Below are 143,474 nucleotides of genomic sequence, written 5' to 3' on the forward strand. Positions count from 1 at the left end.
TCTACTGAGGGTCCTGAAGTAGATCAAAAAGCAATGCGACTCGGTGGGACGGAAATCTTGTGAGGATTTACCAGGGTGTGGGAGCTGAGCTGGCAAGGAAGAGGGCGGCCTTTACAAAGGTTAAGGCCGGTCTGTATAAGAAAGGAGTTTGGTTCGTGTTGGTGTACCTGGCAAGGTTGTGGGTCACATGTGAGTCCTACTTCATTATAAAGCATGGACCTGGGTCTAGTTGAATGTGTTGTATGAGATCTTTAATGTATGTGGGTTGGGAAGGATGTTGGGATATTCTGTATATAGTTATTCATATTTGTTGATAAAATTTGTGTTTCTGTTTGTGGGGTTGATGGGGGATTTTTATGATGGCATCTGTACTATGAGGGTTGTTTTATCCCCGAGGTGGACTATGTTGTTGTCTTTTTCTTTGTTCTGTAGGGGGGGAACTGCCTAACTAGCAATAAACAAGGCTAGCTAGCGAACAGGAGTAAGATGGGGGAAGAACTGCAGCCATTGAATTGGTTTGGTCAAGTTTGGCGGACATAGCTTCTGGGTTGGGACTCGGGACTTTGGATCTTGGGTTTGGTTTCAGTTTGTGTCTTTGGGTGGGGTTTTAGATGAGAGTGGGGCGGGGGGAAGGGGTTAGTTTGCTGATAATGAGGATAGGACTTTCTTTGTTTTATCTGGGAGTGGGTTTGGCGGCCATCTTGGGAGGGCCTGTACGCTTTGAGTTTTTACTTAGTAGTCCCTGACTGTGTCAATGGCTGATTCCGGGGGGGGGGGGGGGGGGGGGGGCCTAATTTGTTTGGTCACCTGGAATGTAATGGGGTTGGGTGGCCCATTGAAGAGGTTGACATTTTTTGCTCACCTAGGGAATCTAAATGCTGCAGTGGTGCTTCTACCGGCGACTCGCCTGTGGGTAACAGATCAGACCAGACTACAGAGGGGGGTGGGACCTGTGTTTCACGTGGGCTTTGATGGGTGGGCCTGAGGTGTGTCAATTTTGGGTAACAAGCCGGTTTCCTTGTTGGTCAGCAGAATCGTGGCAGATCCTAATGGTAGATACGTGGTGGCCAGTGGGTCTCTGGCAGGTACATTGGTGGTACTGGCCCCAACTTGGATGATTTGGCTTTTATTAATAATAATAATAATAATCTTTATTGTCACAAGTCAACTTACATTAACACTGCAACAAAGTTACTGTGAAAAGCCCCTAGTCGCCACATTCCGGCACCTGTTCGGGTACACGGAGGAAGAATTCAGAATGTCCAAATTACCTAATAGCACGTTTTTTGGGACTTGTGGGAGGAAACCGGAGCACCCAGAGGAAACCCACGCAGACACGGGGAGAACGTGCAGACTCCGCACAGACAGTGACCCAAGCCGGGAATTGAACCTGGGACCCTGAAGCTGTGAAGCCATAGTGCTAACCACTATGCTACCGTGCCGCCCCTGTTGGCTTCCATTCCTGATCTAGGTACGCACCAGCTGGTTCTGGGAGGGGACTTTAATTATGTACTGGATCCTAAAGTGGGCCAGTCCAGGCCTAAATCATTGGATCTGTCAGGAGTGGCGAAGGCGTTTCTGGCCTCGGAGGGAGCAGACTCATGGAGATTTCCACACCCAAGCCATAAGGAGTTTTCATACATTTCCCAAGTGCATAAGGTCTATTCCAGGATTGACTTCTTTCGACTAGGTAGGTCCCTTCTCCCGTGGGTTAAATGGGCGGAATATTCAATAGTAATCTCTGATCATGCTCTACGCTTTTGTGGTCCTGGTGTTGGAGATGGATCCCAGTCAGCGCTCGCCATGGAGGTTAGCTATGTCGTTACTAGAGGAGAAAGGTTTATGACTGTGCATCTGCGACCATCGAGGAATATATTAGGTTTAACAGGAACTATTTGGTCTCTCCTTCCACACTGTGGAAGGCCCTTAAGCCGGTTGTAAGGGGTGGGGGGGGGGGGGGGGGGGGGGGGGGGGAGAGGGGGAGAGAGAGAGAGAGATAATCTCCTACAAGGTGCATTTAGATAGGACTGCGAGGACAGAACAGCAACAACCGTGGGTCTGATTTTGGAGGCAGATCGTCGCTATTCAGAAGATCGTACTCCAGAGTCTCTGGCAACTGGGAAGCAGTTGCAAATGCAGTTTGACTTGGGATTCACAGGGAAGGCGGTGGGCCAACTGCTGCCCCCGAGAAGGGTGGTTTATCAGTATGGGGAGGCCATCTTTTGGCTCACCAGCTCAGGCGGCAGGCGGCATGGTAGCACAGTAGTTACCACAGTGGCTTCACAGCACCAGGGTCCCAAGTTCAATTCCCGCTGGGTTACTGTGGAATATGCACGTTCTTCCCGTGTCTGCGTGGGTTTCCTCCCACAAGTCCAAAAAGAGGGGCTGTTAAGTAATTTGGACATACTAAATTCTCCCTGTGTACCCGAACAGGCGCCAGAGTGGGGTGACTAGGGGATTTTCACAGTAACTTCATTGCCGTGTTAATGTAAGCCTACTTGTGACAATAAAGATTATTATGTAATATTTGTTTTCTGGGCTGTTTGATGTTGATGCCGTGCTGGTTATAAATGAAAATTTGCAATAAAAACAGTTTTTAAAAAGTTTATTGGTCAGGTCAACTGAATACTTCAAGGTTGAGGTTGTTAGGTTTTGGCTCAGCAAAGCGTATTGGGGGTATGATACAAGATGAAGTTTGTAGATCAATCTCAGGAATGGTGGGATAGGTTCAAAGGCCTGAATGGCCTCCTCTTGTAACTATGAACCAGGATTTTCTTGTTGCTGTGTATCAGATTGAATCACTTGAGTTCAGTACATGAGACAAATCATTTGAGGAAGGGAACACATCTAATTATCAAATCTATTTGTCAAGGCTTAAGGCCAGGATGATTTTCCCCAGTGTTCTAAGAAACAAAATATAACCTATTTTAAACAGACTGCATTATCATGGCAAAAATTATACAACAGTAACAGCAAGGGAGACCATTCAGCCCATCATTTCCACAATGTCCCTCTGCAACAGCAGCTCATCAAATCCCACTCCCCTGCCAGTGGCCCTGCATGTTCTTTTCTCCTCAAATAGTTACATTTTTTAAATATAAAGATGTAGATCAGTCCCTGTGCTCGTCAAAAGAATGGAGGGATGGAAGATCGCCACTTTGGACAGCCAAGCCCAAATTTTGCAAACATTCCAACGGGCCTTTCTAGAATGAGTGTGAATCACAAAATTAAACATGCACCTGAGCAGTGAAGAAAAATGTTGGGATATTCTAAGGCTGTTTTGTTGATCATCACAAGTCTCATCATACCCAATCATTTGATTAACAAAGTTCCCGGGGCGGGATTAGCATTGCCCTTAGCACCTTATCGTCAGTCGTGCTGTTTTCCTATTTATGAAACAGATGCAGCTGAGTGGATGGTTGGAGATAATTGAGGTTGCAAGAACCCAGTAGTCCAGAGTCAGAAGAGCGATTTTGGTGAAAGTGATGCCAAGATCAAGGAAGAGATCAAAATTATTTAACAATGGGTTTAGCCTGAAGACAGACAACGCGGTCCGTCACATCGATACAAACTGCTGAATGATTACAAAGAAAGCTTTGGTCTTATCTCTTGTCACCTCCTCCAACCGGACAGGATCTCTGCACTCCTCCAACCCTGGCCCCTTGTTCATCCACAATTTTAAATTGCTCCACCATGCCTTCGGCAGCCTGGCTCTGGAATTCCCTCCTGAAACCCTTCCATCTCTTGATCCTTCTTTACATTGCCCCTTGAGTCCTACCTTTTTGATCTAGCTCTCCTGTGCTGTGTTGTCACATTGATTTGATAATCACTTCTGTGAAGTGTTTTGGATTTGGATATGTTTATTGTCACATGTACCGAGGTACAGTGAAAAGTATTTTTTTGCAAGCAGCTCAAACAGATCATTAAGTACATGAAAATAAAATAAAAAGAAAATAAATAATAGGGCAACACAAGGTACACAATGTAACTACATAAACACCGGCATCGGGTGAAGCATACAAGGGTGTAGTATTAATAATCTCAGTCCACAAGAGGGTCATTTAGGGGTCTGGTAACAGCGGGGAAGAAGCTGATTTTGAATCTGTGCGTGTTCTCAGACTTTTGTATCTCCTGCCCGATGGAAGAAGTGGGAAGAGTGAGTAAGCCGGGTAGGAGGGGTCTTTGATTATACTGCCCGCTTTCCCCAGGCAGTGGGGATGTGTAGCTGGAGTCAATGGATGGGAGGCAGGTTTGTGTGATGGATTGGGCTGTGTTCATGACTTTCTGAAGTTTCTTGCCGTCTTGGGCTGAGCAGTTGTCATACCAGGACGTTTTACTGTTAAATGCACTACATAAATGAAAGTCAAATGGTGTTGAACTTCCACAAGCAACATTGATAGCCAATCCCTATTCCCGAAATGTGCAGAAACAGTTGACTTCACTTTGCTTTCAACCTCCAGGCTGAAGAAGAAATTGGGTTGAAACAGAATCTCCATCTGACCCAGCAAGTTATTTTCCAAATGTATTTCCTGTATTTTAAACAATAACTGTAACTATCATAAATGTTATTTTGATATCTGCAGTTGGCAACACAGTAACACCATTGACTTGCGACATGATTCAGAACAAGTCAGCACTGTGACAGGGGCGGATACCTGCCTGAATGACGGGGCTACAAACATGAGAATTGAGAGGAAGATGGGCACAGATTAAGGAAGTGGCAACATGTTTAAAAGAGGTTTAACCACTAATCTGCTGTCCCCTGTGTTCTTAACAAAATGGAAGTAGACATTGAGAAAACTGTTGCTACAAGAGAGCAATTTTGAGATGGTGCCGGCAGCTGTAATTGCAACACAATGTGAAACACCACATCTGATTTTAAAAACACAAATAATTCCAGAAGCACAGACTATAACCCAAGGGGGAAAACGTGCATGATCAATGTATTGATCTGTCCTTCGCGATGAAGAGCCTGATTTAGTTAACAATAAACCTACTTTCTCACAGCGAGAAGGCAAGCGAAGCCGGGGGGGGGGGGGAAGAGACCGTACACCGCGCCCCCCCCCCCCCCCCGAGCTTTAGCTGCCATTCGGCCCCATCTCCTGCCCCACTTTCCCGCCCACTCCCAGCTCTCAGGCCCGCAATCTGTTTATCTGAGACTTAAGCCATCAGTGAGTAGACAATTTCACACAACCCTCTCGGGTGAAGCAATGCGCCCTCGTCTCCCAGTGAGCAGCCCCTTTGTTTGGGGGGGGGGGGGGTGGAATCGATGAGATTTGATTCTTGAAACAAACCAGACTACACATGAAATCAACAAAGCAGCAACTGTCTCTCTCTTCCCCCCCCCCCCCCCCCCCCCCCCGCCCCGGGAGTGGCTTCATTTCAGTCTCTCGTCCTTGAGATTTTGTCATACCAGCACTCCCCGCCTAGAGGGAGTCTGCTCCCAAGTATTTGCTGACGGTTGCAACTTGCTGGGGTGCAAAATGAACGCGGCGGCTCTGCAAAACATGGCATCGAAACCCTGGCGCGGCGTGGAAGCGAGACGCCGCCCGATGATTCTCCCCCTCTTCCCTCCCCTCCCCACACCGCAGATTAACGTTATTCCCACAAACTAAAACACCGATCAAAAGAGCGGAGAACGCGTAAAAGAACAATGCAACAGCACGGCAAAGAAGCGGGGTTTCTGAAGCGGAATGCAATGGCCAGAGAGAGCGGAGACCAGCTTGTTGTTGCGAGAGGCTGCGGTTTTCACAAGCAATGATGGCCCGGAGTATCAAAATCGATTTTATATGATGCACAGTGCACTGGTATTCGTAAAGATTTATATTAAAATACCTCTCCCCTCCCTTTAATACCATTCTGCGTGCAGTCCTGTGCGGCTGTGGCAAGGGATTATTTATTTGCAAATTGCCTGTAATGGCGCGCATGGTCATGTGTTTGTGATTGACAGGCATTTAATCGCTGTCTCCTTCCTCTTAATTCTTCGTTTTGTTTGCAGGCAGCTTTAAAAATAAAACCGAATGCATATGTGAAGATTGCACATTTTCCAAGTGTTGAAATGATTTAAATCAGCTGAAATAACTAAACATTGTAGTGTTGGTTTAGGTAGATTTTTGATTTTTTTGTGTGTGGGGGGGGGGGGGGAGTTTAATGAACATGTTTTAGGTTTCAGCCACTGATTAAGTGACTCAAGTTGTAAATATTCTAAACGAATGTGTTAGTTTTGCATTTAGACATCACGGAGGGGGAGGGGGAGAGAAATGGCATCCCCCCCCCCTCCCCCTCCCACCCCACCAAACAGGCGACTTTGTTTACAACACTTTAATCCGATCTGATTAAGAAAGAAAAAACCCTCGAGCTAAATCAAGATGGTTGAAAATAACTCCCCTTCGATTCATACCTTGCGTTACTTATGGAGTACTTCACTGCGAGTTTTAAAAAAAGGACCTCCATATTTCACAACCTCTAGCCAGACAATCCTGTTTGGAAAATTGAATACGTCCTTCCCACGGAGAGAAAATAAAACATGCAGTTCCCGCCTACAGTTTTAACAGCCTTTACCACCCCCCCCCCCCCCCCCCAACCCCAACCCCAACCACAGGGGAACTTTGTATTGCATTGCATTCATTTCAGTAGAAGCTTTTTTTAAATGTAACAAATTACCAATTCTATTGTCTAATGAAATATTTTCTATTCCATGATTTTGCCTTGGATGATATCACATTGGGTGGTCATATTCAGCAGCGCCAGCGTTGTAAACCAACCAACAGTTCACACCAGCTGCAATATCAACGCTACAATCCTGTTAGGGTCAGTAAATAACAAGCCAAGCTGGAAAAATCTATCCGGGGAAGCAATTGTTTTTTTTTGGGTGTTGGGGTTTGTTCTGTTTATTTTGTAAGTGCTGAATGTTAATTCACTTCCACTACCCCACTGGCCAGCAGAAAAATGCCCCTTTACGTTTCAGTTCGAATTATACTTTTTTTAATGTGTGTGTGTCTGCCAGCACTGTCGGCTCCAGGAATGTCAAGGTTGCTGGGTCGGAGGCAGCCACATTTTGCATTTCGTGGATGCACCGGAAGGTGGCGGCTGCTGCTGCAGGTTTTCTGAAAGTAGGTCATTTTAGTCCTGTCCAGCTTATTCTCGCCCTAAAACGCAGCTAGTGATGGTCCACCTCCTTGTGGACAGCCTTAAAACGCAACTCAACTTAATGCATTCCGATTTCATAAAAATGGCTTCGAGCACCAGCTGCAACATCACATCCTTTCCCAATATCCAGTGCAGGCAGTCCATTTAGCCATCTCTTCAATCACATTATCTTAACCTAGTTAATGTTTCATTGATAGATCCAGGCTTGAACAGTGCTTGCTGCGAAAATTATAAAAGTTAGGAGCTACATCATCTTACAGATCGCCTGGAAGAAAGTTCTACAAAATGACCCAAAATAATCATCTTTATTCGTATCACAAGTAGGCTTACATTAACACCGCAATGAAGTTACTGTGAAAATCCCCTAGTCGCCACACTCTGGCGCCTGTTCGGGTACTAGTGTCACAAGTAGGCTTACATTAACACCACAATGAAGTTACTGTGAAAATCCCCTAGTCGCCACAGGTACACAGAGGGAGAATTCAGAATGTCCAATTCACCTAACAAGCACGTCTTTCGGGATTTGTGGGAGGAAACCTGAGCACCCGGAGGAAGCCCACGCAGACACGGGGAGAACATGTAGACTCCACACAGACAGTGACCCAAGCCGGGAATTGAACCCAGATCCCTGGCGCTGTGAAGCAACAGTGCTACCTTGCCGCCCAGGCAATAGCAATTGCAGGCACAACTGTTTTTATTCACAATCAAAAGGTGACTTGGTTTTGAAATCACCAAATGTGTTACGGTCCTGGGTACTTGAACGGATAGTTCCCTCCAGGCAGCTGGGTTTTATCCACCTTAAGATATTACAATGATTGGGTGAGTGTTATTTTTTTCTGAAAGATGGCAATTTTCCCTTTTATCCTGCACTCCTCCTGTCTGCCTGTTGTGTCAGCACCAGTCAGTGATCGTGGTAGCTCTTTCCCAGTTCTGTTAGTCCTACTAACTAAAACAGAGTAGATGGCCCGGAGTCTCTCCCTGCCAGCAGTGGGTGGAGCAGATGGTGAGTGGGCTGAAGTGAAAGAATAATTGGGATAATTATTTTTTTTTTAGAAAAAGGAGAAGTAATTCCTAAATACCCGTAAATTAACATTTGGATCTTTGAATGGGCTCTTTTCAGCTTTGAGATGGACAGGCACTCTACATTCCACTACCAATTTCCCTCTAGATTCAATAATTACCAATGGAAAGATATGGACTTGGACAGGTAACCCCCAGTTGTTACCGTCATACCTGTACATTTGAAAAGCTTAAAAAAGTAGACATTTTCTCTTAAAAATACATGTTTTGTAGTTATTCATCTCAGTAAAGGAAAATTGCATGTGTACTTAAAAACAAAAACAAGCTTTAAATGCTCTTTGGGCATTAATAATAATAATTTATTGTCACAAGTAGGTTTACATTAACACTGCAATGAAGTTACTGTGATTGCTGGCAGGGCCAACTTTTGTTGTCAATCCCCACTGCCCCCATTTTGTGGGTTTTTACAATTGATGATAGTTTGAGATTGCTTTCTACTCCAGGTTTCCTAATTCAATTTACGTTCCATCAACTGGCATGGGGAGGCGGGGAGTTTAAACCCATGTCCCCAGAGCCTGGATTACTAGTCCAGCGACATTATCAATACACCACCATATCCTCCTAAATTTGCGTTTAAGTTTCATTATATGTACTGAAAGTAATCAGTTTTGTTTGGAAGCAGTGTATACGTGGTCTACACTTTAATGTTAATAAAAACTAATGGTCCCACCACTAAAATAAAAACTGACGCACTGATTTTATTTTACAGATATGGAAATAAAGTTGATGATTGAATTTGTAGTGAATGTTTTATTTTCTTTCCAAAGCTGTTATGCGCACAAGCAGATTGTTAGTTGAGGAGTATAGCTCCCTAGCTTTATCAGTAGGGAAGTGGACTAATCTCAATGGAAACAATTGCCATCCGAGTCCAATTGCATTGGAATGGTCAACAAGAAAGTTCCCATTTACAGGAAAGACAGAATCTTCTCAATAACTTTTTTAACTGACTCCCACCCACCAAAATGTAATATTTCACTAAGTTGCCAGTAATTTTCATGTGGTAACTTACCAGTGTTGTATTTTTACTGTGGTAATTATTACTTGTGTAACAAAGCAGACAGAATTCCAACATTTTCAGCATGCCAGCATGTGCATATTTTGTTTATGCTTTAAAATGTGTGATAACCAAAGCCGTCCATTGTGATTTTAGAAGTTTGGGGAATCAAGGTGGGTTTAATTCGAAACAACATTTTCTAGATTTATTCTTTGCAGTTCGTGCCAAGGGCTCCTTTTCATTCACCTGGACAATCAAGACATTGATCTTAATTTATGCTTACTGAAACAAATATAATAATAATAATCTTAATCTTTATTGGTGTCACAAGTAGGCTCACATTAACACTGCATTGGGGGCAGCACGGTGGCACAGTGGTTAGCATTGCTGCCACACGGCGCCGAGGTCCCAGGTTCGATCCCGGCTCTGGGTCACTGTCCGTGTGGAGTTTGCACATTTTCCCCGTGTTTGTGTGGGTTTTGCCCCCACAACCCAAACGTGCAGAGTTAGTGGATTGGCCATGTTAAATTGCCCCTTAATTGGAAAAAAATGAATTGGGTACTCTAAATTTATTTAGAAAAGCACTGCAATGAAGTTACTGTGAAAATCTGCCAGTCGCCACATTCCAGCACCTGTTCGGGTACACGGAGAGAATGCAGAAAGTCCAATTCGCCTAGAAAGCACATCTTTTGGGACTTGTGGGAGGAAACCGGAGCGCCCGGTGGAAACCCACGCAGACACAGGGAGAACGTGCAGACTCCGCACAGACAGTGACCCAAGCCAGGAATCGAACCTGGGTCGCTGACACTGTGAAGCATCAGTGCTAGCCACTGTGTTACCTTGCCTCTAATAAGCCCCGTCTCCTTAGTTGAGGTGTCTTACATGAGATGTGTAGTTTGCCAGTTCTGAGGTGAGACCAATGCTTGCTGATGTCTCCTTAAAATGAACTGGTGTGGATCTGGAGGATGACCTGACCGCCCCCGAGACTGAAGCAAGGTGTCAGAATTCCTTGCTATTAGGCATTTAGCATTAGCTGGAGATTTAAATTTCGGATGATTACAGGTACATAAAGGTGCAAAATGCCAGCTCTATGATTTAGAGACAGGAGTCTGTAGGGATGCAACAGAAATAAGAAAAAAAACACAAAGACATGATTTGGTTTATGGAATTCATTCTCTCCTCCCCCCCCCCCCTTAAAAAAAAGGAATAGGTTAGAGGCAGAGGTTATTTTAAAAATAAAAGTTCAGAATTTGGTAGCGAAGAGCATTTGTTGTAGAAATGAACTGGTGGCTGGCTGACTTTGAGAAGGAAATGCGCCTTTAACATTCTGGGGTGTGGGTGGGTGTTCGCTACACTTGAAATCCAGCGGAGGCAGTAGCGAGTCTTCATTGCCACCTATGGTTCTCGCTCGCTCGCTCAGCTCTGCTGCTGGTTTGGCGCCGGAGAGAGAGAGAGAGAGAACTTGGCGTTTGGTCACATTACCGGCACATTGAGAGTAGATCATCACACTGTGACTCCCTTGCCTGGAGTACAAATTCAGCATTTTAACCAATTGAAAACTGTATTTAACAAAAAAAAGAAATGGATATGAAAAGGAGAATTCATCTGGAACTTCGGAACAGAACACCGTCTGATGTAAGCTTCCCACCCCCTTTTCCTCGCTGTAATTTTGTAACTAAGATTTAGATGTGGTGCGAGTTTTGTTGGCGTTACTTTCTTTAAAAAAAATTAAGGTAGCCGTGACCCTTTGGTGACCACATAGTTTCCATTTTGTTTATTTTGTAGCGGGACCGCCGTCATGTTATTTTTGAAATGCGACTTCTTGGGAAGAGGAAGGGGTGTAAAATTCAAAAAAAATGTGCACACAGCCAGGGAAATATAATTTTTTTTTTTGAGTGCGAGGAGAGAGCGGTTTGAGCGAGGCGGGAGTTGCTGTTATGTTACAATTTAACTCTTTGAAAACTGGATTTCCCCCTCCCCTCCCCCGGAGGAGCTGAATAAATGAGAACTTTCTGTCATGGGAGGAGTATCACACCTCAGGACGTGGAAAGGGATGTTGAAGAGATGGTCTCTCTCTCTGCCTGGAAATTTTGTGCTCTGCTTTGGAAGCCATATTTGTAACATACAGTCACGGCGCCCTTTTAAAAGGGCAGGGGAGAGAGGAGAGGGGCGTTTAATCTCCATGGAGAGTTGTATTTTCCATTTAGGAAAAAAAGAAGTTCTTGCATTTTCTTGTTGACAAAAGCGGTGCTCTGAAACCATTCCCCCAGTGGAGTTGGTTTGTTAATATCAGCGTGTGTGTGTATCAGCTGAAATCTACCACGCTGGTTCTTTCCAGCGCTCCGCCAATATTTTGTCACAAGGGTCAAATATGAAATCTTGCAGTTTCGACGTGGGTGACCAAGTTGTTACGTTTTTAAAATTAAAAACTTTTAACTGGCGCCCAAATGCGGAAGGGGGGGGCGAGTTTGTGGTTTAGTTTATTCAACATGGGGTCAAATATTTTTGCAAAACAAAGGTAGGGTTGCTTAGTAAACTTTTTCTTTAAAAAAAAGGGGGGGGGGGGGGGAAGAGAATTTCGGCATCGTTTCCTCCGGCGTAGGAAACGGCGGAACCCGTCGTCACAAGCGAGCATTCTGTTTCTAACCGTGTTTTTTTTTTTGGGGGGGGGGGGGGAGATACAGGGCGGGTGTTTTGCAAACCGAATGAATGCACGAGGCAGCCCCCCCCCATTTAGTGACTGGATTAAAAACAAAAGTGTGAACTCGTAGGGTGCGGGGAGCACAGAATCTGCAGCTCTGCACTTTGAGAGTTCGCCATGTTGGTGGTCGTCGCCCCCCCCCCCCCCCCCCCCCCCCCCCCCCCCCGAAAAGCCAGGCAGCACTTTACAGTCCTCCGATTTTAGAGGGAGGAGACAATTTGCAACGCGACATGATTTTAAAAGTTTACAGGAGTGTGATTAGAAGAGGGGGGATCTATATCTTTAAAAACACACATAACACGTACACAATGTATTGAAGTACATGCTGCTCAGTGTTGTGGCCGCCACACCGCCCCCGGGGTGTTCACGGGCTGGTCACTCGCCTTGTGGTGGTGGGGCAGCCCGGGCTCCGGAGTGGCCACATTGGAGCCACCGGGAGGGTCGCTCCCTCTCCCCATTGTTGCTGCAAGGCGCCGCTCGCCCTTTCGCTACATCGCGTTCCAAATGGAACCTTCAGCGGCGCCGCGAATGTATCCGCCGCCCAATGTATCCATTCTGCAAATGTCGCCACCGCCTTCCAATGGTTACTTTAAAGGGAAGTGTGTGTGTGTTTGTGCTGGGGGATGGGTGAGAAAGGACTGACGTCATCTGAGAAATAAAATTCATGTTTTTCTGAACTTGGACCTTTTTTTTTCCTCTTCGTTTTTCTTTCTCAAGTTTGTCTCTCTTGACCTCCACCCCCTCCCCCATCCCATCCCATTCCATTCCAACAAGACACCTTCAAAAGTTCGCAATGGAAAGGCAATTTGCGAAATGGTGCACGTTCAAACCCACCAGCTTGGGGAGGATTTGCACAGTCGTCAGGCAGCATCCCAAAGAGGCGAGGTTAAAAGAAACCTGGGTGGGTGGGGGGTCATTAAATAAAGGCAAAATTCTGCGGATGCTGGAGATCTGAAATTTAAAATCAAGACTGGAAGTGCTGGAAATGCTCAGCAGCAGCGTCTGTGGAGAGAGTTAACCTTTCCAATATGACTTCTTGTGGACTAGTGTAATGGGAATTGGGCACGAGCTCGCCATTGATTCACTAGTCACTTCTTGCATTTTTCTCAAATTGAGCAAATGTTTGAAAGGAAGAAATCGTCTGTTGAACCTATTTGCAGTTGGATCGTGAGATCTGGCAGCTGTGCACAGTAGCCATTTCTGTCGCCAGATTAGCGTTTCTTTGAACTATTAAATGTCTCCTTCGAGGAGAGCAGTTTCATTTCCTCTTTTAGAGAGCAGGCACGGTTGGATGTTAGGACAGGTTCCATGGGGAGTGTCAATGCTTCCTCTGCAATCCTCAGATCTCTGCGCCACTCCACTTCTGGAATCTTGCACACCTCCGCCCTATCCCTACAACCCAGTAACCCCATCTAACCTTTGTGGACACTAAGGGCAATTTATCATGGCCAATCTACCTAACCTGCACATTTTAGGACTGATGGAGGAAACCGGAGCACCCGGAGGAAACCCACGCAGACACAGGGAGAATGTGCAGACTCCGCACAGACGGTGACCCAAGCCGGGAATCGAACCTGGGACCCTGGAGCTGTGAAGCAACAGTGCTAGCCACTGTGCAACTGTGCCAGTTTTTGTTTTGTTAACTCCTGTGGAGTGGCTTGAGATGTTTTATCTATTTTTATTCAGTAATGGGATGTGAGATTCAGCAGCCATTCCAGCAATTGTTTTCCCATCCCTAATTGCCCTGGAGAAGGTGGTTGTGAGCTGTCTTCTTGAATCGCTGCAGTCCCTGGGTGTAGGCACACCCACAGTGCTGTTAGGGAGGGAGTTTCAGGATTTTGGCCCAGCCACAGTGAGTGAACAGCTATATATTTCCGAGTCGGGGGTGAGTGTCTTGGAGAGGAAGCTGCAGCTGGTGGTGTTCCCAGTGTCTGCTGCCCTTCAAGGTGGTATAGGTCGTCGGTTTGGAATGTGCGACCTAAGGAAACTTGCGAGTTGCTGTAGTGCATCTTGTAGATGGTACACACGGCTACCAGTGGAGAGAGTGAATATTTAATGTGATGGATGGGGTGCCAATCAAACAGGGCTGCTTTATCCTGGATGGTGTTGAGCCTCTTGAGTGTTGTTGGAGCTGCACTCATCCAGGCAAGTGGCAAGTATGTCATCACACTCCTGACCTGTGGCTAGTGGATGGTGGACAGGCTTTGGGGAGTCAGGAGGTGAGTTACTTGCTGCAGGATTCCTAGCCCCTGACTGGCTCTTGTAGACCACGGTATTTATATGGCTGGTTGATGCGCTAAAATTACTTTGTAAATACAAGTTGTTGTTTCAACCCTTTGTAGCCGGTTTTAACATTGTGGATTAAGATTTCTTAAATGAAAACTTTTATTCCAGATGCTCACAATCTGCAGCCCAGCCAGTTTTTGTGGTTTTGTACAGCGACTGTATGAACATAGTGATGTCACTAACAAATCACACACTGTAACTCATAGCCCATTTTCGAGCCAGTTTTGGTCAAACTGTCAAAAATCAAACTATCACGCGCCTTGCAATACTGAGAAAGTGCTGCACTCTCCGTGACGCTCTCTTTTAGAGGAGATGTTACATAGTAAATAGGAGCAGGAGTAGGCCATACGGCCCCTCGACCTGCTCCGCCACTCAATACGAAATGGACAGATCCTCTATCTCAATGCCATACTCCTGTCTTCTTCCCATATCTCTTGATTTCATTACCGTCTAGAATTCTGTCTATTTCCTTCTTAAATATTGGATTTGGATTTTGTTTATTGTCACTTGTACCTGGGTACTGTGAAAAGTATTTTTCTGCAAGCAGCTCAACAGATCATTTAAGTACATGAAAAAAAAAATACATAATAGGGCACACAACACAATGGAACTACACAACGCCGGCATTGGATGAAGCATACAGGGGTGTAGTGTTAATCAGGTCAGACCATAAGGGGGTCGTTTAGGAGTCTGGTAACAGTGGGGAAGAAGCTGTTTTTGAGCGTGTTCTCAGATTTTTGTATTTCCTGCCCGATGGAAGAAGTTGGAAGAGTGAGTAAGCTGGGTGGGAGAGGTCTTTGATTATGCTGCCTGCTTTCCCCAGGCAGCGGGAGGTGTAGATGGAGTCAATAGATGTGAGGCAGGTTCGTGTGATGGACTGGGCTGTGTTCACGACTCTGAAGTTTCTTGTGGTCCTGGGCTGAGCAGTTGCCATACCAGGCTGTGATGCAGCCAGATAGGATACTTTCTATGGTGCAACTGGAAAAGTTGGTGTTAATATGGACATGCCAAATTTCCTTAGTTTCCTGAGGAAGTATAGGCGCTGTTGTGGTAGGGTCGACGTGGGTGGATCAGGACAGATTTTTGGAGATGTGCACCCCTGGGAATTTGAAGCTGCTAATCATCTCCACCTCGGCCCCGTTGATGCTGACAGGGGTGTGTACAGTACTTTGCTTCCTGAAGTCGATGACCAGCTCTTTAGTTTTGCTGGCATTGAGGGAGAGATTGTTGTTGCTGCACCACTCCACTAGGTTCTCTATCTCCCTCCTGTATTCTGACTCGTCGTTATTCGAGATCCGGCCCATCACGGTCGTATCGTCAGCAAACTTGTATATTCAATGACTTGGTCACCACATGAATTCCACAAGTTTACTACCCTCTGAGTGAAGAGGTTTCTCCTTATCTCAGTCCTAAATGGCCCACCCCGTATCCTGCGCCCGTGTCCCTTTGTTCTAGATTCCTCCCCCATCCCAGCCAAAGGAAACAACATTCCTGCATCCTGTCTGGCCAGTCCTGTTAGAATTTTATTTGTTTCCATTAGATCCACTCTCGTTCTTCTAAATTCCAGGGAATACAGGCCCAGCTGACCCAATCACTCCTCGTATGACAATCCTGCCATCTCAGGAGTCGGCCTGGTGAACCTTTGCTGTACTCTCTCTGGCAAATATATCTTTTCTTAAGTAAGGAGACCAAAACTGCTCACAATATTCCAGGTGTGATCTCACCAAGGCTCTGTACAACTGCAGTAACATCCTTGCTTCTGTACTCAAATCCTCTTGCAATGACGGCTGACATATGACTTATTGTCCTAACCGCTTGCTGCACCCCCCATGCTTGCTTTCAGTGACTGGTGTACAAGGAAACCCTTTGTACATCAACATTTCCCAATCTATTTACTCTGCCATTCTTCTTCTCCCTCAGAAGTGGATAACTTCACATTTATCTACGTTATACTGCATCCGCCACATACTGCCCACTCACAACTTGTTTAGATCACCTTGAAGCCTCTTAACATCCTCCTCACCCTCACATCCCCACCACATTTTCTGTAGTCAGCAAACTTGGAAAAATTACATTTGAATCCATCCTCCAAATCACTGATGTATATTGGCAATAACTGGGCCCCAAATATTGACCCTGCAGGCACCCACTAGTTAACCCCTAACACTTTGAAAAAGACCCATTTATTCCTAATCTCTATTTACTGTCTGGCTAATATTTTCTATCCATGACAGTATATTGCCCCCTATTCCCATGTGGTTTAATTTTGCACACTAACCTCTTATGTGGGACTTTATAAAAAGCTTTCTGAAAATCCAAATACACCACATCCACTGGTTCTCCCTTATCTATTCTACCAGTTACATCCTCAAAAGACTCTAGTAGGTTTGTAAGACATTATTTCCCTTTTATAAATCCTTGTTGACTTTGTCCAATCCCGTTGATATTTTCCAGTTATCACATCCTTAATAACATACTTAATAACAGCATTTTCCCTACTACTGATCTTAGACCAACCGGTCTGTAATTCCCTGTTTTCTCCCTACCTCCTTTTTTAAATAGCGGGGTTACATTTGCCACTCTCCAATCTGCTGGGACTTTGCAGAATATACAGAACATTGGAAGACGACAACCAATGCATCCATTAAGCTGAGGCTCCATCCGCCCTCTCAGCTGGATGCAGAAGATCCAAGGTCTCACTTGGTGTATGTAGGATATGGGCAGCAGTGTTTTGGATGTCCTCGAGTTTAGAGCAGAGAATGTTGGAGAGGAGCCAGGAGTGTGTTGGATTAATTGAGTCCAGAGAAAACAAGGGATGGATGAGGGTTTGAGCAGCAGGTGACATGAGACCGGGACAAAGTCGGGTGATATTATGGAGGTGGAAACATATAGAACATAGAACAGTACAGCACAGAACAGGCCCTTCGGCCCTCTATGTTGTGCCGAGCAATGATCACCCTACTCAAACCCACGTATCCACCCTATACCCGTAACCCAACAACCCCCCCCACCCCACCCCACCTTACTTTTTAGGACACTACGGGCAATTTAGCATGGCCAATCCACCTAACCCGCATATCTTTGGACTGTGGGAGGAAACCGGAGCACCCGGAGGAAACCCATGCACACACGGGGAGGACGTGCAGACTCCGCACAGACAGTGATCCAGCCGGGAACCGAACCTGGGACCCTGGAGCTGTGAAGCATTTATGCTAACCACCATGCTACCGTGTTGCCCCTTTGGGGCTGGCTTCTCCGTTATTGGGACAATGTCCCCACGCCGTCGTAAAAACTGTGGACTTTCACATAAGAATAACTGGCATGAAAGGGCCACATATTCCCAGCCCTGCAGGGGGCTAGCAGGGACCCGGCGTAAATCTAGCAGCTTTTGCTGCAGATAAGGGCCCCTGTACTTCCGGGTTGGAGGCCGTGCATGCGCACGGCAGCAGCTTCCAGCGGCCGCGCCGTGCTCCATGGCAGACTCAGGCTGCGGAGCTGGACATTAAAAATAGACGTCCAGATCGGCCGCGAGCCCGAACATTGACCACCCGCCCAAACATTGTCCGGCCGTGTATAAGGCCCCAAAGCCCTCTGACTGAATCCGCATCTGCCAGGCTAGTTTCCCGACTGGCAGGACCACGTTAGATCCACGCCGTGGGGACTTCGGCCGGTCGGGGGTGGAGAATGGCGGAGTGGACCGCCAGCAATGGCCCCAGGTAGGTGCTGCGTGGCGTACTCTCCGGGTGCGCTGCTTTTCGGGGCCCGCAGAATCTGGAAACCGGCACTGGTCCCGATTCCGTGCGGGGAAATGGATTCTCTGCCCCGGCGCCAACCGCAATTTCACCGCTGGACTGCGGAGAATCCAACCCAGGGTCTTAGTGGTAGTACGGGGTCACATATCACACCACATTTGGGACAGCTTCAGCCAGAGAGAAAGATGGAGTCAATAGTTGGGGATTGGAGTTTGTGGCTATCGCTATGTAAAAACTATGCAAATTAATGTCTTGAACTCTCCTGGTCAGTCTGGTAGGTGTCAGCTGAAGCTCAGTGGTTATCACTCTCATCTCCAGTCCAAAGCTTCTCATTCCAGAGATTTGAGCACAAAGTTCTGCTGCAGTGCTGAGGGAGTGCTGCACTGTTGGAGGAGCTGACGTTCGGCTGCAGCACTGAGGGAGTGCTGCACTGCGGTGCTGAGGGAGTGCTGCACTGTTGGAGGAGCTGACTATGGGCTGCAGTGCTGAGGGAGTGCTGCACTGTTGGAGGAGCTGACTATCGGCTGCAGTGCTGAGGGAGTGCTGCACTGTTGGAGGAGCTGACTTTTGGCTCCAGTGCTGAGGGAGTGCTGCACTGTTGGAGGAGCTGACTATCGGCTGCAGTGCTGAGGGAGTGCTGCACTGCAGTGCTGAGGGAGTGCTGCACTGTTGGAGGAGCTGTCTTTCGGCTGCAGTGCTGAGGGAGTGCTGCACTGTTGGAGGAGCTGACTTTCGGCTGCAGTACTGAGGGAGTGCTGCACTGCAGTGCTGAGGGAGTGCTGCACTGTTGGAGGAGCTGTCTTTCGGCTGCAGTGCTGAGGGAGTGCTGCACTGTTGGAGAGCTGACTTTGGGCTGCAGTGCTGAGGGAGTGCTGCATATTGGAGGAGCTGACTCTCAGCTGCAGCATTGAGGGAGTGTTGCACTGTTGGAGGAGCTGACTTTCGGCTGCAGCACTGAGGGAGTGCTGCACTGTTGACGGTGCTGACTATCGGCTGCAGTGCTGAGGGAGTGCTGCACTGTTGGAGGAGCTGACTTTGGGCTGCAGTGCTGAGGGAGTGCTGCAGTGTTGGGGAGCTGACTTTCGGCTGCAGTGCTGAGGGAGTGCTGCACTGTTGGGGGGAGCTGACTTTCGGCTGCAGTACTGAGGGAGTGCTGCACTGTTGGGGGGAGCTGACTTTCGGCTGCAGTACTGAGGGAGTGCTACACTGCAGTGCTGAGGGAGTGCTGCACTGTTGGAGGAGCTGACTTTCAGCTGCAGCATTGAGGGAGTGCTGCACTGTTGGAGGAGCTGACTTTCGGCTGCAGTGCTGAGGGAGTGCTGCACTGTTGGAGGAGCTGACTATCGGTTGCAGTACTGAGGGAGTGCTGCACTGTTGGAGGAGCTGACTTTCAGCTGCAGCATTGAGGGAGTGTTGCACTGTTGGAGGAGCTGACTTTCGGCTGCAGTACTGAGGGAGTGCTGCACTGTTGGGGGGAGCTGACTTTCGGCTGCAGTGCTGAGGGAGTGCTGCACTGTTGGGGGGAGCTGACTTTCGGCTGCAGTACTGAGGGAGTGCTACACTGCAGTGCTGAGGGAGTGCTGCACTGTTGGAGGAGCTGACTATCGGCTGCAGTGCTGAGGGAGTGCTGCACTGTTGGTGGAGCTGACTTTCAGCTGCAGCATTGAGGGAGTGCTGCACTGTTGGAGGAGCTGACTATCGGCTGCAGTGCTGAGGGAGTGCTGCACTGTTGGAGGAGCTGACTATCGGCTGCAGTACTGAGGGAGTGCTGCACTGTTGGAGGAGCTGACTTTCGGCTGCAGTACTGAGGGAGTGCTGCACTGTTGGATCAGCTGACTATCGGCTGCAGTGCTGAGGGAGTGCTGCACTGTTGGAGGAGCTGACTTTCGGCTGCAGTGCTGAGGGAGTGCTGCACTGTTGGAGGAGCTGACTTTCGGCTGCAGTGCTGAGGTAGTGCTGCACTGTTGGAGGAGCTGACTATCGGTTGCAGTACTGAGGGAGTGCTGCACTGTTGGAGCAGCTGACTATCGGCTGCAGTGCTGAGGGAGTGCTGCACTGTTGGAGGAGCTGACTATCGGCTGCAGCATTGAGGGAGTGCTGCACTGTTGGAGGAGCTGACTTTCGGCTGCAGTACTGAGGGAGTGCTGCACTGTTGGAGGAGCTGACTTTCAGCTGCAGCATTGAGGGAGTGCTGCACTGTTGGAGGAGCTGACTTTCGGCTGCAGCACTGAGGGAGTGCTGCACTGTTGGAGGAACTGTCTTTCGGCTGCAGTACTGAGGGAGTGCTGCATTGTTGGAGGAGCTGACTTTTTGTTGAGGGAGTGCTGCACTGTTGGGGGAGCTGACTTTCGGCTGCAGTACTGAGGGAGTGCTGCACTGTTGGGGGGAGCTGACTTTCGGCTGCAGTACTGAGGGAGTGCTACACTGCAGCGCTGAGGGAGTGCTGCACTGTTAGTGGAGCTGACTTTCAGCTGCACTACTGAGGGAGTGCTGCACTGTTGGAGGAGCTGACTATCGGCTGCAGTACTGAGGGAGTGCTGCACTGTTGGAGCAGCTGACTATCGGCTGCAGTGCTGAGGGAGTGCTGCACTGTTGGAGGAGCTGACTTTCAGCTGCAGCATTGAGGGAGTGCTGCACCGTTGGAGGAGCTGACTATCGGCTGCAGTGCTGAGGGAGTGCTGCACTGTTGGAGGAGCTGTCTTTCGGCTGCAGTACTGAGGGAGTGCTGCACTGCAGTGCTGAGGGAGTGCTGCACTGCAGTACTGAGGGAGTGCTACACTGTTGAAGGTGCTGACTTTCAGCTGCAGCACTGAGGGAGTGCTGCACTGCAGTACTGAGGGAGTGCTACACTGTTGAAGGTGCTGACTTTCAGCTGCAGTACTGAGGGAGTGCTGCACTGTTGGAGGAGCTGTCTTTCAGCTGCAGTACTGAGGGAGTGCTGCACTGTTGGAGGAGCTGACTTTTTGCTGAGGGAGTGCTGCACTGTTGGAGGAGCTGACGTTCGGCTGCAGCACTGAGGGAGTGCTGCACTGTTGGAGGAGCTGACTTTCAGCTGCAGCACTGAGGGAGTGCTGCACTGTTGGAGGTGCTGACTATCGGCTGCAGCACTGAGAGAGTGCTGCACTGTTGGAGGAGCTGACTTTTTGCTGAGGGAGTGCTGCACTGTTGGAGGAGCTGACGTTCGGCTGCAGCACTGAGGGAGTGCTGCACTGCGGTGCTGAGGGAGTGCTGCACTGTTGGAGGAGCTGACTATGGGCTGCAGTGCTGAGGGAGTGCTGCACTGTTGGAGGAGCTGACTATCGGCTGCAGTGCTGAGGGAGTGCTGCACTGTTGGAGGAGCTGACTTTTGGCTCCAGTGCTGAGGGAGTGCTGCACTGTTGGAGGAGCTGACTATCGGCTGCAGTGCTGAGGGAGTGCTGCACTGCAGTGCTGAGGGAGTGCTGCACTGTTGGAGGAGCTGTCTTTCGGCTGCAGTGCTGAGGGAGTGCTGCACTGTTGGAGGAGCTGACTTTCGGCTGCAGTACTGAGGGAGTGCTGCACTGCAGTGCTGAGGGAGTGCTGCACTGTTGGAGGAGCTGTCTTTCGGCTGCAGTGCTGAGGGAGTGCTGCACTGTTGGAGGAGCTGACTTTGGGCTGCAGTGCTGAGGGAGTGCTGCATATTGGAGGAGCTGACTCTCAGCTGCAGCATTGAGGGAGTGTTGCACTGTTGGAGGAGCTGACTTTCGGCTGCAGCACTGAGGGAGTGCTGCACTGTTGACGGTGCTGACTATCGGCTGCAGTGCTGAGGGAGTGCTGCACTGTTGGAGGAGCTGACTTTGGGCTGCACTGCAGTGCTGAGGGAGTGCTGCAGTGTTGGGGAGCTGACTTTCGGCTGCAGTGCTGAGGGAGTGCTGCACTGTTGGGGGGAGCTGACTTTCGGCTGCAGTACTGAGGGAGTGCTGCACTGTTGGGGGGAGCTGACTTTCGGCTGCAGTACTGAGGGAGTGCTACACTGCAGTGCTGAGGGAGTGCTGCACTGTTGGAGGAGCTGACTTTCAGCTGCAGCATTGAGGGAGTGCTGCACTGTTGGAGGAGCTGACTTTCGGCTGCAGTGCTGAGGGAGTGTTGCACTGTTGGAGGAGCTGACTATCGGTTGCAGTACTGAGGGAGTGCTGCACTGTTGGAGGAGCTGACTTTCAGCTGCAGCATTGAGGGAGTGTTGCACTGTTGGAGGAGCTGACTTTCGGCTGCAGTACTGAGGGAGTGTTGCACTGTTGGAGGAGCTGACTTTCGGCTGCAGTACTGAGGGAGTGCTACACGGCAGTGCTGAGGGAGTGCTGCACTGTTGGAGGAGCTGACTTTCAGCTGCAGCATTGAGGGAGTGCTGCACTGTTGGAGGAGCTGACTTTCGGCTGCAGTGCTGAGGGAGTGCTGCACTGTTGGAGGAGCTGACTATCGGTTGCAGTACTGAGGGAGTGCTGCACTGTTGGAGGAGCTGACTTTCAGCTGCAGCATTGAGGGAGTGTTGCACTGTTGGAGGAGCTGACTTTCGGCTGCAGTACTGAGGGAGTGCTGCACTGTTGGGGGGAGCTGACTTTCGGCTGCAGTGCTGAGGGAGTGCTGCACTGTTGGGGGGAGCTGACTTTCGGCTGCAGTACTGAGGGAGTGCTACACTGCAGTGCTGAGGGAGTGCTGCACTGTTGGAGGAGCTGACTATCGGCTGCAGTGCTGAGGGAGTGCTGCACTGTTGGTGGAGCTGACTTTCAGCTGCAGCATTGAGGGAGTGCTGCACTGTTGGAGGAGCTGACTTTCGGCTGCAGTGCTGAGGGAGTGCTGCACTGTTGGAGGAGCTGACTATCGGCTGCAGTACTGAGGGAGTGCTGCACTGTTGGAGGAGCTGACTTTCGGCTGCAGTGCTGAGGGAGTGCTGCACTGTTGGATCAGCTGACTATCGGCTGCAGTACTGAGGGAGTGCTGCACTGTTGGAGGAGCTGACTTTCGGCTGCAGTGCTGAGGGAGTGCTGCACTGTTGGAGGAGCTGACTTTCGGCTGCAGTGCTGAGCTAGTGCTGCACTGTTGGAGGAGCTGACTATCGGTTGCAGTACTGAGGGAGTGCTGCACTGTTGGAGGAGCTGACTTTCGGCTGCAGTGCTGAGGGAGTGCTGCACTGTTGGAGGAGCTGACTTTCAGCTGCAGCATTGAGGGAGTGCTGCACCGTTGGAGGAGCTGACTATCGGCTGCAGTGCTGAGGGAGTGCTGCACTGTTGGAGGAGATGTCTTTCGGCTGCAGTACTGAGGGAGTGCTGCACTGCAGTGCTGAGGGAGTGCTGCACTGCAGTACTGAGGGAGTGCTACACTGTTGAAGGTGCTGACTTTCAGCTGCAGCACTGAGGGAGTGCTGCACTGCAGTACTGAGGGAGTGCTACACTGTTGAAGGTGCTGACTTTCAGCTGCAGTACTGAGGGAGTGCTGCACTGTTGGAGGAACTGTCTTTCAGCTGCAGTACTGAGGGAGTGCTGCACTGTTGGAGGAGCTGACTTTTTGCTGAGGGAGTGCTGCACTGTTGGAGGAGCTGACGTTCGGCTGCAGCACTGAGGGAGTGCTGCACTGTTGGAGGAGCTGACTTTCAGCTGCAGCACTGAGGGAGTGCTGCACTGTTGGAGGTGCTGACTATCGGCTGCAGCACTGAGAGAGTGCTGCACTGTTGGAGGAGCTGACTTTTTGCTGAGGGAGTGCTGCACTGTTGGAGGAGCTGACGTTCGGCTGCAGCACTGAGGGAGTGCTGCACTGCGGTGCTGAGGGAGTGCTGCACTGTTGGAGGAGCTGACTATGGGCTGCAGTGCTGAGGGAGTGCTGCACTGTTGGAGGAGCTGACTATCGGCTGCAGTGCTGAGGGAGTGCTGCACTGTTGGAGGAGCTGACTTTTGGCTGCAGTGCTGAGGGAGTGCTGCACTGTTGGAGGAGCTGACTTTCGGCTGCAGTGCTGAGGGAGTGCTGCACTGCAGTGCTGAGGGAGTGCTGCACTGTTGGAGGAGCTGTCTTTCGGCTGCAGTGCTGAGGGAGTGCTGCACTGTTGGAGGAGCTGACTTTCGGCTGCAGTACTGAGGGAGTGCTGCACTGCAGTGCTGAGGGAGTGCTGCACTGTTGGAGGAGCTGTCTTTCGGCTGCAGTGCTGAGGGAGTGCTGCACTGTTGGAGGAGCTGACTTTGGGCTGCAGTGCTGAGGGAGTGCTGCATATTGGAGGAGCTGACTCTCAGCTGCAGCATTGAGGGAGTGTTGCACTGTTGGAGGAGCTGACTTTCGGCTGCAGCACTGAGGGAGTGCTGCACTGTTGACGGTGCTGACTATCGGCTGCAGTGCTGAGGGAGTGCTGCACTGTTGGAGGAGCTGACTTTGGGCTGCACTGCAGTGCTGAGGGAGTGCTGCAGTGTTGGGGAGCTGACTTTCGGCTGCAGTGCTGAGGGAGTGCTGCACTGTTGGGGGGAGCTGACTTTCGGCTGCAGTACTGAGGGAGTGCTGCACTGTTGGGGGGAGCTGACTTTCGGCTGCAGTACTGAGGGAGTGCTACACTGCAGTGCTGAGGGAGTGCTGCACTGTTGGAGGAGCTGACTTTCAGCTGCAGCATTGAGGGAGTGCTGCACTGTTGGAGGAGCTGACTTTCGGCTGCAGTGCTGAGGGAGTGCTGCACTGTTGGAGGAGCTGACTATCGGTTGCAGTACTGAGGGAGTGCTGCACTGTTGGAGGAGCTGACTTTCAGCTGCAGCATTGAGGGAGTGTTGCACTGTTGGAGGAGCTGACTTTCGGCTGCAGTACTGAGGGAGTGTTGCACTGTTGGAGGAGCTGACTTTCGGCTGCAGTACTGAGGGAGTGCTACACGGCAGTGCTGAGGGAGTGCTGCACTGTTGGAGGAGCTGACTTTCAGCTGCAGCATTGAGGGAGTGCTGCACTGTTGGAGGAGCTGACTTTCGGCTGCAGTGCTGAGGGAGTGCTGCACTGTTGGAGGAGCTGACTATCGGTTGCAGTACTGAGGGAGTGCTGCACTGTTGGAGGAGCTGACTTTCAGCTGCAGCATTGAGGGAGTGTTGCACTGTTGGAGGAGCTGACTTTCGGCTGCAGTACTGAGGGAGTGCTGCACTGTTGGGGGGAGCTGACTTTCGGCTGCAGTGCTGAGGGAGTGCTGCACTGTTGGGGGGAGCTGACTTTCGGCTGCAGTACTGAGGGAGTGCTACACTGCAGTGCTGAGGGAGTGCTGCACTGTTGGAGGAGCTGACTATCGGCTGCAGTGCTGAGGGAGTGCTGCACTGTTGGTGGAGCTGACTTTCAGCTGCAGCATTGAGGGAGTGCTGCACTGTTGGAGGAGCTGACTTTCGGCTGCAGTGCTGAGGGAGTGCTGCACTGTTGGAGGAGCTGACTATCGGCTGCAGTGCTGAGGGAGTGCTGCACTGTTGGAGCAGCTGACTTTCGGCTGCAGTGCTGAGGGAGTGCTGCACTGTTGGATCAGCTGACTATCGGCTGCAGTGCTGAGGGAGTGCTGCACTGTTGGAGGAGCTGACTTTCGGCTGCAGTGCTGAGGGAGTGCTGCACTGTTGGAGGAGCTGACTTTCGGCTGCAGTGCTGAGCTAGTGCTGCACTGTTGGAGGAGCTGACTATCGGCTGCAGTGCTGAGGGAGTGCTGCACTGTTGGAGGAGCTGACTATCGGCTGCAGTGCTGAGGGAGTGCTGCACTGTTGGAGGAGCTGACTATCGGCTGCAGCATTGAGGGAGTGCTGCACTGTTGGAGGAGCTGACTTTCGGCTGCAGTACTGAGGGAGTGCTGCACTGTTGGAGGAGCTGACTTTCAGCTGCAGCATTGAGGGAGTGCTGCACTGTTGGAGGAGCTGACTTTCGGCTGCAGCACTGAGGGAGTGCTGCACTGTTGGAGGAACTGTCTTCGGCTGCAGTACTGAGGGAGTGCTGCATTGTTGGAGGAGCTGACTTTTTGTTGAGGGAGTGCTGCACTGTTGGGGGAGCTGACTTTCGGCTGCAGTACTGAGGGAGTGCTGCACTGTTGGGGGGAGCTGACTTTCGGCTGCAGTACTGAGGGAGTGCTACACTGCAGCGCTGAGGGAGTGCTGCACTGTTGGTGGAGCTGACTTTCAGCTGCACTACTGAGGGAGTGCTGCACTGTTGGAGGAGCTGACTATCGGCTGCAGTACTGAGGGAGTGCTGCACTGTTGGAGCAGCTGACTATCGGCTGCAGTGCTGAGGGAGTGCTGCACTGTTGGAGGAGCTGACTTTCAGCTGCAGCATTGAGGGAGTGCTGCACCGTTGGAGGAGCTGACTATCGGCTGCAGCATTGAGGGAGTGCTGCACTGTTGGAGGAGATGTCTTTCGGCTGCAGTACTGAGGGAGTGCTGCACTGCAGTGCTGAGGGAGTGCTGCACTGCAGTACTGAGGGAGTGCTACACTGTTGAAGGTGCTGCCTTTCAGCTGCAGCACTGAGGGAGTGCTGCACTGCAGTACTGAGGGAGTGCTACACTGTTGAAGGTGCTGACTTTCAGCTGCAGTACTGAGGGAGTGCTGCACTGTTGGAGGAACTGTCTTTCAGCTGCAGTACTGAGGGAGTGCTGCACTGTTGGAGGAGCTGACTTTTTGCTGAGGGAGTGCTGCACTGTTGGAGGAGCTGACGTTCGGCTGCAGCACTGAGGGAGTGCTGCACTGTTGGAGGAGCTGACTTTCAGCTGCAGCACTGAGGGAGTGCTGCACTGTTGGAGGAGCTGACGTTCGGCTGCAGCACTGAGGGAGTGCTGCACTGCGGTGCTGAGGGAGTGCTGCACTGTTGGAGGAGCTGACTATGGGCTGCAGTGCTGAGGGAGTGCTGCACTGTTGGAGGAGCTGACTATCGGCTGCAGTGCTGAGGGAGTGCTGCACTGTTGGAGGAGCTGACTTTTGGCTCCAGTGCTGAGGGAGTGCTGCACTGTTGGAGGAGCTGACTATCGGCTGCAGTGCTGAGGGAGTGCTGCACTGCAGTGCTGAGGGAGTGCTGCACTGTTGGAGGAGCTGTCTTTCGGCTGCAGTGCTGAGGGAGTGCTGCACTGTTGGAGGAGCTGACTTTCGGCTGCAGTACTGAGGGAGTGCTGCACTGCAGTGCTGAGGGAGTGCTGCACTGTTGGAGGAGCTGTCTTTCGGCTGCAGTGCTGAGGGAGTGCTGCACTGTTGGAGGAGCTGACTTTGGGCTGCAGTGCTGAGGGAGTGCTGCATATTGGAGGAGCTGACTCTCAGCTGCAGCATTGAGGGAGTGTTGCACTGTTGGAGGAGCTGACTTTCGGCTGCAGCACTGAGGGAGTGCTGCACTGTTGACGGTGCTGACTATCGGCTGCAGTGCTGAGGGAGTGCTGCACTGTTGGAGGAGCTGACTTTGGGCTGCACTGCAGTGCTGAGGGAGTGCTGCAGTGTTGGGGAGCTGACTTTCGGCTGCAGTGCTGAGGGAGTGCTGCACTGTTGGGGGGAGCTGACTTTCGGCTGCAGTACTGAGGGAGTGCTGCACTGTTGGGGGGAGCTGACTTTCGGCTGCAGTACTGAGGGAGTGCTACACTGCAGTGCTGAGGGAGTGCTGCACTGTTGGAGGAGCTGACTTTCAGCTGCAGCATTGAGGGAGTGCTGCACTGTTGGAGGAGCTGACTTTCGGCTGCAGTGCTGAGGGAGTGCTGCACTGTTGGAGGAGCTGACTTTCGGCTGCAGTGCTGAGGGAGTGCTGCACTGTTGGAGGAGCTGACTTTCGGCTGCAGTGCTGAGGGAGTGCTGCACTGTTGGAGGAGCTGACTATCGGTTGCAGTACTGAGGGAGTGCTGCACTGTTGGAGGAGCTGACTTTCAGCTGCAGCATTGAGGGAGTGTTGCACTGTTGGAGGAGCTGACTTTCGGCTGCAGTACTGAGGGAGTGCTGCACTGTTGGGGGGAGCTGACTTTCGGCTGCAGTGCTGAGGGAGTGCTGCACTGTTGGGGGGAGCTGACTTTCGGCTGCAGTACTGAGGGAGTGCTACACTGCAGTGCTGAGGGAGTGCTGCACTGTTGGAGGAGCTGACTATCGGCTGCAGTGCTGAGGGAGTGCTGCACTGTTGGTGGAGCTGACTTTCAGCTGCAGCATTGAGGGAGTGCTGCACTGTTGGAGGAGCTGACTTTCGGCTGCAGTGCTGAGGGAGTGCTGCACTGTTGGAGGAGCTGACTTTCGGCTGCAGTACTGAGGGAGTGCTGCACTGTTGGAGGAGCTGACTTTCGGCTGCAGTGCTGAGGGAGTGCTGCACTGTTGGATCAGCTGACTATCGGCTGCAGTGCTGAGGGAGTGCTGCACTGTTGGAGGAGCTGACTTTCGGCTGCAGTGCTGAGGGAGTGCTGCACTGTTGGAGGAGCTGACTTTCGGCTGCAGTGCTGAGCTAGTGCTGCACTGTTGGAGGAGCTGACTATCGGTTGCAGTACTGAGGGAGTGCTGCACTGTTGGAGCAGCTGACTATCGGCTGCAGTGCTGAGGGAGTGCTGCACTGTTGGAGGAGCTGACTTTCAGCTGCAGCATTGAGGGAGTGCTGCGCTGTTGGAGGAGCTGACTTTCGGCTGCAGTACTGAGGGAGTGCTGCACTGTTGGAGGAGCTGACTTTCAGCTGCAGCATTGAGGGAGTGCTGCACTGTTGGAGGAGCTGACTTTCGGCTGCAGCACTGAGGGAGTGCTGCACTGTTGGAGGAACTGTCTTTCGGCTGCAGTACTGAGGGAGTGCTGCATTGTTGGAGGAGCTGACTTTTGTTGAGGGAGTGCTGCACTGTTGGGGGAGCTGACTTTCGGCTGCAGTACTGAGGGAGTGCTGCACTGTTGGGGGGAGCTGACTTTCGGCTGCAGTACTGAGGGAGTGCTACACTGCAGCGCTGAGGGAGTGCTGCACTGTTGGTGGAGCTGACTTTCAGCTGCACTACTGAGGGAGTGCTGCACTGTTGGAGGAGCTGACTTTCGGCTGCAGTACTGAGGGAGTGCTGCACTGTTGGAGCAGCTGACTATCGGCTGCAGTGCTGAGGGAGTGCTGCACTGTTGGAGGAGCTGACTTTCAGCTGCAGCATTGAGGGAGTGCTGCACCGTTGGAGGAGCTGACTATCGGCTGCAGTGCTGAGGGAGTGCTGCACTGTTGGAGGAGATGTCTTTCGGCTGCAGTACTGAGGGAGTGCTACACTGTTGAAGGTGCTGACTTTCAGCTGCAGTACTGAGGGAGTGCTGCACTGTTGGAGGAACTGTCTTTCAGCTGCAGTACTGAGGGAGTGCTGCACTGTTGGAGGAGCTGACTTTTTGCTGAGGGAGTGCTGCACTGTTGGAGGAGCTGACGTTCGGCTGCAGCACTGAGGGAGTGCTGCACTGTTGGAGGAGCTGACTTTCAGCTGCAGCACTGAGGGAGTGCTGCACTGTTGGAGGTGCTGACTATCGGCTGCAGCACTGAGAGAGTGCTGCACTGTTGGAGGAGCTGACTTTTTGCTGAGGGAGTGCTGCACTGTTGGAGGAGCTGACTATCGGCTGCAGTACTGAGGGAGTGCTGCACCGTTGGAGGAGCTGACTTTCGGATGAGGTGTTAACCTGAGACACCGGCTCCCCTCTCGGGTGGACGTAAAAGAGTTCAAGAGTTCCTTGCATTTAAAGATGACCAGGCCAATATTCAGCCATATCCAACATCACTGCGGCCGATTATCGGCGTCAGGGTCGCATTTGCCATTTGTTTTTTTAAAATATAAATTTAGAGTGCCCAATAATGTTTTTTTCCAATGAAGGGGAAATTTAACGTGGTCAATGCGCCTACCCTGCACATCCTTTTTGCATTGTGGGGGCGAAACCCACGCATACAGGGCGAGAATGTGCAAACTCCACACGGACAGTGACCCAGGGCCGAGATCGAACCCGGGTCCTCGGCGCCGTGAGGCAGCAGTGCTAACCACCGTGCCCCTCCTCATTTGCCATTTGTGTCGCCTTGCTATGCAAACATTGACTGCCACGTTTCCTATGTTGTAACAGTGACGTCAACAGAACGTAACTGACTGTAGGTGCTTTAGGACACGCTGAGGTTGTGACAGGCGCCATAAAAATGCAAATCTTTCTCCACTCGATTTGGTGTCCCATTGGTCCTAGTAATGGGGTAGATACTGAATTGTTCTGGTGATATGACAGCTGCCAATTCCTGTGTTCTACCTGTCCCGAACGGTATATATTTTTTAAAATTTCCATCATTAGGTGTGATGCTGCTGCAGCTTGTCTAGTTTTTGACGGTGCACAGCTTCCTGTGTTACTGGATTGCTGCCATGAATTTCCCCAGCACATTCCCTGTGTTGAGGGTGGAAAATGTGTAGCTCACAGTATAACTGGGGTCAGGAAAATATTCCATCAATTGGGTTTCTAAAAATTTTTTATATCACATCCATCAGTACTTCATGTGTGATTAATTCCGAAGTAAGCTATTCAGTCTGTCGGGTCACCCCCCCCCCCCCCCCCCCCCCCCCCCGGTGTTCTGAGGCCAGTGTCTACCCCTTTATATCCAGGTCATCGTTAAGATCACCTAATTCCACCTCTGTAACATCAATCTATGTCTCGTCTCAGCCCATCGGCTGGTGAATGCCTCATCCCCTTTGTTACCTTGAGACACGTCTATCCCAAAGCTCTCCTGGCTGGACCCCCACAGTTTGCCCTCTAAACTTGAGGTCAACCAAAACACCTGGCATCTGTGTCTGAGTTGACAGGAGGTCCCCATCACCTATGACTCCCTGTGCTCACTGACATACACCGGCTCCTTGTCAAGTCACTTCTTGGACCTGTAAAATTTAAAATTATCCTCCTTGTTTTCAAATCCCTCGAGGGCCTTATCCCTCCCTATCTGTCATCTCCTCCAGCCCCACAACCCTCTCAGATTACTACACTCTTCCATCTCTGGTCTCTTCAACACTCCTGATTTTAATTGCTCTACCACTGTTGACTATGTCCTCAGTTACCTGAACTCTAAGCTCTGGAATTCGCTCCCTGAACCTCTCCCGTCCTCCTCCTCTATCTCTCCCTCCTCCTTCAAGAAATTCCTTAAAACCTACCTCTTTTGTCCAAGCTTCTCGTCATCTGACCTGACAGCTGCCCCTGTGGTCCGTGTCACACTATGTCTTATAACGTTCCTGTGAAGTGACATGGGGATAGTTCATGGTGTTAAAGGCCCCATTTTCGATAAATTCAAGTTGTTTTTGTTAATAAATATCTGGTTGTTATCACGTTGCTGTGTGTGGGATCTTGCTGTATGCAAGTTGGCTGCTCTGTTTCTTACATTATAATCGTTAGTACGCACACTCTATTATGGAACCTTTAACACCTATTTAAACAGCTAGATGGCAAACTTGATTTCACCATCTCTTTTAAAAGGTGACACCACTCCTGAAATATTGCAATTAAACGTATATCTGGATTACGTGCTCAATCAACCCACAATCATGGAAACATTTTTTCAAAATTCATTGATGGGATGTGGGTGTCGCTGGCTAGGCCAGCATTTATTGCCCATCCCTAATTGCCTTTGATGAGGTTGTGGTGAGCTGCCTTCTTGAGCCGCTGCAGTCCATGTGGTGTAGGTGCACCCACAATGCTGGTAGGGAGGGAGTTCCAGGATTCTGACAACTAACGATGAAGGAATATAACAACATCAGAGGAGCAGAGGGAAGTCCCTGGGACCATCAGACTGCTCCAGCATTCAACAAGATTATGGCTGATCTGATCTTAGCCTTAATTCCACTCTCCTGCCTGTTCTACAACCCCTGACTCACCTATAGCTCAAAAATCTGTCCAATCTCCACCTTGCATGCATTCAACAACTCAACCTCTGCTGTTTTCAAGTAGAGAATTTCAAAGTTAACCCCTCTGAGAGAAGAAATCTCTCATCTTAAATCGAGATTTTGAAGCTACATTCTACATTCCCACATGAGGGAAAACCTCCTCTCAATATCTATCCCTGTCAAACCCCCTCAGTCTTGTATCTTTCAATCAGATCATCTCTCATTCTTCTAAACTTCAAAGATAATCAGCCTAACCTGGCTCTATCTTTCCTTATTTACAAACCCCTTCACCCCCAGGAATCAGCGTAGTAAGTTCACGGATGACACCAAGGTTGGTGGAGTGGCAGATAATGTTGAAGATTGTCAGAAGGTACAGAAGGACATAGGTAGGTTGTAGACTTGGGCAGAGAAATGGCAAATGGAGTTTAATCCGCACAAATGTGAGGTCATGCATTTTGGTAGGTCTAACCTAGAGGGGAAATATACCGTAAATGGTAAAACTCTTAGGATTATAGAAAGCCAGAGGGATCTGGGCGTGCAGGTCCACAGATCTTTGAAAGTGGCAATACAAGTGGACAAGGTAATTAAGAAAGCATACGGAATGCCTGCCTTCATTGGATGGGGCATTGAGTATAAAAACTGGCAAGTCATGCTACAGTTGTACAGAACCTTGGTACGGCCGCACTGGTTCTGGTTGCCACACTACCAGGAGGATATGGAGGCTTTGGAGAGGGTGTAGAGGAGGTTTACCAGGATGTTGCCTAGTCTGGAGGGTGTTAGCTATGTGGAGAGGCTGAATAGACTCGGACTGTTTTCATTAGAAAGACGGAGGTTGAGGGGTGACTTGATAGAGGTCTACAAGATTATGAGGGGCATGGATAGAGTGGATGGGCAGGCACTCTTTCCCAGGGTGGAGGGGTCAGTCACCAGGGGGCATAGGTTTAAGGTCCATGGGGCAAAATTTAGAGGAGATGCGCGAGGCAGGTTTTTTTACACAGAGGGTGGTGAGTGCCTGGAACGTGCTGCCAGTGGAGGTTGTGGAAGCAAATATATTAACAGCGTTCAAAAGGCATCTTGACAAACACATGGATAGGATGGGTATAGAGGGATACGGCACAAGGCAGTGCTGAGGGTTTTCGCAAAGGTTGGTATCATGACCAGTACAGGCTTGGAGGGCCGAAGGGCCTGTTCCTGTGCTGTATTGTTATTTTAACCTCCTCTGAACCTGTCTCCACTACAAGCATATCCTTTCTTAAATAAGGAGATCAAAACTGGACACAGTACCTGAGGTGTGGTACAGTTGTAGCAAGACATAGAACATAGAAAAATACAGCACAGAACAGGCCCTTCCGTCCCTACTTTTATACTCAATCCCTCCTTGTAATAAAGATGAATATTCTATTTTATTTACTCGCTGGACCTGCATGCTAACCTTTCTGTGCTTCAAGTAGAAATTCACCCAGTTCCCTCTCTGTGCCACAGCAGTGGCGATGTATTTCCAAGTCCGGATGGTGTGTGACTTGGCGGGTAACCTGCGGGTGGTGGTGTTCCCATACATCTGCTGTCCTTGTCCTCCTAGGTAGTAGTGGTTGCAGGTTTGGAAGATGGCGTCAAAGAAACCTTGGTGAGTTGCTGCAGTGCATCTTGTACATGGTGCAAACCACTGTCACAGCATCGGTGGTGGAAGAAGCAAATGTTTAAGGTGGTGGATGGGATGCTAATTCAGGGGGCTGATTTGTCCTGAGAGGTGCTGAGTTTCCTGAGCGTCGAGGGTGCTGAACTCAACCAGGCAAGTGGAGGATTATTCTGTCACTTTGCTGTCCTGTGTCTGGTAAATGGTGGGCAGACTTCGTGGGGGGTTCAGGAGATGAGGAATTCACTGCAGAAGTCCCAGGGGACGATTCTCCAAAATGGAGACAGAGTGTTGGCGCCGTCGTGAACGCCGTCGCATTTCACCACGACGCGAAACGGGCGCGTGGACTACCGATTCTGGCCCCCACAGGGGGCCAGCACGGCGCTGGAGCGGTTCACGCTTCTCCAGTCTCCCTTCCCGGTGCCAAATGGGCGCCGTGCCAACCCGCGCATGCGCAGTTGGGTTGTGCCAACCCACGCCTGCACGGGGGACTTCTTCAGCGCGCCGGCCCTGACACAACATGGCGTGGGGGTTCAGGAGCCGGCCGCGTCTTAAAATAGGGCCTGGGCTGGAGAGGCCGGCCCGCCGATCGGTGGGCCCCCCGATCGCGGGCCAGACCCCATCGGAGGCCCCCTCCGGTGAAGGAGCGCTTCTCCCCGCCCCACAGGCAGCCCCCAACCCTTCGCGCAGAGTTCCCGCCGGCAGTGACCAGGGGTGATCGTTGCCGGCGGGACTCTGTCGTATCCATGCGGCCGCTCGGCCCATCAAAGCTGGAGAATCGGCGGCCCAGCTGTGGATAGCGACCGGCACCGTGCCAAACGTGCCGGCACAAGTGGCGGCGATTCTCCGCTCCTTGGAGAATCACCTGCTGCCGCCGGATCGGCGCTGCGAGGAAAAAATGGTGCGAACGGCGATTCTCCCATACGGATGGGAGAATCGCGCACCCCGCTTCTGACCTCTTGTGGACACAGTGGCTGGTGTCAATATATGTAGAGAATGAGGCCATTCAGCCAATTTTGTACTGGCTCATTGAAAGAACTATTTAATTAGTCCCCCTCCCATCGCCCCGCAAATGTTCCTTTTCAAATATTTATCCAATTCTTTTTCAAAAGTCAGTATTGAATCTGCTTGCATTTCCAAGTAGCACATTTCAGATCAGATTGTTTTTTAAAAAAAAAAACTCTCTTCTCCCCTTGGGTTCTTTAAAATTCCTGTTTTTTAAAAAACTTTCCTGATTATTTGCTGTCCCAGCATACTAACTTTCTATGGTTCAAACAAGGGCATCCAGATCCCTCTAAGGCAGCATTCTGCAAACTCCCCATTTAAATAATACTTTTGATTCTCCGGGCCATAGTGGACAACCTCACATTTTTTTCCCACATTCAGCTCCATCTGCCAAATGTTTGCCCACTCACAATCTATCTACATCCCATTGCAGACTCTTTGTATCCTTGTCACAGCTAACCTTCCATCTCTCTCTGCATTGTGAGCAAATTTGGCTACATTACAGTTGGTCCCTTCATCAAAGTTATTGATATAGATCCTAAATAGTTGAGGCCCCAGCATTAATCCCTGTGGGGCAGGGCACTCCACTAATCACAGTTTACGAACCTGAAAATGACCCACTTTTCCCGACTCTGTTTCTTGTTAGCATGCTAATCCTCTGTCCATACTAATATATCACCCTAAATACTATGAGCTCTTATCTTGTGCCGTCATCTTTTATTTGACACCTTATCAAATGCCCTTTGGTAGCCAGATAATCGTTACCCTTTATCCAGCCTGCTTGTTACTTCCTCAAAGAACGCTAACAAATTTCTCACACATTTTATCTTTCACAAAACCATCTGTCTGATTGTATTCTGATTTTTCAAATGCCCTGCCACTACCCCCTTTACAATAGAATCATAGAATTTACAGTGCAGAAGGAGGCCATTCGGCCCATCGAGTCTGTACCGGCTCCTGGAAAGAGCACCCTACCCAAGGTCCACACCTCCGCCCTATCCCCATAACCCAGTAACCCCACCCAACACTAAGGGCAATTTTGGACATTCAGGTCAGTTTATCATGGCCGATCCACCTAACCTGCACATCTTTAGACTGCGGGAGGAAACCCACGCACACACAGGGAGAACGTGCAAACTCCACACAGACAGTAACCCAAGCCGGGAATCAAACCTGGGACCCTGAAGCTGTGAAGCAACTGTGCTAACCACTATGCTACCACGCTGCCCAATAGATTCTACTATTTTTTGCAATTACAGATATTAGGTTAACTGGCCTATGCTTTCTGTCTACTACTTTATAGAGGTATTCCATTTGTGGTTTTCCAGAATCGAGGGAATTTTGCAAAATTACAACCAATATATTCACTATCTCTGCAGCCACTTCTTTTAAGACCCGAGGTCACATGCCACCTGGTTCAGGGGCCTTGACAACCTTCAATCCCATTAGTTTTCCCAGTACTTTTTGTCTCGCGATTGAGTTGCATTTCTCCCTCCCTTGTGCTGTTTGTTTCTACTATTCTTAGGATGTCTTTTGCGTCTTCTACTGTAGGGACAGATGTAAAATACTCGTTCAAAGCCTTTGCCTGTTCCTTATTCCCCATTATTAATTCCCCAGTCTCACCCTCTTGAGGTACCGGAGCTCACTTCAGCTCCACGTTTCCTTTGTATGGACTTCTCAAAGCTCTTACTGTCAGTTTTCATATTTCTTGTTTTTTTTTCTCATTCTTTAATTTCTCCCTCTTTATTGTACTTTTAATCATCCTTTGCTGGTTTCTAAAATGTTCCCAATCTTCTGGCCGACCATTAATCTTTGCAGCGTTGAGTATCTTTTCTTTCTGTTTGATGTCATCCTGAGTTAGGATGCTGCATCCTTCTCGTCGAGTCTACTTTCTGAATGAAAGATATTCCAGAATTGAACACAATGGTCGAGTCAAGAACGAACCAATGATTCAGACAGCACAAGCATAACTTCCTTACGTTTATATTCTGTTTCTCTATTTAAAAAGCCGTGTGGTGAGTCTAGATTCAGTAAAGGACCATGAAACCGCAATTGTGCAAAATCTAATGGATTTCTTGCCATGCCTGAAATGTTTTATTTTGCAAGTAGTGACAATTAGCTCCCGTTCTTTACAATTTAGTCAGTATTTCTTGCAGAGCTATATTGTGCAGACAGACGGTTAACTCTGTCTGTTTCTGTTCCTCGTTGCATAATTTAAGTGGCCTGTTCCCTTGAACAAATTTACCTTGTAATTCACCACTAGATGGTGTGGAGTTTTTTAAAAATTGTACCATACATTTATACTTCAATTTATTATACATTAATGAGAAAGAAGACTTTTATTCAGATAGCGCCTTTTACATCATCAGGGCATCCCGAAAAATGCTTTTCAACGAATAGTGTGGCCATAATTATAAAGAAGCCGCCAGGTTAAGCACAGCAAACTCACGCAAACAGCCATGTGATATTGAGCAGATAATCTCTCCTTTTTGTGACGATGATTGCAGGATAAATATTGGTCCAGGACACTGAGAATAATATCCAATATTTTCATCACAATACTGCCATGGGAACGGGTACAAGAGCAAATGTCTCCTCTGAAAGACGACACCCCTCTCTGTGCTGATACTCCGACGCCACTACGTTCCCTCGGTTCTTACCCCCCCCCCTCTTTCCTCCCCCTCCTCTCCCTCTTTCCTCCCCCCCCTCTTTCCCCCCCCCCCTCTTTCCCCCCCCTCCCCCCCCCCCCCTCCTCTGTTCGGCCCCCTCTGTACCGGAGTGTCGGTTTAGGTTTTATGTTAAAGTTTCTGAGGTTGGACATGAACTACGAGTTTCTGCCTTTGGAATGCAGGTACTGCACAGTGACCCAGAGCTTTTGATGTTCCGGAATGGAATATCATTCTGTTTATATTCTCACAGAAAAGATAACTATTTCTTTTGCTGTGTCCTTGCCCAGAGTTATCCCTCGAGCACCATCCTATATATATACATATATTATATATATATTTTTAGGAGCATCGTATTTTGTTATATCACTTGAGTTTTCCCCAAACCATGGTATCCAATGTCAAATTGTTTGTAACAAAATATAGCAAATAATACCCCTCTCCAAGGCATTGTGTTTGCTGTCATGTGACTCACAGGGCACCAGCAATTATCTTTCTCTTCAGCCTGGAGACGGTGAGGTTTATTTGCAGCTCACACAAGGCTGGGACAGTTAAAATTGACTCACTCGGTTACAGATTTAAGATCAAACAATACTGAGTTGCATTTATATCGTGCCTTTTAATGTGGTAATATTGCTGAAAGCACTTCACAGCTGTGTTATCAAACAAAATATGATATGAATGAGATTGGACAGATGTCCAAAAGGCTTGCTGGAAGTGAGGCGTCTTATGGAATATCTCAAAGTAGGGAGGGTAGGTTTGGGGAGGTAATTCATGAGTTTGGGGTCGAGACACAGATGGCAACAGGGAGCCACCAAAATCTGGGAGGGAACATTAACTTTGTTTCTCTCAGGGGCAGCATGGTGGCGCAGTGGTTAGCACTGCAGTCTCACGGCGCTGAGATCCCAGGTTCGATCCCGGCTCTGGGTCACTGTCCGTGTGGAGTTTGCACATTCCCCCCCCCCCCCCCCCCCGTGTCTGCGTGGGTTTCGCCCCCACAACCCAAAGATGTGTAGAGCAGGTGGATTGGCCACGCTAAATTGCCCCTTAATTGGAAAAAATGAATTGGATACTCTAAATTTATTTAAAAAAGCACTTTGTGTCTCTCTCTACAGATGCTGCCAAATCCATTGAGCCTTGCCAAGATTTTCTGTTTTTAGACAATAGTTTTAAAAGCAGGTTTGAATAATGCAGTATCTCACCACCTGGAATTGAAAACTTTATTGAGAAAGGAACTTTTTCAGGGTATGGGATGGGGGTGAAGTTTGTCGAGTGGACTAGGGCTAATTGGATGTCCCTTTCAAAGAGAGCGCACAGGCAGGATGGACTGAATGTGCTGTAAAGATTCTATGCATCTGTAAGTAGCCAATGTATCCATAAATAGTTCCAGGGTCAGATTCGCCTGAAGGGCAAGTTAGGGCAAGTGCATCTTTTCCATATTCGTTTGCAGATTGCAAATGCATTCATTTTTACACATGAAGGTATCAGGGAAATGGTACTTGCTCTGAGGATAGCCTTATACATTGTAACCGGATGGAGGTGCATTAACGGTCTTTCGACTTTTACTCGATTCTTTATATGCAGAAGGTTTATTTCCTTGTGGATTACTCCAAGGGAAATTCATAATTGCCGGATTTTCCATATATTTTTTTTCATTGCATACCTTAGGCTATTATCTGAGAGGTTTAAAGTTAACTCGAATAAAAGCATAGAAAATAGGGGCAGGAGGAGGCCATTTGGTCCTTCAAACCTGCTCCACCATCCATAGAATTTACAGTGCAGAAGGAGGCCATTCGGCCCTTCGAGTCTGCACCGGCTCTTGGAAAGAACACCCTACCCAAGGTCAACACCTCCACCTTATCCCCATAACCCAGTAACCTCACCCAACACTAAGGGCAATTTTGGACACTAAGGGCAATTTAGCATGGCTAATCCACCTAACCTGCACATCTTTGGACTGTGGGAGGAAACCGGAGCACCCGGAGGAAACCCATGCACACACTGGGAGGATGTGCAGACTCCACACAGACAGTGACCAAGCCGGAATTGAACCTGGGACCCTGGAGCTGTGAAGCAATTGTGCTATCCACAATGCTACCGTGCCGCCCATTCATTACGATTATGGCTGATCATACGACTCCGTAACCTGTTCCCACTTACCCCCTATACCCTTTGATTCCTTTAGCCCCAAGTGCCAAATCACCATCGGGAACATCCACCCTACATCTACCCTGTCTAGTCTTGTTAGAATTTTATAGGTTTTATATGAGACTGCCCCCCCCCCCCCCCTCTCCCCCCCCCCCCCCCCCCCCCCCCAGGTCTCATTGCACATTCCCTTCTCTCAATCTATAGCTATTCAGATAATTTGCCTTCCTGTTTTTGCTACCAAAACTGGATAACCCCACATTTATCCACATTGTGCCTCACGTCAGCTCTCAATGGCAGGCCAGACCCCTGATTCCTCAAAAAGATTACGCTCCTCAAGATCTGCTCTAATTCTTAGATTATGGGGAGTCCTGGACTAGGAGGTAGTCAGCAGAAATAGTTTCTCTCTACCGTACCAGCTCTCCTTTAATATCTTGATAGCTTCAATTTCATCACACCCTTAACCGTCTAGATTCCAGGGAATGCAATCCCAGTCCTGCCATCTTTTATTTCATCTCACCATAATAACATGTCTTTCTATTCCAGCCTCCCTTACGTTTATCGAACGGTTCCTTAAATTAATCTTTGTTATTTAACTCCATGGTTACGGGTTGCATGTTTTAGAAGCATAGAAAATAGGAGCTGGAGGAGGCCATTCAGCCCTTCGAGCCTGCACTGCCATTTGTTGTGATCATGGCTGATCATCCAACTCAAAAGCTTGATCTGCCCCACCCCCTACCAGCCTGTTCCTGCCCCCCCACCCCCCACCCCCACCAGCCTGTTCCTGTTCCCACCTGTGGTTTGCTTCTTGTGGTGATATTTATTACACAGCGAACCTGGGCAGCAAACAACGACAGTCGCTGATTCGTCTTTCACCTCCGAGGACATCGTGACCCGACGACGTTACAATCAGCCAAAATCTGTTGGAATTTTCTGAATATTCCAGCAGATGCTGGTCCAACAGCAACGTGCCTTTTTTAACATGGGAGAGTGTCCCAAGATACCTTGGGGGGGAGTGATTAGCAGAGTTTGACACTGAGCCACATGGGATGTTTCGACAGGCAACCCAGTCCTTGGTCAGAGAGTTAGGGCAGGGAGGTTTAGTGTGGTAATCCCAGAAGGTAGGGTCTAGGCAGCTGAAGGCCTGGCAGCCATATTGGGGCAACAGTTACACCTGGGGATCGGCAAGAGTCCAGAATTGGAGGAGCGCGGAAATCTTGGGTTGTAGGACTGGAGGAGGTTATAGAGATGAGGAGCGGGGAAGGATTTGAAAACCAGGATGAGAATTTTAAAATTGCCAGGGGAGATCAGCAAGCGCCAGGGCACTGGATGAATTTAGGACCAAGGCCGCAGGTGTTGATGGGCCCATTTTGTGGAGAGTGTAAAGCAGGTGGCTGTTTTTCTGCCCGTTTTCTGAGTTTGGCTGTTCTATCTATATGGCCCGTCTCTACTCTGTGACACTGAAAACCTAAACACGGTTAATCAGAATGCAATTCTGCTGAGCAAAATGTACCAGTGTGGGTACATAACCACCCCCTCCATGTGTATACACTATACAAGAGTTTTGATTGGAGCAACTGTTTCCAATGGCAGGAGGTTTGGTAAATGGAGGGACCAGATTATCTTCAATCAACAAAAGAAGGGAGATGAGTTTTTTAACTGCGAGTTGTTGTAATGTGGAATGTGCCACTTGAAAGGGCGGTGGAAGCAGATTCATAGAATTTGCAGTGCAGAAGGAGGCCATTCGGCCCATTGAGTCTGCACTGGCCATTGGAAAGAGCACCCTACCTATCCCCACACCTCCACCCTATCCCCACACCTCCACCCTATACCCGTAACCCCATCTAACCCAACCTTTTTGGACACAAAGGGAAATTTATCACGGCCAATCCACCTAACCTGCACGTTTTTGGACTGTGGGAGGAAACCGGAGAATCCGGAGGATACCCACGCAGACACGGGGAGAACGTGCAGACTCTGCACCGACAATGACCCAAGCCAGGAATCAAACCTGGGACCCTGGAGCTGTGAAGCCACTGTGCTAGCCACTGTGCACCATGCTGCCTTAATTCAATAAGGAATCTTCAAGGGAATTGGATACAAATTGATAAAAAATCAGGAAAAGAGCTGGGGAAGTAGGACTATTTGGATAACTCTTTCCAAATTGCAGTCACAGACTCGATAAGCTGACTGACCTTCTCCTGTGATGGAGTCTGCTATAAATCTATATTGCTTGCTCTACTTGTCTTTTTCATATTGATGGTGCAGAAAGTGGCACAGTAAATTCAACACCAGGATTAACTTTAGTACTGTATCAATGCTGGAAAGCAGGTCTCAATTGCACTTAAGCCCCAGACACACTGAACCAATCTTGCTGTGAGACACTTTGTGTTTCAGTTTTGCAACAAGCGACTCGCTTTCTAAATCACCTTTTGCTTCGTTCTAGGTGCGAGAGCTTGTTCTCGACAACTGCAGGTCAAATGAAGGTAAAATCGAGGGGCTGACGGCGGAGTTTGAGAACTTGGAGTTCCTCAGCTTGATAAATGTTGGGTTGATGTCTGTCACAAACCTCCTTCGCCTTCCCAAATTGAAGAAGGTGAGTGTTGAGCATTGCGACCATTGGCCTGAATTGGGGGAAAGTGACTTTTTGTTCTGCCATAACAGCGTAATGTTCAGGAGGTTTACTTTGCAATTCTGTGGTCAGTGTTACAACACCCTGCGGAAGTGCGCAATCAGTTTCAGCCCCACAGACCCCAAAGTCCTAACATAAGTGAATTAACCAGTAATTCATGTTTTCCTGAGATCTTTAACCCTGACTGCTCCAATGAGTTACAGACACCAGATTTAGATGTAAAACATCAACAAACTGTTTATTTATAACATATAAAGGAAATAATGGAACGATGATCTACTAGTCTACCTATATCCAGAACCGGGTCCCAGCCTCCACCCACACGTACAGCAAACAGACATACAGTGGAGAGATGGGTAAAGGGCTAGGATAACAGGAATTGAAGGAAAAGGGTTGAAATGAAACTTTGTTGTGGCCTCTGTAGGCCTCCAAATGCTACATTCTGGGAAATGAGTTTGAGTTTCATGTCGGTGCAATTCCGCCAGTCTACCACCAGATGGAGTGTTACACAGGCGATTCAGGTCAGTGCAATTCTGACCTCCGACCACGAGATGGAGCCTCTGCCTCCTGGAGATATTACTGGGAGTTTAAACCTGAGAATTTTACAGTGTCTTCCATTTGCCTGATCTCTGTACAGAAACTTTAGCTGCATTATAAAGAATGTTCGCAGATTGGGTTCTTCCCAGCCATTCAGACAGAGGATGTTGCAGACCTAAGGAAAAACTGCTTGCACTCTGGCACTCCATAAGGTCCCTTCACAGTTCTGACTGCTTCTGTCTTTTAAACAAGAGTGCCTTCACAGATCTGACTAGCAGCCTTTTAAATTGCCTGGCAGAGAGAGAGACAGCAGAGATAAATCTTCAAGCTGCTTCCTGGCTGAACATCTTCTGAGAACTAAGGATGAAATGGAGCTTTCAAAATGACCTGCCTTTCTTCCGGAAGATTCCAGAATGGCTCCACCAATCGCAAGCAATAACAGGAGATAGTTCTGAATTCCAGCCACACTGGCTGCTTGACAAGTCCTATCAAACTGACATAGAACATAGACCATATAGTGCAGAAAAAAAGCCATTCGGCCCATCGAGTCTGCACCGACCCACTTAAGCCGTCCCTTCCACCCTATTTTCGTAAACCAATAACCCGTCCTAACCTTTTTTGGTCACTTGGGCAATTTATCATGACCAATCCACCTAACCTGCACGTCTTTGGACTGAGGGAGGAAACCAGAGCACCCGGAGGAATCCCACGCAGACACTGGGAGAACGTGCAGACTCCGTACAGACAGTGACCCAAGCCGGGAATCGCACCTGGGACCCTGGAGCTGTGAAGCCACAGTGCTAATCACTTGTTGCCTGGACAGGAATTAAAAGGAAACACAGAACAGACAAAAGGTTTTACTGCAGTATCCTTACACCAGGCATGGTATGTTTATATTTGTACCTCAAGATATTTTAGCCGAAGACATCTCAATCCCACACGTCTCTTGTAAGGCCATTAATTGGATCAGAGGAAAAAGAAAAGCTTGCATTTCTATCGTGTCTTTCATCACCTGAAGATGTCACAGAGTGCCTTGCAGTCAATTAAATATTTTTCAAAGCCAGTCACTAATGTAGGCTGGATTTTCAGAGGTGGGCCAACTCCAGAGGCCTTTAAATGGGGGGAGGGGAGGGGAGGGGGAGGGGGGGTTGTATGAGTGAGGTGGTGTGTGGGTGTGGGAGGATTGAGGGCAAAGGGTCGAGGTCTCAGCACACCAAGGCGGGCCTTTTAACCAGCTTGCGTTAGCACGTATCCGCCTCTGTATCTACCTATGGACAGCCTGCAGAAGCAACGGGGGTGGCTCGATCACACCCAGGCTGTCCAGGGCGAATATCATGCACGTGGGGATTATTTCCACATGATGGCAAAATTTCCTGACTCTAGCTTTGTGCGTGTGATGAATATCGGAATTTCAGATATATTTTACTATATGTTTTTGGTGCAGTAAGGATTAGAAGCCTGGGATAGAACTTGACTCCTTCAGTCATGTTTCTATAAATCCTGTTTTGAAAGACAGCAAGGTCTTTTTGGAGCCAGAGGTGCAATTAAAGCATCGTAAAAGTTTAGGTTAATGGACTTTTATTTATATTAAGAGGATCGCCTAGGGAGCAGATAATTAGAGACATCAGCTTAGTGAGATGATGTAGTTTTATGGGAGGAGCCAGGGGTTGAAGCAGTCAAGTGTTGAGGTTTTCAGAGTTGCCGGAAGGTGAGCTGATAAGGTTTCTGACGAATACAGCCAGAGATCCCGCATTGTTCTGACAGGGGGTCAGGTCTCTCTCTCTCTCAAGCAGTCTCAAAAGATCTCTCTCTCTCAAAAGTGGAGTGACCAACACATCTCTTTACAGCAAGTATTCCTGAGTCTGCTAACTGTATTCAAAAGTGGATTGAGACCCGAGATGGTTTTGTTGTTTGAGTGGAGATAAAGATAGCAGTTAAGGGTGATTGGATTTTGTTTTATTAAGGGGGTTCCCTGTGGAGTTAATTAGATACATTGCGCTTCAGCTTGGGAAGATGATGTCATTAGTCAGAGGTGCTAAGTACCAGGCGTTTTGCAGAAAGGCAGTTCAGTTGAGTTTTTGATTGAGATGTGAGCAAGAGTCAAACATCTGCTCTCACAGCAGATCAGTTAAAGATATGTCTGTAGACAGATTAGCAGCTTCTTCCCAAGCAGCTCAGAATGATGTAGCCGGAAGGTGAGCTGAAAGAAGCTGAGAAGCAGCTTCTGAAAACATACAGCCAGCGTTCCTGCATGGATCTGACAGGATTCAAGACTATTCCTTAAAACAGTCTCAAAAGACATCTCTGTAAAGCAAGTAGTCCTGGGTCTGCTAATAGTGTTTTAAAGGGGGTTGAGAGCTGAGATGGTTTTTATTTTGTAGATTGAGTGGGAATAAAGATAGTAGTTTAATGGTTATTGTGTCACTGTATTGATCAGCACTGTTTACCAGCAAATGTAAGGATTTTCTTTCTTGTATGCTATTAAAGATATTTTAATAATGTGTTAGAAATAAAATTTGTTTTACTATATCAATCCCTAACGTCATTCCTGGAGTGAGGCATTCTTTCCTCAGTCTTGCAAAATTAAAATAAATTATCGGGGTTTCTGTCCAGTATCCGTACCACTGCCCAGGTCTGGTTCGAGACCTTAAAACTCACTCTCCCTGGCACGCATACACACATTCTCTCACTGTCTCTCGGGCGCGCACGCACGCAAGTATTCTCTCACTGTCTCTCGGGCGTGCATGCAGGCATGCATTCTCTTTTGTCTCTCTCCCTGGCACGCACACATTCTCTCACTGTCTCACTCTCTCTGGAACACACTCAAGCATTTGATTAATGTCTCACTCGCTGGTTCTCGCGCACACATGCATTCTCTCAGCGTTACTCCCTCTGGCATGATGCACGCATTCTTTGTGTCTCACTGTCTCGCACGCATGCTTCTTCTCACTGTTTCACTCTCTCTGCCATGCACTATGACGAAGGACTTTAGATATATTGGATTATAAACATTTGGCAACTTAAGGGTTAAGTGCCTGGGGTTAGAGTGTGCTTGACTGCAGTAGTCATGTTTTTAAAAGAATTGTGTTTTGCAAGACCAGAAAGCTTTTAGACGCCAGATGTGAAATTGGCCATTAAAACGGGCTAAGGCACCGTTGTTTGACTAGGGGATGTCCCTGTGGAGATGTCGCTGTGGAGTTAATGTGTTTGCAGCCTGGGGAGTTGATTTCCCACCAGCCTCTGCCGCTTCACCCTCGCTGTCTTTTCCATGTGCACTTTGTAGGAAATTATCTCGCACCTGATGAGCACTTTCAGGGCTTCCCACAGTGCAGAAGGTGAGATAACTCACTTTTATTAAATTTAATATATTCCTCAATGACGGTGGACACACGTACACAAAATCTTTTATCCGCTAATAATACCGTTCCCATTCTCCATGGCGGACACCGGGAGGGACCTGGTTAGTGTCTGAACAACAAAATGTGGGGCGTGGTCTGAAATCACAACCAACGAGTAACCCGTCCCCTCCACAATAGGAAAGGGAGACCAACCCACCACCACAAAGAGTCAATACGCGAGTAAAACTGGTGCACATGGGCGAGAAAGGAAAACTATTAATCATCTGGGTGCAAAAAGTGCCACAGGTCTTCTACCCCCCCCCCCCCCCACCACCACCTCTCGTTTCATGAAAAGAACATCGCCCTGGTCAGCCCTGACGGAGTCAGAGATTTAGGCCAGGACCAATCCAGAACACAATTTAACCCTCTGACATTCCAGGTGACCGAATGAATTGGGAGCCTCCCACCCAGCCCCGTCGATCCGGAGTCAGCTATTTTCAACAAGAGGGATTATCCAACAGTTACATAGAAAGTGCAGCAACTAGGCCCACCCGAGATGGCCGTCAAACTCGCTAACAAGATTAGGCAAAGAAAAACTGCAGTCACTGTGAGTAAACCACCCCCCCCCTCTCCCCAATTGTCTTCGCCCTCAGACACCACTACGCCCAAATACACACACACACAAAACAGCAAGGCGAATATCAACAACTAAAACCTACTTCTAATAACTCTAACCCCAAACAGCTCATTATCTAAAAGAGAACTAATATAATGAGCCGCTTAGCTAACCCTTCAGCCAGCAGGGCGGCTCCCGCCCAGGGTGAAGAAAAATGTTCACAGAAAGAAACTCCACAAAGTATCAAAAAAAAAACCTTAAAACATAGTATTCCAATTGGGAGCTAGATATTTTCACAACAGTTAGAACAAAAAACCCACATAAAAACTAAACCGCAGACCTGAGCCAACTTGTAAAACATTCAACCCCAACAAAAAGAGAAAAATGCAAACATGAACAAACAATCCCAACAATTCCACATGCAGATTCCCAATATCCAGGCCTGGCACACGCTTCTTTACAAAGGAATCACCCTCCCCTGGCGCATCAAAAAAAGTATTTTCCCACAAAAGTCCAACTTAGCCCCACCACCCCAAACCGGACTCCACTTTTATACAGGGCGGCTTTGGTTTTGTTGCTAGCAGCCCACTTCTTTGCCAGCTCCGCTCCCACATCTTGGTAAAACCTGACGGAGTGGCGTTCCATCAGGAAGGGTCGTCAGGACGAGGCTTCTGTCGGAGTGTCCAATGGGCTCGGTCCAGCCCGGGAGGGGTTGTGAGTCGTCTCCCCCAACCAACTTCCCAAACATCCCCGCAAAATACTCCATGGGAGTTGGGCCTTCCACCCTTTCAGGCAGCTCCATAATTTGGATTTTTGCCCCCCCGGAACGTTTCTCCAAATCATTCACTTTGGCCTGATTCGCATCGGCCAACAGAGACATCGCCGCTTCCAGAGAGGCAATCTGGCCTCTATGACACCTCTGTACCTTGTAGCATGGCTCCATGCGCCTTCACCGTTTTGTTGGTCCTCTCCAATGTCAAACGGATGGGAGCCGAGGCCTCTTCCATCCATGTGCGGAGATCCCTCGACACAACCCACCAGTGTTTGTCAAATTCTGTCGCCAAGGTGCTCGCGAGCATCTGTGCTGTTAGTGGAGTGGCAGGAGTCCCAGAGGCTGCCTCCGATCCGCCATCTTTTCCACCGACGAGCCACGAGAGGCCCCTGACTCTGTCGCCGATCTTCTAATTTCAGCCTTTTTCCTCCTGTGTTTTCTGGGCTTTTCACCTTTGCTAGGTTACTTTTCCCATTAAATATGTGGGTTTTTAAACAAAAATAAACCTGCTGAAATGAAGCGAAAAGGGCTCAAAGTGCATTACCCTAGCAGGAGCCACCTCACGCACGTCTTCCCCTACATAACGCCACCGTTAGGCTCAATATTTTGTTAATAAAGTTTTGTTTTCAAATACCAAAGCTCTACGTCTTCATGCAATCACTCCTGGAGTGATCATTCTTTCTGCACTGTCATACAAATAAACTAAAATATTGGGCTTTCGGCCCAGTACCCCAGCCACTGTTGGGGTCTGGTCTGGGATTGTAATACGCAGGCATTCTCTCATTCGCTCTGGTGCGCGCACACATGCATTCTCTCACTGCCTCACACTATCACTGTCTCTCTCTCCAGCATGCACACACATATTTTCTTGTTATCTCACTCTCTGGTGCTGTGTTAACCACTGTACCACCGTGCCGCCCACTCAAAAGTACTTCATTGGCGTGAAGTACTCTGGGCCATGGTAAAGGGCTTTATGATTGCACATCTTGCCTCTTTCCTTGACAAAAGGCTGAGTAAAGACCAACCTTAATTTATATAGTATCTTTATTGTAATAAAATGTCCCAATAAACTTCATTGGATGTCTGAAGGTGGATAAGTCACCTGGACCGGATGGACTGCACCCCAGGGTTCTAAAAGAGATAGCTGAGGAAATTGTGGAGGCATTGGTGGTGATCTTTCAGGAATCACTGGAGGCAGGAAGGGTCCCAGAGGACTGGAAGGTGGCTAATGTAACACCACTGTTTAAGAAGGGAGGGAGGCAGAAGACGGGAAATTATCGACTGGTTAGCCTGACTTCGGTTATTGGTAAGATTTTAGAGTCCATTATTAAAGATGAGATCATGAAGTGCATGGTAAAATAGGACTGAGTCAGCACAGCTTTGTCAAAGGGAGGTCGTGTTTGACAAACCTGTTACAGTTTTTTGAGGAGGTAACAAGCAAGTTAGACAAAGGAGAATCAGTGGACGTGATTTATTTAGATTTCCAGAAGGTCTTTGACAAGGTGCCACATAGGAGACTGTAAGAGTCCATGGTGTTCAGGGTAAGATCCTGGCATGGATAGAGGATTGGCTGACTGGCAGAGAGTGGGGATAAAGGGGTCTTTTTCAGGATGGCAGCCGGTGAGTAAACAACTTTTACAATATACATTAATGATCTGGAAGAAGGTACTGAAGGCACTGTTGCTAAGTTTGCAGATGATACAAAGATCTGTAGAGGGACAGGTAGTATTGAGGAAGCAAGGGGACTGCAGAAGGACTTGGACAAGCTAGGAGAGTGGGCAATGAAGTGGCAAATGAAATACAATGTGGGAAAGTGTGAGGTTATGCACTTTGGAAGGAGGAATCTAGGCGGAGACTATTTTCTAAATGGGGAAATGCTTCAGAAAGCAGAAGCACAAAGGGACTTGGGAGTCCTTGTTCACGATTCTCTTAAGGTTAACGTGCAGGTTCAGTCGGCAGTTAAGAAGGCAAATGCAATGTTAGCATTCATGTCAAGAGGGCTAGAATACAAGAGCAGGGATGTACTTCTGAGGCTGTATAAGGCTCTGGTCAGACCCCATTTGGAGTATTGGGAGCAGTTTTGGGCCCCGTATCTAAGGAAAGGGTCCTTGGAAAGAGTCCAGAGGAGGTTCACAAGAATGATCCCTGGAATGAAGAGTTGTCGTACGAGGAACATTTGAGGACTCTGGGTCTGTACTCGTTGGAGTTTAGAAGGATGAGAGGGGATCTTATTGAAACTTACAGGATACTGCGAGGCCTGGATAGAGTGGACGTGAAGAGGATGCTTCCACTTGTAGGAAAAACTAAACCAGAGGACACCATCTCAGATTAAAGGAATGATGCTTTAAAACAGAGATGAGGAGGAATTTCTTCAGCCAGAGGGTGGTGAATCTGTGGAACTCTTTGCCACAGGCGGCTGTGGAGGCCAAGTCACTGAGTGTCTTTAAGACAGAGATAGACAGGGCAGCACGGTGGCCTAGTGGTTAGCACAACCGCCTCACGGCGCTGAGGTCCCAGGTTCGATCCCGGCTCTGGGTCACTGTCCGTGTGGAGTTTGCACATTCTCCCCGTGTCTGCGTGGGTTTCGCCCCCACAACCCAAAAATGTGCAGAGTAGGTGGATTGGCCATGCTAAATTGCCCCTTAATTGGAAAAAATAATTGGGTAATCTAAATTTATAAAAAAAAAAATTAAAAAAAAAAAAAAAAAAGACAGAGATAGATAGGTTCCTGATTAATAAGGGGTACAGGGGTTATGGGGAGAAGGCAGGAGAATGGAGATGAGAAAAATATCGGCATTGATTGAATGGCGGAGCAGACTTGATAGGCCGAGTGACCTAATTCTGCTCCTATGTCTTATGGTCTTAGAAACACAGATTTAAAACTGAGTAACATTAAATATTTTGATGACGGAGAGCTAGGCTGAAGGGCAGGCTTTACAGACTGGGGGAGAGAGAGGCGGGGGAATGAAAACATTTTTTAAAAATTGGGTTTTTGAACGTCGTATATTTACAGTATTGTACACAGAATGAAATATAAAACAACGGACTGGTGGGATATTGTACACCAGCTCAAAAACAGCAACTGTGTAAATTTAGCAATATAACGTTTAACAAATAAGTAGACATATGTGTACGGAGGGGTGGGGTGGGGGGGGGGTGGGGGGGGGGGGGGGGAACTGGGGAGGTACATATACATTTGGGTGCCGGAGGAACAATTTCAGTAATTGAGGCGGGGGAATTGCAGAATTTGGGTACCAGTCAGCTGAAGGTATGGCCACCAACAGGGGAAAAATGAAAAAGGCAGGCAGCGATATGTTTAATGTATTTATTTATGAATTAATTACTCAACAGAGCTGGGCAGTTAACTGTTTGTCATCATTTAACTGGTGCATTCTCCAGGGCAACACCTCTGCCAACCCAGGTCCACTTGGCAACCAATCAGCACTCGCCCCCCCCCCCCCCCCCCCCCCCCCCCCGTGAAGTCGATTGTTGTTTCACTTTAGATTTGGCATTCTTGCAATCTTGCAATTCTTGCATTCTTGCAATGCTTCCTGATTCGTGCAAGGCGTAAAAGTTTGACGACGTGCGTCTTTTCAGTGCTACTCAAGGTGTATATTTTTAGTATCTGCACTTGTAGAAGACTGAGGGAATGGCCTAATAGAAGTCTGAAGTTCATAAGATATAGGAGCAGAATTCGGCATTCGGCCCATCGGGTCTGCTCTGCCATTCGATCATGGCTGATCACATCCTGACCTCAACTCCACCATTCTGCCCGTTCTCCATAACTAAGGTTATGAAGGGCAGCATGGTGGCGCAGTGGGTTAGCCCTGCTGCCTCACAGCGCCGAGGTCCCAGGGTCGATCCTGGCCCTGGGTCACTGTCCGTGTGGGGTTTGAACATTCTCCCCGTGTTTGCATGGGTTTCGCCCCCACAACCCAAAGATGTGCAAGGTAGGTGGATTGAACACACGAAATTGCCCCTTAATTGGAAAAAAATTAATTGGGTACTCTAAATTTAAAAAAAAACTAAGGTTATGAAAGGATTTGATATAGTGGGCGCAGTTTTGAGCCCACATGAGGTACAAGATCACGTTTCCCTAATTTCCAAGCTCCCCCCTGGCCCTTAATGTAACGAGTTCCCGACCCAGAAATGTATCATATTTTAATAAATTTACATCTGATGATACAATATATGCCCCCCAACCCCTCACTGAATATTTATACCTCCCCAATGGTTCACGACCGGTTTAGAAAATCTTGAAGCTGTTGCTGGGAACCCACTGGGGGGCACAAACGCAAGTCCAGTTCCGTGGGGGGGGGGGGGGGGGGAGGAGGAGGAGGGGACGTGCCAAATCAGTGCACTGGCACTGCCCTCTGGCAATATGGCAGCGCCGCGGAGGGCCCCCTGGAGAGTTCCATTGTGGGGGAGGGGGTTCCTCTTGTGTGTGGTGGGGAGGGTTGTGCTGATGCTTGTTGTGGGGGGGGGGGAGACAAGAACCACACCCCACAGACTGCACTAAAATCTGGAGAGATCTGTGTAGCTGGAGATGCAGTGAATTAATTTCCCTCTTGGGAAATCTATGTGGCCATTGATGTAAGATTCAATAATAAGTCCAATAGGAAATTCAGGAAAAACCTTTTTATCCAGCGAGTGGTGAGATTGTGGAACTCTGTACCGCCGGGAGTGGTGAAGGTGAATAATATGGATACATTTAAGGGGGAAGGTGGGGGAGAAATAAAATGAAGGATATGCAAATAGGGTGGAAGGAATTTGGTGCGGATCGTAAACTTCAGCATAGTCCAGTTGGGCTGAATGGCTTGTTTCCATACTGTAAATGCTATGTATGAAAATTGCCAACTGTAATAGACGTAGGGAGGCATCTGTGCCCATCATCTCGTTGTAGTATTACTGGAATGTGACAAGTTGTGGTTTAAACAAAACTGTTACATTAGTCTTGACTTTTCTGACGAATTAAGGGATTCCCCTTCCTTTTCAAAACCGTGGACAGCGTTCATGTTAATCATGTTGAAGCGTGCTCAGGAAGAATTAATCAGCTGGTCATGTGGAGTTGCCTTTATTTGACACTAAAGACTTTGTGGACACAGAAGCGAATTTGGATCATTTCCAAAACCTGACGTGTCTTAATTATAACACCAAGATAATGTTCTTATAATTGCCACTGTAAAGTTACTGGATTGTGCCATTGTATTTACCATCTGGGTAACCCCCTCCCCGGCCAACCATGAACAATTGCACCTCCACAGCTCAAGCACTTGAAGGAGATTGAAGTTACAGCCTGCATTCATATAGTGTGTTAAAGGTAGTCAGCCACTTGAGGCCCTTCACAGGAATGTTGTTAGCCAGAAACGATCACTGAACCGTGGAAGGAGATACCAGGCTAGGAAAGTCCCAGCTTGGTTAAAGAGGAGTGCCAGAAAGGAGGAGTGAGAGGCGTCATGAGGCAGAGAGGCGTAGGGAGGGAATTCCAGAGCTTACAACCTCTGCATTTGAAGGCCCAGCCACCAATGGTGGAGCGGTTAAAATCCGGGGCATGCTTTGCAAGTTTACACTCGGTTGGCCAAATTTAACTACAAAGGGCAATGGATGATGCAATTAAAGTCTGGCAGCTCAGCAAAATGTTCAACACTCGGCGATTTAAGAATTACCTCAACAAAAACTTGGATTTATACAGTGCTTTTAACAACAACAGCGGTTAAAAGAAGCATTATCTGGTCACAAAATTGACGCATTTCATGGAATATTATTACAAAGTATTCACAGAATTAGGCCGATTTGGACCAATTGGATATACAGATCGGGTGAGATGAAGACGCATGTGGAGCTTAAACACCCAGCATGGGCCAGGATATGCTGTAAAATTCAACAAAATGTGCAGCAGGGCGGCGTAACGAGCAGCGGGACGGCGTAATGTGCACAGGACGGCGTAACGTGCAGCGGGGCGGCGTAACGAGCAGCGGGGCGGCGTAACGAGCAGCGGGACGGAGTAACGAGCAGCGGGACGGAAAAACGAGCAGCTGGAACGGAGTAACGAGCAGCGGGACGGAGTAACGAGCAGCGGGACGGAGTAACGAGCAGCGGGACGGCGTAACGAGCAGCGGGACGGAGTAACGAGCAGCGGAGCAGCGTAACGTGCAGCGGGACGGAGTAACGAGCAGCGGGACGGCGTAACGAGCAGCGGGACGGAGTAACGAGCAGCGGGGCAGCGTAACGAGCAGCGGGGCGGAGTAACGAGCAGCGGGGCAGCGTAACGTGCAGCGGGACGGAGTAACGTGCAGCGGGGCGGCGTAACGAGCAGCGGGACGGAGTAACGAGCAGCGGGACGGCGTAACGAGCAGCGGGACGGCGTAACGAGCAGCGAGACGGCGTAACGAGCAGCGGGACGGCGTAACGAGCAGCGGGACGGAGTAACGAGCAGCGGGACGGAGTAACGAGCAGCAGGGCGGCGTAACGAGCAGCGGGACGGAGTAACGAGCAGCGGGACGGAGTAACGAGCAGCGGGACGGAGTAACGAGCAGCGGGACGGAGTAACGAGCAGCAGGACGGGCTACTGTGCAGCGGGACGGAGTAACGAGCAGCAGGACGGCGTAACGAGCAGCGGGACGGAGTAACGAGCAGCGGGACGGAGTAACGAGCAGCGGGACGGAGTAACGAACAGCGGGACGGAGTAACGAGCAGCGGGACGGAGTAACGTGCAGCAAGGCGGGCTACTGTGCAGCGGGACAGAGTAACGAGCAGCAGGACGGCGTAACGAGCAGCGGGACGGAGTAACGAGCAGCGGGACGGAGTAACGAACAGCGGGACGGAGTAACGAGCAGCGGGACGGAGTAACGTGCAGCGGGACGGCGTAACGAGCAGCAGGGCGGGCTACTGTGCAGCGGGACGGAGTAACGAGCAGCGGGACGGAGTAACGTGCAGCGGGACGGAGTAACGAGCAGCGGGACAGCGTAACGAGCAGCGGGACGGAGTAACGTGCAGCGGGACAGCATAACGAGCAGCGGGACGGAGTAACGTGCAGCGGGACGGAGTAACGTGCAGCGGGGCAGCGTAACGTGCAGCGGGACGGAGTAACGAGCAGCGGGGCAGCGTAACGTGCAGCGGGACGGAGTAACGTGCAGCGGGACGGCGTAACGAGCAGCGGGACGGCGTAACGAGCAGCGGGACGGCGTAACGAGCAGCGGGACGGAGTAACGAGCAGCGGGGCGGAGTAACGAGCAGCGGGACGGCGTAACGAGCAGCGGGACGGAGTAACGAGCAGCGGGACGGAGTAACGAGCAGCGGGGCGGCGTAACGAGCAGCGGGACGGAGTAACGAGCAGCGGGGCGGAGTAACGAGCAGCGGGACGGCGTAACGAGCAGCGGGACGGCGTAACGAGCAGCGGGACGGCGTAACGAGCAGCGGGACGGAGTAACGAGCAGCGGGACGGAGTAACGAGCAGCGGGGCGGCGTAACGAGCAGCGGGACGGAGTAACGAGCAGCGGGACGGAAAAACGAGCAGCTGGAACGGAGTAACGAGCAGCGGGACGGAGTAACGAGCAGCGGGACGGAGTAACGAGCAGCGGGACGGCGTAACGAGCAGCGGGACGGAGTAACGAGCAGCGGGGCGGCGTAACGAGCAGCGGGACGGCGTAACGAGCAGCGGGACGGCGTAACGAGCAGCGGGACGGAGTAACAAGCAGCAGGGCGGGCTACCGTGCAGCGGGACGGAGTAACGAGCAGCGGGGCAGCGTAACGTGCAGCGGGGCGGAGTAACGAGCAGCAGGGCGGCGTAACTAGCAGCGGGACGGAGTAACAAGCAGCAGGGCGGGCTACTGAGCAGCGGGACGGAGTAACGAGCAGCGAGACGGCGTAACGAGCAGCGGGACGGCGTAACGAGCAGCGGGACGGAGTAACGAGCAGCGGGACGGAGTAACGAGCAGCAGGGCGGGCTACTGTGCAGCGGGACGGAGTAACGAGCAGCAGGACGGCGTAACGAGCAGCGGGACGGAGTAATGAGCAGTGGGGCGGAGTAACGAGCAGCGGGGCGGAGTAACGAGCAGCGGGACGGAGTAACGAGCAGCGGGACGGAGTAACGAGCAGCGGGACGGAGTAACGTGCAGCGGGACGGCGTAACGAGCAGCAGGGCGGGCTACTGTGCAGCGGGACGGAGTAACGAGCAGCGGGACGGAGTAACGTGCAGCGGGACAGCGTAACGAGCAGCGGGACGGAGTAACGTGCAGCGGGACAGCGTAACGAGCAGCGGGACGGAGTAACGTGCAGCGGGGCAGCGTAACGTGCAGCGGGACGGAGTAACGAGCAGCGGGGCAGCGTAACGTGCAGCGGGACGGAGTAACGTGCAGCGGGACGGAGTAACGAGCAGCGGGACGGCGTAACGAGCAGCGGGACGGCGTAACGAGCAGCGGGACGGAGTAACGAGCAGCGGGACGGCGTAACGAGCAGCGGGACGGAGTAACGAGCAGCGGGACGGAGTAACGAGCAGCGGGGCGGAGTAACGAGCAGCGGGACGGCGTAACGAGCAGCGGGACGGCGTAACGAGCAGCGGGACGGAGTAACGAGCAGCAGGACGGCGTAACGAGCAGGGGGGGCGGAGTAACGAGCAGCAGGGCGGGCTACCGTGCAGCGGGACAGCGTAATGTGCACTGAGAGGGTGGGTTGAGGTGCTGTATTGTAATGTGCTCCGTGCTAATTCAGTCCAGTATTGTCTATCAGTTACAGCTTCAGGAGAATGCAGAATTCTGCTGATTTTAAAAAATTCATTCTTGGGTTTTGAGTGTTGTTGGCAAAGCCAGAATTTATTGCCCACCCTTAATTGCCCGTATGAAAAAAGTAGTGAGCTGCCTTATTCTTGATTTGCAGCCATTCCGTATGGTGAATCTGCTCCATTGGTGCTGTTCGGGAGGGAGTTCTGGCTTTTTAAAAAGCAGTGAGATTGAAGGACCCGTGATAGATTTCGACGTTGGATAGTGTAGTGTTGGAGGGGAACTTGGGAGGTGGTGTTCCCATGTGTCTGCTGCCCACGTTTTCTAGGTGGCAGAAGGTGCAGGTTTGAGATAAGGAAGTGAAGTGATTTTTGAAGCGGTAGGCAGTGTTGCCATTAGGGAAACAGCAGCCAATTTGTACACAGCAAGATCTCTCAAACTGCAGTTCGATGGCAGCCAGGTCATTTGTCTTCGTGACTTTGACAGATATTGACCACGACACTAGGGAAAGGTCCCTTGCTCTTTGAAACGGTTCTATGGAAGATTAAAATCGCTTTTTTAAACTGTTTTTACTTCCAGTCTCCAATCTAGCAAGTCCATCTCCTTCTTGGTTGGCCTAAAGTGACACATCTTTGAGTATTATTCAGTACTTTACATGGGAATTTTATATTAGTTTCCAGTTGTGTAGTTGCTTCAGGTGCCTTTACAAAAGCCCCCTTCACACCCTCCTAAGTGCCACTACCAGCATTTGTGTTATTAATGATATTGTCCTGGTTACACTTGGTATGGATTAATAATGGAGATGAACAGCCACGTGGGAATCACAGATCCCTCAGTGAGCTGCTCCTCTCCTGCTCTTCGTCTGGAGTGTGATCTTTTGCTTGGGACATTAAACCGAGGCACCCTCCCCCCTTGTGGCCTGAAAAGACCCTACGGTATTCCTTTGAGGAGCAGCGGGGAAGTTCTCACTGATATCCCATATTTATCCCTCGTCCAACACCTCAAAAAGAAAAGCAGATTATCCGGTCATTATCCCGTTGCTGTTTGTGGGAGCTCCCCCCCCACTCTCATCTGCCACTGCAACCCTCGTTCCTGCCTTTGTTACCACCCGACTCGACTAATCTAAGGCTCTGCTGATGGCCTCCCATCTTCCACTCTCTGTAAACTTCAGTTCATCCAAAACTCTACCCGAACTCGTGTTAAATCCCACTCGCCCGCCAACTCTGCGGCTATCGACCCATCCTGGCAATCCAGCGACTCGTGTACAATCCCAACCTCCCATCTCTGTAACCTCCTCCAGCCCGTTAACCCCTCTGCCATCTCTGTGCTCCTCCACGTCGCTTCTCCTGAGCAGACCCCGGTTTTCACCACTCCACCATCAGTGGCCATGCCCTCGGCTGCTGAAGGTCTGAACTCCGAAACACTCTCCCTATTTCGTCCTAAACTCTCTCCTTCAAGGAGGCTCTTAAAGCCAAACTCCCAAACCAAGCTTTTGGCCACCTGCCCTAATCTCGCTTCTTGTGCACTTTGGTGCTGAATTGTTTTTGCTACATTGGAAGGTGCTATATAAATGCAAGTTGATTGTTTTTTAATTCATGGAAACTATTTGTTAAATTGCAGCTGGAACTAAGTGACAACAGGATTTCTGGAGGGTTAGACATCCTGGCAGAGAAACTTCCGAATCTCACACACCTAAACCTCAGCGGGAATAAACTCAAAGACATCAGTACATTGGAACCTCTGGTATCTCGTTTTATTTGCTTTCTCTGTTATTGAGTCTTAAAATGTCTGCTGTGCACTCTAACTGCACCTGCTGGCTGGCAGGATGTTACAATCTGCTGTTTTCTCTTTAAGAAGGTCAGCAGATTTTGCAAGAATGCACGTCTGTGATAAATGCCGTTGCATTAATCTAAAATTTACCATCTGCATTAATCTAAATATAGACATAAGTTGGCAGGATGGTGTAAAACGTCCCCATTTGAAGATGGGGGGTGAAATTAAAATAAAAAGGATGTCTCGTCCGCTGACTCTGCCCCCCCACCACCTGTCCCGCTTGTTATGGTGGGTGTGTAGCCGACACTAAGGCTTCTTGAAGTCCTTAACTAGCCAATGAAAGATCTGTCAAGGACCACCTTCTGCCTGCGCTAATGGGTGGGGAAAGGCAGAAGGCAAATGGTCAGCACAGTATTCTTCCTACCGCATGTTAATGGTAGGGAGGGAGGGAGTACCTCCTTCGGGGGTCCGCTGTTCCCACTGGGGGCACTGCCCCCCCCCAAGATAGTACCCCACTTTGTGCTTCCATACGCATACACATCCCTCTCTCACACACACACCCACACCTTTCCGTCTTATACACACTCTGTATGATCCCTCTCTCTCTCACACACGCTCATCCTTTTCACACTTGCCCACACACGCACCACACGTATGCACACATGCGCTCTCTCTCTCTCTCTCTCTCTATCGTATGCTCTCTCTCTCTCTCACCCTCACCTTTCTCTCTGATACGCACTCATTATGAACTCGCCCGCTTGCACATACTCGCCCCACTCTCACTCTCACAACACGCTCTTGCCACTCTCACACACACACAAACACACACTCTTCACCCCCTCTCTCTCTCTCTCTCTCTCTCATACACTCACCGCACACACATGCACACTCCTCTCATGCACACGTACGCACACACTTGCCTCTCACACATACACATTCTTAAATCGCACACACACGCAGTTGCCCATGCACATGCTCGCCTTTCTCACTTACTCGCCTCTCACACACACTCGCCTCTCGCACACACACTCATGCCTCTCTCTCTCCATTCTACTCTCTCTAGTGTATGATCTCTATTATACTCTCTCTCTCTATCGTATGCTCACTCTCTATCGTACGCTCAATCTCACTATTGTACGCTCACTCTCTTTCTATCATATGCTCATCTCTCTCTATCGTACGGTCACTCTCTCTATTGTACGACCTGACTCTATCATACGCTCTGTCTCTATTGTACACACTCTCTCTCTCTCGATATCGTACTCTCTTACTCTCTATCGTACTCTCTTTCTCTCTCTATCCTTCTCATTCTCTCTCTTATCGTACGCTCTCTCTCTCTATTGTACACCCTTTCTATCATATGCTCTCTCTCTATCATAATCTCTCTCTCGTACTCTCCCTCTCTCGTACGTTCCCTTTCTTGTATGCTCTCTCTCATACGCTGTCTCTCGTATGCGCTCTCTCTCTAGTATGCTCTCTTTCTCTAGTACGCTATCTCTTTCTCTCATACACTCTCTTTCTCTCATACTCTCCCTCGTACGCTCTCTCTCGTACGCTCTCTCTCTCTTGCACGTTCTCTTTCTATTGCATTCTTTCTCTCTCTCAATCGTACGCTCTCTCTCTCGTACACTTTCTCTTTCTATCATACGCTCTCTCTCTCGTCACTCTCTCTCTCGTCGCTCTCTCTCTCGTACGCTCTCTCTCTCGTACGCTCTCTCTCTCGTACACTCTCTCTCATACGCTCTTTCTCTAGTACTCTCTCTAGTACGCTCTCTCTCTAGTATGCTCTCTCTCTAGTACGCTCTCTCTCTAGTACGCTCTCTCTCTAGTACGCTCTCTCTCTAGTACGCTCTCTCTCTAGTACGCTCTCTCTCTAGTACGCTCTCTCTCTAGTACGCTCTCTCTCTAGTACGCTCTCTCTAGTATGCTTTGCTCTCTAGTATGGGCTTTCGCTCTCTAGTATGCTTTCGCTCTCTAGTATGCTCTCTCTAGTATTCTCTCTCTCATACACTCTCTCTTTGTCTCTCGTACGCTCTCTCTCGTACGCTCCATCTCTCTCGTACGCTCACTCTCTCTATCATACACTCTCTCTCTATCATCCTCTCTCTCTCTCTCTCTCTCTCCCCCTCTCTATCTCGTACCCTCTCTCTCGACTAACCAAAGGATTTACTCCATATGATCGGCTGCAAATAATTCTCAAAACCTCCCAACAGCATTGCAAATGAATGGAACTTCTGCCTAATTGATTTGTTTTAATTGTCAAGAAAGTTTGAACTGTGGCATGTTTGGGACGTATTCAGGAATTGGTAGCCACCCATTTGCCAGATGTAGTTGTATCTGTCTGGACTTTCCCGGGAATACTACCTCCCTTTCACCCTGATCCTTTATCAATTCCTGTCGGACAATCGAACTCCACAGGCCTGGAGTCGCTGCTCAATTATGATGTTTCTCATCGGAACCAGGATTGTGGAATTTTAAGCTTTGTCCAGGACAAGTTGCTGTGAGCATTGATCTATTTCTGAGCAAATCGCTCTAGAAGCGGGCTCTACTCCAGAGAATTGGCCAGAGACCCAGGGCAAGTTTCACATTTTTGAAAATGTATTCATTCGTTGGAGACGGGGGTCACTGGATGGGCCAGTACTTATTGCCCATGCCTCATTGCCCTTGAGCTAAGGGGCTTGCTCGGCTATTTCAGAGGACAGTTATGAGTTAACCACATTGCTATGGGTCTGGAGTCACATGTAGGCCAGACCGGGTAAGGACGGCAGATTTCCTTCCCTAAAGGGCGTTAGTGAACCAGATGGGTTTTTCTGACAATCAACAACATATCACGGCCTTTTCATGGCCACTATTGCTGAGAATGGCTTCTTATTCCAGATTTTATTGCCAGAATTTAAATTCGACCAGCTGCCAGGGCGGGATTAGTTTGGATCTCTGGATTACTAGTCCAGCGACATCAGCACTCTCCGCATCTCCCCATTACCTCATTGGGACTTCCTGTTTTCCCCTTGTTAGGGCATCCAAGGAGACTCCAGAATGGAACAGGTTTTTTTTTTTGGACGCAATGTTCTCACATTGTGAAAGGTTTGAATTAACGTTTAGGAAGTGCTGACCCAATCTAAACGGGGCAGCACGGTAGCACAGTGGTTAGCACTATGGCTTCACAGTGCCAGGGTCCCAGGTTCGATTCCCGGCTTGGGTCACTGTCTGTGCGGAGTCTGCACCTTCTCCCCGTGTCTGCGTGGGTTTCCTCCGGGTGCTCCGGCTTCCTCCCACAAATTCCAAAAGATGTACTTGTTAGGTGAATTGGACATTCTGAATTCTCCCTCAGTGTACCCGAACAGGTGCCGGAGTGTGGTGACTAGGGGCTTTTCACAGTAACTTCATTGCAGTGTTAATGTAAGCCTACTTGTGACAATAAAGATTATTATTATTATACAATTTTTTGCGTATATAGTTGTATAATTTTAAGCCCATTGTGGATTATTCACAGGAGATAAATTGGCACTCTGATTAAAAACACTTTATTTGTGATAAAAATGCTTTATTTGTGATAAATCCATTTTCAGCTGAATGAATCAAACTTTACCGCTCTAGACCTATCGAGGGGCATCTTTTGTGAAGCAATTTTTTATTTTTTTAAAAATTGCGCCTCAGTACCGTCAAGCTGCACTGGTTCACCCCGGGTTTTACATTTGCCATATGCAAATGATTTGGTGCAGGAACTCTGGGGAGTACTTTTCAAAACCGACCTAGGTTTGGGCCACAATTTAGAATCACCGATGGGCCCCAGGGTGGGAATCTTGTCTTAGTAAAGAGCAGACTGAGGGGTGACCAGATAGAGGTGCCTGGCGATGATGAAGTGGCTTGATCGAGTAGGCGTGTAGAAAATGAGGCCATCAATTTAAAATAGTCACTAATAAATTCATTCGGGGATTCGGGAGAAACCTCTTCACCCAGGGAGCGGGGAGAATGCGGAACCCGCTCCCACGGGAAGGTGTTGAGGTGAATAGTGCCGATACAATTAAGGGGAAGATAAACACGTGAGGGAGCGAGAAAGGAATAGAAAGATATGCTGATTGGGTGGAGGTGAAGTCCAGGTGAAGGCGGAGAGGTGACTTAATAGAGACATATAAGATAGTCAGAGGGTTAGATAGGGTGGACAGTGAGAGTCTTTTTCCTCGGATGGTGATGACCAACACGAGGGGACATAGCTTTAAATTGAGGGGTGATAGATATAGGACAGATATCAGAGGCAGTTTCTTTACTCAGAGAGTAGTAGGGGTGTGGAACGCCCTGCCTGCAACAGTAGTAGACTCGCCAACTTTAAGGGCATTTAAGTGGTCACTGGATAGACATATGGATGAAAATGGAATAGTGTAGGTCAGATAGGCTTCAGATGGTTTCACAGGTCGGCACAACATCGCGGGCCGAAGGGCCCGTACTGCGCTGTAGTGTTCTATGTTCTATGTTCTAAGTCGAGTTGGGAAGAGGCTTGAGCGGAGCACAAACACTGGACTGAAGCAGTTGGGCCGAATGGCCTGTCTTTCTGTGGCTGTAGATTCAACGTCATGTTTCCTTCACAGAAAAAGTTGGAAAACCTGAAGAGTCTGGATCTTTTTAACTGCGAAGTGACAAATTTGAACGACTACAGAGAAAGTGTGTTCAAGCTCCTCCCACAGCTGATGTACCTGGATGGTTATGATCAGGAAGATCGGGAGGCTCCTGACTCGGATGCAGAAGCCGATGGAGTCGACGATGACGAGGATGATGAAGGTAAGAACTGCTGTTCTGGAGGAAAAAAACAGTAAATGTTTAACACAGTAAATGTGTTAAATTGGTGCACACCGTAATGAGGTGTAAATCTAATCCAGTGTGATGAATGAGGGAATATTACATATTCGATGTACTTGGTGCAGTAAGGGTTAACGGTCTGGGTTAGTGTGTGTGACTGCTGCAGTCATGTTTTTTTAAAACCCTGGTTTTGAAAGACAGCCAGGCTTTTTGGAGACAGGTGTAATTGAAGCATCATAAAAGTATGGGCTAATGGACTTTTGTTTATACGAGGAGGGTTCCCTGCGGAGTTGATAATTAGAGACATCTTCTTCAGTTTCGTAAATGATGTAGTTAATGGGAGGAACCAGGGGCTGAAGCAGTTTCTGGGGGTTTAAAAAATTAAAAAAAAATTTTTAGAATATCCAATTCATTTTTTCCAATTAAGGGGCAATTTAGCGTGGCCAATCCACCTACCCTGCACATCTTTGGGTTGTGGGGGTGAAACCCACGCAGACATGGGGAGAATGTGCAAACTCCTCACAGACAGTGACCCAGGGCCGGGATTCGAACCCGGTTCCTCAGCGCCGTAGGCAGCGATGCTAACCACAGCTTCTGGGGTTTGAGTTTAGTTTTGGATTGGGATGTGAACAGACAAGGAGCTGTGCTCGCAATACAGTTCAGTTAAAGATCTGACTGGGGACAGACTAGAAACCTCCAGACAATGAGTTAAAGATTTGCCTGTGAACAGGGTAGGAGCAATTTCAAAGGCTGGCAGTTTAAACCATAGTTAAGACAGGCAAGCATCTGCAGCTGGTTCCTGAAGGATCTCTTTTTCTCAGTGGTTTATCCGAAAACTTCTTACAGCGAGTATTCCTGAGTCTGCTAACTGTATTTGAAAGTGGATTGTCACCCGAGATGGGTTTTGTTTGAGTGGAGATAAAGATAGCAATTAAGGGTTATTGTGTCATGGTATTATTAAGCATTGTTTAACTGGTAATTGTAAGGTGTTTGTCTTTATGATAACGTTAGTAATACTAACTAATGCATGGAATCATTTGTGGAGCAAAGTATCCTTTCCTCGCAGTCTTACAAATAAAATAAAATATCGGGGTTTCTATCCAGTATCCTAGCAACTGTCTTGGGGTCTGGTCTGGATTGTAATGCCAGAATAGATTTTCAAGGGCACTACTGTTTCTATCTCTTCTATAGAATGATACAGCACTGAGGATGCCTTTGTACATGTGCTGGCTCTTGGAAAGAGCCATATAATTACTGTAGATCGCTGTGTCTCAATCAGCTCAGTATATAAGATTACCCCGTTTTTCCAGCCCCTCCAACTTAATCAACAAAGCACAAAAGCTGGTTTCAAGCTAAAGGTGGTAACATTCGCTATCTTGACCAATTACCATGCTCCAGTGAGGGAATTGGGTGTCAGTGAAAAATTGGTGTGAGAATGGAAAGAAACAGGAATCTGTCATAAAGACGCCCAAGACCAAATGTACCAGGAGACCGGGGATCATACATTGATCTGAGCTCGAGAAGCACATCAGGGAATGGGCCAGAGAAAATCGTCAGAATGGATACATCGTCACCAGAAATGCAATGCGTGCTGACGCACTTTTAACTGGGCCAAATCAAACCCACCGAGTCCAGGAAAGATTTTGGACTAACAGCTAGTTGGTGCAGTCCACATAATGGAATGAAGCAGTCCAGTGCTGCGACAGAAGACCACGATCGCTCGGAGACCACCAAGATATATCGATGTGAAACTGACCAGTTTCCAGCAATTCTTAATCGGACAACAATAAGAACGCGAGCTCCCACGATGCCACATCAGCAACACTGATGACGCAGCCATGAATTTTTATGTGTTCAGCAAGCGAACTGTGGGTGGAAAAGTTTGAAAACAGTTCGGTGAAAATGACAGGACATGGGAAAACAAGATTCACAGTGGCCTTCATGGCCCAACGGAACAGAATTAAAGCCCATGGTAATTTTCAAATGTAAGAGCATGGCAACCGCCCAGATTCCTGCACGTCGATGGCAATAGTAGGCAGATGAGGATGGAGTGAAGTTGCAGATTGATAAATGTTGGATAGCTATCCACTCTCCTTCAGAACTCTGTCGCCTTTCCTGGACTTCAATTGCAACTTATTCTACGCTCCCTAAACTTGGAATCATCCAAAACCTTTTCCGAAGAGGTAGTCATATTGGACTTAACATTAACTCTGTGTCTCCCTCTGCCGATGTTGCCAGACCTGCTGAGCTTGTCCAGTATTGTTTGTTTTTATTGGCAAAAATGTTGTGAGGTTCTGTAATTGAGACTGACCGTTTAGTTCAGTGGTGTGGAAAAATTCTGGGAAATATATTATGGTTAAAATAAATTGAATCTTCTATTTCATATATGTTCTCCAATCTGCATGATGGGGCAAAATCGTGCAGTTGAAGGGGATTAAAATATGGGATGAGGTCTTTCAAGTAATTGAGCGGTTGCATTGGGATCATTATCCTGGGCAGTTGTCACAGGTTTAGGTCAGTTGTGTGACGACTGTGTGGGCTCCCAGTGACAGACCGTGTTCCAAAGTGCAAACTCACCAGGGGTGCGCAATGAATTTGAAGATTTTTGTTTAATTACTTGTAGAAGGAGAGGAAGAGGAGGAGGAGGATGAAGAAGAAGATGGAGAAGAAGAACTTGATGAGGAGGACGACGATGAGGAGGGGGAAGATGATGAAGATGAAGTCAGTGCAGAAGAAGAGGTAAGAGCTGAGTGGAAAGGTTAAGGCAGTGCCACTGTTTTGGCACTGGTTGTGGAGTCCACATTGTTTTTTATCAATAATCCCGAGGCTCGCATTGAAAAACCCACCTTGGTTGTTTTAAATTGCACTGTTAAAGCTGGTTGCAAATCCTAAGAAATAGGAACCTTTTTGTTAATGGTTGTCAGAAGTAAAAGGATGTTGAAATCAGCACAGTGGCTGATGATTATAGAGGTGAGATTTGTGGTTATTCTGGAATCGCACAGCACAGGAGCCCATTTGGCCCATTGTGTCTCTCTTGGCTCTTTGAAACAGCTATCCCATTGGTTCCATTTCCCTGCTATATGCCCACAATCCTGAAAGTCTATATTCAAATCCCTTCCTGAGAGCTCTTGTTGCATCTGCTTCCTAACAACCCGCTGTGTGTTTTTTAAAAATTCTCACCATCTCTACACTGATTCCTTCGCCAATTATCTTCGATCTATGCCACCTGGTTACTGACCCTCCTGGCCAATGGAATCAGTTTCTCCTGATTTACTCTGTGAAAACCCTTCACGATTTTGAACACCTCTGTCAAATCTCCCCATGACCTTCCTGCTCTGTGGGGAACTGTCACAGTTTCCACTCGAGCTGATCAGGTGAGAAACACAGAGTTAACGATTCAAGTCTGTGAGCCGGCTTCTCGATGTTTAGTGAATTGTTGAACTATAAACTTAATTAACTTGCAGAGATGAAAGAATAAAACATCATAAAAATGAATGGATAATATTTCCCCTCCCTCTCCAGGCCTTCTCGTTCTTAATTTTTGTCGTTAAGCTCTTGCTACTTCTGATAAAGAGCCATATGGACTTGAAATGTTTTTTTAAATATAAATTTAGAGTACCCAATTATTTTTTCCAATTAAGGGGCAATTTTAGCATGGCCAATCCGCCTATCCTGCACCTTGTTTGGGGGTGAGACCCACGCAGACAAGGGGAGAATGTGCAAACTCCACACGGACGGTGACCCGGGGCCAGGATCGAACCCGGGTCCTTGGCCCCGTGAGGCACCAGTGCTACCCGCTGTACCGCCCCGGACTCCGAATGTTAACTCCGTTTACTCACCCTCCAGATGCTGCCAGACCTGCTTGAGTTTTCCCAGCATCCTCTGTTTTTGTTTTAGATGTACGCATCGTTTGTGCTCACTTAAGGCCATTTTTGTTTGGTAGTACAGAACTTGAATGTTGTGGAAAAGAGACGTTCTGTCGAAACTTTTCATCTTGTACCCAGCAGGATAATTCACGAGCATATCAATGTCAGGGAGTACAACAAAGCTTTGACAGAATCTCTCTTTGCGACAGTAGTCAAGTTCTGTACGACCAAACCGAATTGGAAAATGTTCCAATACTTTCCATTTTGGGCATCATGGGGTCAGGTGCGACTCTTCCCCCAAAAATGTGAATTGGTCCTAATGCCGGAAGAGGAGGTATTCCCAAGGGACCAGGCTGTCTCACATAATCTGGTCTCTACGAATTTTAGAAACTGTGTGCCATAAATCTGTGTCCACCATGCGGTAGACATCTCCAGGTTTGGGCAGTGATGAGTTGTACCCTCACTGACAGCACGGTTATTTGTGAAAGATTTAAATCCAGACCCTCGAGGTGAAAGGTTAGTGTCTAATCCGCTGTAACGTCCATTCCTATAGATTTGTATTTCAAAGTTGATACCATAGGGAAAGGTCAATGTGAGCATAATTTGAAGATGAATTATCTTCTGTTCCTGGATACTGGTTCTAAGGTTCAGCGAGTTTCTTTTCCCTGCTTCTTTCCATTTCCCATGGAATAAAAAGAGGACATCATTGCTTTGGTACAATGAAGCTCGGGTTAGACTTCATATGAAGAACTGTGTCCAATTTGGGCACTGTTTCTCAGGAAGGATATATCCAACTTGGAGTGGGTGAAATGCAGATTCTTTGAGAATGATACCAGGACTAAAAATGTTACAATAAGGACAGGTGGCATAGACTAGGCTTGATTTGATTTGATTTATTATTGTCACATGTATTAGTATACAGTGAAAAGTGTTGTTTCTTGCATGCTGTACAGACAATGCATACCGTACATAGGGAAGGAAGGAGAGACTACAGAATGTAGTGTTACAGCCATAGCTAAGGTGTAGAGAAAAGATCAACTTAATACGAGGTAGGCCCATTCAAAAGTCTGATGGCAGCAGGGAAGAAGCTGTTCTTGAGTCGGTTGATACGTGCCCCCAAATTTTGTATCTTTTTCCTGAAGGAAGAAGGTGGAAGAGAATATGTCCGAGGTGCGTGGGGTCCTTAATTATGCTGGCTGCCTTTCCGAGGCAGCGGGAATTATAGATAGAATCAATGGATGGGAGGCTGGTTTGCGTGATGGACTGGGCTACATGCACAACCATTTGCAGTTTCCTGCGGTCTTGGGCAGAGCAGGCTCCATACCAAGCTGTGATACAACCAGAAAGAATGCTTTCTATGGTGCATCTGTAAACGTTGGAGAGAGTCGTAGCTGACATGCCAAATTTACTTAGTCTTCTGAGAAAGTAGAGTCCCTTACACTTCCTCGATGACAGAAGATTTAACAGATGATCGAATTGAGATGTGCTGCCGACACCCAGCTCTACCATACCATTGCCCCCCCCCCCGATCCCTCCATTGTGGCCAAGTATCAGATATTCAGCACTGGCTGCTCCGAGATTTACTCCAATTCCATATTACCCGGACTGAAGCCATTCCTTTCAGACCCAGCTCTAAACTCAAGTCCCCAGCTACCGACTCCATCGCTCTCCATGAAAACTCTGTGCAGCTGAACCGGTCAATTTCAACCTTGGTATGATATTTGACCTGAAATAAGTTGGGGGAGATGGTGGCGTAATGGTAATAACAGTGGACTAGTAATCCAGAGGCCCAGGGTAATACTCTGGGGACATGGGTCCAAATTCCACCAGGGCAGTTTGTGGCATTTAAACTCCATTAAATCTGGAATTGAGAGCTAGTCTTAATAATGGTGACCATGAGACTATCATGGATTGTCATTCACTGCTGACCTTTAGGGAGGGAAATCTGCCGCCCTTACCCGGCCTGGCCTACACGTGACTCCAGACCCACAGCAACGTGGTTGACTCTCAACTGCCCTCAGAAATGGCCGTGCGAGCCACTCAGTCCAAGGGGCAATTAGGGATGGGCAACAAAGGCAAAAAAAAATATTCTGACCTTGTGTACTACCTATTTCTAATTGTGAATTGTTGCCTGACTTTGCTCCTGTCTCAGCTGATTTGCTGCTGAATCTTTCATTCATGTCCTCCTTATCTCTAGACTTGACTATTCCAACCCCCTCCTGGCTGGCCTCCTGCAGTCTACCCTCCGTAAACTAATCCAAAAAGCTGCTGCCTGTGTCTCGTCTAGCGCCAGCTGCTGCTCCCCTATCACCCCTATGCTTGCCAACCTGTATCTGGTGCCTGATCAAGAGACAACTCGAGTTTAAACTTCTCAGCCATGCTTTCAAATCCCTCCTCTAGTTCTGCAACATCCGACAGGCACCCCCCCCCCCCCCCCCCCACCACCCCACCATGGCATCAGCGTCCGCCAGATCCTGCACTCTTTGACCATTCCCGCTTTTTAAACACCCCGGTATTGGTGTCCAGGCCTTTAGCCGCCAAGGCAAAGCCTCTGGAATTCCTTCCCTACACCTCTCTGTCTCTCGATCTCACTTTCTCCTTTTAATACACTCTTAAATCCACCTCTCTGCCCAAGCTTTTGGTCATCTGACCTGATATCGCCTTGTGTGGCTAAGTATCAGACTTTGTTTGATAATTATCCCATGAAGTATCCTGGGACTTTCACGAAGTTCAAGGAATGGTGAAAATAAGTAGCTTTAGTTGAGATGATTAAAGGATTTGGTCTGATCGGTAGAGCGACCCACTTTCCTCTGGCGGATGAGTCCAGAACAAAGGGTAAGAACCTTAAAATTAGAGCCAGGACATTGAGGGTGGTCAGGAAGCAATTCCTCACACAGAGGGGCAAGGAAATCTGAACTCTCTCTCACTCTCTCCGTCTCTCTCTGTCTCTGCCTTTCTCTGCCTCTCTCTCTCTCTCTCTCTCTGTCTCTCTCTCTGTCTCTCTCTCTGTCTCTCTCTCTCTGTCTCTCTCTGTCTCTGTCTCTCTATCTCTCTCTCTGACTCACTCTCTCTGTCTCTGCCTCTTTCTGTTTCTGTCTCTCTCTCTTTGTCTCTCTCTCTCACTCTCTCTCTCTATCTGTCTCTCTCTCTGTCTGTCTCCCTCTCTCACTCTCTCGCTCCGTCTCTCTCTGTCTCTGCCTCTGTCTGTCTGTCTCTCTATCTCTCCCTCTGACTCACTCTCTCCTTCTCTCTCTGTCTCTGCCTCTTTCTCTCTCTGTCTCTCTCTCTTTGTCTCTCTCTCACTCTCTCTCTCTCTCTCTCTCTCTCCATCTCTCTCTGTCTCTGCCTCTCTCTCTGTCTCTCTCTCTCTCTCAATCTCTTTCCACACCACCAAAAAGTTACTGAGGCTGAAGGACAATAGCAAATTTTAAAATTTTGAGGTGGAAAGATTTTTGTTGTGTCAGTGCATTGTGGGTTACAAAACCCAAGGTGAGTAGGTGAAGATACAGAGAAGCCATGGTCTAATTGAATAGTGGCAGAACGGAATAAAGGGGCTGAATGGCCTTTAGTTCTTCTGGCAGCTCTTAAAATCATAGAATCCCCACAATGCAGAAGGAGACCTTTCAGCCCATCAAGTCTGCAACGGCCCTCTGGAAGAGAACCCATCCCAAGCCCACTCCCCTGCCCTAACCCTTTAACTGCTCCTAACCTGCACATCTTTGGACTGTGGGGGGGGGGGGGGGGGGGGGGGGGAAGGAGGAACCGGAGCACCCGGAGGAAACCCACGCAGACACGGGGAGGACATGCAAACTCCACGCATTGGCTTCTGGCAAAAGGATTGTCCTCGATTTATGGGTGCACTACCCTGATCTGGGCTCGGGGTGATCGCAATAGTTTATTTTGCTCCTACCTCCGACACCGGCATTGTAGAGACAGCTGCTGTCAAAGTCTCCAGCTCAATTGCCCACTTTGTTTTGAAGGAATGCTCTTCAGATTTGTTACAACTGAGGGAAAGTGTCATGGAAAGGGCACACACAAAAGGAAGGGTGACCTCTGCAGTCGGTGACGGTCGAATCAGGAGATTTCTCAGCACAGAAGGGAAAGGCTGTCCAGCCTGTCACAGTTTTGCTCGTTCTTTTTGAAGAGCTGACCAATTTAGTCCCATCTCCTCCCCATAATCCTACACATTAATCCTCTTCCAACTCCATGTCCAGTTGCCTTTTGAAAGTTCCTGCGGAATCGGAGAGGATCCAGGTCACCATTCTCTCTAACTTTCTCCGTCCATGTGTGACGTGGGTTCTGTTAGGTGCACCAATAACAGGGTAATGTGTGGGTGAGCCGCTCCAATAGAAACCTCATTTCTCTCTATTCCTTCATGTCGCTATCAGATGGTTGCAAAACATCTTGTGTCTCTTTGTTACACCCATTACCACTCCCTTTGACATTTGCATTATGAAATATATTTTCTAATTCAATCTCTCCTGACCTCCACCCAATCACAGACCCTCTCTTTTGTTATTCCTGATGTTATAATCCCTGTTGATATAACTGGACAGGAATATTCCACAATGGAACCCTGGCTCAAAAAACCAAACCGTAACTTTATTTTATAGAACAAGAAGGAACAGAGGCAGAGGGCCGCTAATTAGTTAAATTACAGGAAAAAAAACATTTATTAAACATGAAAAAAAAGGATTAAGAAGCAATACTCTTTAACTCCCCCTTAGCTTCGCAGCAGGGTAGCATGGTGGTTAGCATAAATGCTTCACAGCTCCAGGGTCCCAGGTTCGATTCCCGGCTGGGTCACTGTCTGTGTGGAGTCTGCACGTCCTCCCCCTGTGTGCGTGGGTTTCCTCCGGGCACTCCGGTTTCCTCCCACAGTCCAAAGATGTGCGGTTAGGTGGATTGGCCATGCTAAATTGCCCGTAGTGTCCTAATAAAAGTAAGGTTAAGGGGGGGGGGGTTGTTGGGTTACGGGTATAGGGTGGATACGTGGGTTTGAGTAGGGTGATCATGGCTCGGCACAACATTGAGGGCCGAAGGGCCTGTTCTGTGCTGTACTGTTCTATGTTCTATGTTCTAAATACCCACAGATTTAAAGATTAACACGTATTACAAAGTACGCCTTAACCTACAATAGTCTCAGTAATCCACATGTCCCTTTGAAGCCCACAGGATGACTGTGGTAAGATACACTCCTCTTTGAACCCAAGTGAATGATTGTAGATTTCTCCATAAAATGCCCCCAGATGATTGCTCTACCATGAGCCGCCTGATCCCACTGAACTCCAGCTTCCACGCCAAATTCCGCTTTCAAAAATCACACTTTCAAACCTTCTTTTAAATTATGCTTTCCCTCGTCTGCCTATATTGAGGTTTCACACCTCCCTCTCTCTCTCTCTCTCTCCCTCAGGTTTCCTTTGTCTTAAAGGCTTTTACACAAAATGAGGTCCAGCCGCCGATTTCCACAATTATTTCAAATAATGACTCCCAAATTGTAAGAGATTTCTCAAAAACATTAGCACTAATGCAGATATTTTTCTGGCCTCTCATGATCCTATGCCTTTTCAACGCTCTGTGACTTTACAGAACAATAATCTGATCTCGTTCCCAGTTTCCACTGTTCCGTTAACTCCAGACTTCTTGGAAAATTCTCTTCATTTCTCTAGTGTCCTTAACTAGCTGGACTTTAGGTTTATGGCATCTGTTTTCTTAACCATTAGTATGGCTTTTCTTTTAGCAAGGCTGAGGGAGATATTCCCTCTTTAGCCTTCGAAAACCAACTGCTTCTGGCAGACTTTTGAGCGCTGCCTCCTCTCTCGCTACCTATCTCCAACTGTAATCAGATGAGCTAAAATAAAACTTAAAAGCTTCCCTACCGTACAAGGTTCCGATTGCTAAGCAACCACTGCTGGTTTATTTACTCTTCACACTGTAGCCCTCTCTAAGCACAATAGAAGCACAGTTGGAATTGACCCCAACCCCCACACACACTAACACCTTTGTCCAAAATGAATCTAACTATCGGTTTGACCCTTCCAGGCACAGATACATTCATTGAAACCCACTTAAAACTACATCTTATTTTTAATATTTACCAATACAAATATAAAGCCCTTTAAAATTACCTTTCTTTCCTAATATTGCCCCCTGCCACTGACTGAAGAACTCTTGCATTTCTATCATTTTTCACTTCTAATGAAAGGTCATGGAACTGAAACATTAACTCTATTCGTCTCTCCACAGATGTTGCCTGACCTGCTGAATATTTACAGCATTTTCTACTTTTTATTACTAATTAGCTTTACCAGTTATCTTCCTGACCTGTAATTCTTACCTTAAAAACCTATTAGTAATAATACCTTATTGTCACACATAGGCTTCAATGTAATTTCACTGTGAAAAGCCCCTAGTCGCCACATTCCAGGGAGGCTAGTACGGAATTGAACCCGCGCTGCTGGCATTGTTCTGCATTACAAGCCAGCTGTTTAGCCCACCGTGCTAAACCCAGCCCCCTATTGCTGCTTTAAACCCAATTGTCCCAAATATCCTGTTGGTAATGCTCTCTGCCTCTCCTGAATCCCTGCCTCTCCTCTATCCCTGCCTGTTTCTCCACTTCCTTCCTGAACCTGACTCTCCACCTCTATCCTGAGCGAGTGGGAGGGAAGCGGCAAATGAGGAGGGGCGTTGCATGGGAGCACCCAGGAGTCGGGAGAGACCCTGAGCAGAAGGTGGGAGCTGTGTTGGGAGAGCTGGAAAATTAGAGGGTCTGAGAGGGAAGCGAAAAGGTCAGTGAGTTGGGAGAAGTGGCCCCACCTTTCCCAAACACAGCCGATTCTGTAAATCCCCATGTTCCTGGTCCACACTGGACCCACCAGTCAATAGGAGCTCAGAATTGTGCCTCAGAAATAAATATTTATGCCCACAAAACTTGGGAAGTCCTTCAGAAGCTACTTGCCGATTCTCAGCGAGTCAGACAAACTCCTCAAATGGTGGGTGCTTTCCACCTCCGCCGACCCCACTTCCGGAGCTCTCTCGCTCTTTCTGCACTGTCATTGTTCAAGCTGTCAGTGAATCGGCTGTTGCCATGTGGCCTGGAAACCTGTATCGAGCAGGATCAGACACCAATAGAAATCCAACCACGTGTGGCATCACAGCTTCATGAAGCGACGATTGGCGGAGCCAACATGCCATATGCGTGCCGTTAATAATTAAGTGTGGCAACAACACAGTGTCATGTGAGAGTACCTTTAAGAAATGGATGTTTAAGCAATGTACCTGTAAGAAATGCAGCAGCTCATATTACTGAAGTGATGTCAGAGGGTGGGTGGAGCTGGGTTTTTAGCTCAGCCATTTTGCAGTGTTTAGGTTTCAGTTTGAGAGAGAGCGGCTGAAAAGTGCTTGGCTGGTTTGCTGTGAGCTGTTTGAAAGGAAAAGCCAGTTTTGAGGAAAAGAGCTTGGGTGTGTCTGTGTTTGCAGTGAGCTGGATCTGCTGTGATCTCTGCCATGAAAGACTATCTCTGAATCATTTGGGTGATTTAAACTCATAATAGTAATGTCTTTAACCTGATGTGTTTCTATTTAAAGGTGTTAGGGCTTTTGGAAGTTTGAAGGAACATTTTGAGGGATTATTTAGTATTGTATTATTTTTGGGGTTATCTTTGAAGTAAGGGGTGTTAAGGGATCCAATGTTTATTTAAAAAGGTTAAGTTGAATTCATGGAATAAACATTGTTTTGTGTTTAAAAACCCATGTGTCCATAATTGTAATACCACACCTGGAGACCAAGCCGTGTGCTTCAAAAGCAACAATACATTAAAGGGAGAGGTTGGTTGAACTTATGCGTGCCGTTAATAATTAAGTGTGCAATAACACAGGCATGAAGCTTCGAGTGAACATGGATCTTGGTACTTCGATCACCAAAATGCCATGAAAGGAGACAGAGAATAGCCGCAAATAGAATACTGACCTTTGTATCTGGAGAGGAGAGCAATCCTGATTCAGTCGATACAAAACCTTGGTTCGACCAGACCTTAGAAAGGATATATTGGCCACGGGAGTGAGTGATGTGTGTATTCACCAGAATGATACTGGCACTCCAAGGGTTAAATTATGATGCAGAAACTAGGATTGTACTCCCTGGAACTTAGACGTTGGAGAGATGGTTTGATTGAAATTTCTAAGATACTGACGGAAACCGATTGGGTAAATCTTGAGAAACGATATTTTCTCGTTGGGTATCCAGGACTAGGAGACCTGATTTTACAAATTAGTTGTACCTGTCGGAATGAAATGAGGACACACTTTGTCATGGAAGAGGGTGATGGATGCACGGAACTCTCTTTCACAAAAGATGCCAGATCAATTGCTAATTTTAAAATTGGATATGACAGCTTTATGTTAATCAAAGGTGTTGTAGGATATGGGACAAAGGTGGGTGTATGGAATTGGGTCACAGATTATCCATGATCTCATCAAATAGTGAAGAGGCTCAAGGAGTTAAGTGGCCTCTTCCTCTTCTTACACACCCATTCACTCCTCTGGGTGGTACATTGCAGAGTTCAGCAAGCCTCTGTGATGAAACTTCTCCATGTTTCCTTGTTCTTTTGGCAATAATTTAATATCTATGATGGGTAACGGTTACAAACCCTCTGAGGGCGCAGTGGATAGCACTGCTGCCTCACAGCGCTGAGGTCCCAGGTTCAATCCCGGCTCTGGGTCACTGTCCGTGTGGAGTTTGCACATTCTCCCCGTGTTTGTGTGGGTTTCACCCCCACAACCCAAAGATGTGCAGGGTAGGTGGATTGGCCATGCTAAATTGCCCCTTAATTGGTAAAAGTGAATTGGGTACTCTAAACTTATTTTTTTAAAAACCCTCTCAGCTACGTTACTGTCCGAGAAGTTTTCCAGATGGAAGCTTGAAGAGTCTGTGCTAAGAGAGGGTAACGGCGTGAAGAATAAATGGAACTATCAGGGGTTGCATTGCAACTGCAGGTCCTTGTAAGGATTAAAAAAGCTTTTAAGTTTGAGCTGAATTTGAGTTTGAGACAGGACCTCCAGGAGTGGATATCTCTCAACTCTGCTGGAAGAAAGTCTGGACAGAATGGGAGCTGCAAAGAGGCAGGTTTCCTATACTAAGTTACAGTCCGGATAACCAGGGAATTGGGACAGGGAGAATGTTTAAGACAACTGTATTTGAGTGAAAAGACCAAGGCATTATTCAGAAGAGTTAAAGGTAGAGTCAGTAGAGTGTACGAGTTAAAGAGACAATTGCAGTAACCAAATTTGAAATGGGATTGCAGCCTTCAAAGCTAAATCAAAAGTTTGATGCCATTTTAATAGTCTGGGAATCGAGAGTTAAGGCAATTGTGAGCAGTCTGCACAGCAGTCAAGAGAAAAATCCTCAAGGAGTTGGTGTAAAATCCCCTGGATTAGATTCGCTGTTAAAAGTAGAGTGGGAGCTTTGCTTAAAAGTGATTGGAATTTTTTCCCTCATCTGGTCTGGATTTGGGAATGCAAACTGCGAAGGGAAAGTATAATTATGAGAGAAGATTTTAAAGAGTGTTTTTGGGATTCAAGCTTGAAAACTCTCGCATGATAATCATCTGGGAGGGGGGGGGGGATTCTGAGGAGACAGCCACAAACATTCACTTGGCATTCAGATTGGAGTGGGTGTATTTGTCCACAGTCATTTTGTGTGCTGAGAAGGAACTTTGAGTTAATGAGGCCATTGTAGATTAAGATGTACTTTGTAATCCACGTTAATCTTAAAATCTGTGTGTAATTGTTAAATTTTAAATTTTTTTTAATTTTATTTGGGCAGCACGGTAGCACAAGTGGATAGCACTGTGGCTTCACAGCGCCAGGGTCCCAGGTTCGATTCCCCACTGTGTCACTGTCTGTGCGGAGTCTGCACATTCTCCCTGTGTGTGCGTGGAATTCCTCCGGGTGCTCTGGTTTCCTCCCACAGTCCAAAGTCATGCAGGGTAGGGGGATTGGCTATGCTAAATTGCCCTTAGTGTCCAAAAGGGTTTGGGGAGGGGGTTGTAGGGTGGCAGAGATAGGTTGGAAGTGAGGGCTTAAGTGGGTCGGTGCAGACTCGATGGGCCGGGTGGCCTCCTTCTGCACTGTATGTTCTATTAATTTAGAGTACTCAATTATTTTTTTTCCCTATTAAGGGACAACGTAGCGTGGCCAATCCACCTATCCTGCACATCTTTGGGTTGTGGGGGTGAAACCCACACAAACACGGGGAGAATGTGCAAACTCCACACGGACAGTGGCCCGGGGCCGGGATCGAACCCAGGTGCTAACCACTGCGCCACCGTGCTGCCCTTGTAATTGTTAAACTAAGGGGCGGAGTAAAGGAGGATTGGACCATAATCCAATGTTTTGATGTTTAATAAATGTTTTTTTTTCTGGCTGCTAAAACTAATTTGCGATCCTCTGACTCTTTTCCTCCACGTTTTATTAAAATAAAGTAAAAGCTATTTTGAGCCGTGGTTCCATGCTGGGATCTTCCCGTCCAGTTATAACACCAGCTGGGATCGTAACGATTTCCAGAATGACACTAGGGATGAGGGACGGCAGATATGGAGAGAGAGCAGGAATGTTGGGTAGTTGTCCTTCGAGCAGCGAAAGTCGAGGTGGAATTTAACAGGGATGTTCAAAATTATCAAGGGCTGTTGAAGAGTAAATGCGGAGAAATTGTCTCGGCAGTGGCTGAGCCTCTAACGAGAGGATACAGATTTAAGGATAAAAGAAACAAAAGAGAGAGCTGAGGAGATTTTTTATCTTTTACAGAGCAAATTGTTACTATCCAAAGCCACTGCCTGAGGGGGAGTTGGAAACAGATTCAATGGTAACTTAGTAAAGGGGAATTGAATAATACTTGAAAAGATAAAAGTGCTGGGCAATGGGGAAAGAATGATGGCCTGGGTTGGGGGGGGGGGAATAATTGGATAGAATCTTTGAAAGGACCAGAGAATGGTCTCCTTCGGTGTTGGATGATTCCGTGTTACTCTCCGGCATAGAAAGATCCAAGGACAACAGCTGTAAAACTGACAGTTTGTGCTTTGGAACCTACATGGGGCATCGGGTGAAGCGTTTTTCTTAAGAGCAGTTGTTACCTGGAGTAGTTTGGATGCTTTGATCAGCATTGTTGATTTGACTTGGCAGCCCTGGATGGTGTAAAGTTGGGGGCTTACCTAACACTGAGCCAGCCTGAAGAACTAGATCCAGCTTCTGCACCAGTATAATGTACTTCTGCATGTAGTTCCTGGAATTTACATCACCCCGTCTTAATTAACACGGCAGCAGGAATCGTATTGCAAGTGAAGGTGAATTCTAGATGACCAAAAGGTCATTGTGCACATCTTGCTCTCGCTGTGTGACCACTCATTTCATTAAAAAACACGGCTGGTCAAATTTGAACAGTGAAGGAGCTCCCGGGACAGTGCGGAACTCACTTAAACTGACAGACTCCCTTCTGCATCTGTTCTTGTACCTCCGTCTCAGACGGAAACTAAAACAGTGTTGACTCAACAACTAGTGCCATCTGCTGCCTCCCAGAGAGAGGTTTGCATTTGCATAGCACTTTTCACATCTCCAGAACATCTCAAAGCGCTTTCCTGGTAATCTAGTATTTCTCTTGAGTGAAGCCACCTTTCGTAATGGATAAGGTACAGCAGCCAATTTGCACACAGCAAGCTCCCTCACAAACAGCAATGTGATAATGTTCAGATACGTGTTTTAGTGATGCTTATTGAGGGATGAATGTTGGCCTCCTGCCATGAGAGTGTCGCTTTAAGAAATGTTTGGCTGCTCATATTACTGCAGTGATGTCAGAGGGGGTGGAGCTGGGCTGTCCTATCAGCTTTTTACTTTCGTTTTTGAGCAGGCTGCAGGGTGTGTTTTAGTTTCGTTTTCAGAGCTGGATAGCTGCAGTCACAGCCAGAAGGTGTATGAATCTCTCTCTCTAATCTAAAAACTGTAAATCGATCCTGGTGATTTAAAACTAAGAACAGTAATGACTTTATCCAAATGTGCTTCTGTTGAAAGTTGTTTCTTCTGTCTTCCGGATGTTGTTTGGGATGTTATTAAGGATTACTTAGTGTTGTATTCTTTGGGGGTTGTGTTTGAATTAATGGTTGCTAAGATGTTCACTGTATGTTTTTAAGAAGGTTAACTTGAGTTCCTAGAATTAACATTGTTTTGCTTTAAAAAATACTTTCAGATTTTCTGCTGTACCACACCTGTAGAGTGGGCCGTGTGCTCCCCATACCGCAATCTATTAAAAGTTGTGGGTCAGGTGAACTCCATGATACACCTTGGGGTTCTCTAAACCCTGGCCCATAACAGCCCATGGCTCTGATGGCCATGGAGCGTCTAATGTGGAAAGAGGCAGGAACCAATCCCTTGGGGATGAATTTGTGATCCCTGTGCACTTTCAATCATTCTTCAATATGGCCAGATGGAATAACTTGTAACTAAAATACCATTCTCTGTTTTCAGGAGGGGGATGAACACGATGGTGAGATTGATGAAGAAGATGATGATGAAGAGGAGGATGACGATGAAGGTATCTCTTCTGATTCTCGCTTATTTAAAATATTGGAGCACAGAATGAGTCCATTCAGGCCATCGCGCGGTGCTGGCTCTTTGAAAGAGCCATCCAATTAGCCCCACTTCCCCCCTGCTCTTTCCCCGTAGCCCTGTAATGTTTCCTTTTCAAGTATCCATACAATTTCCTTTTCAAAGTTATTGAATCTTCTTCCACCGCCTTTTCAGGCAGCACTTTCCAGATCACAAAAGGGTGGCACAGTGGTTAGCACCGCTGCCTCACAGCTCCAGGGTCCCAGGTTCAACTCCAGCCTCGGGTGACTGTGCGGAGTCTGCACGTTCTCTGGGCTGGGGTGGGGTGGGGGGTGGGGGGGGCCTCAGCGGTGGCCGGACCCGCGATCAGGGGCCACTGATTGGCAGGCCATTGCGATCTGGGGGGGGGGGGACCTACCTTACTCCGCGCAAGCCCGCTATGTGGGTGCCGCCGTGCGCATGCGCGGCCGCGTGGTCAGGACAGCAGGGCCCCGCCTTCAGCCTAAGCTGCGGTACACATGCCAAGTCCCTGCTAGCCCCCTGGAAAATGGAGAATCACCTCGGACTTTCGAGGAAAAAGTCCGGAGTGATTCTGACCTGTTTTCCAGCGGGCATGGAGATTTAGTCCCCAAAAGGGAGAATGCCGCCTCCTATTCCTGCTGAGGCCTAACCAGTGATTCACAAAAACATAACACTAACTAAGTCTTAGGTGTAGGCACAGTCTTGTTGGAAGGCTAGACGGCTCAAGCAACCGAGCAGAATTGTTGGGGGTTACGCGAGGACCATCTCGGCGTGTGTTCGGCGTCTCGGCACTGAAACCACTTGCTGTTATTTTACAGACGAAGAAGAAAGTGCCAAAGGACAGAAGAGAAAACGAGACACGGAGGATGAAGGGGAGGAAGACGATGATTAAGAATCCAAGCCACCTGAAGGACTATTTAGTACTGGATGGGGCGTAATAACCCCACCCCCCGCTCCCTCCCCCAACCCCCCCCCCCTCCCCCTCCCCTCCCCAACCTCCCTACCCCAGATTGATGACTGTTGGAACGTACACAGCACTGAATCATCACCGAGCCAGCAGCTTACCAATGTCTCGACATTCCTTGTATTTATAAATGCAGTTAATCCATATTCCAAAACCCACATGGAGTAGTGAAATTGGGTAGAATTTGGTCCAGTGCTTTTATGATGTTGGGGTTTCTTAGGTTTCCTGCTAAGACTATTTCCATAGCAACGAGAAGGGATGAGGTGATTTGGATAGTCATGTTTGTGAATGACTGCCTGTTGCAGCGAGGTTATAGTATCGATCTTTATGTAAGTCAAAAAGCTTTGTAAATAAAATCTTAATTTTTGGTTTGTTCTTCGATATTGCAATACCATTTTGGGTGTTATTTACAAATGCAAGATGTTTCTAAACTAACAGTTTTTTGGAAAGTTAATAAATGGTTTCTTTTAAAATAGACAGTATTCATTTTTACTCTCCGTTTCTGGGCCAGCGCAGGAAGTCGAACTCTTAGTGGACAAGAGGTTGGGCTCTTGGTGGGTTTAGTTCAATGGGAGCACTGAGCTGTGTTAGACCGGGGAGATGGTACAATCTCTGGTCCGTGCACAATTGACGTACCTCGGCCCAGTTGGCGAATATTGGTGCGGGAAATTGCCCCCGCAGCCCGTGATGGCCCACGTTTCCCCCCCTTGTGATTGTGGTTCAGTGACTACCCCCTGCCAAGAATGTGACCAAGGACCAAGGCGATGCCCCACGTGGTGCAACTGCCCCTGTCAAGACACATGCACGGATAATGGCCAGCTGGACGAGATACCTTGGAGTGAACTTACAGTCAGAGAGAACGGAATCATCCTGCTGTGAATTTACAGGAGATGCATATTAAATAATAATGGATTATGGATTCTTTGCAATCATTGCAAACGATATAACAGAAATTCTGGGAATACAGTGCCTGTTGTAGCAGCCCTGGAAGATGGATTCCTTCTTGTGCTTGACCATGCTCAATGGCTTTGTTTGATGTTTTTACTGATAATGCATGTGAATAGATGCTATTCCTACAAGTTGTACCATGTTTTCCTACAAACACTGATTTTTCTTATTCAGTAACGAAAGAGAAAATGCTGAAAAATCTCAGCAGGTCTGGCAGCATCTGTAGGGAGAGAAAAGAGCTAACATTTCGAGTTCAATGACATCGGACTCGAAACGTTAGCTCTTTTCTCTCCCTGCAGATACTGCCAGACCTGCTGAGATTTTCCAGCATTTTCTCTTTTGTCAGCATTTTGACAGATTCCAGCATCCGCAGTAATTTGCTTTTATTTCCCATTCAGCAGTTTTATTCCATGAACTGATAGATTTACCTGAGACTTAATGCATCCACACCTGACTTCTGATTTCATTTGATCCAACTTCAATACTGCTTTGGCTGCCGGAAGATGGTTTAGTTGCTGCTCAGAGTCCACAAGTCTTGATGTTCCAGCAATGTTTTGCTTTGCAGATTTAAACGGCTCTGAAATATCGACGTTTTTTTCCCATCCCAGCAGAATTGAAGCACGTGTCTCAAAGTAACAAGCTGACCCTCACACAGATCAATTTGCTAGGCAATGCACTGTGAGTCCAGTAATTCAGCCTCCCGAGAACTCATCACACCCACCAGTAATTGGGGTCGTCGTGAGCTTGTGGAAATCCCAACCCTTGCAGAGGATCACCGTGCCATGTCACATCATCATTGGAGTTAATAGTCTGGATTGACTTTGAGGAAGGGCGAAGGGGAAGCGATGTACAAACGACCTTGTATCCTTAAACAACCTTGGATAAACTACACAGACACCTAAAATAGGTGAAAGGTCTCGTGGAAGAAGCTATGAACAAAGTAGAGGTTTCCCCCAACTTGAAGCTGAGAGTTAATTATTCCCTAAAGGATGAAGCAATTCAAACGTACAAACTAGGAGCTGGAGTCGTCCACTCTGCCCCTCGAGCCTGCTCTGCCATTCAATAAGATCATGACTCATCTGATTGTAACCTCGACCACACATTCCTGCCCACCCCGATAACCTTTCACCCCCTTTGCTTACCAGGAATCCATCCAGCCTGGCCTCGTACTCTGGGTTGGAGGAGCTTCTATTGGAGGTTTGTATCATTCACGATGCTTTGGCTGTTATTTTTCTTGGCCTCGAGAGTCAGTTTGGATTTTATTAGATATAGATATAGAATTTACAGTGCAGAAGGAGGCCATTCGGCCCATCGAGTCTGCACCGGCTCTTGGAAAGAGCACCCTACCCAAGGTTAACACCTCCACCCTATCCCCATAACCCAGTAACCCCACCCAACACTAAGGGCAATTTATCATGGCCAATCCCACTAACCTGCACATCTTTGGACTGTGGGAGGAACCCGGAGCACCCAGAGGAAACCCACGCACACACGGGGAGGATGTGCAGATTCCGCACAGACAGTGACCCAAGCCAGAATCGAACCTGGGACCCTGGAGCTGTGAAGCGATTGTGCTATCCACAATGCTACCGTGCTGCCCATTGTCCATTCCACAGTGTCCATTTCCCAGGATACGGTCCGCTTCCCTGTCCTTTAGTGTCCATTTCCCAGAATATTGTCAGACTCCCTGTCCGTTAGTTTATATTCCACAGAAAAAGGTCAGATTCCATGCATTTCATGTCCATCCCGCAGAATAAGGACAGATTCCCTGTCCTTCAGTGTCTATGTCCTGGAATAAGGACAGATTCCTTGTCCTTTAATGTCCATGTCCTGGATTACGGTGAGATTCCTTGTCCCTTCGTGTGAATACCCCAGAATAAGGACAGACCCAGTCCTTTCGGGTCCATCTCCCAGAATAAGGACAGGCCTTAGGTTGGGATATCGATACTTTTAGAAATTATTTTGCTTCGATAGTGCCTTTAGGTCAAAACCTGGAACTCCTTCACTAACAGCGCGGTGGGTATGCCTACCCTGTGGACTGCAGCGGTTCAGGAAGGCAGCACATCACCACCTTCTCAAGGACAATTAGGGATGGGAAACTAATGCTGGCCTAGCCAGCGACAGTCACATCCCTTGAAAGAAGAAAAAGAAACATATTCTGGGGAACCGGATTTTAATTCTGAGCATATACCCTATTGTGAGGTAAATCAAATAACCAAGTAAATTAAATCAATTAAACTGAGGGACAAATGAAATGGATATTCTGGGCTTATTCACCAAGTCTATAACTGATCACCTTGGTGATATTGGAATGGTTGGCCAATCAATGGTCAGGGCTATGCTGGCTGTAGGCTTAAGGACAGTGGATGGATTTCCAAGACTGGGGTCCTGGAGGAGATTCCCCAACTCTAAATCATTTGTAACCTCAGGCTCCGTGATGGGAAGCTCCTGCTTTAGGCAGGAGAGAGCTGAAAACTTCTGAATCAAAGTTGAAACGAAGCTGGCCACAGCGGCCAGACAGCCACTGCGGAGGATGAATCCCCTGCGGAGGGTGAATCCCCCGCGGAAGGTCACATGGCAGCCAATTTGGACACCGCAAGATCCCAGAAGCAGCAACGTGATTAATCACCAGACGATGTGTCTGAGCGATGTAAATCGAAGGATGAATACTGGGCCAGGACATCAGGCAGAATGTCGCTGCTCTGATGGAATCTTTTACACCCACCTGAGGAGGTACTTAGGTCCTCGGTTTAAATGTCTCGTCCGAAATGGGTGTTGCACAGGGAATATCCGCCTCATTGCTGTACTCGAGTCCCTGGAGCGGGATTGGAACCATTGACTTTCTGATACAGGTGCGTGTGTGCGCTGCCCACCTGAGCCGCAACTGATGCCTAAATCTAATTTTTATCTAACTTGGCACCGACTGCTGAAATAAGTTAGTCAACGGGTAAGTTGGAGGGATACATTTATGGTTTGAAAATAACAATGGACTGAGCCCTGGAGGCCATTTGGCCCATCGAGTCTGAATGCCTGTGATTTCCCAGTTACATAGCTGATCTTAATAGTGATACCTGCAGGTTGGCATCATTCAGAGCAGAAGGGAGGGATAATGATTTGAGAGTAGGTTTTGGAGAGTCCACATTTTGGGTCACACTTTTTATTCCACTCTGCCCTGCTACCTTGCGATGAAGTGGCAGTAGCGAATGTTTATTGGCGAAATGGAACGGAATATTATTTGAACGCGCTGCACTTTGACACAAGTCTATGGCCACAGGTCAAACCAGGATGTTGGTACCTCCAAGCAAAGCGCAAATGAATAAAAAGTTCACTTTGAATTAATTGCACAATATTCTTAATGAATCTGATATCAGTAATACGATCAACTCTGTGACACCCAATGATCACTAGATATGTATTCAAATCTTGGGAGGGGGGAAATGTGTTATGTATAAAAAATGTATACATCTTCCTCGTATGGTGCAAATGAACTTGAGTCGATTATTGATAAGATGGCAGATTGGAAAACCCCAAAGTTAATTTGTGAATAAACACGTCAAACTTCAAACGTAAAATGCCACACATGTATCTAAACTCTTTGTGAGAGTTTGAAGAGATTTGTGTTCGGTATTTAAGATTTTTGTCACGTAGAATATTTCAGCAGCGATACATTTAATGATGAACCTTTGTGCACGCATGTTTATGATTATGGCTTTGCATTATCTGCCAATTGTAGCCAGCAGACTGTGATTGTGTGCATTTGGAGCCATACTGTGGGGTCTATGGCATCTCTTGGTGCAGGATGTTCCTGTTTATTGCACTGTTCTTGTTAGGCAGGAAATGGGAAGGCAACAAATGTGACAATTTAATCCTGCAGAAGTAACAATGAGAATCGCAACAGAGTCCAAGGAGTCCATGAAGACCAACGGCAGCGATAAAGAATTTTGTTAAAATTGCTCCTCCTATTCTGCCCTGTTGTACATTCCTAGTTTCATGTGTTTCACCAAATGGTGGTTGTATCCTCAATGGCCTGGGTCCTGAGCTCTGGAAATCCTTCTTTACGTCTCTCTTCTGGGCCTCTTAAGACGCTCCTTAAAACCTACCTCTTTAACTAAGTCCTTTTTCAAGAATTATAATTGCACCTATTTGGTTTAGGGTCAAATTCACCCAGTAATATTCTTGTGGGATGAGATACTACATTAAAGAGTAATATTATTCTCTCTGATCTTGATCAAATTTGATATGTAAAGCTCATGTCTTTAACTTGTCTTTGAGCATGTGGATTATAATCTGGATGTTACAATTTAGTCAATTTGCCATCTTGAGCTGGCTTTTTGTGGCTGCAGACACAATTCAGAAGAGACCGTGAGGTTTTCTGACTGAGTTTTGTGTCAGATACAGACCCCATTGTGACACAATAACTCTGCAAATGTAAGGTGCTTCTTTGCCTCGTGACTCCCAGCCCTAGTTGCTGACCAAGTTTAAGTTTCTTTTGTCTTTAAGTGGAATAAGTTAAGAAATTGGACCCCGTTGACTCTCTTCCGATCTCCCCATCCTTCTCGCACCTCTCCTTCCAACCCTCTCCCTCGCTCCGCCTCTCCCACCCCTCCATCTCACTTCCACTATATTCTTCATTCCTCCGTCACTTTATTTTATTCACTCATGGAATGTGGGCATAGCTGGCTGGGCCAGCAACCCATCAAGAGCAACCACAGTCGTAGATTCATAGAATTTACAGTGCAGAAGGAGGCCATTTGGCCCATCGAGTCTGCCAGAGCACTCTACCGAAGCCCCCACCTCCACCCTATCCCCTCATGTGGACAGGCTGAGCTGAGATTAACAATTGGAGCAGACCACGGCCATACTTGCTCCTGTCTGTACCCAAGTTTTCCATCAGCATCCAGCGCAGTTCCTAAGCTGTGGATATCTGCCTCAATTGTAACATCCTCCCTTTGTTCAGTGAGAATGCTGCATGGGGCGGGGTCCAAATCCACCGGGATCTCCCCATTCACTGCCAGCACCGTTTCAGCTTTGCCCATTTTCAAGTGGGCCGGGTCTTCTGGTAAAGACAGCCGAGACCCTACTTGACATTTGGGAAAAGCTGAAACTCCACACCATCTGTAACCTGGCAGAAGACCTCAAGCAGGAAGAGGCCATATGGAGGTTGAGAAGGTGCTGGCGAAGGTGCCTTGGTGAGTTGCTTTTATTTTCAGAGACACATTGCGCCCGCCCCAGAGGAGGCTTTGGTGAGTAGGGAGGAGGCCATTGCTTCCCACCTCAAGGCAGGCTCTTAATGGTACAGCACAGGAGGCCATTCACCCCATCCTACCTGTGCTCACTCTTGAGCTGTCCAAACAGTCCTGGTTCTTTACCCTCAGCCTTACAAATCTTTCTCCTGCAACTATTTACCCAGTTCCCTTTTGAAAGTCATTATCGAATCTGCTTCCACCGCCCTTTCAGGCAGCGTCTTCCCGATCACAACAGGCCGCTATATAAAAAAAAAAAAATTCTCCTCAAATCCCCACAGGTCCTTGTGCCGATCATCTCATCTCCGTTCTCTGGATACTGACCCTCGCTCAGTGTCGAAGAATAAAATGATCAACAACATTCTGTAATATTGCCAAATGGAAATTTTTTTTCAAATAAAAAAATTAAAAGCTTAACAAGCAAAGTCCACAGCTGAGAAAATGAGAGAAATGATTGTCCTGGTAAACAGTCACCCTGTAACTGAAACCAAATAACGTGCACAGGGGAATGAGCAATTTGGTTGAAGGGCATTCGCTCGTCTCAAGCAGAAGGTTGAATTTTTTTTTAAAAAATGCATACATATATATATAAACTGAACTGTGATAAAGTGATGCACTGTATATTTTTGATAGACATCTGAAAATGTTTTTTGAAGATGATTTCTTTATAATTTCCTGTCAAATACAGGAAGGGGAGGTTAACCTTGGAAGGCTGCGAATCGGAGCATATTGATGCTGGGTGGGATGAAATTGCAGGTTGCTGTTTTTTGAATAGCTACAAGTGAAAGGATGTTACCCTTTCAGTGTTGTGCCCAACCAAACAAATTATTTCTGTTATCACCGAGGAAGATAGTTTCTCTGCAATACGAATGCTTGGTAAATGTGCTTGGAATAAAATCTTCTAAAAGTACAGAGTAGAATGCCTTCATAACACTTGGAGAAGGGGAAATGGCTATTTCCACTCTCAATGGATTCTCACTTGGCTGGGGCCGTGTCGAGTGGGTTGAATGGCTTGTTTCTGTTTGGTTTACATCATATTACAAACGGATTTTAAGAGATCCCTTAAGAAGATTAACAATGGTGCCTTTCCACGATAGAATGTGATGATTATTAAAAGTAGAATAAGGGAGGGTGGCGCAGTGGTTAGCCCTGCAGCCTCACGGCGCCGAGGTCCCAGGTTCGCTCCCGGCTCTGGCTCACTGTCCGTGTGGGGTTTGCACATTCTCCCCATGTCTGTGTGGGTTTCACCCCCACAACCCAAAGATGTGCAGGGTTAGGTGGATTGGCCACGCTAAATTGCCCCTTAATTGGAAAAAATTAATTGGTACTCTAAATTTATAAAAAAAACAAAGAAAAAAGTTGAATTAGAAATAATCATCGTTTCAAGAACTTAAAGCGTGAACTTAGTAATGGGCCATTCAATTAGACCGTGGCTGGACTGTATCAACTCCATCCACCCCCCCCCCCCCCACCGTATTCCCTAGCTCTCAATAGCAAAAAATCCATCTGGATCTTGAAAATTTAATTTGATCAGGAGCCACCTGAGGGAAGGGAATTTCCGATTCTTGTTATTCTTTGTATGTGGAGGAGTTTTCTGATTTTGGTCTTCAAAGGTTAAGGATCTTCTTTTTTGTTCTGGATTCCCCAGTCTCTATAATCACCTCTGCCACTGAAGGTAGAAGGAATGCGTTAGTTAGTTCCATATGGCTGTAAGCAAATATCCCCAAAATACCATTGACAGATTTCTACACGACTTGGCACACAGGGTATGGCCCAAGGAAGAACTGGTTCATTTGAGGTGGAAATGCAGATTTGGATGCTGGAATTTTTTTTGAAGAATCTATTACCATTGGGAGATGGGGGCAAATTGATTTTTTAAAAAGAAGAATGTGGGATGTTTTATTCAAAACTTTATTGGTTGTTTTGGAATGTTGTGGACTGTCTCAGTTGCTGGGGTGGAATTTGTCACAGCTGTCAAATTGTGAGCATAGTTTCAGAGCAGGTTGTTGGATGTGGATTTGGCCTAGGTGAGATGGAAGTGCTTAATAAAAAGGTTTATTTTTTAAGCTTTGTAGTTGCACGGCATCAAGTAATCAGTGAAAAGTCTCAAGGAAGAGCTGGGTAATTGTAATAACATTGAATGAACACAGCTTGGTGGAGGTACGTGCTCTCTTCACTGACACCCTGTTGCTTCTGCTCAATATGGGACACAGACTGTAATTTCTGTCCACAAATGTGAGGACACACTCAGAATCTGCTTCCAACCTTGTGTCTTTGTTAATCCAATGGTATATGGGCTCATTCCTGGCTTGTTACAATCTGATGTTATGATAAAAGGTTGATTCTGAGCTTGCTGCTACAAAGGTAACATGCTGATAAAGCTGGCTATCTTATCTCTGTAGATCAATACAATTTGAATTGTTTTCCTTTTAGCCAACAACCCGTAACTACCAAGAGATTTATGTTGTTGCAGTTCTTGGTGCCAATTACCAGCATGCGCATAAAAATCATAACAGGAATTGTTCGAGTTATTCTCTTGCCTATTCCAGCAGGAAAGGAGGAGTTGGTAGAACAATTGACGAGGATTTAAAAAAATTGATAAACAGGATGCATTTGAACCCAGCAATGTCAAATTAGGAATGTCACCTGGTCTGAATGAGGTGCCTCCTTGGTTTCTGAGGAAGCTCTCTCGCCACAAACTTTCAATTCTGTCTAGATATGGGAGCAGTGCCAGAGGACTGGAGGGTTTGCAAAGGTTACAGCCCTGTCCCAAAAGGGGGGTAGGGTTAAACCCAGCATACAAAAGTTAGTCAGCCTCTCGTTGGTGGTGAGGAAACTTTTAGCGACAATAATCTGGGACAAAATCAATTGGCACTTGGAAAAGTACAGTGGCACAATGTTTATCACTGCTGACCCTCCCCCCTCCAGCGCCAGGGACCCAGGTTAAATTCCGGCCTTGGGTGACGGTGTGGAGGTTGCACGTTCTCCCCGTGTGTGCGTGGTTTTCCTCCGGGTGCTCCGGTTTCCTCCCACAGTCCAAAGATGTGAAGGTTAGCTGGATTGGCCATGCTAAAATTGCCCCTTACTTTTCAAAATGAGCAGGTTAAGTGTGGTTACGGGGATAAGGCAGTAGAGTGGGGACAGTGCTCTTTGGGAGGGTGGGTGCAGACTCGCTGGTCGAATGGCCTCCTTCTGCACTGTAGGGATTCCATGGAAAGCTAGTGTTATTAAAGACAAATTGTATTTTCCTGACTTAATCGAGTCCTTGGAAGTAACAGAGGTTTATTTTGGAGATGGTTTATTTTGTGTATCTGGACTTTCAAAAGTATTTGATAAAGTATTAAATAAACATTTGATAACAAAGTTGAAACCAATGGGACTAAATGGACAGTGCATACAGAATTAGCCAAGGGACAGAGTGTGGTAAAGCACTCCCTGCAGACAACCGGCGGTAATGCAGGGAGAAACAGCACCACCAGCAGACAGCCAGCGGTACTGCAGGGAGAAACAGCACCACCAGCAGACAGCCGGCGGTACTGCAGGGAGAAACAGCACCACCAGCAGACAGCCGGCGGTACTGCAGGGAGAAACAGCCCCACCAGCAGACAACCCGCGGTACTGCAGGAAGAAACAGCGCCACCAGCAGACAACCCGCGGTACTGCAGGAAGAAACAGCGCCACCAGCAGACAGCCGGATGGACTGCAGGGAGAAACAGCGCCACCACCAGCCATTTGCTGAAAATTCTACTGAATAAAATTATTCATTTAGACACAGAATTTACAGTGCAGAAGGAGGCCATTCGACCCATCGAGTCTGCACAGGTCCTTGGAAAGAGCACCCCACATCTCCGCCCCACACCCGTAGCCCAGCAATCCCACCCAACCCCAGGACACTAAGGACAATTTTAGCATGGCCTAATCCACCTAACCTGCCCATCTTTGGACTGTGGGAGGAAACCGGAGCCCCCGGAGGAAACCCACACAGACACGGGGAGAACGTGCAGACTCCGCACAGACAGTGAGCCAAGCCGGGATTCGAACCTGGGACCCTGGAGCTGTGAAGCGACAGTGCTAACCACTATGCTACCGTGCCAGCCCATGTGTTACCATGCCACCCATTCGATCACACCCAATTTTTACAGTTGGGATTATTCTCCTTGGAGCAGAGAATCTAAAGGAGAGATTTCATAACGGGATCAGAATCATAACAAGTTAATTTGCCAACAACAACATCGTACAATTAGAGAGCACAGTTAAGATGGTGATTACCAGGCAAAATGTGACCCCAAAGCACATGGGGACATATTAGGTCAGCTGACTATAATCTTGGTCAAAGAGGTAGGTTTTAAGGATTGTCTTCGGGAGGGGGGGGGGGGGGGGGGGGGGGGGGGGGGAGTGCTGTCCTTTATGCGTAAATGTTCACAAATGAATATTTTGGATAGTTTTGGATCATTAGAAATTATATTATTGAACAGGAGCCAACAATGTTGAATGTGACCGTAAACATTTAATAACATTCAGGTGATTTATTTTGCCTTGTAGTATTTGAAATGTCAAATTACTTTTACAAGTATTTACTGCACACAGGAACTTGGTCTTGATACAGATGGGAAAATTGATACATTTCCTTGTTCCAAGGGACACTTTGACTCCTCATGAGCTTTGATTCAATTCCTCTTCCAGTTTAGTTAGTCTTTTCTCAAGGATTTTAAAGTTTACCTTGTGCATCATCAAGAACTGTCCATTCAGGTGAAAGACCGGAATGTCATACTTGTACCTCTCGTACCAGACAGAATTTTCTGGAACAGTAATGTCTACTTCCTGCAGCATGAACTAAGAGTTAAAAGATATTCACAGTCATTATTGTTGCATTTCTATGTTTGCCTCATACAAATTGTCCAGTCTCACACCGGACTGGTAAACTAAACATAGGCTCAGCTTATTCGAAGCTGTAGTACAGCATTGCTCAGCGGACAGGGTTACTATAAAGATTCAACAGCTATTGTTAACAGGAGAGTACGGCTGCAGCTCCTTCACACCACATGCTGTGAGCTAAACTGAAAGCTCCCTAAACGTCTGTTAGTCACATGGTTTACATCCTGGCGACTTACTCATGAGCATATTTTTCACCTAAAGCGACAACACAATTATCTGGGGGAAATTAGATGAGGGAGAAAGGATCGGAAGGATATGCTGAAGATGTCAAGGTGAGGGGAGGTTTTTGTCGAGCAGAAACATTGACACAGAACAGACTAAATGGCCTGTTTCTGTGCTGTAAAATTCATTATATAATCAAGAGTAAAGATAGGAAGACAGGTTGCATAGACAAGGCTTCCATTTCCTCGAATATAGAAGATTGAGGTGCTTTAAGACCACTGAAGGATTTGATAGAGTGCATAAAGAAGGATTGGGGAAGAATTTTCAGCGCTGTTGTTCAAAATTATCTACCTCATTTTAATATCTGAGTGCTGGGAAACGTGCTGTAGGTTCTGTTTAGTTTAAAGCTTCGTACCCAATTGACCGGTTGGGTTGATTCTAATACAGCTGGTGCCAACTGCACAGCAGGGCACGAAAAAGCACAACACTAAATGATAAAAAGCAGCAAATCCCAGAGGTACTTGGCCAGTGACTGAGAGAGAGAACGATCAATTACTTTCTGAAATGGGGGATCTTTCACCAGAACCAGAACAATATTTTTTGGGCAAGTGACTATGTGGTACACCGCTGAACACCCTGCATGCACTTGACGAAGCTGCGAGCTACTTAATCTCAAAAGGACGGTGAATCAGGAACGTAAAGATACAATATTGCTGAGATGGGGAAAGGAGGTGTTAGTGGGGAGGGGGGGGGGGCGGGGGTGTACAGGTTAAAGAAGGTATGGCTAAGATGGGGGCCCCCAGCATTTAAAATAATCTATAACTAGGACAAGATCACAAAGGTAATTAGGTCTATACTCAAAAAGGACAAAACGTGTAGAGCTATGGGGAAAGAGAAAGGTGAATGGGACCAACCCAGATGGTTCTGTTGAAGAGCTTGCACAAACATGTTGGGCCAAATGGCTCTCTCTGTGTAACAACAACAACTTATATTTATGTAACAACTTCAATGTAGCAAAATGTCCCAAGATAGTTTGCAGGAACATTACAAAAGCAAATATGACACCAAGCCACGTTCTCAGTCCGGTGAGCCAATGCTCAAAGAGAAAGATCTTATTTACATAGAATACATAGAACATACAGTGCAGGAGGAGGCCATTCGGCCCATCGAGTCTGCACCGACCCACCTAAGCCCTCACTTCCACCCTATCCCCGTAACCCAATAACCCCTTCGAACCTTTTTGGACACTAAGGACAATTTTAGCATGGCCAATCCACCTACCCTGCATGTCTTTGGACTGTGGGAGGAAACCGGAGCACCCGGAGGAAACCCACGCAGACACGGGGAGAACGTGCAGACTCCACACAGACAGTGACCCAGCCGGGAATCGAACCTGGGACCCTGGCGCTGTGAAGCCACAGCGCTATCCACTTGAGCTACCGTGCTGCCCATTTCAGGGGGTAATCCAAAAATTGAATGCAAACTGAAAGCAACCTGTAGAAATAGCAAAACAGGTGGCTGAGTCTGAGGAGGCAGCCTGTGAAAAATCAACTGGAACAAATAGGGAGTGAGGGAAACACTCCTGGACAAGGAAGGGGATTCAGAAAGTGTGTCGAAATGTCTAACTACGAAGGAAAGAGAGATCTACTAAGCAGCACATTAAACCAACAAGGCAAATAAAACACTTTACTAAGTTACTAAAACGGCACAGTGCAACTTAGAAATACTGCAGTCATGGCCAAAGTGTCCAGGATTCTCATCAGGCTGCAGTTTGAACACAATACTCTCCTGGCCACCCTCACACATTACACCCTATGTAAACGTAACCTTATTGGAAACACTGCTGCCCATATCCTAACTCACACCAAGTCCCATCACCCCTGTGCTCGCTGTCACAGGCTGGCTCCTGTCCCACAACTCGATTTTAAAATTCTCATCCTTCTTTTCAAATCCAGGGCGATAAAGGCGGGCTGGTCATGTTAAGTAATGGGTTAAGAGACATTGCAATTAGTTGTCTTTTATGTTAAATGTTCAATGATTGTCTCATTTATGTTAAGTGTTCAATGATTGACACTGATATGTAAAGGGGCTTCAGGTGGACTCTGGATCTTGTGATGTGATGATTGAGTTTAGTGCAGAGTCTGTTAAAGTGAAATAAAGGTGTTTGTGAAAAGGAGCTGGACTTTTGTCTCTTCATAGCACAGCATCGATTCGTTTAACAGGTCAGATGGGCAGAGCAGTGGTAAAGGGAACTTAACCCTGAAAAGTGTGAGGTGATGCATTTTGGGAGGACAAGGAAGGGGAATAAACAATGAACAGCAGGTCGCTAGGAGGTAGAGAGGGATCTTGGGATGTCCATAGATCCCTGAAGGCAGCAGGACAGGTAGATAAGGCGGTTACAAAAGGCATTTGAGATACTTGCCTTTATTAGCCGAGGTATAGAATAGAAGAGCAGGGAGGTTATGATGGAGCTGCATATAACATTTGTTCGGCCACAGATAGAGTACGGTGTGCAGTTCTGGTTGCTACACGAGAGGAAAGATGTAATTGTACTAGAAAGGCTCAGAGAAAATTCACCAGCTGGGCTGGTGCATTTCAGCTATGAAGAGAGGCTGGTTGGGCTGGGGCTGTTTTCCTTCGAGCAGAGAAGGCGGAGGGGACGGGATTGAGGTGTACAAAATTATGAGGGATATAGATAGGAAGGAACTTTTCCCTTTAGTAGATGGGTCAATCACCAGGGGGCATGGATTTAAGATCAGGGAAGGAGGTTTTGAGGGATCTGGAAGAAAAACCTTTTCACACACAGTGTGAGAATTTGAAACCCTGCCTGCAAGGGTGGTGGAGGCAGGTACGGACGGCAGATTTCCATCCCTAAAGGACATTAGTGAACCAGATGGGGTTTTATGATAACCCAGTCTCTATTACGGAGATTAGCTGGATTTATTTAACTGGATTTTAATTTCCTTGCTGCTGGTAGGATTTGGGATTTGAACTCCTGTCTCAAGATCATTAGCCCAGGCCTCTGGATTACTCGTCATATAACAACTGCACCACCATACTCATAATGAAAATTTCCAATGTTTGAAAGTAAAGATGCCCCGTGAATTAATGAAAATTGGAATTTTCTATGCGTCGCGGTGGCGCAGTGGTTATCACTGCTGTCTCACGGCTCCGAGGATCCGGGTTCAATCCCGGCCCCGGGTCACTGTGGAGTTTGCACATTCTCCCCGTGTCTGCGTGGGTCTCACCCCCACAATCCAAAACGATGTGCAGGGTAGGTGGATTGGCCATGCTAAATTGCCTCTTAATTGGAAAAAAAAAAGAATTGGGTATTTAACATTTTTTTTTTAAAAAGAAAATTGGAATTTCATTGTATTCCAGAGATAGTCCCTCAATATTGAAATCTAATGGAAGTGAGTTGATAACCTCATGAGTAGAATATTATGAACAACTGTTTACTCCCAGATGTGATTCCACGATTAGGGAGTACCTACTGAACAATCCCGACAGTGACATTCATAAGCAGAGACCCATTCTCTGCAAGTAAAAGGAATAGGTTCAAGCCTTGAACCTTTTTGCGATTACCAGGGAGCTTGGGGAACCCACAGTTCCTTGTTGCTTTCTCCAAGGCAACACCATGGCTAATCTGGCTGGCACGTCAACTCTATCAGAACCCTTTTATCGCATAGCATAAATTGTTGCAATCTTTTGAAATTTGGCATTCTGGTGTTTGTCCTGTTGAGTGCAAGAAAAAAAACTTTGGCAACATGTCTCTCTTTTCAACTGATTAACAACTGTTAATCACCCCACTGAAGGTGATGAATACTTTAAGCAAAGTAAATGATTATCAAACCCGGATTAATGTTGAATGTTGAAATTTTGTATCTGGTTTCGTACCCGGTGTCTGTATGGCTCCAGTTCCTCCTTTGCTTCTTCGCAAAGTGTGCAAGAATCCTGAGGATTCAAACCGTGTGTTAGTGAGTAACTATTTCCCTAAAATACAATAAAATAATCCAGTGAGTTAAACGTTTACTTGATACTATACTGTCCACGAGGTTTCCCTGAACTGGATGTGCATTATTGGAATACTAACAATGATGATTTGCACTTTTGAGCAAATGTGTCCAAAATGATTTACAAACGAGGATCTTCATCAGAGGCTGCCGACTAGTGAGAGATAAAACTAAAGGGCGGAATTCAATTGATCCCTTTTAAATTTTGTTTAAAATATGTGATGGCTAAGGTAAGAGGAATCTTTCTTTTTTTTAAGCTTACAACCAAGTTCACGTGGTTCAGTTTGGGTCGCTGCCAACTGTGATAGCGAAATGAAGTCCGTTCTCCTACCCTCGCCGGGTATTCAACTAGATTTCAAAGGGAAGCTGGTTGTACTTGGCTAAAATCAATGCTTTCGCTCTGCCCCAGAACAGATTATCAATTTGTCAAGGTGGGTTTACCAATCAATCCGATTAGGAGAGCGTAATTTAAAATCTGTGCAACATTCTTCATTAAAACCAAAAATCCGATTTAGTTCACACACCCATCGTTCAAATCTCTGGTGGGAGATTGACGTTCCATTTTAATCCATTATCCATCCAAATGATTAGGAAATGGGACTAATTGGATCGTTCTTTCAAAGGGCTGGCTCAGGCAAGAATGGGCCAAATGGCCTTCTGTGCTGTACGGTTCTTGGAAGTATAATCACCCTGTACTGTACCTTAGTAAACAGTGTTAAAACTGGCAAATCTTTGCTGTGTGTAGACATTCTTCGCAACAACAATTCTAAAACAGATTTTGATGATTGTCCCAGGTTTAAATAGTGAAGCAAATACATTGTTCCAGTGGCTCTGAAAGTAATTAAAATATTATTAGATTGTGCATTGACTTGCTGATCAATAATACAAGATGTTTCACCAAATCCTTTGCCCTCTAAGTGAACATGTTGCTGTAATAATTATTTCCACAGGTTGCGCTAGGAAATAGGTTCCGTAAAATCCCTAAAAATCTTAAAGAGTCAAAGGAAAGAATTTGATATTTTAAAAATCTATCTGTGGGAACAAACTTTCACAACTAATTTAATAACAATCTTTAATAATAATCTTTATTGTCGCAAGTAGGCTTACATTAACACTGCAACAAAGTTACTGTGAAAATCCCCCAGTCCCTATCTAGACCATATATATTGACATTGCATTAACGATGATCAGACTTCTGAAACTTATGCACGTGCTGTCAATCACTAAATGTCACTTCCCGTGGCAAGTTTAATACGCCATTAATATGCAAATCCAGGAAATTCTTAAAAATAACAAGAAGGCTGAGGGTGAAATGTTGTTTGTGTGAAGCAATCGAGGGATAATCCGAGCAGCAAGTTATGGAGATTCACAATGTACTTGATCCCGTGTAAACGGCATGGAATTTATGTATGAATAGCAGTCTGTATCATTTACACCCCACCACTGTTCCCGCCCAATGGCTACAACAAAAACTTTAGGAGCGAAAGTCCTTGTCCATAAGTTTTGTTACAATCTCTGCAAAGACTGATTAACTTGTGAAAAGAAATTTGAACTTCCAGTTAATAGCTGAAGAAATTACAAAACATGTTTTACTGTAAAAAAAAGTCCAAAAGAACTATTGACTAAACAGTATTGTAATAGACAACTGATACTTACTATACTCAGGAAAGATCTACCTGTATTAACTCTGTTTATCAAGGTGACTATAAAATAGAACATTCCCCTTTTTCTTTTAGCACAACTAAAAACACACTTCATAAATGCACATCTTTGGGTGGTGGGGGCGAGACCCACGCAGACACGGGGAGAATGCGCAAACACCACACGGACAGTGACCCAGAGCCAGGATCGAACCTGGGACCTCGGCGCCGTGAGGCAGCAGGGCTAACCCACTGCGCCACCGTGCTGCCCAGCTGAGGCATTTTGACTTCAAAGTGAACAAGTGTGCAAAATATTTTGCAATACTTAAGGTGTCAGTCTTGAATCAGTGGAGAGCACTCTTCCTATCTCTCTTAAAAGCCAATCGGCTGCTACTCTTCATTATTGTACTGAGGGAGTGCTGCACTGTCAGAAGTGCTGCCTTTCAGGTCGGATGATAATATGAGACCCCCCCCCCGTCCTCTCAGCTGACATGAAAGATCCCATGGTTACATTTTGAAGAACAGGGGAGTTGTTCCTGGCTAATATTTACCCATCAATCAACAGCAGTGGTTCACGAAGGTGGTTCACCGTCCCCTTCTTCAGGGTAATTAGCATAGGCAGCGAATCCTGGCCTTGTCGATGCCACCCACATCCCACAAGAGTAAAAAAAGTACAAAAACAGATCGTCTGGTCATTTGCACGTTGCTGTTTGTGGGAAATTGTGACGTACAAATTGCCTTCTGCGTTTCCTACTCGTGACTACACGTCACAAGTACTTCATTAGTTATAAAGCACTTTGGTGGTCATGTGAAAGGTCGTAGATCATAGAATTTACTGTGCAGGAGGCCATTCGGCCCATCGGGTCTGCACCAACCCTTGGAAAGAGCACTCTACTTAAGCCCAGGCTTCCACCCTATCCCCGTAACCCAGTAACCCCACCTAATCTTTTGGACACTCGGGTCAATTTATCATGGCCAATCCACCTAACCCGCACATCTTTGGACTGTGGGAGGAAACCGGAGCACCCGGAGGAAACCCACGCAGACACGGGGAGAACGTGCAGACTCCGCACGGACTGTCACCCGAGGCTGGAATTGAACCGGGGTCCCTGGAGCTGTGAGGCAGCTGTGCTAACCACTGTGCCACTGTGCTTTATAAATGTAATTCTATCTACTAATTTCCGCAATCGATAGCGATGAAATGGCAAAGTGGCATAAATTTAGGGCTCCGGTTAGTGTGTTTGATGGCGGGCATGCTGGGAGAATGAAGCAGGAGGCCCAGAAATCGATTTCACGCCAATGTGAACCGACAACGTTGCTACCACTGTACATGCTGGAATTAAAATAAAATGCTAAGTTCTTGGGACCATTCTGCGATTGCTGTTAATTTTAAAATCAAGCCTTTTTGACTCTACAAAAAAACCATAGTAATCATTTTGTCAAAAATATGATCTGAATTTCAAACACAGCCACATAAAGACCAGCTTGAGTGTAACTAAAGTTTTTTGCATGAAGAGGTAAACACAAGGTTTTTCCATGTCACTGATAGGTTGACAGAAGATATCAGGAAAAAGCCACATTGCCTGTTGGGATCTTCACAGCCGTCAACTGTAATGACCAAGGTAGACTTGACCCCAGGGTTATATTGTTTGATGCCCAAGACCGTTCACTAGCTCAGGTATTTTCAAAAAGGGGTTGTGACCAGCGGGTCGGGAGGGTCGCTGAGCCATCCATCGCGGCGTTCCCGATCGCGGGAATTCAGGCAAAATGGCCGCAGCTGACGGCTTTTAAAAATGCCGCTCTGAGCGGCTTTAAAAATGACGGCTGCAACCAGCTTTAAAAATGCGGGTGAGCTGCGCATGCATGTCCGCTCATCAGCACGCACGCCCGGAACACAGAGAGAAACACCGCCTCCTCCCGACGTCAGTGCGCTGACCCAGGAGAAGATTTTTTAAAAAATTCGATTCAGTTTTCCTGCATCTGCCTGGAATAGTGTCAATGGCTGAGCCTGCAGAACTCTCTTTGACAGCGAATTTTAGAGATTAAAAAGATTCACAATACTTTGAGTTGAGTAATTCCTCCTTATCTATGTCTAAAATCATCGCATTGTAATTTTCAGACTATATCCCCAGGCTGTAAACCTCCCATTTGAGGAAAACTGCATTCTGCTTTTGCTCTTTGAGTCCTGAGAGAATAATGCGTGTTTCAATGAGGTCATTTCTGTCTTCACTACTCTCGACTATAGAACATAAACCCAGGCTCACCTCTCGCATTAAAGGTAAAAGAAAATCGTGGGTCGCGAAGGCTGGCCGGCGTGGGTCGCGAAGGTCGGCCGGCGTGGGTCGCGAAGGGCGGACGGCGTGGGTCGCGAAGGTCGGCCGGCGTGGGTCGCGAAGGTCGGACGGCGTGGGTCGCGAAGGTCGGCCGGCGTGGGTCGCGAAGGTCGGCCGGCGTGGGTCGCGAAGGTCGGCCGGCGTGGGTCGCGAAGGTCGGCCGGCGTGGGTCGCGAAGGCCGGCCGGCGTGGGTCGCGAAGGTCGGCCGGCGTGGGTCGCGAAGGTCGGCCGGCGTGGGTCGCGAAGGTCGGCCGGCGTGGGTCGCGAAGGTCGGCCGGCGTGGGTCGCGAAGGTCGGCCGGCGTGGGTCGCAAAGGTCGGTCGGTGTAGGCCGCCAAGGTCGGGCGGCGTGGGTCGCGAAGGTCAGCCGGCGTGGGTCGCGAAGGTCGGCCGGCGTGGGTCGCGAAGGTTGGCCGGCGCGAGTCGCGAAGACCGGCCGGCATGGGTCGCGAAGGTCGGACAGCATGTGTCGCAACGGTTGGCCGGCGTGGGTCGTGACGGTTGGCCGGCGTGGGTCGCATAGGTCGGCCGGCGTAGGTCCTCAAGGTCGGCCGGCGTGGGTCCCGAAGGATGGCCGGCGTGGGTCCCGAAGGATGGCCGGTTGGTAAAAATGGGTCGTGGGCAAAGAAATCTTTGGCTTTGATGCTGGAACCCAATTTACAGCAATTTCCCAGACTCCTGTCAGTATCTCGACTGCTTTGATGTAATTTCAATGTCAGCCTCGCTCAAAATAAACTACCTCACACACTCAATCGCAGAGTGTGTTGATGAAGTTCAATGCAGAGAAATTTAAAGTGATTAATTTTGGAAGGAAGAACATGGAGAGACAATATTAAATACAGAGTACAATTTCAAAGAGGGTTCAGGAGCAGAGAGACCTGGGTGTTTATGTGCACAGATCACTGATGGTGACAGGGCAGGTGGAGAGGGCAGTTAATTAAGAATTCTGGGCTTTATTCGTTTTAAAAAATAAATTTAGAGTACCCAATTCATTTTTTCCAATTAAGGGGCAATTTAGCGTGGCCAATCCACCTACCCTGCAAATCTTTGGGTTGTGGGGGCGAACCCCACGCAAACACGGGGAGAATGTGCAAACTGCACACGGACAGTGACCCAGAACCGTGATCGAACCTGGGACCTCAGCGCCGTGAGGCTGCAATGCTAACCACTGCGCCACCGTGCTGCCCTACATTCTGCGTTTTATTAACAGGGGTAGAGTATATGAGCAAGAAGATTTTGCTGAACTGTATAAGTTACTAGTTAGGCCTAAGCTAGAATATGTACCCAGTTCTGGGAGCCACACTTTAGGAAAGAAGTGGAGGCTATAGAGTGAGTCACGAGAATGGTTCCCGTGATGAGGAATTTCAGTTGTGAAGATAGATTGGTGAAGCTGGAAGTGTTTTCCCTAGGGCAAAAAAGGCTGGAAGGAGATTTAATTGAGTTGTTCAAAATCATGAGGGGTCTGGACAGAGTCAATGAGGAGAAACTGTTTGCACTGATGAAAGAATCGAGAATGAGATTTAAAATAATTTGCAAAAGAAGCAAAAGTGCTTTGAGAAAAAGCTTGGGCGCACGGTGGCGCAGTGGTTAGCACTACTGTCCCACGGCGTCGAGATCCCAAGTTTGAATCCCGGCCCTGGGTCACAGTCCGTGTGGAGTTTGCACATTCTCCCCGTGTCTGTGTGGGTCCCACCCCCACAACCCAAAGATGTGCAGGGTAGGTGGATTGGTCACGCTAAATTGCCCCTTAATTAAAAAAAAAAACGCTTTTTCCACACAGCGAGTGGAATCTGGAATACACTGCCTAAGGATTCAATCAAAGCTTTCAAAAGGGAATTAGCCTGTTCCCTGGAGGCAGGTGCAGGGTTATGGGGAGAAGATGGGGGAATGGCACTATAGGGGAGTTGCACAGTCGGAGAGCCAGTGCTGACACGACGAACCAAAGGGACTCCTTCTGCTGTGCTTGTGAAATGCATGTGATTCGATCGGGGCAGCACGGTAGCACAGTGGGTAGCACTGTTGCTTCACAGCGCCGGGGTCCCAGGTTTGATTCCCGGCTTGGGTCACTGTCTGTGCGGAGTCTGCACGTTCTCCCCGTGACTGAGTGGGTTTCCTCCAGGTGCTCCGGTTTCCTCCCACAGTCCTGAGACGTGCAGGTTAGGTGAACTGGCCATGATAAATTACCCTTAGTATCCAAAGAAAGGTTAGGAGGGGTTATTAGATTAAAGGGATAGGGTGGAAATGAGGGTTTAAGTGGGTCGGTGCAGACTCGATGGACCGAATGGCCTCCTTCTGCACTGTATGTTCTATGTTTAGTGAATTGGACATTCTGAATTCTCCCTCAGTGTACCTGAACAGGAGCCGGAGTGTGGCGACTAGGGGGTTTTCACAGTAACTTTATTGCAGTATCTATGTAAACCTACTTGTGACAATAATAAAGATTATCATCATGTCCATGATGTCTCAGGTGACCATATTTCAGGGCAATATTCAGTCCATTAAAACACCCATCGCCCGCTCCTCAGCAGGCTGCACTACAGGTGATGAAACATTGCAGCAAAGGCAGCCAGAGCTCTGTCCACCTGTCAATGCCCAGCAGCCTCCCAGATCCATGGTCAGTGCCAACTGTCCATCAGCTCAGGACACAATCACCCCCTCTCCCCCCACCCCCACCCCCACTTACTCACAGGGAAACCAAACTTCTCACTGTGTTGTGGCCACTTTGCATTCGAGCTGGTGTGTCGGCCCCTCGCTGTTCCCCAAATCTCTGATCACATTTCGCAACTGAATATGTAGCAAAAAAAAGGGGGAGGTGAGTCAATGTTCGCGCAACCTTTGGGCATTGTCCAATTAGCTGCGGCAGAATTTAAGGTTTTTAAAGGTGAGGCTAACGCTGAGTATTTAAAGAATTGAGATTTTAAACGCAACTGCGACAAGCGATATTACCGATGGTGAAGCGAATCTTCCATCTGCCGGGTGATCAGTTACACTGATCAGGTGGAGCTGGGTCACATGACAGAGGGTCACATGACTCCCGGTTTGTTACAGTCCCAGACAGCGCGGGACAGTTTGGAAATGCTGCCATTCAGTTTAACCTCTGTTTCTGATTGGCAAACCTGGGGAGTAGAGTAATCAATACTTTTGGAGTCAAGGAGCTGGGGATAAATGAAATGTCCTTTCACACACCCAGGCTGTGCCTAGAGAATCAGTCTGTGCAATTTCCTAATATCGGCATTAACTATTCCCACTGACCTGGGCTGGGGTGGTAACCACAGGACACACATTTAAGATACAAAAAACAGAAAATCTTGGACAATTTCAGCAGGTCTGGTACAAAGAACCAGAGCAGAATTGTTGTAACAGGGTGAGTTATCGTCTGCAATACTCTGCTTAAAAGGTTAGCGCCTCCCAGCTGGAAACAGATCTAAGAATTGTCAGTTTTAAAAGAGAATTGGAAAAACACCCAAAACGCTTGCATGAACAGGGCGGTGGGACTCGTTGGAGAGCACCGACAAAGCGCTGGCATAGCCACTGTGTGGTGAATGTACATTGCATAATTCACACTATAGTATTGTGTCCTTGTGGGCTCTTGTCTGTGAGCCGTTGCGCAGCTCTGCCCACAGGGGGAGATGAGGAGCTTGTACAGGGCTCCACCCTTGACTCCGCCCATGGCCCCTCCCACTACCAGAAGTATAATGTGCTGCAGCCTTGTGAGTCTGCCCTCAGTTCTTCTGGTCGCAGGCTGGCTCAGTTGTAAGTCTATTAAAGCCACAGTTTACTTCCTATCGTGTCTCGAGTGAATTGATGGTCACATCACACTGGAAACAGATTCAAGAATTGTCAGTTTTAAAAGAGAATGGGAAAAACACCCAAAACGCTTGCATGAACAGGGCGGTGGGACTCGGACAGCACCTACAAAGTGCTGGCATAGCCATGGACTGATTTTTGTGATATATGATTCAACAATTAACATTCTTGACCTTTACTCTAATATCATCAAACTGTTTGAACTCGCTGTGAAGTGCCCTGCGTTATTTTAAAAATATTAATTCACGGGATGTGGCTCGGGCAACATTTATTGCCCATCCCTAATTGCCCTTGAGTTGATGGTGGTGAGCTGCCGTCTTGAACCGCTGTAATCTATCTGGTAAACCCGTTGTTCAGTTAGGGAGTTCCAGGATTTGTACCCAGCGACAGTGAAGGAACAGCGATACAACTCAGGATGGTATCTTGGAGCAGAACGTGCAGATGGTGAGGTTCCCATGTGTCTGCTGCTCTTATCCTCTAGATGGTAGAGTTTGGAAGATGCTGTCGAAGGAGCCTGATTGAGTTCCTGCAGTGCATTTTCTAAATGGTACACATGGCTGCCACTGTGTGTCAGTCAGTGGTGGTGGGAACAAATATTTAAGGTGATGGATGGGGTGCCAATTGATGCACCATCAATTACACACGAGGAAAGTTGTAGAAAACAAAGTAATGGTTTTAGTACTCTAAGATGTAGCCTGTCTGTTGCTGAACCCAGACTGGAGACAGGGCTACAGATCAGTGAACTAAATACAACACCCAGTAGCGCGGAGCCACCCAAGAACAACAATATATAACACAGTAACAATGGAACAAACAGTAACAGAGAATATATACAGCGCTGTAAGTAACAGTGGAACTACAATAACAGTGGTTCACCACACCAAACAAGTGGGCTGCTTTGTTCTTGATCGTGTCGAGCTTCTTGAGTGTTGTTGGAGCTGCACTCATCCAGGCAAGTGGAGAGTATTCCATCACACTCCTGACTTGTGCCTTGCAGATGGTGGGCAGGCTTTGGGGAGTCAGGAGGTGAGTTACTCACTGCAGGATTCCCAGCCTCTGACCTGCTCTTGTAGCCACAGAGTTTATATGGTTGGTCCAGCTCAGTTTTAGGTCATTCTAACCCCCAGGATGCTGATAGTTTGCAACAATAATGGTACAGTGCAAATACAAGTTGCTGTTTTGTTGCAAAATGCAAATTAAGGTGACTGCTGATTGGCCAGTTTCCTATTGGTAAGGTGAATGAAATCCAACAATGTAGATCAAGTGCACGCAGCAGGAATCACAACCGTGTTTAGGTGCTAGTCTGCCTGCCCAGCCTTTCTCTCCTGTGGCATTTAAAATAACTGAATTGTTCTTTAGGTTAATGGTGGTTCACTGGGTAGCACTTTCACCTTTTAAATCAGAACGTTGTGGGTTCAAGTCCCACTCAGAGACTTGAAAATCTCAGCTGACTGTCTCAGTGCTGCTCTATTGGAAGTACTGTCTTTTGGGTAAAATGTTAAACCAGGCCTTAGTCTACTTGGTCATGTGAGAGTACCTTTAAGAAATGGGCGTTTTTTTATAGAATAACTGTAGTGGGTGTACCTTTAGGAAATGAGTGTTTATTACTGCAGTGATGTCAGAGTGTGGGTGGAGCTGGGCTGTCTGTCAGCTTTTAGTTTCATTTGAGAAAAGCTTGGGTGTGTCTGATTTTTTTAAAAAGTTTTGTTTTCAGAGAGAAGAGCTGCAGTGAAAGCCGGCAGCTGCGCCTGGATCGCCCTACAAGCTAAATAATGTTCATTTGGGTGATTTCAAAGGGATGACTGCTCTCATTAGAGAATTTAAACCTGATCTCTGTGTTAAAAGGGTCTTTTGTCTTCTGGATGTTGATTAGGAATTTCTTAAGGATTACTTAAGTGTATTCTTTGGGGGTTGTATTTGAATTAATGGTTGCTAAGTATGTTTTTAAAAGGTTAACTTGAGTTCATAGAATAAACATTGTTTTGCTTTAAAAAATACTTTTCCATTTCTGCTGTACCACACCTGTAGAGTGGGCCGTGTGCTCCCCTTACAATAATAACTTATTGTCACAAGTAGGCTTCAATGAAGTTACTGTGAAAATCCCCTAGTCGCCACATTCCGACGCCTGTTCCGGGAGCTGGTACGGGATTTGAACCCCCGCTGCTATTCTGCATTACAACCCAGCTGTTTCGCTCACTGTGCTAAACCATCCCCATACCACAATCTATTAAACGTTGTGGGTCAGGTGAACTCCATGATACATTTTGGAGTTCCCTAAGCCCTGGCCCACAACACCTTCCTCAGGTGGAAATTGAAAAAAATTCGTGGCCACCATATTGGGGAAGAGCAGGAGAGTTCTCTCTGATGTCCTAGTCAATATTTATCCCTCAGTGCAAATTGGCTGCTGCAATTTCTGCATTACAACAGTGACCACACTTTCAACATAGCACCATGGCTGTAAAGCCACTTTGAATCATAGCATCATAGAATTTACAGTGCAGAAGGAGGCCATTTGTCCCATCAAGTCTGCACCAGCCTTTGGAAAGAGCACCCTATCCAAGCCCACACCTCCACCCTATCCCCATAACCCAGTAACGCCACCTAACCTTTTTAGAGACTAAGGGGCAATTTAGCGTGGCCAATCCACCAAACCTGCACATCTTTGGACTGTGGGAGGAAACCGGAGCACCCGGAGGAAACCCATGAAGACACGGGGAGAAAGTGCAGACTCCGCACAGACAGTGACCCAAGCCGGGCATCGAACCTGGAGCTGTGGAGCAACAGTGCTAACCACTGTACCACTGCGCCGCCCAAATATAACATTGCCTGAAGTCATGAAAGGTGCTATAGAAATGCAAGTGTTTTTGTCTTTTCTTTAGTGGGCCCCACCATCATTTTGAGTATTTTGCAAATTTGTTATTCAGCTACATGAGAATCACCAACTGCATTACATTGCCCCAATTAGAGTTGGTAAAAGAAACAGAAAATGTTGGAAATGGGAGGTGGTGGTTTAGTGGAAGAGAACGGCAATCGCTGGATGAGCACTCCGATACAATGCTCTGGGGATTGGGGTTCAAATCCCATCACGGCAAATGGTGAAATTTGGAATTAAAGGTCTGAAGCAATTGTCATAAAACCCTTCTGGTGACTGTAGGTGAGGAAGGTAGCTCTCGCCTGGGTACTTGTTTTTAAGCCCTTTTTACCCATTTTATTTGGGAGGATTCCTGTGGGAAAACTGACCAATTTGGAGATGCAGCTTACCTTTATCAGGACGATGCTGAAAAAGGGGTGCTAAGAAGGTGGTTATTCTTTGATGGACTGTGAGGCTTCGCGTAGCTACTCTGTGGAGAAAATGGCGGAGGTTGCTTCTACGACTGTGGCCGCCCCAATAATGGCGGATATATTTGCCAGTGTGCTGTCGATGGAATCTGACGAGCAATTTTAGAAACTGTGGAAGGCGGTGTGGGAGAGCCTTCGATAGGAGGCCCTGGGTCCTGTCCGATCGAGATTGGAGAAGACCACGGAGAGAGTGAAGCGACATGGCGAGGTGTTAGAAGGCGTGAAGAAGGCTCTGTCGAGGCTTGGTGAGCAAGTTGCCTCATTGGAGATGGCCATGGAATTAACAAGAACACGAGGTTGAGGACCAAAGTCTCGAGACTCATCCGAGGAGGCAGAACCTCAGAGTTGTGGGGCTGCTGGTGGGGATGGAAGGCCCAAATCCCACTGCGTATTTCTCGCAGATGTTTGGGAAGATGGTGGGGGAGGGGGCACCCGAGTCCCCTCCGGAGCTGGATATGGCCCATCGGACACTCTGTCAGAAGTCCCGGTCAAACGAACCACCGCGAGCAGTCATCATTCATTTCCATAGCTTTCAGGAGAAGGAACGGGTCCTGATGTGGGCCAAGGAACATCGAGACTGGAAGTGGGAGCGTAAACTCATTAGGATCTATCAGGACGTTGGAGCCGAACTGGCGAAGAGGAAGGCGGCCTTTCACAAAGCTAAGGCCACATTATACAAGAAGAGTGTTTGGTTTGGAGTTGGTGTACCTGGTAAGGCTGCCTGTTACATATCAGTTAAAGGATTATTATTTTGATGCACCAGAGGAGGCTTTGTTGTAAAGCATGAACTTGGCTGTAGTTAACTGTGCTACGTGAGGTTTTTGATTGATGTGGGTGGAGAAGGGAATTGGGTTATCTTGTATATAATTGAAGTTGTGTGTGGGAATTTCATTGTTCTGGGGATACGGAGGGGGAGCGTTTTTTTGTAGTTGTTTCATACAGTGTATGTTTATTATGTTATCCTGTTGGTCACTGTTGGGTTAACAAACGCGTTCTTTTCTCGGCCAGGAGGACTGTGGTGGATTCCATGATGGTATTGATAAACGCCTAGGCGCCAAATTGGAACAATGCGGCATTGGTGACTAGTGGCTTCCATACCTGATCTGGACACGTAATAAGTCGTTGGCGCCTTCGGGGTAGCGAGGACGCTATTGGCCTTTATGGAATAGATGGGGGGGGGGGGCAGACCCGTGGCGGCTTTATTCCCATGGGATAAGGAATTTTTGGTTCTTTTCCATGTGCATGAGGTTTATTCCAGGATAGACTTCTTTCTGCTGGGCAAGTCCCGTCTCTCTAGCGTGAGGAAGGCAGAGCACTCGGACATAATAATCTCGGACCATCTCCGCACTTTGTGGACTTGGTTCTGGAGTCGAGTCCTGCTCAGCACCCACCGTGGAGGTTGGATGCATCACTGCTAGCGGGTAAGGAGTTTTGTGGGCTCACGGTTATCGCCATTGAAGAATACATTAGGTTCAACAAAAATGAATCTGTCTCGCTCTGCACTTTGTGGGAAGCCCTGAAAGCGGTTATCGGGGGGGGGGAGATAATCTCCCATAAGCCGTAGACGGATAGGGTAGCTAGGACGGAGCAGCAAAGGCTCGTTGATGCTGTTCTTGAGGTAGACTATCAGTATTCACATGACCCAACCCTAGAGTTGCTGGCAGGCAGGAAGAAGCTGCAGCCGCAGTTTGATGCACTGGAAAGGCGGTGAATCAGCTGCGGCGCTCGAAGGGGCATGTTACGAGTTTGGGGAGAAGGCCAGTCACCTTTTGGCCCATCAGCGGAGGCAGAAGGCAGCTTCCCGGGAGATTGTACCGGTTAGGGATTCGAGCGAGAGTTTGGTCTCCTCCCAGATCAAAGTGAATGCAGCTTTTGAGGCATTCTATAAGAATCTTTACTGGTCGGAGGCCCCGGAGGAGAGTTTGGACATGTTGAGGTTCTTGGATGGGTTGGCTTTCCGGTGGTTGATAGAGAGAGAGAGAGACGGGAGAATTTGGAGGCTCATTGAGCCTGGAGGAGATACTAAAAGGTATTCAATTGATGTAAACCGGCATAACTCCCGGCCCTGATAGGTTTCCCATCGGGTTTTATAAGATGTTTGCAGACCAACCAATTCCATTGATGGTGGACATATTTAATGACTATTTGTCCCCGGGGGTCTCTGCCTGCCACACTTTCACAGGCCTCTATTTCTCTTGTATTAACAAAGAGTAAGGAGCCCACGGAATGTGGATCATATTGGCCCAAATCCTTATTGAATGCTGATGTCAAATTCCTTGCTCAGGTGTTGGCTTTGCATTTGGAGCCCTGTCTTCAGGAGGTAATTGAGGAAGACCAGACCAGCTTCATTAAGGGTCGGCAGTGCCGGTCAATAGGTTGCTGAATGTGGTTCTTTCCTCCTCTTCCTTGCCCGAGTCACAGGTGATAGTATCGATGGCTGCTGAGAAAGCATTTGATAGGGTGGAGTGGGGGCACCTTTTCAAGATTCTGGGCAGATTTGGTTTGGGACAAGGGTTCATTCCTTGGCTCTGGTTATTGTATAAGGCCCCCACGATAATACCGTGAGTTCAAGGTACTTTTTATTGAATAGGTATATTAAACAGGGGGGGTATCGCTGTCTCCGCCCCTGACTATTGCGCTGAGATCCTCCGGAAAGTGGAGGGGGATAAGAGATGGGGGGGGGGGAGGGAGCACATGGTATCCCTTATGTGGGCATCCTGCTGCTTTATATCGGCAACCTGGTCTTAACTATGCATGAAATAATGAAGCTACTGAAGCGCTTTGGCTCCTTCTGGGGATATAAGTTGAACCTGGAGAAAAGCGAATACTTTCCGGTTCACACCCTCCCCCCCCCCCCCCCCCCCCCCCCCCCCGAGTGCCAATCTGGGGATTATATCTTTTTAGCTTTCCAGATCTAGGTTGTGTTATTTGGGTATCTGGGTGACCGAGGATTGGGTCCTGCTCCATAAGTTGAATTATGCTTGTCTACTGGGCAAGGTTAAGTCCAACTTACAAAAATGGGATAACTTTCCCCTGTCCTTAGCGGGCAGGGTCCAGGCTATTAAAATAAATATCTTCCCGAGGTTTAATTTCTTTTCTCCCTACTTTTCTCCCTACATCCTTTTTTGCTCGGGTTAATATGTTCGTTACCTCCTTTATGTGGGTGGGAAAGATACCAAGGATACGTAGAGTCGTTCCTCAGAGGGATAGGCAGTCCGGGGAGGGGGGGGGGGGGGGGGGGGGGGGGGTGAAGCGTTGCCCAAATTGCTTTTCTACCAATGGGTGGCCAATATTCAGAAGGTGTTGGGATGGCTCCGTGATCTGAGCTCTATATGGGTACAGATGGAGGCGGGTTCGTGCAGGGGTTCTAGATTAGGTGCATTGGTCAAGGCTCCTTTGCCGTTTTCCCCCGCAAGGTTTTCGTCAAACCCGCTGGTGGTGCTGTGCTCACCCTTATGATATTGAAGCAATTTAGGCAGCATTTTAAGCTTGGACCCACATCATTGCAGGCCCCTATTTGTGATAACCACCTATTTGTGCCATCGAGTTCAGATTCAATGTTTAGGTCATGGGAAAGGAAGGGTCCTGAGAGATTTGGGGACTTGTTCATGGAAGGATGGTTAGCTGGTCTGGAGGAACTGTCGGTAACGTATCGACGTTCTGGGACAAACCTGTTCCGGTACCTTCCGACTCGCAATTTTGTGTGAATGGCCTTTCGTTTCCCCTGGCACTGTTGTCCTCCCTGCTGGGAACGATTCTATTGTTAGCAGGGTCCGGAGTGGGGAGTATTTCAGGCATTTATGGGCAGATCTTATCGGTAGAGTCGGCTCCCGTGGATGAGGTGGGGGCAAAGTGGGAAGAGGGATTGGGACCGATTGTGGATGACGGGGTATGGAATGAGGCCCTTCACAGGATAAGCTCCACGTCCTCCTGTGCACAGATCGGCCTGATCCAGCTTAAGGTGTTGCACACATGACTGAGGCCAGGACGGGTGAGTGGTTTCCATGGATGGAAGATACATGCGAGCGAGGCCGGCCAATCGCGCCCATATGTTCTGGTCGTGTCCCAGGCTGGTAAGCTTTCAGGTCTCCTTCCTTAACACCATGTTAGTGATTCTTAACGTCAACCTGGAGACTTGTCCTTTGGTGGCCAATTTTGGGGTGTCGGACTCGCCGGGGTTGCAGACCGGGGTGACGGCCGACGTCCTCGCCTTTGCCTCGTTAATAGTCCGGAGGCGAGTTCTGCTAATCCGCCCAGTGCCTCGGTCTGGTTGGGCAAACTTATGGAGGTTTTGCTTCTGGAGAAAGTCAAGTGTACTATCAGGGGGTCTGTTGAGGGGTTGTACTGAGGTGGCATCCATTCACCTTCTGCAAAGAGTTTGTCACCATCAACTGTTGGGGGGGGGGTGTTGGGGGGGGGATGTGCTTGTTCGTTTGTTATATACGGTTGTAGGGGTGTTCGTTAAGATGTATGGTGTAATATTTGAGTATTGTGTTATTAGTTTGTTATAAATGGAAATACTTTAATAAAAATATTTATTTAAAAAACCCATCTGGTTCACTAATGTCCTTTAGGGAAGGAAATCTGCCGTCCTTACCCGGTCTGGCCTACGTATGACTCCAGACCCACAGCAATGTGGTTAACTCTCACATACCCCCTGAAATGGCCGGGCGAGACTTTCAGTTCAAGGGACAATTAGGGAAGGACAATAAATGCTATCCCAGCCAGAAATGCCCCAGCCCATTAACAAAATTTTTTAAAACTTCAGTCGGTCTGGCTGCATCTACTCCTTCACTGTGACTCTGTTGGACCCAAAGCTGGACCCGGGGGAAGTGTTGCACTGCCTGAATGTCACTTCTTCGGGCCTGAATCAGGGAGATTGGGTGAGACAGGCACGGAAGAAGATTAGTCGATGTAAGTGGGTAAGAGTGACAGTCTGACTCTAATTCCGAGGAAGTTGTGGCCTGAACAAGTATCTCCTTTTGAATGACCTGAGCTCGCCTCTGAGTTCCCAGGGAGCAGCATCTTCAGCATTTACCTCAATACACCAACTGGTGGAGCCCTTGTTGCATATTTGAAATGATAATACATCCCATAGCTTGGCCCACTTTTTGTGGCACCGTTAGATTGCTAAAAGTAAGAATTAGTGTAGTCTGTGCACCAACTCGTTTGGAAACATTTTGCCTTAAATATTAAACTCTTCTCTCCTGATGAAGATGTATTCATACTAAATTGGGTGGTTTGGATTTTACAGAGAGCTGCGGCAGTTCATACGCTGCCATTCTGTCTCAGCTCGTTGGACTGTTGCCTCTGAATCACAAGATTCTGGGTTCAAGCTTCACCCCATGACGAGAGCACAAAGATCGAGGCTCGGTACAGTACTGACTGTGTGCTGTCAGAGATTCTGGGTGAGATTTCCCCGTCCTGCCAGCCCGTTTTCCGGCGCCCCCTCCGGCAGCGGGAATCCTCGGTTCCGGTAGCCGGCCAATGGGGTTTCTCATTGTTGCCATTCCATGCCGCTGCGAGACCCGTGAGTGTGGATGCACTGCCTGCGAAGCGGGGGAAATCACTCAACGGAGAATCCCGCCATCTGTCTTTCAGATCAGACATTAAACCTCTTTACCCTCACAAATGGAGCTAAATGAACCTTTTTAAATTGTTCTGTAGAAGAACAAGTGGAGTCCTGCCCAGTGCCGTGGCTAATATTTATCCCTCAAATCAACATCGCATATAAAAAAAAAGTTACCTGGTCATTATCACATTGCTATCTGGGGGAGTTTGCTGTGTGCAAATTGACTCCTAAGTTTCATACAGAATCACAGTGACTACAGTTCAAAATTACTTCATTGGCTGTAAAGCACTTTGGCAGTACCCAAGTCCCAGAAAGACTCTATATAAATCCAAGTCTTTTCTGCCATTTATGGAAAATTATCAAATTTGTGTAACAAACGATTGTGTTTCTTTACATCTATGTCCCACATAAATGCCGGATTGGAAAGATCCATCTTGCTATTCCGAGATTTCAGAAGTTGACTATCCTTTATTTATCATTGTTCTTAATGTGGCGGAGAGGTAATGTCACTGGGAGTCCAGGAAAATACCCTGGGGGACATGGGTTCAAATCCCAGCTCAGCAACTGGTGGAATTTAAATTCAATTAACCAATCTGGTCATGGCGCTATTGTAAATCTCCATCTGGTCAGAGTGTGTGGGGCCAGGTGACTCCAGACACTTTGCAATGTCGTAGACTCTTAACTGCCCTCTGAACAATGACCTAACAAGTCACTCAGTCACTTCATGGACAATGCGGGATGGGCAGCAAATATTGGCTTTGCCAGCGGCACCCAAATCCCGTGTAAGAACCAAAACAAAATCAAATATTTATCTGGCTCTTATTTGAAGATACAGGTTTATCTATTGAATATCATTAGGATCAGCAGTTCTTGTTGGATGGATTCCTGAAGATTTAGTAAGACACCCCCCCCCCCCCCCCCCCCCCCACCCCACTACTGCCCAGTTAGGCTGCTGCACCATTGAACCCTACTCTCCTGCCACTTGTCACTCAGTACACCTGGTCTCACTCCGCATTCCCGTGCTGATTGGAAAGCGAATGGACTCTTCGTACCTGATTGGATGACTCTTGACTGTCAATCAGCAACCCTATTTTCCCATTTCCAACAGCTGCATGGCAAATCAGTGAGACAGATGAAAGAAAATGGAGAAAGAATCTCTTGGTCGGCAGGATGATGAACATTCTATAGGATCTCTCTCAGCAATGTCCTGGAGATTATTCTGCAATTCATGGAGACTCGAGGGCGATCCTGAAGTGTTCCTGACCCCATGTCCATAAACACTCCCTTCGTTAATCTGCTGCAACGTCAATATCCTGGAGAGTTCCATGACTTATTCACGTTAACATTTACACACACATGGATTGTGGCGATCCTTCAAATACTGAAGATCTCTTGAGAAATGGGCATGGGTGGCACGGTGGCACAGGGGTTAGCACAGTTGTTTCACAGCGCCAGGATCCCGTGTTTGATTCCTGGCTTGGGTCACTGTCTGTGCGGAGTCTGCACGTTCTTCCCGTGTCTGCGTGGATTTTCTCCAGGTGCTCCGGTTTCCTCCCACAAGTCCCGAAAGACGGGCTTGTTAGGTGAATTGGACATTCTGAATTCTCCCTCGGTGTACCCGAACAGGCACCAGAGTGTGGCGACTAGGGGATTTTCACAGTAACTGCAGTGTTAATGTAAGCCTACTTGTGACAATAATAAAGATTATTATTACACGTGAGTTGTGCTTCGAAATTTGCTGGTGTCATTTAAACATTGGAAAACATGGGGGAGCGGAGGTATGTCGTTCCATGGTGATATTTGCTTTACAATCTGTTACACATTGAAATAAATTATTTCAATTTTGATATTTGTTCGCAAACCCTTTGAAAGGCTCCGCCAAATGGGTTCATCTATTTTTATGGTGTAATTTAGCTATTTTGCCAGTAGGTGGCACATCGAGGCACCTCTTCAATTTGACCTGAAACTTGGTCAGAGAAACCTCTCATTGACCTGAACACATGCAGGAATGAGAATGAAAGATAAGTGCTGTTTTTGCAGTAATAAATGGACAAAAATCCCAATATTTTCTTGCAAGAGTTAATTTTATTTTAGCTCAGATTTGAGAAGTTATTAAGGGGAAGAACTGTTTTAACATCTGGAATTTCTATATCCCTGTGACCTCTAACAGCCCTGCGACTCTATGAGGTCTCTGTGCGCCTCCAATTCTGGCCTCTTTCACATCTTCTTTCACTTCCTTTGCCCCACCATTCGCAGCCTTGCCGAAAGCTGTCAGGGCCCTTAGCTCGGGGAGTCCCTCCCTAAAACCCTCTACCTCTCCCTCCTTGAAAGAGCTCCTGAAAAGCTACTACTTCAACCAAGCTGTTGATCGCCTGTCCTGATATTTCTTTATGTGGCTTAGTGGCAAGGCTTTGATTGTCTCTGCTGTGGAGCACCTTGGGTCATGTTGCTATGTTAAAGGTGCTGTATAAATATACGGTATTGTTGAATATCTGTGGCCTCTTGCCCACTTGTCAATTTTTCACAGCACATTATTCAGAATCTTGACCTGCAGCACCCCAGCTCGGAGTGTATTTGAGTCCATCAGATTACCTGGCAAGCTATTTGAGCCGTTTTATCGGATCTACATATTTTTTCCCCTCCGCTAATCCACTTCCCTTGTCTCTCTCAGCTGCACCCACTCTGACACAGGATGCCAATACCTTTCTTCCTGAGAGTTCTATCTCGTTTCTCTTCCGGCTCATCTCTCCCCCAACCCAGCTTGGCCGGATTACTGCACTCGATCGGGTTTCCCTGTGGAAAATACCAGGCAAATTCAACCAACTAAAAAGTGCTCCTTCCAAGGAGGGTGGTGTAAAATATTTGGGTCTCAATGTCGTTATTCCAAGAATATAATGAAAATATCTTTACATAATTATTATGACACCCTGGGCGAGTGCGCAGTCAATTCCAGCCCCACAGACCCCAGAGTCCCAACACAAGTGAATTAACCAATGATTCATCCAAAGCTTCTGCGATCTTTGACCCTTCACTGCGACAATGACTGACAGATTTGTAAGTGAAACACAACAACTGATTATTTATAACAGAAATAGAGATAAGACATGCAATAATTATAATAGAATAACGGCCAGCTAATCTACTACACCCGCTTTTACCGTCGCACCATCTACTCAAGCACACACAAAACAGACACACTGTAATTGAAATGCTGAGTTTTCAAAATCAACACAAAGAGGGAGGAGAAGGGGAAAAATTATACGAATTAAATTAAATGAAAGATGAGTGTCAAAGAATAAAGAACAAAGAAACGTACAACACAGGAACAGGCCCTTCGGCCCTCCAAGCCTGTGCCGACCATGCTGCCCGTCTAAACTAAAATCTTCTCCACTTCCGGGGTCCATATACCTCTATTCCCATCCTATTCATGTATTTGTCAAGATGCCCCTTAAACATCACTATCGTCCCTGCTTCCACCACCTCCTCCTGTAGCGACTACCCACTACCCTCTGTGTAAAAAACGTGCCTCGTACATCTCCTCTAAACCTTGCCCCTCGCACCTTAAACCTATGCCCCCTAGTAATTGACCCCTCTATCCTGGGAAAAAGCCTCTGACTATCCACTCTGTCTATGCCCCTCATAATTTTGTAGACCTCTATCGGGTCGCCCCTCAACCTCCTTCATTCCAAAGAGAACAAACCGAGTTTATTCAACCTCTCCTGATAGCTAATGCCCTACATACCAGGCAACATCCTGGTAAATCTCTTCTGCACCCTCTCCAAAGCCTCCACATCCTTCTGGTAGTGTGGCGACCAGAATTGAACACTGTACTCCAAGTGTGGCCTCACTAAATGTCCTTGCTTCGGATGTTGAAGTTGTTTCAGCAGCAGGCTGTCTTCCCAGGATGCGGAGTGATTGTAACCATGGGTTTGATTGCAAACAAGGGTATTCTGGCAGGAGCATTCAATCCAAATCTCCCAGGAAGTAGGGCTTCCTCTGGGGGAGTCACTTTAACTTTTATTACCCTGGTCCTTCACACAAAAGACCATCCTCAGGCCTATGTAATTCCTATTCATTTCCACACCACCAGAATGGCCAACAGCCATTCTGAGATAAGAACAGAGTTCCCCAGACAGGAGTTTTAAAAGGTTTTTTTAACAACTGGCCCTGCCTTCAGCTGGTGGCTTGTCTGGATCTCCTTAAGATTATCTTCATCTTCCAATAAAGCATTGAGAGCTGCCTCAGCCTGAGATTTACTCTTCCTTTGTTTCCTGACTCACTAGAATGTCCTCCAACTTTACTGAGGAGAGAACAGAGTCGCTAATTGGTTGTTTGAGAGAGATGTACCCCTTCAGGGAAAGAAAAGCTCAAAGAGCCTCCTTCAGCTCTGGGTTCAAAATGAAACTAAAACCTGGAAGCACAGTCTCAAAGAGGAAGGGGCGTTCCAGAATGGTCAGCACCAATCAACATAGACTATCAGCTAAGCCCCGGCAATCTGAAACAGTTCATTGCCCGCCAGCCTAGTCCATCAAGAGGCGTCATCACTGATGTCAGACCAACAGCACATTCTGCTGGAGATTCCTTTTTTTAAATTAAAGGTGAAGTCCATCTTAAAGGTACATGCAAATTTTTGTCCAAATACAACAATTGAAATAGCAGAGTAACAGAAATTAAAAGGAAAACAATGGACAGACAGGATTAACAGGAGGATCCTTACATAATGTACCATCTTCCTTTTGTATTTAGCATTTAGAAGCATTATTTAATAGTAAATGCGGTGATTGTTTAGATTATTTGTTCACTACATTTGTGAAATCAATGTGAGGGAACTATGATTTATGTGATGTATCATGCCCCGTGGTGTCTTAATAGCCCTCATTTGGAATGTCCGAATCCTTCTTTGTGTTTCTGTCCACTATCCCCAACCCATGGATAGACCCCATAGTTCCAGGGTTGTCAATCTTCCAGGATTGGACTGGCGTCTTTAGTATAGAAGATTAATCTACAGATCACTGCTGGGGGCAAAAACCAGACCAACATATGAACAAGGTAGGGTAGGCATGTGGCCCTCAAACCTGTTTCACCATTTAATAATGGCGTATCTGATAGTAATTTCAAATCTGCATCCTGTCTACCCCTGATAACCTATCACCCACTTGCTCACCAAGAACCTATACATCTCTGCTTTAAAAATCGACTACAGCTCCGCCTTCAACACCATAATCCCAGCCAACGCAAGAAACTTCAGAGAGTCGTGAATACCGCCCAGTCCATCACACGAACCTGCCTCCCATCCATTGAATCCATCTACACCTCCCGCTGCCTGGGGAAAGCGGGCAGCATAATCAAAGATCCCTCCCACCCGGCTTACTCACTCTTCCAACTTCTCCCATCGGGCAGGAGATACAGAAGTCTGAGATCACACATGAGCAGACTCAAAAACAGTTTCTTCCCCACTGTCATCAGACTCCTAAACGACCCTCTTATGGACTGACCTCATTAACACGACACCGTGTATGCTTCATCCGATGCTAGTGCTTATGTAGTTACATTGTATACCTTGTGTTGCCCTATTATGTATTTTCTTTTATTCCCTTTTCTTCCCATGTACTTAATCATCTGTTGAGCTGCTCGCAGAAAAATACTTTTCACTGTACCTCGGTACACGTGACAATAAACAAATCCAATCCAATCCAAAATATCCAGAATCTGTTTCCACCACCTTTCGAGGAAGAGAGTTCCAAAGACTCACAATCCTCTGAGAGAAAATATTATTGCCTTATTTCCATTTTAAATGGATGAACCCGAGTTCCAGATTCTCCCACGAGAGGAATCATTCTGTCTACATCCACCCTGTCAAGACCCCTCAGGACCTTATCTGTTTCAATCAAGTTGCCTCTTCCTATTCTAAACTCCAGCGGATACGAGCCCAGCCTGTCCTATCTTTCCTCAAAAGACAACTTGCCAGGGCAGCATGGTGGCTCAGTGGTTAGCACTGCAGTCTCATGGCGCCGAGGTCCCAGGTTCGATCCCGGTTCTGGGTCACTGTCTGTGTGGAGTTTGCACATTCTCCCCGTGTTTGCGTGGGTTTCGCCCCCACAACCGAAAGATGTGCAGGGTAGGTGGATTGGCCATGCTAAATTGCCCCTTAATTGGAAAAAATGAATTGGGTGCACTAAATTTTAAAAATAAGACACCTTGCCCATTCCATCTATTAACCTAGTAAACCTTCTCTGAACTGTTTCCAATTCACTGACATCCTTCCTTAAATAAGGAGAACGATACTGTACATTGTACTCCAGATGTGGCCTCATTAGTGCCCTGTACAACTGAAGCGTAACCTCCCTACTTCTGTAAGCAATCCACCTCGCAAAAAATTATAACATTCTGTAAGCTTTCCTAATTACTTGCTGTACCTGCAACGTGATTCATGGACTAGGACACTCAGATCCGTCTGCACCTCAGAGTTTTGAAATCTCACACCATTTAGATACTAAGCTTCTCTTTTGTCCTTCCTGTCAAAATGGTCAATTTCTCATTTTCTCACATTATACTCCACTTGCCTGATCTTTGCCCACCCTCTCTGTTGTCCTTTGTAGCTTTCTTATGTCCTGTTCACAACTTATTTTCCTACCCATCTTTGTTTTATTGTGAAATTTGGCCACAATGTCTTCCATCCTTTCACCCAAGTCATTTATATAAACTGTAAACAGTTGCGGCCCCAGCACTGATCCGTATGGCAAGCCACTGGCCACATCTCGTCAACCTGAGAAAGACCCATTTATGCCAACAGTTTTCTTTCTGTTCGCGGAGCCGTTGTCCGCGGCGCTCCCGATCGCGCAAATCGCCGCGCAGCAGCCGGCTTTTCATAACGCCGGCTGCAAGCGGCCGCGAACATGTGGGGAAAAAAAATATTCGGCCGCATTGCGCATGCGCGCCGATCATCGGACACGCATGCGCAGTGCGGCCTCTATTTTTTTTAATGGTTGCAGCTTTTTATAATACAAGTTCTGTAGTGGTTTTTATTCATTTATTTTATTCATTTAATTTTTTTTTCATTTATTTTATTCATTTTTTTTTACAAGTTTGGTGGGGGGGGTTTACTCATTTTTTCTTTTATTTTATTCATTTTTTTTACAAGTTCGGGGGGGTTTTATTAATTTGTTTCATTTATTTTACTCATTTTTTTTACAAGTTCGGGGGGGTTTTATTCATTTTTTTCATATATTTTACTCATTTTATTTATTTATTTATTTACAAGTTCGGGGAGGGGGTTTATTTGATAAAATTTTACACAAAAAAAATGCAGAACTTTGGACAGATGGAGACTCCATACTTTCCGACACCGGAATGCTTCACCTTCATCCAACAGGTTCCATTGGAGGAGCGTGTACGAGGGCCAAAGGGACCCAAAACCATTTCCTCCATTTTTGTCAGCAGCAAACAAGGTGCGTTGCGAAGGTTGGCCGGCGTGGGTTGCGAATGTCGGTCGGGTTGGGTCCTGAAGGTTGGCCGGTTGGTAAAAATGGGTCCCCGGAAGAAAAGTTTGAAGAACACTACATTAGATCATAAGACGTAGGGCACCAGACACATAGGCAAACCCAACACCTAAAAGTTCCCCTCAAGTCACTCACCATGCTGACTTGGAAATATATCATAAGACCATAAGACATAGGAGCAGAATTAGGCCTTTCAGTCCACCGAGTCTGCTCCGCCATTCAATCATAGCTCATATTTTTGTCATCCCCATTCTCCTGCCTTCTCCCCATAACCCCTGATCCCCTTATTGATAAAGAACCTATTTATCTCTGTCTTAAAGACACTCAGTGATTTGGCCTCCACAGCCTTCCGAGGCAGAGTTCCACAGATTCACCATCCTCTGGCTGAAGAAATTCCTCCTCATTTCAGTTTTAAAGGATCGTCCCTTTAGTCTGAGATGGTGTCTGATGTACCATCGATTGCACGTGAGGCGAGTGATTTACCAAAGTCTGGCTTTAATTAACTAGAACACAGCTCTGCGATCGTCTACAGTGGAAAGGTACGATCGTCAGGCGTTTGAGCATTTATACCTCGTTAATAGAGGCGTGGTTAACTCAGCCTCTCGGCCAATCGGTCGAGAGGCACATGACCGACCAGGGCCAATGGTAAGCCGACGTTCTGGCCCAATGGCAGACGAGTATGCAGATCATATCATCACAGTGTCCTTTGCTTCTAGTTTTTCCTACAAGTGGAAACATCCTCTCCATGTCCACTCTATCCAGGCCTCGCAGTATCCTGTAAGTTTCAATAAGATTGCTCCTCATTTTTCTAAACTCCAACGAGTACAGACCCAGAATCCTCAACCATTCCTCATCCGACAAGTTTTTCATTCCAGGGATCATTCTTCTGAACCTCCTCTGGACCCTTTCCAAGTCCAGCACATCCTTCCTTAGATATGGGGCCCAAAACTGCTCTCAATTCTCCAAATGGGGTCTGACCAGAGCCTTATACAGCCTCAGAAATACATCCCTGGTCTTGTAGTCTAGCTTTCTCGACATGAGACCATTCAGCCCATCGAGTCTGCACTGACCCTTGGCAAGAGCATCTTACTTAAGCCCACGCCTCCACCCTATTCCCGTAACACAGTAACCCCAACCTATCCTTTTGGAAACTAAGGGACAATTTAGCGTGGCCAATCCACCCAACCTGCACATCTTTGGATTGTGGGAGGAAACCGGAGGAAACCCACACAGACACGGGGAGAAATGCAAACACCACACAGACAGTGACCCGAGGCCGGATTTGAACCCGGGTCCCTGGCGCTGTGAGGCAGCAGTACTAAACACTGTGCCACCGTGCCACCCTAGTCTTGGACTAGGTGACTTACAAAAGGAGCTTGGTCAAAATGATCCACTTGGTTTATCGTTAAGATGCAGAATGCATAGGGTTACATACAATGATGCAGGATATCAAAAATAAAGTGTCATATTTGAGGAAAAGAGAAATAAGAATAAGCATTAACAAGCATCACATAAGAAGGCAAATGCATAGAAAATATCAGGAATATGACTGGCGCAGGCCCTTTGAGTTTTCTCCACTAGACACAAAGATCATGGCCGGGATTTTCCGACCCTGCGCCAGGTCGGATAATCCCCGTGTGGGCGCGAGAATCGCACTTCGCCGTCCTGACGCCAGCTCATCGATTCTCCGGCGCCGATTCTCCGGCGCCGACTCTCAGGCTCCCATGGGATTGCCGCCGCACCGGTCGGGGGCCATTGACAGTGGCCCCCCTGCGATTCTCCGGGCCTCGACGGCCGAGTCCCACTGGCATGGGTTACTCAGGTCCCACACGGCGGGACCTGGAAGTTCTGTCCGCGGGGTCCGTCCTGGAGGGGGAGGGGGGGGGCGGGGAGATCCGACCCCGGGGGGGAGGGGGGCCCACGGTGGCCTGGCCCGCGATCGGTACCTACCGATCGGCTGGCGGGCTGGTTCCGTGGGAGCCTATGTTCCTCCGCACCGGGCCCTTGTAGGGCTCCGCCATATTGCCCGGGGGCCGCTGCGGAGACAGGAACCCACGCGCATGCGCGGAATCATGCCGGCTGTAGCGCACATGCGTGAACTCGTGCCGGCCATGCCGCGCCGGCTAGAGCTGCATGGACCACTCCGGCACCGGCCTAGCCCCCTAGGAAGGGGAGCAAAACGGACAAGTGAGGACCGATGTTGATGCCGGAGTGGTTCACGCCGGTGTTCATGCCGCCGTCAGAACGTGGCCGTGGGTTTGGAGAATCCCGGCCCACGAATTCCACCTTCCCACACTAGCCCCATTCCTTAATTCCCTTTGAACCCAAAACTCTACCAACCTCTGTCCTGAATATAGTCAGTGTTTGAAAAGCCTCAGCCCTGAAAGATTCACAACCCTCTGAGTGAAGAAATTCCTTCTCACCTCAGCCCAAAGTGGCTGAGCCCGTATTCTGAGACGGTGACCTCGTGTTCTACGTTCCCGACAGGGAAGCCATTCCCTCTGCATCTAAACTGTCAAGTCCCTTAATGTTTTTCAGATGAAGTCTCCTATAATGTTTCTAAACTTTGGAGAATATAAACTTTTCTTGTCTCACTGGGAAATCCCTCATGTCACACATCAGTCTAGTGAACCTTTGTTGCACTCTATTTAAGGCAAGTATAACCCACTTCACATGAGGAGACCAAAGCTGCAGGTCTGGTCTTACTGAGGCTGTACATAATCGCAGTAAGATTTCTTTACTCTTGTGCTCCAGACCTTCCAATGAAGGCTACCATAATATTTGCTCCTAATTGCTAGCCCTACCAGCTTGCTAACTTGCTGTGATTCATGCAAAAGGACACCCAGGTCCCTCTGAATACAAATATTTTCCAGTCTATCGCCATTTAAAATATGTTCTACTTTTCTATTTTTCCTACCAATGTGGATCATTTCACACTTCTCCAGGTAATATCCCATCTGCCATGTTCTTGTTCACTGTTTATATTCCTTTACTGTCCCTTTACATCCTTTTTAGTAGGTAGGTATGGATAACAATCAGCGTAACTTACAAGTATCTAATAAGTTTGATTTAATATCCTTAACCTGATTTGATTCAGCAAATGCAAAAGTGCGAAAGAATGAATCATAGCTCAACACACTTATGCAGTTAAAAACGATGGACTATAATTGTACACGTGGCAAGGTCCCTTTTTATTGAGCTAACCTATGCAAAAAGACCATCAGATGAGCTGATGCCTAAACTGCACTGCCAGCCCTGACACAGCTCATTAATCCAGCAGAGATTTACTTTGCCCTTAACAGAGAAAAAAAAAGTTTCCTTCATCTGAAGGAACAGAGCTGAGACAGATTGAGGAACTAATGAGGTCAAACCTCTTCCCTACAATGACACAATGGTGAAGCTCGTGAGCGGAGAAGTTGCAGACAACGTGGTTACATGCCTGCAGCATGCGAGGAGTGGATTACGCACTTGTAAAATGATAATAACTAACCTTTTCTAAGTAAATATATTTCATTAGGTGCAAAACAATGAATTAATTGTGCAGTGGAAAATGCAATGTATTGTCTGTGCAGCGAGATATCCTAAGTATGTGTGGTGATATATCATGCGCCTTTTCTTGCTGCGGAACCCCTGAAGTAATGAGCCAGCCCCTCACCAAAACACTTGGCATCATTACCACTTCAAACAGCCATGAGACACTCTGGCATTAGAAGAAACAACATGGCCTAAGTTATTTTTAAATGTGCAATCTAAGAGAACTTGAATTTGTAAAGTGTCTTTCACCACGTCACACTATCCCCAAGCGTTTTACAGCCAGTGAGCTACTCTATGAGGTGCAGTCACTGTTGTAGGAAATGGGGCAGCTCCTGCAATCAGCATTGCGCTGATAGCTGGATAACTCAAGATTATCCAGGCAATTCAAGATAGTGCCGGAGCAAGGCGACTCTGCGAGCTCTCTCACCCAGACCCTTTACTTTTATCTCTTATCACCATTCCGACTTACTAAAACTCTTTTCCACTTTATATATAATTCCGAACTGTAACCAGTCACTATTTGTCGATGTACTCTGTCAATTATTCTTTTTGTCTACTGTGTAAGTACTGTGTACGTTCCCTTGGCTGCAGAAATATATTTTTCACTGTACTTCGGTACATGGGACAATCAATCAAATTGTTTTTAGTGTCGTTGGTTCAGGGCTAAATATTGGGTGGGGTATGTGGGGGGGACACCCAATGCACTTCTTCAAGATCGCGCCTTGGCGTAGAATCACTACGCTGAAGGTGTACCCGAACAGGTGCCGGAATGTGGTGACCAGGGGCTTTTCACAGTAATTTCATTGCAGTCTTAATGTGAGCCTATTTGTGACAATAAAGATTATTATTAAGGAGGCCAATTGACCCATCGAGTCCGTACTGATCTTCGAAAAGAATACCTCCACCCAGGCCCACTCCCACACCCCAACCCCATGAACCCACCTCATCCCTGGACACTAAGGGGCAATTTAGCATGCCTAACCCCCCCCTAACCTGCACGTTTTGGACTGTGGGAGGAAACCGGAGCACCCGGAGGAAACCCACGTAGACGCGGAGAGAAAGTGCAAACTCCACACAGACAATCACCCGAAGGCGGAATTGAACCCTTGGACCCTGGCGCTGTGAGGCAGCAGTGCTAACCACTGTGCCGCCATGCCGGCCCAGTCACCTTTTACACTCACTTCACGGGCAGCCAGGGACTCAGTTTAACATATCACCATTTATAACGAGGGAGATCAGAAATCAAAATCACCTCTCTGATTGCAGACTGATAATGAGAGGGGAAATCGAGGCTGTTTAAATTAAATCCCCTTCTGGTTGTAACAACATCCACGCCAGTTAAGAGGTTATGGCACCTTCCATGAACTTAAGATGGCCCCCAAAGCATTTTATAGCTAATTAAGTTCTTCTTGAAGGGTTGGCACTGTTGTAATACTGTTTAGGAATTAGGCAAACAGTTTGCACTCAGTGAGTTTCCACAATAAGCAAGGTTAATCCGTAAAAATTCATCACAAGATTTACATCTACTTTTAAACCAGGATTCCATCAGTAATGCTTTTTCTCACTATGTGGAGGTCATGAAATCCCCCATCCAGTCTGATCCCAGTTTGAAATGAAATGAAAATCGCTTATTGTCACGAGTAGGCTTCAACGAAGTTGCTGTGAAAAGCCCCTAGTCGCCACATTCCGGCGCCTGTTCGGGGAGGCTGGTACGGGAATCGAACCGTGCTGCTGGCCTGCCTTGGTCTGCTTTAAAAGCCAGCGATTTAGCCCAGTGAGCTAAACCAGCCCCTTGATTTATACCTTGATTTATTCAAACCAGTTTGATTTATAACCTGTGCCTTTAATGTCTGAGTTTTAAATGTGGCTGTCTGTTTTGCAATATTATGATAATTTGAGGTTTGTTGAATGACCATATGTTTTTCCTCCTCGTCATCATCAAACAGCTGTATTGAAAATAGAAACAAATTATTAAGTGGTGCATAATTGTATCCAGTATATAATTAAATGGTTATGCCTTCTGCAGGGCCAGGACAAGATTTCATCGATAAAAACAAAATTCAGTGTCTCTCGCTACCCCTTTCCAGCCCAGCATTCTCCGAGAAATCCGTATCAAAGTAAGCTCAATGGGTAACACTCTTAAAGGTTGTGGGTTCAAGTCTCACAAGACTTGAGCACAAAATCTGACTGGACACACCCTGTGCAGTATTGAGGCAGCACTGGGGTCAATCGTGTTGTCTTTTGGATGGAACATTAAGCCCTGGCCATGTCAGTCCTCTAGGGCGGAAGAAAAAGATCCCATAGCATGATTTCTTTTTTTAAAAAGAGGAGTTTGTAACATTAAATAGCTTTACTTTTTATTCATTTCCCTGTGTTTGGTTGATTTAATCAACTCTGCCTTTGGTGATGGGCGGTGATTTGAGTAGTCCTAAAGTGTAAATCTCATGTCTGGACAAGGGACGTTTAAAGGGGCGGCACAGTAATTAGCACTGCTGCCTCACAGCTCCAGGGACCCGGGTTCAATTCCGGCCTCGGGTGACTGTCTGTGTGGAGTTTGCACTTTCTCCCCCATTTCTGCGTGGGTTTCCTCCGGGTGCTCTAGTTTCTTCCCACACTCCAAAGATGTGCAGGTTAGGTGGATTAGCCGTGCTAAATTGCCCCTTAGTGTCCAAAAAGGTTGCGTGGGGTTGCTGGGTTACAGGGATAGAATGGAGGTGTGGGCATAAATCGGGTACTTCAAGCGCCGGTGCAGACTTGATGGGCCAAATAGCCTCCTTCTATGATTCTATGAAAACACCACTGTTCGGATAGGCTGGTAAATTTTAGGAAGTCTATTCCTGTCCCTATTTCTAAGTTCTTTTGAAAGAATGGAGTACCAATCTTGCGCCTGTTGATAGTATAAAGCATTGGTAAGTAGGTCATGAACCAGATACAAAGGTGCAAGTTCTCTCTTTCTATCTGCTTGACTTTGTGTGAAAGTTGCTGTGATGTAGGAGTAACTGTTATGCCATTTGTATCAATACAAATAATGGAGTATGAGTGAAATACTGCAGTGCTACTTTGTTGGGGTATATTCATAAACTGAAATCTGCAAACAACTTGAGAAACAATTGCATTTGTGTTTTGTTTCTTAACCTGCTGAAAAAAATCAGAAGCCCTTGTTGTTCTTAAAACAAAGGAGCAATAATAATTAGTGCAGAAAACGCTAACTCAGTCAGAATGTGTTCAAGAGATTCCTGTTACACAAGAGCACAGAAGGACATCTTAGATGAGATTAAAATAAAGACAGTTGTTTGTAACACGAGGCCATGAGACTGATTCAGCATTAAACACGCTGGCTGGACTGAATTGCCTTTTCTTATTCACAATCTCTATTTTAGTGTTGTAATGATTAATGTTCATAATTTATCAAATAGTAAACGCTTATCTTTTTCACAGCTCTTATTTGCCTACATTACATTTTCTTCTGTTTTTCAAAAGTAATAGGGTGGCAGGGTGTCATAGCGGCGGGGTCCTGGGTTCGATTCCCGGCTTGGGTCACTGTCTGTGCGGAGTCTGCACGTTCTCCCCGTGTCTGCGTGGGTTTCCTCCGGGCGCTCCGGTTTCCTCCCACAGGTCGTGAAGGACGTGCTTTTTAGGTGAATTGGACATTCTGAATTCTCCCTCAGTTTACCCGAACAGGCGCCGGAGTGTGGCGACTAGGGGCTTTGCACAGTAACTTCATTGCAGTGTTAATGTGAGCCGACTTGTGACAATAATATAGATTATTATTATTATTGTTTTTGCCCTAATCTTTGTGTATATGTACATGGAGTACCAAACCTCGGGCCACAATGTTGTTACCACTTCTGGATGAATGACAAATCAGAAAATAAGACTCTTGGCCTGATGATAAAGGACTGCCAGTCTGCCACAGCTACGATATCAATCCTGCCAACCCTGAAAAAAAATTAATAAACCAACTAAAGTCTTGCTGTTGGTAAGTAGTGTACAAAATAGCACACTTTGGAATCTACTTCAAGAATGTAACTCAATCAGGTTTGAGTAGATGTAGAAGGCAAGCTTTGCCCTTGAAGGACACAATGTCAACTCAAGCTCTCGGTTGGATGTGCTCAAGGTGAGCGAACGGTCTGATAATAAAGTTGTTTCATCAAGCTAACGGACATCACCACCAGCCGCATGCAGCACAGAAAACACGATATGTTAATGACCTAGTTTTGCTGGGGTCGCTACACTTTGAATTGTTTGCTTGCTGGGTCTGGGAGGTCGGTTCGCAGTCATGAACAATTATCGCACCATTAAAAGGCCAAGTGACGCTGTTTATTACCAGACGTAACTTTTAGTGGTGAGTTTAATGAGTAATTGACATGCAAATGCAGCAACTTCAGGAAACTCATGGGGCGGTTGAGTAAGAGATGCTATTTTGGCAAGTTTAACTGTGGAACAGAGCATAATCTCAAACTGTGGCAATTTTCAACTCATGGACATGTTTCTCTAGTCTTGAATTGCTTCACAAATTTCATAGTAATAACAGTGATGGCCACAAGGTAAATTTCACCAACTGAGGGCAGGACGGTAGCCATTCTCAGGGTTACTCAGAAACTTGACACCACAAAATAAAATGATTATTCAGACAACAATAGCTTGTGATTTTCTGTACTTTACTTCAAATCGGTCCACATCTTAATTCACTGGCAAAACACAAGGTGGCTTATTATAATACGACCATCGCATTCCTACAGTGCAGTAAGAGGCCATTCGGCCCATCGAGTTTGCACCAACCCTCTGAAAGAGCACCCTTACTAGTCCCACTCCACCATCCTATCTCCATAACCCCACCTAACCTACACATCTTTGTACACTAAGCAGCAATTTAGCATGGCCAATCCCCTAACCAGCATGTCTTTGGGCTGTGGGAGGAAAGTTGAGCAGCTGGAGGAAACCCACGCAGCATGCAAACTCCACACAGCCACCCAAGGCCGGAATCGAACCTGCGACCCTGGTGCTCTGCGGCAGCAGTGCTAACCACTGTGTATTGATTTCAGTGATCGATTGATGTAATCCTCTCTCAAAGAAAATCATTCTTATTGTCACAAGCAGGCTTACATTAACACTGCAATAAAGTTAATGTGAAAATCTCCTAGTCGCCACACTCTGGCGCTTGTTCGGGTATGCAGAGGGAGAATTCAGAATGTCCAAATTACCTAACAGCACGTCTTTCGGGACTTGTGGGAGGAAACCGGAGCACCCGAAGGAAACCCATGCAGACACGGGGGGAACGTACAGACTCTGCACAGACTGTGACCCAAGCCGGGAATCGAACCTGGGACCATGGAGCTGAGAAGCAACAGTGCTAACCACTGTGCTACCATGCTGCCTACTGGAGGATGCAATGTGTGAATATGGCAGCATTCAGAATTACTATTGTTGTTCAGACCACAATAATAATACTTGCTCTTGACATACATAAAATCTGCCACTGGCCATATTTTGCCACTAACAAAGAACAAACAGCATTTGCCGGGCATTACACTGACCCTGCCTCCGAGACTTCCGAAGGGCTCATGCGCTGGAACTCGCTGTGATTAGAAATCTGCAACACTGCTGCACACTGGGACTTATGGGAATCGAGCAAGCACTGGGGAGTTTTCTAAACCAATCCAATTGAAGAATCCTTACTGAGACTTGGGGAGTCTAAACCAGGAAGCTTTCGGTTAGATTTTTTGCAAAATCAGGTACAGAAATCAAAATAAAGACAGGCAACAAAAGATGGGATTGAGAGAGACAAAAAGACACAACCAAAAGATTTTTAATTCAAAAAAATAAATTTCCACCAATAATTCAAAGCTGAAGCAATGAGATTCCACACTTGTTAATATTCATTTTCAGTACCATGGTGGTTATCTGTCAACATGGTCTAATTCCTTTAAAAAGGTACACTGGAGAACCCTAACTTGTTCTGGTAAGTTTAGTAAGTATCTATCACCCATGTACTTCATGCCTTTCCATGTGTTTGATTGCTGAGCGTCTCCCAGTTAAGTATTGGTGTGCTAAGCTGGGGAGGATTGAGCAACTCAGACAGCTGGGCTGGACTTCTCCAGCTGTTGTGATTCGCTTTTCCCGCCTGCAGTGCACTCCCGCCAACGGGTTTCCCGGTGGCTTCAATGGGAAATCTCATTGACAAGTAGCGGGAGTATAGAATCTCGCTGTCAGCGAACGGCGCGCCTCTGAGAAACACGCGGCAAGGGGACCGGAGAATCCTGCCCCTGATTTCCACATTTAACTTTGTGTGTGTAGGTGCTGGAACATGGTTGTCTGATTTACTCCTTAACAAACACTGAGCACCAATTGCTACACTTTATTATGGCCGCAACATCCAGGGTGATTCATGATACGTGTTCAAGGGGTTTGTTTTTTAAAGGGTAAGTGTAAGCGGTAACAGTCTTTCATGGAGCCTTAAAATCAGATGAATGGCAACCTGGTTACCTATAGATCCAGATAAAAGCAGTATATCAGTTGGTGACCCTTGCCTTGGGTGCGTCGCCTCGTTGAGTATGTGGTATCTGCTGGTACTTTTCTGCGACCATGGGGCACAAGAACAACAGGAGGCTGGATACTTAGCACAGGGCTAAATCACTGGCTTTGAAAGCAGACCAAGGCAGGCCAGCAGCATGGTTCAATTCCCATACCAGCCTCCCCGGACAGGTGCCGGAATGTGGCGACTAGGGGCTTTTCACAGTAACTTCATTTGTGACAATAAGCGATTTTCATTTCATATACATATTTTAGTTTGGGGAAGTTTGATGAAGGTGGGAGGCATGGTGGCAGACTGCTTAGCACTGCTGCCTCACAGTGCCAGAGACCCGGGTTCAATTCCGGCCTCGGGTGACTGTCCGTGCGGAGTCTGCACGTCCTCCCCGTGTCTGCGTGCGTTTCCTCCGGGTGCTCTGGTTTCCTCCCACAGTCCCAAGATGTGCAGGTTAGGGGGATTAGTCCGGGTGCTCCGGTTTCCTCCCGCAGTCCCAAGATGTGCAGGTTAGGGGGATTGGTCCGGGTGCTCCGGTTTCCTCCCACAGTCCCAAGATGTGCAGGTTAGGGGGATTGGTCCTGCTAAAATTGCCCTTAGTGTCTAGGGAAGTACAAGTTAGGTTACGGGGATAGGGCGAAGGATTGGGCTGAGGTGGGGCGTTCTTTTGAAGTCGGTGCAGACTCGATGGGCCGAATGGTCCTCTTCTGTACTGTAGGAATTCTGTGGTTCCTCTGGTTTATAATTTAGTTGTGTTGAAAAGGTGGTCACTTTCTCTTCGGGTTTTAGTCCCCTGTTAGATGGTGGGCTGGTTTAGCACAGGGCTAAATCGCTGGCTGTGAAAGCAGACCAAGGCAGGCCAGCAGCACGGTTCAATTCCCGTACCAGCCCCCCGAACAGGCACCGGAATGTGGAGACTAGGGGCTTTTCACAGTAACCTATTTGTGACAGTAAGAGATTTTCATTTCATTTCATTCAGGTCAATGAAAACCCAGTGTTCCCCTCACTGGTCCTGTTAAGGAAAGGCGATGCCACTGGCGTGAATCTGGCGCTGGTGAGCTGCTGGGGGGGAAGTCCCCGTTCGCCAGAGGAACACAAGTTTCATTGAAAGAGACAGGACGGTTCAAATCAAATCTGCAAAAACACTCTCTGGTGGCAGGAGGAGAAAGCGAAGCACAAGGAGTTGAATAGAGCCAGATGAACGGCCCCTCTCCCCCGACCAAACACCAGCCTTGTGATCAAACTTCTGCGGGTGGGTTTGCAGAGCAGAATAAAGGATTAAATTGCACGGAGCTGGCTGAGTAACAAGTAGAAACTCAACTCTCAACAAGCACACAGCAAACCGCTCATGTCGAGGTAAGGGTTCTCCCACAGTGTACTTTGAACTGCCCTCCAGTAAATGTTTAATGTTGTTCTTTTACTGAAGTTTTAAATCCCGAAGTGGAAACCCTCACAGCGGTGGGAAGGAAGTTTCAAACAGAGGGGAAGGTGCTCTCCTGGGATGTACAGATGTTTCAGTTTTTCGCGGGTTAGCAATAACAGACTGAAATCAATTAAATCAACATCTGGACAGCGATAAAGCGCTGGACCTGGCTATCAGATTGAAGGAATCGTGTCTTTTACTGTCGATAGTCAAGAAAAACATATTGGGGGAGAGGGAAGAAAGTTTTTTGCCTTTTTAAATTGTTTTGCCCCCCCCCCCCCAAAAACAAGTCTTCAAACACCAGAGTTGCTGTTAACCCATCACTTCTTCAATGTAACAATCTTCATTTGAAATCTCACTACTTTGCAGAAGGGCTTGGGCTGGGCTGGGAAGGTGGGGGACTTGTTATTATTATTGTCTGCAAGAAATAATTGGGAATTAAATAACTGGAATTGCAACAATAATTAAACCTCTATTGTAAGGGTTTGGGACATTCAATTTCAGAACAAGGGGGAATGAACTTGGCATGCGCGTGCCCGGGGAGTCATCCTCTCCCTCGTGCGCGCGCCCCCCACCAAGTGTGTGCCAGAAAAGTGGACAAAGTTCACTGACCTCTGACATCATGAGTGTGCAAACTGTTGCACTTTTTTCTGAAGACAAGTTGGTGGACGGTCTCCAGCGATGCGCGCGATTTATTCTGCTGTAAAATAATCCTCATTAAACATGCCAGTGATCCCTGCACCATTCCCCCTCTGTCGGCAGGGGGCTTTCGGTACAGGGGGAGGCTGGGGATTGGAGTTCAGGAGCTGGCACCAGGCTAACTTGGGCTTGGCATTAGGGTTCATGCTCAGGTTGACTAGAGGTTGGAATGTGAGCTAAGTGTTGGGTTTGGGCTAGAGGTAAGGGTTATGTTTAATGGGTGGGTTTGGGCTAGAGATTATGATTATGGTTAACAGTTGGGTTTGGGCTAGGGTTTACCCTTAGTTTTGCGCTTTGCGCTAGAGGTTTGGGCTTGGATTAATGGTTAGGCTTGGGCTTGGCGTTAGTGGTTTGGGCTAGGGGTAATGGTTCAGTTTACGCTAGAGTTAATGGTTTAGTTTGGGCTAGGGTTAATGGTTAGGTTTGAGCTTTGCGCTAGAGGCTTGGGCAAGGGTTGATGGTTGGGTTTGGGCTTTGCGCTAAAGGCTTGGGCGAGGGTTAATGGTTGGACTTGGGCTAGAGGTTTGGCCATGGTTAATGGTTAGTTTTGGGCTTTGTACAAGTGGTTTGGGATAGGGTTAATGGTTGCGTTTGAGCTAGAGGTTTGGGCTAGGGTTAATGGGTAGGCTAGGGCTAGAGGTTTGGCCATGGTTAATGGTTAGTTTTGGGCTTTGCGCTGGAGGTTTATGATTGGGTTTGGGCTAGGATTAATGGTTGGGCTAGAGGTTTGCCCATAGTTAATGGTTAGTTTTGGGCTTTGTGCTAGTGGTTTGGGCCAGGGTTAATGGTTAGGCTTGGGCTTTGTGTTAGTGGTTTGGGCTCGGGTTAATGGTTGGGTTTGCACTAAGTTTTGAAGCTGGGCTAAGAGTTGAAATTTGCAGCGATGGAATTGATTAGGTGTCGGCAGAAAACGGGAGGGTTGGGTTTGTAGTCGTGATTAGGGGAAGGTATACGGGTGGAGGTTAGGGTAGGGAATTGCGTTAGGAATTAGGGGCCAGAGGTTGGTAAGTTTCGCATTAGGGTGAGTGGTAAGGGGAGGAGTTGGAGGTTGCTAGAAAGTAGAGTTGGGTATAGAATAGAAGTTGTGGTGAGTTTAGGGCTTGGATTGGGGGAAACAAAAGCCAATTCCCACCAACTAACTGACTTAGTGGTTACTGAGCATCTTCAGAGGTCTTTCACTGTTGTTTTTCTTGCTAAACCACACCAATGTTCAGTTTACTCTTATTATTTATTGCGCAGGTTTATTAAGAAGAAAACACATTTTAGATTTTGGTCATATTTGTGAAAATCTGATCGTTGTGATTTATTGATGACTGGGATCAGTGCAATGCCATCGGTTGTCATGGCAATAGTAAAGCATTCTGCTCAATTTTTCATTTATAAATGACTGTAGTGTTTGTAAAATTACACGTTTGCTTGTGAAGTTTTTGAATTTGTAATGTTGCTCACTGTGGTTCTCGAGTTTGCAAATGCCACCAAGAATATTTTGGATTACGGTGTTTGGGTGTTTCAATGAAGGTGTGGGTTTTAGTTCGGCGAACCAATCACCATTAGCTCTGGAATTCTCTCCCTCAACCTCTCCATTTCTCTACCCCATTCTCCTCCTTTTGAGACGCTGCTTCAAACTGAACTCTTTGGCCTCTTCTATATCCTTATGTGTCTCGGTGTCAAATGCCCCTGCTCTTGTGAAATGCTTTGGAACATTTTAATAAATTAAAGATGCTGTATAAACATAAGTTGTTGTGACAGCAAAGAGAAAAGCTTACAAAGGCAGAATTATTTGTGTGGCAGAGGACGCGATCTACCGGCTGCGTTGCTCCTGAAAGGTAGTGCGGTAGATGCCGGCAGATCCCTCTTCTGGGATCTACCAGGCTTGCCACGCCTCGTGAGATCTAACACAATCTGGAACCTGCCAATTGTGGGTGGGGTCACTATTTTGAAACTTTGCATATTAAAGTGAGACAGCTACTCGCTCTAATATGCACCTACCAAGGTCCTGGGATCTATCTCCTTCGGCTCAAAGACCACGGGCGAACGCCATTCAGGGTCGGTCTCCATAAACGGGGACCAGATGAAATGGCACTCGTGGGGATCTCCCAGTGGATCAGAGGCCCCAAGGTGCTTGCCAATTGGCAGGGTAGCACCCTGGCACTGTTGGTGCCACCTGGGCACCCTGGCACTGGCACCTAGCAGTGCCACCTGGGTGCCAGCCTGGCACTCCCAAGATTCCCAGGTGGCACTGCCAGCTGGTGGGGCTACCAGGGTGCTAGGCTGACATTTCCCCAGTGCCGGTGATTGGACCCAGGGGTTTGTGTGGGTGGGTGTGGGACCCCCTTATGGGTGAGTTGGGGCTTTGGAGGGTTCGGGAGTTTCATCAGGGCGGTAGAGAACCCCTCAGTGCAGGAAACAGGGCTATGTGCGGCCTCGCCAGGGAGTTCCCCGCTGAGGCCCAGAATTGAACCAGAGTTCCGGTGGATAGTGTGCTTGTTCTCGGTACTGCGCCTGCTGGGAAACACCCGGCTAAACATGCTCGTCCCTGGACTCTGTTACGATTCAGTTAGATCGCGCGCTAAGAATATTGTCTCACGGAAAACATGGATATTTCACACGAAAAGAATTGAGAGCGAGAAGGAAAGTGCACAATTATTTTTTTTAAATGCACATAGGTCCATTTAAGTATTAGCAGTTGTTAAGTCTTAGCCGACATAATACTTTGACAAACCCTTTACATCTCCCCACCGGGAATAACAGCAGCACATACGTCGGAGCACCAAGTTCCCCTCCGAGTCAAGTACCAACCTGACTTGGCAATATTCTGCTGTGTCGTCATTGTTGGTGGGTCAAAATCCTGGAACTCTGGGCGGGATTCTCTGATCCTGAGGCTAAATGTCGATGCCGTCGTAAACGCTGTCGGGTTTCTCGACGGCGTCAATATGCCCTCAGGAGCAGCAATTCAGACCCCGACAGGGGGACAGCACGGCACTGGAGTGAGCCACGCCGCTCCAGCTGCCCATCCCAGCGTCAGAGGGGCGCCGTGGGTCTGCGCAGTGGGACCAGCGGCAGTGGCAGTGGGACTGGCCCGATTGCGCGCATGCTCGGTGGCTCCGTTCTCCGCGCCAGGCCCGACGCAACATACATAGGGCTACAGGGGCTGGCACGGAACGGTAGGCCCCGATCGCGGGCTAGGCCACACCACAGGCCCCCCGCCGGGGGTCGCCCCCCCCTTCCCAAAACAGGCCGCCCCCAGATGGATGCACGCCGAGGTTCCGCCGGGTAAGACCACACGTGGACGTCGCTGGCGGGTCTCGGAATGTTTTTACAGCCGCTCGGCCTATCCCAGGTGGAGAATTGCGGGGGGGGGGGGGGTGGGGGCACGTAGAGCGGCACGTTGGGGGCCGCTCTACGTGCCCCCCCCCAACGGCGTGCCGATTGCGCCGGCGCCAATGGCGCCTATTCTCCACACTCCAGAGAATCAGCAGACCGGCGTCGGGGCGGCGTTGCGCCATACGCGCCCGGCCCGGCGATTCTCCAGCCCGGCGCGGGCTGATAGAATCCCACCCATGATTCCTAAAGCACTGATGGTGTGTCTACACTATATGGACCGCAGCTCTCCAAAAGAAGGCTCACCATCACCGTTGCAAGATTTCTATCTGTTTTCAGGCTGGAATGGTAAGCATGTGTTAGACAGGGAGGTGTGTCCAAAATTGGGCCTTGGGCTTCCTCAGCATAATCCCAGTGAGCTGGAGCCATTCTCAAATGTCCCAGAGCTAGTTGACCAATTGTGGCTGTGATCCTAGCGACCCAGGTGGAGATTTGGAGTTTGGGGAGGGGTGTAGCGGAGCGTAGAATCGATGGTGCCTATCATGGACAGGCAGGAGCTGTAATAGCACAATGGAGCCTGGAGGGACAGAAGTGAGTTGCATTGACAGATGTACCTTCTTGCTGGCTACTTCCAGCAGCCCCTTTAACGGCCTATATTTATCCCTCGATCAGCATCACCAAAACAGATTAGCTGGTAGGGGGTGGTGGGGGGGGCAGTCATTCCCTGGTTCATTCCTCATGGCGGTGCCCTGACACATCAGAGCTGACTTGCCTGGATTGCATTTAAACAAAAGCTTGGCAGTTAACTGTCCCCTGGGGTATTCTCCATGGCAACACCTCTGCCAACCTCTCTTATGCAGTATAATTGTTGTCCCCTTTGAGATTTGGTATTCTTGCAAGTCTGTCCTGATGAGTCCCAAGATGAAATGCTTTGACAGCTTGTCTCTTTTTTCAGCAATACTTAGTATATGCAAGGGATTAACTGGCCACCTGAATAGTGTGTGAGCCAATAGAGGACAGGTTCTCCGGTCCCTCCACCGCGTGTTTTTCGGAAGCACAACGTTCACTGGCGGTGGGATTCTTTACTCCCGCTGCTTGTCAATGGGATTTCCTATTGAAGACACCTCAAGCCGCCGGGAAACCGGTGTGCTGCCAGTGGGAATAGAAATTCCCAATGGCTGGAGAATTCCATTCCAGCCACAAATATTCTTTGTAGTTTAGGTGTGGGATCTGGTCATGCAAAATTCATTTCCTACTGGTCCAAAGCAAGGTAATTATCCATAATCCTTGTGACGTAGGCCTCACTCTCTATAAGTGAGAGACACATGGTTACGTAGCTTGAGGGTTACCACATCAAGCATGGGGCAAGGCAAGCTGGTAGGTCTCCTTGAGCTATCACAGCTGGCACAGAGATTGAACCCATGCCATTGGCATCACTTAGCACCACACCGTTGCCACCTAAACAACTGAGCTCACCAACCTCCACAATCTGGAGTGGCAGTGTGGTAAATTCCAGGTGACTGCCCCTCGCACTGTACTGGAGAAAAAGAATTGCATTTCCATAGCAACCTTCATCGACCCAGGACATCCTATTTTTCAGCCAAATTGGTGCTTTTTGAAGTGCAGACGCTGTTGCAATGTCAGGAAATGCAGCGGCAAAAAAATCCAAGAAATAGCGATGGGATTTATAAAAATTCTTTCACGTGATGTGGAATGGCCAGCATTTGTTCTGCGTCCTGAATTCCTGTTGAGGGTGCAGGGAATTTCAGAGAGCAGATAAGAGTCAACCGTGATCTGGGTCGGGATCCCCCCCCCCCCCCCCCCCCCCCCTCCCCTCCTCCCCGATGCCGGCTGCCATATTCTCCGGCCTGATTTTCGGGCGGTGGTGGGATTCCCGCCACACCGGTCTTCCCCCCCCCCCCCCCCCCCCCCCCCGGCGATTCTCCGGGCCCCAATGGGCCATGCGGCCGTCCAGTTTTGGCCAGTCCTGCCGGCGAGAATTACTCACCTCATGCACGGCGGGACCCGGCAGGTGAGTATGCGGGGGTGGTCCTCGGGGGGGGGGGGGGGGGGGGGGTAGGGGGGGGGGGTGAGGGGATCTGTCCCCAGGGCGCCCCCTAGTGGCCTGGCCCGCGAACGGGGCCCACCGATCTGCAGGCGGGCTTGCTCCATGGGGGCACTTCTTCCCTCTGCGCCGGCCCCGTAGGGCTCCGCCATATTGCCCGGGGGCCGGCGCGGAGAAGAGAACCCCCTGCGCATACGCAGAAATACGCTGGCCGGTCCGCGCATGCGTGAGATCACGCCAGTCGTTCTGCGCATGTGCAAACCCGTCCCTTTGGCGCCGGCTGGAGTGGCGCCAACCCCTCCGGCATCCCCTCGCCCCCAAAATTTCGGAGAATTACTTACTTTCGGGGGCTGTTGACGCCGGAGTGGTTGGTGCTGGTTTTCCCGCCGGCGCGGGGACTTAGTCCCCAGGAGGGAGAATCCCGGCCCTGGAATCACATGTAGACCAGACTGGGTAAGGACGGCAGATTTCCTTCCCTAAAGTGAACCAGACAGGATTCTAGGACAATCAGTGATGCTTCCATGTCACCATGTTGTGGCCCAGTGGTTGAGGAGATGCATTCAAGATCCATTGGGCTTTCCTCACGCATGTTCGAATCCAGGCAGTTACACTTCTCACCAATTCCAGACTTTTATTTTCCTACTGAATAACCAAATTTTAATTCCACCAGTTAAAGTAAGATTTGAACCCATGTCCCGGGGTCTGGGTCTGTGAACTACTAGTCCAGTAACAATAACGTGACACCATCATATCCTTTTATAACCAGAGGATCTGTTTCAACAATGCTGATTGAGGGATAAAGATTGGCCTGGACACCAGATAGAAACCCTCAGCTCTACTTCAAAATAGTGCCCGGGCATCTTTCAGGCCTGCCTCTAAGAGAACAGTTTGGGCCTTGGATTAACAGCATCCAAAAGGCAGCACCGCTGACAGTGCAGAACTCCCTCAGTACTGCAATGGAGTGCAAACCTGGGTCACATGCTCAAGACATAGAATCCCATCGAATCCCTACAGCGCAGAAGGAGGCCATTCGGCCAATCAAGTCCGCACCAGCCATTGGAAAGAGCACCTTACTTAAGCCCACGTCTCCACCCTATCACTGTCACCCAGTAACCCTACCTAACCTTTTGGACGCTAAGGGGCAGTTTAGCATGGCCAATCCACCTAACCAGCACATCTTTGGACTGTGGGAGGAAAGTGGGTGGCACAGTGCTTAGCACTGTTGCTTCACAGCTCCAGGGTCCCCAGGTTCGATTCCCGGCTTGGGTCGCTGTCTGTGCGGAGTCTGCACGTCCTTCCCGTGTCTGCATGGGTTTCCTCCGGGTGCTCCGGTTTCCTCCCACAGACCAAAGATGTGCAGGTTTGGTGGGTTGGCCATGCTAAATTGCCCTTCTTGTCCAAAAAAGGTTAGGTGAGATTACTGGGTTACAGGGATAGGGTGGAGGCGTGGCCTCAGTGCTCTTTCGAAGGGCCGGTGCAAACTCGATGGGCCGAATGGCCTCCTTCTGTACTGTAAATTCTATTTTTGAAAAAAGGAGCACCTGGAGGAAAGCCACGCAGACACGGGGAGAAAGTGCAGACTCCACACAGACAACCACCCGAGGTCGGAATTGAACCTGGGTCCCTGGAGCTGTGAGACTGCAGTGCTAACCACTGTGCCGCGGTGCTGCCCTTTGGAGTCAGCCATGACTTTCTGACCTTAAGGTGAGAGGACAGCCCACTGAGTCTAAGAAATTTAAAACAAGCTTGCTCTGCTGTTGTGGGAGCTAACTTAACATTGGGCAAAGCGAATGGGCATCATCTGCTCTCTTGTTACACAAGAAGAGCCCGTTCTGAATTTAAAAATGCCCATCAAACCGCAACAGATTGAGTGCCTTCTGAGCCAGTTTCTCACCAGAATGGAGTTGTACGAGGATATCGGCCTGCTTGGCTTCGATGTTTGTGTTAGTTAGAGCAAGCATTGCACCGCAGAAACTCCTCTGCATTCAGACAGAATGCGACAGCTGAATATGATTTGAAATGATAAACAATTGGTTTGAGCTGCCTGCAGCTTTCTGGTTTCTGGTTTGAGACGAACTGCTGTTCTGAAACATCTCACTGATAACTGGTATGATACATCAATCACTGCTTAACATCAGGCCTTTTTAATCCCAATTGTGGAATGGGAGGGGCAAAAAATAACTTTTTTAAATTAATGTCTTCGCAAAACTGCTTTTTTCCCCTGTCATTTTGTACCACACCAAATTAGTTAACACTTGACTAGCAATTACTCAGTAATTTTTAAAAAATAAATTTAGAATACCCAATTATTTTTTTCCAATTAAGGAGCAATTTAGCGTAGCCAATCCACCTACCCTGCACATCTTTGGGTTGTGGGGGTGAAACCCACGCAGACACAGGGAGAATGTGCAAACTCCACACGGACAGTGACCCAGAGCCGGGATCGAACCCGGGTCCTCAACGCCGTAGTCCCAGTGCTAACCACTGCGCCACATGCCGCCCCACAAGTACTCAGCAATAAACAACTCTTTTTTTATTTTGAACTTAGGGTGGTGCACTGGCATATATTTAAAATGTAAGTCGCTTTTTTGCTTTCCATGTATTGCTTCAGCAACTTTTCTTAAAGTTTGCAAACTGGGGCAGTTGCCTATTGAAACAAAAATCATGCGCCCATGCAGATGTTGATGTGCAGAGTGACCATTTCAAACTGTTCAGGGATAGGTTGGGACGGGGAAATTTAAAACAAAATAAAACCAACACTGCACAGGGATTTTTGAAACCATAAAATGCTCTGCTCAGCTGTTGCATGCCACGGGGCGAAAACATTTTAGTCATAGTGATGCTGCTGGAGCGAGCTCGGTGGAATTGGTCGATGTGAAAGCTTGCTTCGCACAATGAGCCTGAAGTGAAAATAATCATTGCGCTAGGAGTGTTCATGTGACGGCAGTACAAAGGAGGCATTATTAACGGCTGGTGGGTAATGCACGGCAGTTGTGGTCACACTCAACTTGGCAGCCTGAAGGGAGGCTGGTGTTCTCAAAACTAAAAGTGGCCAGTAGATTTATTTAAAGTGCCTTGCTACTCATCGTGAGTGTGTCTGCGTGCAATATGTGATTATACAGCAAGCAGAGTTCCATGTCATTTCTGAGTAGCATTGGTACTTAAATAATTGCTCATTCAGTAAGAGACCAGAAACCCCAGTTATAGTTTTGCAAGCACCTAAACAGGGTAAAGGATGGGTTGAGAATGTTCTAAATTTCGCTATTCATCACATGCAGACCAGTCACATCATTGACTTGACACGACGTGAAGCTGGAAGATGCTGAATGAATAAGGTTTGGTCTGTCCACCACAAAAGGAGAAGCGGTATTTGATCATATCATATCCATAACAAAAGTAATGTCTATGTCTAAAGCTGTAAGCTACTTAAAAGCTTTGGACTTCTGGTCATATGCAGTGAATAGCTCTGAAATGTTGCCCATTTTAATCTCTGCATCAATGGACTCGAACACTTTCATCTCTGTTTGCTTAATTCAAATTTTGCTTTTATACACATGCAGTATCTTCCATAAGATAGGATTTAAGAACTGGGCGGTATGGCGGCACAGTGGTTAGCACTATGGTTCTATCCCGGCTCTGGCTCACTGTCCGTGTGGAGTTTGCGCATTCTCCCCGTGTTTGCGTGGGTTTCGCCCCCACAACCCAAAGATGTGCAGGTTAGGTGGATTGGCCACGCTAAATTGGCCCTTAATTGGGAAAAAAATAATTGGGTACTTTAAATTTATTAAAAATAAGGATTTAAGAACTGAAAGGTTTATTGATTATTGGAGATGTCACTTTTATTTTACTCTGAAGATAATTTAATTGAGATTTGGATTCAATCCTGTTTGCCCCTTCGCATTTCCAGATAAATCCCTATTGAACAGACAGATTGCGTTTGTTCCCATGTTTTGTGGTGGTGTTTTGAACTTGCTTTTGTTAAATTTTCAGTCTTTTTATAAAGGTAGTTTGCTTTAATTTGGTTCCTTTAAATACATAATCCAGAGAGTTTGGGGCTTAACTTTTTTTTCCATGTTTCAGAGCTAGAAAAAAGAGCTGAATGGGTGATAGATTTGTCAACATATTCGCAATCGGTTTTGGGAGGCCAGTTTGTTTTCCGTGTGACATCACCAAGAAACTTTCCTGGAAACCTGGTCACTCGTGTGGAGCTCAGCTGAGTGTATCAGGTGAACACAAAGCTGTCTCTAGCTGACAGCAGAACCAGACAGGCTGTGTTTATTCAATGCAAGACAACTTTCTTTAAAACAAAAACAAGCTGCACTCCAAGCTTTATTGAGAGTCTTTGAAAGTTACCCGCATTCGAACCGTGACAAGAATTTAAGAAAGGACTTTTATTTGCAACACTCTCTAGAAGTCCTCAATGCAACACAAAGTGAGCTTAAAATGAGAAACAAGCTGCAAGGCATGAATATTAGTCCTGCTAAAATGGACTTTAATTATTCACTCTTTTGGAAAAGGCCATCAGGCGCAGTGTTTTTTTTAATTAAAATAATTGGAAATGATTATTATTCGCTGCAGGTGCTGTGGAATGGTTGCAAAATGCCAACACTTACGAACAAACGTTATTATTTCTGCTTCACGTCGTAGCAGAAATACTCCCAAAAGATTTGGGCAGCACGGTAGCACAGTGGTTAGCACAGTTGCTTTACAGCTCCAGGGTCCCAGGTTCAATTCCCGGTTTGGTCACTGTCTGTGCAGAGTCTGCACGTTCTCCCCGTGTCTGCGTGGGTTTCCTCCGGGTGCTCCGGTTTCCTTCACAGTCCAAAGATGTGAGGGTTGGGTGGATTGGCCATGCTAAATTGCCACGGAGATGGCAGAAGTGCTAAGACCGGCTTCAAAGGATGGAGTTCTGGTATCAAATACATCTCTTATGCAATAATTCTACCAAAAATCATTCACATTTCAGCAAGGGCCCAATTTACGGGCAGCACGGTAGCACGGTGGTTAGCACTGTTGCTTCACAGCGCCAGTGTCCCAGGTTCGATTCCCGGCTTGGGTCACTGTCTGTGCGGAGTCTGCACGTCCTCCCCGTGTCTGCGTGGGTTTCCTCCGGGTGCTCCAGTTTCCTCCCACAAGCACCAAAAGACGTTGCTTGTTAGGTGAATTGGACATTCTGAATTCTCCCCCTGTCTAACCGAACAGGTGCCAGGATGTGGCGACTAGGGGATATTCACAGAACTTCATTGCAGTGATAATGTGAGCCTACTTGTGACAATAAAGACTATTTTTTTTGTGTGATCTCCAGTTTCTGGTATTAATAAAGGTTGTGTCAATGCATTCTAGAATGTAAAAATCCCGTTTTATCGGGAGGGGCACATGCAAAGCCTTGTGAACTCTCTGTGCTGAGATCCTTACTCATCTTGCTTTCTCCCACTGTTGTGGTCAAATATCTGTTGGAGGCCCCAGATTCTCAGAGTGGAAAAAGAAGATTCTTTAACTTTAAATAAAGTGGTAACTTGTGAATAGCAAAGTGAGCATTGGATCCTCAATGATGTCATGTCGTTTTGATCTTTGATATAAAAGGGTGCTATAGATGGTGGAACTGTCACATTATAGCTATTCATGACACTCGTCCATTGTAAGGGAATCTAAAGATAGCAACAAAGTCTGGGCTCTTCCAGTCTGAAATCAGACAACATCACAAACAGCATGGAGGGACAGCAATAGAATATGTATCCAGTGGCTGAAAGGGAGGGTTGCAAAGTGACACCGTGCACAGTCCTGGATTATGATAAATTTTCAGTGCTCAGTTACTTTAATCCCAGCCAGGGGCCACGTTCCACCAGCCACATTATAGACAGGAGACCCCCTTGTTCCTGAGTGGAACAGTTGTTGAGATTTTGCTTTGCAGCTGTGTTGCTGCTAGGGGGTTGGTGGACATCAATCAATGTAACGTGACCTTAAAACCCACATTCACGCATATTGTAAACAGCAAGTGTCCCTGAGCAAGTATCCGCCAATTTAAAATCTTTCCAGTTGCAAAGAAAAAGTCCAAAGACGGTTTTCCATATAAGATACTGTTTGAAAAAAGTGTGCACTCAATGGCTAAGAAATGGATATTACCATGGATCATCAAGAAGTGAATAAGCAGAAATGTGTCCAGGGTGGTTAGTAACAGACAGATTTAAGGTAATTTGCAAAAGAACCCAAAGGAGACATAGGAGAAATTATTTTACACAGTGAGTTGGTCTGATTTGGGATGGTGTTAGAACAAAGAAAAGTACAGCACAGGAACAGGCCCTTCGGCCCTCCAAGCCTGCACCGACCATGCTGCCCATCCAAACTAAACTCCCCTTTCCTCCCGGGACCATATCCCTCTTCCCATCCTATTTACGTATTTGTCAAGATGTCCCTTAAAAGTCACTGTCATAGCTGCCTCCTCCGGCAGCGATTTCCAGGCGCCCAGCACCCTCTGTGTAAAAACACATGCCTCGTATATCTGCTTTAAGCCTTGCCCCTCGCACCTTAAACCTATGCCCCCTAATTGATTCTTCCACCCTGGGAAAAAGCCTCTGACTATCCACTCTGTCTCTGCC

General features: G+C 47.5%; 3 protein-coding genes and 1 long non-coding RNA gene across 12 annotated transcripts in view; 3 read left to right on the forward strand and 1 right to left on the reverse strand.

Moving 5' to 3' along the window:
- Positions 1–7,568, forward strand: part of LOC119970070 — a 20,593-nt gene extending 13,025 nt beyond the window's left edge. Inside the window, exon 3 of one of the 2 annotated variants that reach the window (XR_005461537.1) lies at positions 6,742–7,568. This is a non-coding gene — a long non-coding RNA (uncharacterized LOC119970070). Of the gene's footprint in view, positions 1–4,583; positions 4,717–6,741 lie in introns of those variants that run through there. The other variant, XR_005461538.1, reaches the window with a different exon arrangement.
- A 3,043-nt stretch (positions 7,569–10,611) lies between these two features.
- Positions 10,612–80,294, forward strand: anp32b (acidic (leucine-rich) nuclear phosphoprotein 32 family, member B). Its single transcript, XM_038804057.1, has 7 exons — positions 10,612–10,858; positions 41,642–41,791; positions 57,428–57,550; positions 62,167–62,356; positions 64,998–65,113; positions 78,754–78,820; positions 79,674–80,294. Exons 1-7 carry the CDS (start codon positions 10,805–10,807, stop codon positions 79,745–79,747), a joined length of 774 nt encoding a protein of 257 aa, XP_038659985.1. The 5' UTR covers positions 10,612–10,804; the 3' UTR covers positions 79,748–80,294.
- Positions 80,295–90,497: 10,203 nt separating this feature from the next.
- Positions 90,498–102,120, reverse strand: c8h5orf63 (chromosome 8 C5orf63 homolog). Of its 7 annotated transcripts, none has more exons than XM_038804058.1 (6): positions 102,022–102,120; positions 101,781–101,877; positions 95,822–95,951; positions 95,005–95,061; positions 92,389–92,601; positions 90,498–90,843 (listed from the first exon to the last, which is right to left on the reverse strand). In XM_038804058.1, the coding sequence occupies exons 2-6, from the start codon at positions 101,819–101,821 to the stop codon at positions 90,664–90,666; spliced, it is 621 nt and encodes a 206-aa protein (XP_038659986.1). In that variant the 5' UTR covers positions 101,822–101,877; positions 102,022–102,120; the 3' UTR covers positions 90,498–90,663. The 7 variants fall into 7 exon arrangements, with proteins under 7 accessions (XP_038659986.1, XP_038659989.1, XP_038659987.1 ...); XM_038804061.1 differs by having other exon boundaries at positions 101,777–101,877; positions 102,040–102,106; XM_038804059.1 differs by having other exon boundaries at positions 102,040–102,099.
- Positions 102,121–130,428: 28,308 nt separating this feature from the next.
- megf10 (multiple EGF-like-domains 10) overlaps positions 130,429–143,474 on the forward strand; it is a 193,852-nt gene continuing 180,806 nt past the window's right edge. Inside the window, exon 1 of one of the 2 annotated variants that reach the window (XM_038804066.1) lies at positions 130,429–130,726. The gene's annotated coding sequence lies outside the window, so the exon portion shown is untranslated. The remainder of the gene's footprint in view (positions 130,727–143,474) is intronic. The other variant, XM_038804067.1, reaches the window with a different exon arrangement.

The sequence above is a fragment of the Scyliorhinus canicula genome, chromosome 8 (assembly GCF_902713615.1).
Source record: "Scyliorhinus canicula chromosome 8, sScyCan1.1, whole genome shotgun sequence".
In the NCBI taxonomy this organism is placed as follows: domain Eukaryota; kingdom Metazoa; phylum Chordata; class Chondrichthyes; order Carcharhiniformes; family Scyliorhinidae; genus Scyliorhinus; species Scyliorhinus canicula.

Bases quoted from the DNA above. Each gene is read 5' to 3' on its own strand.
- anp32b (XM_038804057.1), top strand. From the start codon at position 10,805: ATGGATATGAAAAGGAGAATTCATCTGGAACTTCGGAACAGAACACCG. The intron at 57,551-62,166 runs GTATCTCGTTTT...TTTCCTTCACAG, and splicing joins TCAGTACATTGGAACCTCTG to AAAAAGTTGGAAAACCTGAA. The intron at 78,821-79,673 runs GTATCTCTTCTG...GTTATTTTACAG, and splicing joins AGAGGAGGATGACGATGAAG to ACGAAGAAGAAAGTGCCAAA.
- c8h5orf63 (XM_038804058.1), bottom strand. From the start codon at position 101,821: ATGCAAAGTGGCCACAACACAGTGAGAAGTTTGGTTTCCCT. The intron at 92,602-95,004 runs GTACGAAACCAG...CTATTTCTACAG, and splicing joins TGGAGCCATACAGACACCGG to GTTGCTTTCAGTTTGCATTC. The intron at 90,844-92,388 runs GTAGGTGGATTG...TTTAACTCTTAG, and splicing joins ACAGTCCAAAGACATGCAGG to TTCATGCTGCAGGAAGTAGA.